The 144179-nt window shown below is 37.7% G+C and overlaps 4 protein-coding genes, 1 long non-coding RNA gene, 1 other non-coding gene and 1 pseudogene across 14 annotated transcripts in view; 3 read left to right on the top strand and 4 right to left on the bottom strand.

The window, feature by feature from the left end:
• Positions 1 to 55, bottom strand: part of LOC147481310 (uncharacterized) — a 16691-nt gene extending 16636 nt beyond the window's left edge. For 2 of the 4 annotated variants that reach the window (XR_015205377.1, XR_015205375.1), the window contains exon 1: positions 1 to 55. This exon is cut by the window's left edge and continues 99 nt beyond it. This is a non-coding gene — a long non-coding RNA (uncharacterized LOC147481310). The other 2 variants (XR_015205376.1, XR_015205374.1) reach the window with 1 other exon arrangement.
• Positions 56 to 15910: 15855 nt separating this feature from the next.
• Positions 15911 to 16017, top strand: LOC147481309 (small nucleolar RNA R71). The gene has a single exon (XR_015207123.1). It is a non-coding gene; the product is annotated as a small nucleolar RNA R71 (small nucleolar RNA).
• A 32061-nt stretch (positions 16018 to 48078) lies between these two features.
• On the top strand, positions 48079 to 48173 carry LOC147481308 (small nucleolar RNA R71; annotated as a pseudogene).
• A 22293-nt stretch (positions 48174 to 70466) lies between these two features.
• On the bottom strand, positions 70467 to 76155 carry LOC147481307 (uncharacterized). The gene is made up of 6 exons (XM_086578898.1): positions 75245 to 76155; positions 74697 to 75083; positions 74138 to 74200; positions 70843 to 71032; positions 70627 to 70749; positions 70467 to 70556 (listed from the first exon to the last, which is right to left on the bottom strand). The coding sequence occupies exons 1-6, from the start codon at positions 76153 to 76155 to the stop codon at positions 70467 to 70469; spliced, it is 1764 nt and encodes a 587-aa protein (XP_086435024.1).
• A 5616-nt stretch (positions 76156 to 81771) lies between these two features.
• APC10 (anaphase promoting complex 10) lies at positions 81772 to 97855 on the bottom strand. 6 transcript variants are annotated; one of them, XR_015207022.1, is made up of 7 exons: positions 97200 to 97563; positions 97059 to 97119; positions 96884 to 96976; positions 96710 to 96780; positions 84529 to 84633; positions 84289 to 84439; positions 81772 to 82413 (listed from the first exon to the last, which is right to left on the bottom strand). XR_015207022.1 is itself a non-coding variant. In XM_086581559.1 (6 exons), exons 1-6 carry the CDS (start codon positions 97376 to 97378, stop codon positions 84370 to 84372), a joined length of 579 nt encoding a protein of 192 aa, XP_086437685.1. In that variant the 5' UTR covers positions 97379 to 97855; the 3' UTR covers positions 84198 to 84369. The 6 variants fall into 6 exon arrangements, 1 of the variants encoding a protein (XP_086437685.1); XR_015207021.1 differs by lacking the exon at positions 81772 to 82413 and adding an exon at positions 82680 to 82910; XR_015207019.1 differs by lacking the exon at positions 81772 to 82413 and adding an exon at positions 82680 to 82902.
• Positions 97856 to 122746: 24891 nt separating this feature from the next.
• Positions 122747 to 123825, top strand: LOC147481305 (protein FAR-RED IMPAIRED RESPONSE 1-like). Its single transcript, XM_086578897.1, has 2 exons — positions 122747 to 122883; positions 123015 to 123825. Exons 1-2 carry the CDS (start codon positions 122747 to 122749, stop codon positions 123823 to 123825), a joined length of 948 nt encoding a protein of 315 aa, XP_086435023.1.
• Positions 123826 to 142330: 18505 nt separating this feature from the next.
• LOC147481304 (uncharacterized) lies at positions 142331 to 142894 on the bottom strand. Its single transcript, XM_086578896.1, has one exon. The coding sequence runs from the start codon at positions 142892 to 142894 to the stop codon at positions 142331 to 142333; it is 564 nt and encodes a 187-aa protein (XP_086435022.1).
• Between the last annotated feature and the right edge of the window lie 1285 nt (positions 142895 to 144179).

The following is a 144179-nucleotide window of genomic DNA, read 5'->3' as shown; positions in this document are numbered from 1 at the left end:
GATGATTGCTTGGGAAAGCTTGTACGTAAATAGGAAGTTTTGTTTAATTAGAAACGGTTGATTTGCTAAAGGACAAAACTATTTGAATTGTCAAAGATTCTTTCCGATTATTAAAGATCTGTTCTTTTTAAAACTGATTCGGTGCACACTAAGAAGGAAGGTCGGGGTGCCCCTTACCTGTTTGCCACCAGGTTCGGTCCTGTTCAACCCGATTTGGACAAGTCTGACCCGATTTTCACCAGTTTGACAGTTGACCAAAAGTTGCTCAAAAAAAACTTTAAAAAATAATGAATATTAGTACCATGGGGTTCTTACCCTCAAGTGTGAGAAAATATTCATCAAGTTTTTGTTTTCTTCACCGCACTATTGGCAACCATTTGATCATTATATCATTTCAATAACCATTTTGTGCAACATTAAAATTGTTCGCGAGAATAATGTCAGTTTTTACTAACAGCCTTACGAATTGATCAACATGAACTCATAGTGACAGTCTTTTCCAATCTAAGTATATTTGAAAGTAATTGATTGATTGATTAATTGAACTTGAACATCACCATCCGCAATGTAGGGGAATTTCTGAGTATCCCCTGATCTTACTCTGTGCCTTGTGATTCGGAACCTCTTTTTGACAGAGAAGGGATGAGATGATTTAGAGTTCAGGGTTGAACCACCTGGCGGCTGCCTACGTATCTCCTTATTTATTTAGAAGAATCAAACCCTATTTTGCATAGTTCTTAAGAGTTAATTCCTATGGTTTATATAGGAAAAGTTTTGAGAGTCATAAGGTTAGGCTTAACCTCACCGCTTATGAGTTCCCTTCCATCTTCGGACTCTGCCTTCCTATTAGGAATCCTCTCCTTATGAAAGTCTGAATCTAGACCATATCTTATTAGATGTAGGTTTTCTTGTTGATCATAATATCCCATCGTATATGGAAAGATTATATCTAAAAGTTAACTCTTGAAGATATGTCATTACGATTCCTTCCTTATCATCAAAGATCGCCCTCTTCAGTTTCCTTCTGTTCATGAACTGTCCATATCAGTTCCTAACGACTTGGAGAACTGTTATGCTTAGAGGCGATTAATCACATGCCTGGCACGTGCTTACTAAAAACTTGTGATAAACGCGAGATCACTTATTCATAGAACTGATCCGATAGCTCTCGTCTCATTCTGGACATCTATAGTCCTGGGTCATTTTCCTCCCACGTGCCATATAGTTAGTGACGGGAAATCCCCCTACAGATGCCCCCTCTCGTGCCATCTAGCACGTGGGCGCTTGAAGCGACACTACTTTTGGGCGCGAGAATCTTTTTCTTAAACAGTTATCGAAACTGCTTATGGGCTCAACTAATTAATGCTTCTGAAAAGATGGCTCGAACAGACACGCCGTTTCCCGAAAAAGGTAATGATGGCAGTTCTATCCCGAAAAGATGCAATGTTTGGGCTAATCGTAACCGTCCATCTTATCTATATATAAAGGATCTGGTAAGAGAACCCTCATTATCTCTTCCGCTACCTTTTCCCTGTATACTGAACCATTTGATCTCCTATTAGGGTTTAACCAAAACTCCAAACTTTCTTTCTTCTCCGATCATGAATCCCAACTGGTCACTTATAAACTTCGGGGATCTTTCTTCCCTGGAACTGATCTAAGAGAAATTTCACATCCCTACCGATATTGGTCTTGAGTAGGGGAGATTGTCTGATGAGTTGGCCTACAAGGAAGTAACACTCATCATAATCAGTCAACTTAGGGCCGGACTCACCCTTACCCTCCACCCACTGTTAAGAGAATGTCTGCTCCACTTCAATCTTGCTCTAGGTCAAGCAGCACCCCTGTTCTACAGAATTGTCATGTATTCTGCCATACTGGCAAAGAAACATGGATTCGTTTTGAATCGTTGGGTGTTTGGGTATTTTTATGAGGTCCGCCGTATTCAGGATCAATCTTACTACTACCTCATGACTAGAGACAAGAATTCATATTGTCTTTTTCTAGGGGAAGCAGAGTGACGAAGGTTGGGTTGATCACCACCTTCAAGTGTTGGGCGATGCGTGGAACGTTCGTCCTCCAGATGTTGATGGTGAGCCAATGGGGATTCCTGTTCCCAGAAAACACACTTATGTTCCGACCAGTAAGCTTATTTTCTAATGAATTTTACAATCATCATAAGAGTTTTTCGACTAAGTTCCTTTGCTATTATTCCTTAGATGACTCTTCCCCCTGGAGCCAATTAACTATAACTGATGCTGCTACGGTGGATTTCATAAAGAAGATCCCCAAGGATCAGAGGATGCCCTGGGTGATAGTTTCTGACCCCACCCGTCTCTTTGAATATTTCAACATGTCTGCTGAAGAAGCTGCTGGCACTTGCCCCCAGCTTTTCCCCTTTTGGGATAAATACTATGAATTTTTGGGCGCACAATACTTCCTCCTCCTATAGATCAGGATGCTGGTATTCTTCCTCCTCCAGTTCAGGATGAATCCTCTTTGAGTACTAAAAGGAGAGGAAGCCGCAAAGAGAAGAGTTATGTGGCAACCTCCACTGATGCTGCGACATCGGGATCAGTTTAGGAGCCTGATGTCAATGATGATTGTCTGATCACTGGCGGGAGGGGCCCTAAACTGCATCATGAACTTTCGGTTGCTAGCAATTTCAAGAGGGAAGTACATGCGTCTAATCATTCAAAGTTGAAGAGAGCTGATCCTGCTCATGCTTCTGATGTTGCCCCACCAGGTAAGAGAATGAAATTTCGCCCTCTATCTATAAATGAAGAAACATTTTTCAAGGTTCCTATGACTATTCCCCATTCTGGTAAGTCTTTTGAGAAAGTAGTTGTACCCCTTTCCAGTTCCAGACCCTCCCATAGGTTCTGAATAGGCTGGTAACTTTATACCTTTGACTATTGATCATTTCCTCCCTGATAACCGAAAGGGGGAGGGCATTGCTGAGACAACTGCTGTAACTGTTGCTTTCCCCCCTCCTCGATTTGGAGATAGGAGGGGGGTGAGTAACGACATTCCCTTCTCGCCACAATCTTCAGATTCTCCTTAAAAGGAGATGATCGTGGAGATGAGGCATTGGGGCCGAACTAATGAGCTTTCCGTCACTAACAAACACTCGATTAATAATGTTAATACCATGCTTGGAGTTCTAGAAGCTGCGCGACTTCCTGTTGATAAAGTCGAAGTCAACATGGCTTGTAGTTTGGATCTATCATTTCATAGATCTGTCATTTATCTTGCCAAGGTAAGACTTCCTTCTCTGTACAATGTTCCATTTCTTTCATTGTGTTACTTACACATCCTGTATTCTTTTTCAGTTAGTGAATAACGTCTTGGCTATGAAAGAACCAATCTTTGCGACCTCAGCTAGTATAGTTACCGATGACATGGCCATTGGCAAGCTGAACTAGGCAAGAGAGGCTGCTGAGAAAAGGGTTGAAGAACTGCAAACCAAGGTAGACCAACTTTTGGCCAGGGAGAAGAAATCAGATGTTGGTTTTAGGAACATGAGAGAGACCATTGCCAACCTTCGAAACTCTCTAGACAAGGCCCAAAGGGGAGCTGTCATGGCTGCTTCTTGGAAAGTGAAATTCTTAGAACTGCGTTCTCAATTCACCACTCTGCAAGCAAAGCATGACCAAGTCGAGAGGGACCTTCACCATAGGAATATTGAAATGATAACCCTTAGCCAAGCCATTACTCATGCCAATGAAATCATGACAGTCTATGAGAGGGCTCTCAAGGAGAAGCGTCTACATTCTGAAAAGAAGGTTGGTGATCTCTTGGCAAAGACCTCTGAGTTCTATTCCAAGGTGGTCTAGGAAGAAAAGAAGAGGTCAGCTGAGAATGCTATTTGTTTTGCCCTGAGAGTACTTGATGTTTCTGAAGACTCCTTCAATGCTGCCAGACAAGTTAAGTTTGAGGAGGCAATTGAGGCTACTGAGTATGTTTCTCAGGTGGATGATCAGGGGCAGGTAACCAACCCTTTCATCTTGTTTCTTAACCTGAATACCAGTATCTCAGCGATTCAGAATGAACTTATGCTCGATGCCTCCTCATCCTCTGAAGAAGATACCGATAATGACATGCCTCCAGTTCAGCTTCCTTTTATACCTGTGCCCATTTCAGAAGAATGTTCTATTCATCCTTCAACTGTCCTAGCCAGTCCAACCACACAGTCAGGTCTAGGAGTTCTTGATCTTTGCAAAGAACAAGTACCGATCTTTGAACCGAAGTTTGATTCTACCCCTGCTCAACATGCTAAGTAAATACTTAGCTATTCAGTTCATGATTTAGAAAACATTTATTTTGAAACAATTTTTCTATAGTTTTGTAATATTGAGCCATGTTCATCACATACTATTTACTTACTAAGCTCTGTAGCTCTTCTAGTTTATGCATGCATTTAAAACATTCTATGTTATATAGCATATAATGATATGAACTACTATGCACATTCTATCCCTGATGCCCCCAAAGTTCATTTGGAACAACAATTTGTGACCTTAATTAATAGGCTAAACAGGTTAAAATGAGGCATAACCAGAATCTGATCAAGATATCATGGGGGCCATCCAAGTTTAACCATAACTGAAAGTTCGATCGTAATAGATAAACAACGTCTGAGAGGAGCCATGTGTCTTTGTGAAAGTAACTTTGTGCCTTGAGCATAATACTGTGTTTAATAATGATAGGTCCTGTTTATTTAAAAAATAAATAGGTTATCGCCAGAACAACAATGGGGGAGTCTTCCTCGGCACAATCATGTCGATATAATTCCAGGCCAATAATTGCGTGTTAGGATCTGGATCCAACCCAGATCTTCCCAGCAACCCCCATTTTTGATGTTATGAGAGCTCAAAGAACTGGCATACAGTTTGGGCTCCTAACAACACTATCTCTGGTTTCAAGTCAAACTGGCATATAGTTTACTGAACAGTTAGTGTGGTTAGATTCCCTAAAGGCTTAACCTATCGAGGATAATCTCAGTCTGAAAGAAAAGGCGTACAGTTCAGGCTGCATGGGGATGACAAAGGAACTGGCATACAGTTTAGCTTCCCCAAACACAGTATCACTGGTTCCAAAGCAAATTGGTATACAATATTCTTGAACAGATAGTGAGAAGATAATTCCTTAAAGGCTTAGTCCATTATGGATAATAAATAAAGAAATGACGCAAGGAATAAATTCGATTGCAAGGTGATGAACTTTATTGATAACTGGAAAGAATAAACAATGCATAAAGGAGCATGAAATAACAATTTACTGATAGTACTTGCGAAGGTGCTCTGCGTTCCATGGTTTGATAAGAACGTCCCTTTAACAATATGTAAATAGTAAAAACCAGTTCGGCAAACCTTGTCGATGATGTATGGTCCTTCCCAGTTGGGCCCAAGCTTGCCGTTATGCTCTAGGATCTCACACAAAACCAGATCGCTAGATTTGAAAGCTCGAATTCGGACCCTCTTGTTGTTTGATCTTTTCAAAATCTGTTGGTTGGCAACCAAGCGCAATACGGCGCCTTCTCGCTTTTCATATAGGAGATCAATTTCTCTGCATAACTTGTCCAGGGTGTGCACAATGTCCGATTTCTGAGTGGGAGCTATTAGTTCGGGAGGTATGATAGCCTCAGTTCTGTAGGTTAGTGAAAATGGGGACTCACCAGTTGATCGTTTGGGTGTAGTTCGGTATGCCCATAGGACCTTAGGTAGTTCCTCAACCCATAAACCCCTTGCATCATCTAATTTGCACTTCATGTTATCCAAAATAACCCTATTGGAGACCTCAGCCTGGCCATTACCTTGTGGATACCTTAGAGTTGAGAAAATATGGGTGATGTGTAACTCTTCATAGAGTTCCTCGACCACCAGTCCGCCAGCGAACTGTTGCCCATTATCTAAGATGACGACTTTGGGTATGCCAAACCTACAAACAATGTTGTTCCAAATGAACTTTCTGACGTTTTGTTCTCGAATGAAGACGGGGGGAACTGCTTCTATCCACTTGGTCAAGTAGTCCGTCTCGACTAGTAAGAATCTGACATTGTTGGGAGCGGTTGGCAAAGGTCCCACAATGTCAGTTTTCCACTGTGCGAATGGCCATGGGCTGGCCAATGGGTGCAGCTCTGTCTGCTAGAGCATGGATAAGCGGAGCATGTCACTAACACTTTTCACATTTGAGGACAAAAATTTGTGCATCCTTTTGCATGTAAGGCCAAAAGTACCCTTGCCTTAGGAACTTGAGAGCGAGTGTTCTTCCCCCAGCGTGGTTGCCACAAATTCCTTTGTGAACCTCCCACATGACCTGTTCAGCGGGGTCTGGGGGAGACATTGGAAATGAGGTCCCAGGAAGGACTTCTTATAAAGATCATCTCCAATGAGGGTGAATCTTGTTACCTTTGCTAGCCGACGCCTTACTATGTTCTTATCCTCTGGGAGTATCCCGCCCTTGAGGTAAGACTTGTATGGATCCATCTAGTTTGGTGTGGTGGCTGGAATAACACAAATTGTTGTAACAGTGGGCGCTTAGATGCTAGGTTTATCCTAGAACTCTATAGGGATGAAGCGAAACTCGTTGTTGCCCAACATTGAGGCAACATATGCCAAAGCATCTATGTGTCAATTTTCTGATCAAGGCAGCTGATAAAACTGAATATTCTCGAACTTGCTCTGAAGACCCCTTACCAATTCCAGGTATTTAGCCATTCGTTCATCTCGGGCCTTGTAACATCCATCAACTTGAAACACAACCAGCTGTGAGTTACTAAAAACTATGAGGTGTGTTAAGCCCAAGTCGAGGGCCATTGTGAGGCCAGAAAGTGTTGTCTCATACTCTGCTTCATTGTTAGAGGCATTCCAACCTAACCGGATGGATTTCTCCAATCGCATGTTGTCAGGAGTAACTAACACAACTCCAACTCCTGCGCCTCTATCATTTGAAGATCCATCCACAAACAGTCACCATCCAGAGCACGGCTCCCAAGGGCCTGGGAAGGTATTTGGAGATTCAGGTAGGATGCTATCATCTGAACTGGGGAATGTTGAGTCGTACCCAATGTAGGTCATTGGGAAATCTCCCAAGAATTCTGCTAGTGTCTGACCCTTCTCTGAAATTCATGGGATGTAGATTATATCATACTATGACAGTTGCACGGACCATTTAGCTAACCTTCCTGACCTGTTCAACCTTTCCAAAACTGATCGTAACTGGTATTCTATGATTACTCTGATAGTGTGGGACTGGGAGTATGATCGTAACTTCTCTGCCGCAAAAAAAGGCTAAAGCGACTTTTTCGAGTTTAGGGTATCTTGTTTCTACCGGTAGGAATGTTCGACTCAAGAAATAGATAGGTTTTTCAACCTTCTTTTCATCCACACGTATCAGTACTGAACTGATATCGTAGTCAGATGAAAACCCAACACTTCTCCCTCAACTGGTTTGGAAAGGATTGGTGGTGCCCCCAAGTACATTTTGAGTTGATCGAATGCAAATGAGGTATTTTTTTCATCCATGCAAATGAGGTATTCTTCCATCCATGCAAATGAGGTATTTTTTTTTGCAGTAATTAAAATAGAGGTTTGCACCTATCTGAACTCTTGGAGATAAACCTATTCAGAGTTCCTAACCTGCCTGTAACTTTTTGAACCTCTTTCATGTTTTTAGGTGAAGGCATTTCTATGAGTGCCCGGATCTGATATGGGTTTGCCTCTATTCCTCGCGTAGTAATCAGATACCCTAAAAACTTCCCTGATGAGATAGCGAAAGCACATTTCACCGGGTTGAGTTTCATGCGATACTCTTAGAAAATGTCAAATGCACATTTCAGGTGGGAGAGATGATCTCCACGTCTTAGGCTTTTGATCAAGAGATCGTCTACATACACCTCCATAATGTCGCCTATCAATCTCTCAAACATCTTGTTTACCAAACGTTGGTACGTGGTTCCCACATTTTTCAGTCTGTACGGCATGACCTGATAACAGTATAGGCCATCCTCAATTGTGAAACTAGTAGGCTTGTGGTCTTCTTCATGCAATAGGATCTGATTGTAGCCAAACGACCCATCTATGAAAGATAACAATTCATGTCCAGCCATCGTATCCACCAATTTGTCAATCTGTGGCAGAGGATAAATGTCTTTTGGACACGCGCGGTTCAAATCTATGAAGTCGATACAGATTCTCCATAACCCATTCTTCTTACGTATTGGGACAATATTAGAAATCCAGGTGGGGAAATTGATTTCCCTGACAAAATTAGCTGCCTTTAGCTTTTCAACCTCGGCTTTTACTACTTTGGATCTGTCAACACCTATTTTTCTCAATTTCTATTTGACTACTACTGCATCACTGTGGACATTGAGCCAGTGGCATGCCTAAATTCCTAGCATTTCTTCGAATGACCATGCAAACACATCTTTGTGTTCTCTGAGGAAGTGTATCAAAGCGTGGCACTCTTCAGAACTCAATAAGGTGCGGATGAAAGTGGCTTTGGACGACCTCCCTCCCACAATTTCCACTTCCTCTAATGGCTCCAGTGAAGGGGGGATCCTCCCTCTCTCTGGGGACCAGGTCCGAGAGATGGGGATCCAACTGTAATTGCTATTTGGCGGGTTGCCTAACCTCTATTGGTTCAAAAGGGATTAGGGACTGCTTTGTCGCCAGAGAGTAGCATATTTTGGCAGCCACCTAATCACCTTTGATTGTCTCAATTTTCCCATTATGTCAGAATTCTAGACATTGGTGATAGATGCTGGGAATAGCATGGAGTCTGTGTAGCCAGGTCCTACCCAAAATCATATGATAGGGTGTGTTAGCTTTTACCACAACAAAATTTAAGATGAAGGTTGCCGGACCAGTAGCTACGGGTAGTTGGATCTCCCTAACTGTTAGAGCTTTGTCTCCGCTAAATCCATAATAATTGGAGTTGGTGGCGACCATCTTAGAGTCAGGAATATGCAGTTTTTTTAATGCGTCATAGTATAACACATCTGCTGAACTTTCTAGATTAACCAATATGCGATGCAAATCGTAATCTCTAAAAAGAAGTGTAAGAACCAGTGCATCCTCATGTGGACTATAGATGCTGAGACAGTCAGCCTCAGTGAAAAAGATGAGTGGATCTTTGTGGGGTAACGCGTTGACTTGAGCATAATCCATAGTAAATTCGCTGTTCATGATCCTCATTTGCTTGGTGACGAATATTTTGTATCGCGCACCCTTTTTTGTGACCTGTCCACTTCGCTTGCTTGCCTTTTCTGAAATCATGTTTATCTAGAGCCAGCCATTGAGTGGTCTAGTACCTGGGGGATCCTGAACTAACGTGCTGATCTCCTCGGGTTATACTGCGTTCACCTGCTCATGTGCTACAAATTGCTTCAAATACCCCTTTTCAATCAGATCATGTAGTTCATTTTTCAGGGTCCTACTGGCCCTGGTACTGTGACCCTTACTCTTGTGGAACTTGCAGTAGGTCCTCTGGTCTCTAGTTCCCAGGGAGCTTGGCTTGAGTGGAGTTGTCCATTTGAGGTAGCTCTGGTTCTTGATCAATTCCAGGACCTCGTCTGGCATTTTGTTCAGAGGGGCAAAGTTTCTGTCTATCGAGGGAAGAGCTTCTTCAGCTCCTTCCATCCGGGGCATCTTTTGTGATTTTCCATCTCTATTGCTCGCTACATTTTTATACTGCCCTCTGGGCATTCATCCCTCTGATGGGGATTCAACCCTTTGGCTACCACAATAATGGTCTCTCTTTGGCTTTTGATAGAGGTGAAAAGTTATCATCCCCCTCTCGTAGGACCACAGGGGTTGTCCGATTAGTCCTCTTCGCTTCCTGACGTCTGTTCAGGACATCCTCCTCCCACCCTGCATGAGTTTCAACCATGTCTAAGAGTTCCTCCAAATCATGGGGTGGTTTCCTGGAAAGGGACCCGAATAAGACATTTTTTTCATCCAACCCTTGTTTGAAAGCTATTATAGTAGTGTGTTCATCACAGAACTCTATATGGATTGAAATTTCCATAAATCGTTGCATGTAGGACCTCAATGGTTCTCCATCCTTTTTCTTGATGTTGAACAGTGCATCGATCCATTTTGGTTAGTGCTCGTTGCACTAGTACCTTGTCTATAAAGGTCCTAAACAATTCCTTTGAGGACCTAGTCTGCCGCTCAGGTAATCTGTGATACCACTAGAGCATAGACCCAGACAAGAAAGCTTTGAACTATTGACACATGATGTGGTCATAACTTTCATATTGTCCTATGGTAGCACGATATTTGAATACGTGATCCACTGGATCTGACTTGCCACTGAAGACACTGAACTTCAGTTGTCTGTAACCGCAGCGATAGGGCTTTCTCATTACTCGTGATGCGAAAGGAGATCTGCCTACCCCCATTATAGTGGATTGAACAAGGGAGTCTTGCATTTTTCTTCCTTTACCGATCATCCTATGCATCTGATGAATCAGGTAATTTTTCTCAATCTCCCATGCACTTTCTTTGGTAGTAAGTCTCTTATTATGGATTCTTTTTCGGTGTCAGGGGTTGACATCATGATCCTAGTCAGTTGAATCTGATTCTGATGACGTATCTGAGTTCTCATCAGAATTACTGTACTCTGATTCTGATGGTTCGCGTTGAACTGGATCCCCATGCCTTGGGTTCCTAGCTTGACTACCCCCCAAAAGGCCGTCTTCATTGAGATCGATGAGCGACTCCTTCCCTATGTCAGATTGATACAAATACCTCAGCAGCTGTACCTCTCTCTCAAGGTTGCTTCTTTCTGTTCCAGAGCCTGTACCGCTGGCTTGCCAGAATAAACTCTGGGTTGGTAAGAATAACATTCTCACCATTTTGGCGCTCTCCTTGAGCGTCATTTCTAGGGCCTACACCGGGAGCAACTAGTTCATCGCTGCTAGTTATCTGTCCTTGAAGGGGATTACTCACATCATGGTGATCGACATTCTCCCCACTTTCAGGCATCTCATGCTCTTCTTCTCTGACAGTGATGCTGCGGGTGGTAGCACCACCGTTTGTTTTCTTTTCTCCTGCCATCACAATAGTAAGAGTTTTTATACTAAATCAGTCATTCGAAACGAATATTTACCTACTATTGCCCCCACAGATGGCGCCAACAGATGTAGGGGAATTTCTGACTATCTCCAGATCTTCCTCTGTGCCTTGTGATTTGGAACCTCTTCCTTGACAGAGAAAGGATGAGATGATTTAGAGTTCAGGGTTGAACCACCTGGTGGCTGCCTACGTATCTCCTTATTTATTTAGAAGAATCAAACCCTATTTTGCGTAGTTCCTAAGAGTGAATTCCTATGGTTTATATAGGAAGAGCTTTGAGAGTCCTAGGGTTAGGGTTAACCTCACCGCTTGTGAGTTCCCTTCCATCTTTGGACTCTTCCTTCTTGTTAGGAATCCTCTTATTATGGAAGTCTAAATCTAGACCATATCTTATTAGAGGTAGGTTTCCTTGTTGATCATAATATCCCATCGTATATGGGAAGATTATATCTAAAAGGTAACTCTTGAAGATATGTCATTACGATTCCTTCTCTATCATCAAAGATCGCCCTCTTTAGTTTCCTTCTATTCAGGAACTGTCTATATCAGTTCCTAACGACTTGGAGAACTGTTATGCTTAGAGGCGATTAATCACATGCCTGGCACATGCTTACTAAACACTCATGGTAAACACGAGATTACTTATTCATAGAACTGATCCAATGGCCCTCGTCTCATTCTAGACATCTATAGTCCTAGGTCATTTCCCTCCCACGTGTCATTTAGTTAGTGACAGGAAATACCCCCTACACCCAGCATCTATTTTTCACCTCCAGCATGTCATTCATCTTCCCCAACTAGTGTTTTTCTGTGTCTTCTTCCCTCATCTTTAGAATCTCCTATCCTTAGTGGATTTTCTTGCTCTCTCCGGTAAGTCTTTCGTCAGTGTCTGGTTATCACCATTATATGAGAATCTTTAATCTAAGTCAAAATCATGACTGAATTTATCTATCCATTTGATTTCACCAGTTTTCCAAAATAAATTTGAAAATATCATATTTCAAAAAAATTGTCCCTTGATTTCAAAAAGTTGTTCATCCTTATCCATCACCATTTTTTTCCTAAGTGCCTAGCCTGAGCGCCATTATCCTGGTACACACTAATGTAATGTAAGACGTAAAATACACGCATTAGAAGGAGTGATACCTTTGGTTGACTAGTGAAAAAATGTAAGACGTAAAACACCTATTTGTAAAGTAGGATACCATCCTCTCTTGAGTGACAACCATTTTCAACTGTGCTTTCATAAACAACTAGAAAAAAAATTGAGGATATTAAATATCTAGGGAAATGCCCTCTTTCAAAAATATTTTTCAAATGAATTTTCAAAAATTGCATGAGATCTTTTGGCTGGAGCTTGGCAAATATAGCACGTCTCCATGGCTTTGCCATTCCGTTGCAGGAAGAGGGGCAACTGTAGACACCCCATTTTTGCACCCCAGACATAATTCATTCACGATTTTGCCTTAAATTAAATTTGATCATATAAGGTGATTTGCATTCTAGAGTCTTCATTTCTAAATTAAACTTCTTTCTTTTCATCTTCTATCGGTATCTTTAGACTCTCCTCATCATGTTCTAGCTATAGCTGAAGTTTCATTGCTTTCTAATTTTCGAGCTGAAAATAACCAAAATGCCCATGTAACCCTTTGGAGCCCAAATTTTAAAATTTTTCACTCTTTCTTTGGATAAGATTATTTCATATTTGAATTCCCCTTGAAAAATCCTTCAAAATGAGTGCAAGCTTGCCTAGGTTACTTTTGGATTTCAAAAACCCTAAACTTGTCATATCCCGTTTCAGCCCGTTGTGCGCGTTGTTCAGTGCAATACATTTTTGGATTAAGATTTAGACTCAAGGGTATTTTTAAGAGTTCATGAGCCTTCCTAATGGATTAGTGAATAATTTTTGTGAAGAAGAGTTTGCCTAATTTTGACCCAGTCAAAGGGAATTTACAGTGTTAAGAAAATGGTCAAAACAGGCCTTTTTGGTTGGATTTGGACATGTGCTCATGGGCTGTGGATCCAGCTCGTGTTGGACCTTTTCATTAGGGTTTCTAGACTATTCTCAAGCCTCCAAAGCTCTAGAAAACCTTCTTTATTTGTTTGATTTGATTTGATCCCTAAAATCAAGAATATTCTAGAGAATATGCTATTTTGGAGCCATGTTTGGAAACTCAAGATTATGGGAATATTGACGACATCTAGGGTTTCATTTTTTGCCCTAATCCATCTACAAAACCTAGAAGTCAAGGGCCAATATCGCACCTCTCTTTCCACCTCTTGAATCAATGGCCAGATTTAGGAGGTGCATCCAGTTTCTTATTTAATACTCAGCCGTTGGATCAAACTCATTATCATATTGGAATTCACGCACAAACACTATAAATAGGGTCTCATTCACCCATAAAAAAACATCTAGAGCTAGTTATTCGGAGTTAATAATCTAGAACTAGTTATTCAGAGCTAAGGATCTTCAGCTAGTTATTCATAGCTAATAGCTTAGCAGTCTTCTTTTCTTTAGTGTTCTTCATCTTTCTTTCTAGTTCTTCATTTTTAGCCATCTTTTATCCTAGTTCAATCCTGAGTAGAAGCTCCATTTCATCAAAAGTTGTTTTTTTCCCAAACCACCTGTTTCAATCATCAAAATTGTCAATTCAAGATCAAGTTCATCATCATCATTCATCAACAATCAATCAATCAAGTATGAGGCAACATTCCAAACAAGGTGATATCTCTCTTTTCTCTTCATTTAGCATTGCATATTAGAATTATTTTTTAGTCTTATTATAGTATATAGTTATTAATTAACTTTTAAAGAATTTAGCGAAGATCATCTAACTTGGTAGTTAAAGTTCAAGCTTTCTTTATACCTATCTTCACAACCGCACACCTCAATAGAAGTAAGGCTGGTTTTACCATGCGAGCGTGAGTGCCTAACACCTTCCCACATCGTACCTTGACTCCCGAACCTAATAATCATCTAGTTTTGAGGGCTAGTCCTTCACATATGTTTTACTAAATTTTTTCTTAATAAAGTTAGTGGCGACTTGATAAACGTAAAAATTTGAATAATTCTACTCTGATTAAATAATGAATATCAAACGGAAGTAAAACTAAAACTTTACGAAGACTAATTTATCAAAGATTTATTATACTCTCAAATCTATCGAAATAAAGTGGAGTAAAAGATTCGTTCCACTCCTAGTTCTTTAGCATTCAAAGTTTTCTTTTATTGCGAGTCTATCCAAAGTCTAATGAGAGTAATGGTGGGATTATACTACAATGCAAATTCAAATAACAAGATACTAACTATAGGGATTTAACTACGAAATGTTACGGAATACTATGGTTTGAATATAGAATAAGAATTAGGGGGGATTGAATCCAACTTAACAGTGGTCGTGTGAGTATCCCCTAAGGTGCATTATACAGTAGGACGACCAGGGTCCTTGTACTTAACGATTCCATTGTGTTCCGTTAAAGTTAGAAACTGTTCAGTTAAAAAGGTGTCTTTAGGAATCTTTGTCTTACGCCTAGTAGTGCACAACTCTTTAAGAAACTTAGCATGGTAAGGTAACTTTTTAATTGCTTCAAGAAAAGGTAAGTTTATCGTTAGATTTTTAAAAACTTCCCTAATCTCGTCAAAATTTGTATCTTTGTTTAACATAGCTAATTTCTGAGGAAACGGTGGGTTCTCTCTATATTTAGTATATGGATCAACAGGATGGTTAACCTTGCTTTTCTGTTTCTTAGGCTGTGGTTTAACTGGTACCTCTACAGGGGTAGGATCTTCAGTTATCTTTTCGGTATCTAGTCCGATATCCGGTGTAGGGACTACTGGTGGGGTAACTATAGGGATAGTTACTTTGTTATCAACCACTATGCCTGAACGGAGAGTGGTGATGGAATTTATCTCACCTACGTTTGCATTTTTGTTACTATTATTACCGTTTATCTCAAGGCTGTGTTTGGTGTTTTAGGATTAAGTATCGCTTGTCCTGGAAAAACACCTTTAGGTTGTTCTTTCTTTTGTGCTAACTGTTGTAAGGAAAGTTGGATGGCTTGTAAAATCTATTGTTGAGATTGCATAAAGGTATCGAAACGATTCAGTTTTGGAGGAGTGTTAGCTATAGGTTGTGTGACAGGAACTATGTCATGTTGATTATTAATTGGTGGATTTTGATAGTTATTATTATTAACCGGAACGATACCTCTATTAGTATTATAATTATTATTGCTATAATTATTATAATTACCCTGACCTTCTCCTTGTCGTGGTTAAGCTTGGTTGTTATAAATATAATTACCCTGACCTTGTCCTTGCCTTGGTGGAGCTTGGTTATAATTGTTTGTTGGCCTAACATTTGGGTTAAACAACTTTGGAGGTTGTTGATTATTTCTCCAACCGAAGTTGGGTTTTGTCGCCAAGCTGTGTTAGGTTCCCTATTAATGGAACAAACATTATCTTGTTGTGATTGTTGTTGTTCATAGGCGAGAGGACAATAGGAGTCGGGATGCTATGGACTCAAACAGAAATTACATGGATTGGTGTTGACATTCATGACAGGGATAGGCTTTTGTTGAACAAAAATAGCCTCTACCTTTTTAGTTAGAGAATCGATTAAATTTTTAAGTTCAGGATCGTGTTTAATCTCAAACATACCGGCGGCCTTTACTGTTGTAGAAGAACTAGCGTTGTGGGAGATATCGTCACTACCTCTGAGGCTCCCTTACTTAGGAAACTACCCCCATTCATTATGTCAAGGACTTCTTTATGGTGGTGTAGAAGTCCTTTGAAGAAGGCACGAACTAACGTGTCTTTCGCGAGATTATGGTGTGGACACTCTATAAGAAGATCGATGAAACGATTCCAAGCCTCTGAAAATGATTCATGAGGATTCTGTCAAAAGAAATGAATCTTGGAAATCATTTCATCGGTCTTCAGTAGTAGGTAAAAATGTTCCATAAATAGTTGAACAAGTTTAGCCCACGAGTCCACGTAATTAGCGCTTTGGGCGTTAACCAAGATGCACTTTATCGGGCTAAAGTGAAAGGAAATACCCTCAGTTTAATTTGTTCAGCACCCACCGTAGGATGGTGGAATGTAGTAAGAACTTGGTCAATCCTACGTATGTGCTGATAAGGTTTTTCATGGTCTAACCCATGAAAAATGGGTAACAAATTAAATATATTTGGGGGATTCGAAATCCCCAATCGGGTCCGATAGAAACAATGTAAGATTTAGGGCTATCGTTCAAGGCTTTGTAAAAGTCAGAGAGAGGAGACTCTCTTTCTTCAGCCATTATTTCAGGTGTGGTGTGTGGTATGCTAGTTAAAGGTGTAATGAGTGGTATACTAGAAAAGCATGTTTGTTGACGTTACCGGTCGTTAGGCGTTTTTCTTCGGCCTGAATTTAATCTCATGCAAGGCTAAGACCAATCTTAATGAAACACAACAACACTCCAAACAATCCTGATATGCTAGTATGAACCTCTAACAGGAGATGCGAGGTGTGGAAGAAAAGAGTACTTGAATGCCTCCTTGCTTCGCTTATGAATAGCGTCTTGTATACGCGTGCTCAGTATATATAACAAGTTAGAACATTGAAAACCTTGAAAAATGGAAGTTTGAAACAAACCTATGGAAATCGGGAAGTTTCAGCAGAGGGCGCGAGTTGCGCTCAGGATAGACCTAGGTAGGGTGCGGGTGGCGCTCAGGTCAAGCTGGAGTTCCAGGCGTTTAGGCGCAGGTGGCACTCAAACTTAGCCTTGGTATGGCGCGGGTCACGCTCAGGGAAAAACTCAAGGTCCAGGCGCTTCAGCGCGGGGGGTGCTCATGTTTTGCCTTGGCAAGGCGCAGCCAAAAACTGGAGTTCCGCGTTTGGGCGCAGGTGGCTCTCCAATTTAGACTGCCTAGGGCGTGGGTCGCGCTCCGTGTAATTCTACAAGGAAAAATTTCAATGCTGAAACGGACAACCACAATTAGAATCAAACAAGGGTGGGTGGGTTATAGGACTTTGGAAAACTAACAATTCTAAAGAATACAATGCTAAAGGGAACTAAGATAGCAGCGGCGCCATTTGATAAACGTAAAAAATGAATAATTCTACTCCAAATAAATAATGAATATCAAACGGAAGTAAAACTAAAACTTTACGAAGACTAATTTATCAAAGATTTATTATACTCTCAAATCTATCGAAATAGAGTGGAGTAAAAGATTCGTTCCACTCCTAGTTCTTTAGCATTCAAAATTTTCTTTTATTGCGACTCTATCCAAAGTCTAATGAAAGTAATGGTGGGATTAAACTACAATGCAAATTCAAATAACAAAATACTAACTATAGGGATTCAACTACGAAATGTTACGGAATACTACGGCTTGAATCTAGAATAAGAATTAGGGGGGATTGAATCCAACTTAATAAACTAGCATAGATTGTTGTAATCCAATTCTTACGTTCTTACGGTAAGAATTGGTCGTTCTAATTCCTAATCAATCATGGCAATCTCTACCAAATAATGACTAGCATGTGAGGAAGTCCAACCCATTCTCATGGCAAATCAACGACCTTCTAGAGTGGAATAGACTCTTACAACAATTCTACACTACACAATCAAGTTTTCATCAAGGCTTCATCAAACCCCTCTAATGGAGGTTTAGCCTTGATTCATCAAACTATCATTTCCATATGAAATTAAATAAAATATAATATAAATATTATAACTTTACTATATCAATCTACTCAAGAATTCAATTCGAAATTAAACAACTAAGAAATGAATAACAAACAAGAATTTAAATTAGATCTAAGCAATTTTAAATAGCAAAATCGAAATTATCAAGAACTAACTATTTTATTTATCTAATGAATGATAAATAGTGATTCAAATAACTAATCTAAAACAAGGTATGAAAAACTAATTAATTAATTAACTAATAAAAATTCTCAAAACTAGATCTAGATTATTCTTTAATGGCTACCTTTTATCTAACCTAAGTATTTCTTAAGAGCTAAGTCTAATGTGTGGAAATGGAGGAGACCAGATCCACATTTTCGTGCATGGGCTGAGGAGCCATGTTTTGGGCCGGAAAATCGAGCCTAAATCCCAATTTCTTCAGTCCAAAGAGCTCTTTTCAGCTGGATTTTACTTTAGTAGGCTTTTCGTCCACTTGTGCTCCTCTGATTGGGTTAAACTTTGGACCATTGTAAAGCTCTTTCCGAGTCGGTCGTTTTGACATAAGGTAGGTCCAATTCCGAGGCTTGAGTCCAAAGATACGGTCTTTGGAAGTTCTACTGATTTTTGTGTGTTGTTTCTGCCCACGTTGACTTTGACTTTTCAACTTTTGACCGGGCTTTACAAAGGCTTTTTCTCCTTGAATCTTGGCCTTTAATCACAGAACTTCTTAGCAACCAACCCTTGCTCCTTTATCTCGCCAAAGTGGCGCATTTCTGCACATAATTGACTTCAATGCCTGAAATATATAAAAGCACGTAATCAGCATTAACTTTTATTTATTGCTCGCATAATTGGTCTAAAAGTATTATTGTTAAGGGGTTAAAACTACAATTTTGGGCTCTTATCATGACTCTAAAATCAATTGCATAGACCTAGGTACACATTTTTGTACGTATAGTTGGTCTATGTGGAATCCATTGCCCGTTTTGTTTTTTGGAAAATCACATGACTCTTGGTGTATTAAGAATCGTTCATAAAGAGAATGGCGAAAAACAACTATTTTGAAAAAGAAATGTAAAAAAAATAAAAATAAAATTGTATACTCGCTCCATAGGATTACACTTACTCAACCGACAAGTAAAAAGTGTTTTACAAAAAAAATACGAGATATACTGTCGTGGACTAAGGTTCCGGCACTTACAACCACACACTCTAAGTGGAGGCCCTGGTTACCTTAATGATGCACTCCCATGGAATGAATTGAGAAAACATAACATGAATCTTTTATAGTCAGATATTCAAGACTATATATGGGGTCATTTTTAAGTCAGATTCCCCAAGACTATGCATATGAGATGGATGATATGTTATTAACTATATACTAATAATCTAAACAATTGGGGATCTTTATAGAAAAACATATGAAAACATACACTCCCAAACAGAATGAGATGATGCATGTGGAGTGTAATATGCAAAATGATAAGATGATGTTTGTGTAGCTCATCATGGAACTTATGCAATAACCCATCATAGTTGAATTGTCCAAAAGAGTGAGAGGTTGGTGGTAGAGGTCCTTCATGAGGCTCGGATAATGTGGAATAGGACATACCAGGTTTCTCGACTAGTGAAATGATGGACTCTTGTGTTTGTATATTTGGCAAAGTCTCTTTACTGGGAAGATTTAGAAAATTATAAAGATCTCAAAAGCAATTGGCTTAAGTGCGAATTTGAGGTTTCTTTGAAATGATTTTGTGGTGCAGTCCTCATAAATTAGTGGATTTTCGATGAATGGAGGTAGGGATTCAATAGGTATTAATTTGGAATGGTGATGGTTAGGTGGTGGTTGTTCACATGATCTCGAAGACTCAGAGAATTTTTGGTCTAGTTTTGGCATTTCCACAAGATTGTGGTTCATATCTGCAATAGTAAGGATGTCACAAATTTTTTCCATTGATAAGTCTTGAACGGCCAAACTAAATTGAAGCCACTTTTCACCATAGATTTAATTTCCTCTTTTCCAAGCATTTCATTTTCTTTGTCCTCTCTGCCTAGATCTTCATATAATTTCTCAATGCCATTTTCCAAGTGTGTCGAGTCCAATACATGCTCTTGAGTTTCTTCTACCAGAGTTTTCTCATTTATGGGTAATTATGCATTAAGGCATGTGAGAGAAACTGTGACTTCAAGCAAATAGTCATAATCATAAGATCTGGAATTCACACGATAGTCAGGTGGATGTTGATGGGAATTTAATTGGTCATTAATATCAGGATGGGCTTTAGCAATGGGCATTGTTATAGTAACACCTTGTTTATCTTGTTGGATGGGTTCTGGACTGGTAGGAGGAATAATATTCTCATATGTGGCCTCTTTTGAACTAGATTGGAGAAAACACAAGGTAGTCGCAATTTGCTGAGTTAGTATTGTTTGCTTGGCATTTCCTGATAGAGTTGGTCTGTGATGGATGGTGTAATGAAATATGAATTTGATATGGATGGTGATGTAAATGATAATGGGTTTTGTGTGAAACTGTACTCTGAATGACCATGTGGATAGATGAATGGTGGTTGACTATTTGTGGTGGAACTCTGTCACACCCCAAATTTTCAGAAAAAATTTAAAATTGATATTCAATCATCTAGAAACCCAGGGTGAAACAAAACCCACTAACATATTATCAACCACGATATTAAAATCTGAGATCAAATTAAAACTGAAAGAACAACGCTTCATTTAAAAATAAAATTTTTACTAACTAACTCTATTACCTTTGTTTCCATTCAAAACTGTACACTTTCGAAAAACTTAAACCAGAAGATTCCAAGAGCAAATCCAAGTCACGTGTCTTCATCCACTGCACTCCACCATCTATGTTCCCAAGAACACACCCACGTTGCAAAACAAAGCAAACATGGGTCAGCAAATTGAATTTGCTGGTATGAGTAGACTAACAATAAAATATATATAATAATCTTTCAAATTAATACATATAACATTACCAACCATTTCAACTTGGAAGACAATATAGTTCCGTTTTCCAAAACAACGTGTAGTTTCTTCCCAAGTAAGATTTCACCCCCAATATACAAATTCCAAGAATCTCATCTAACAGTACTCATCATTCCCACTTTCCAAAATAACTCACAACATAAATACCACTTACATTCTATTTATTAAATGCACATAGGATAACCTAATTAAATATGAGTTTGGTATACCTTACCTTTAAGCCAACACGTCGTCTTAGGGTAGGATATTTACATCCCTGCAGAACAGATTAATAGATCCTACCCTCCTGCAAAATAAAGTTAGACATCACAATAAAATAATTTATCTCAGTTAGTCAAATTTCTATTCATAACCAAACCTCATTTAAGACATTTAAGTCCAATTGATATAACATGGTTCGTCCTGCATATTCGGGGAATACCACTTATCATAATACTTATCAAGGGTAGTCATTCATATGACATCATTACGTCATAAAGTTTCTGCGTGCATAACCACAGATCTCAGACTATCACAAGTCATTAATATTTTCGTAATAACATATCAAGTTATAGTCATTTCACAGTCACAATTTACATCCATAACATCACACAATTCATATACTTTTACTTAAAAACCACTCATCTACTTATGAGAATGGGGAAATATCACACCCAAGGAGTACATTCATCCCTTGTGAGTATCAACTCATACAAACCACGTATATATTTCTCATAAAAAATCATATACATCATATGCAATAACTCCATCACACGTAAAATCAATATTTTTACTTTGCTTATTAATTATCTTGTTGACTCATTTATTCAAAGACACAGCCCAACCTTTAGTTCCTACTCCACGATTTGCACTACACACATTTGCCAAATCACACATATTCGTGTGCCTCACTCACACCGAGTACCACTACAAGACATATGTCCCAAGCGGGATATCGCCTCCAGGAAACATACTTTCATCTTGTAAACTCGTAACTTGTGAGTCACAGCCATCTCTGGGCTTTCCATACACATAATCACAAAGCCTCTTTTGGGCATAACAAAATATCAGGTCATTCATGGCACATTCAATGAATACCTTGGGTCATTCCCACTACATTCAAGGAATACCCATCATAACACTAACGGGCCATTCATGGCACATTCAATAAATGCCATGAGTCATTCCTGTCACATTCAAGGAATACCCAAACCTACATTCCCGTACATTCAAGGAATACGGCCAACCCGCAAGGCGAATACCTTAGTTCCTCTCTAGGGCAGTCCAAACTATTGGGTCATTCATGGCACATTCAATGAATACCCATCTATCACATGACATCACAAGTCATAATATCTCATTACCAAATCCTGAGGCGTGGAGAGTTCTAAAGATGTGGGCGACACATTAAAACATTATTATCACTTATAATTATCCTAGCATTACTTATGTCAAAACATACCACACATGCAGAGAGTCATTTTCGCGCGTCAAGGCAAATCAAGCACTTAAATATCATTGAATGTAAACAGAGTTATAATCAAACAAATACAATTTACATAACTACACTCATATACACAATATCGTAAACAAATAGTTCATTAGCCCAAATTCAAGTCCACACACACTAATGTCCAAAATAGATCCACATATACTAAAGTCTATATTCATATACAACTTCTATCTCACACATATATATTTATGTAGTCTCAAAACAACAATAATTTCTAACACAATCACATAGTTATCACACAAACTAATATATATATTATAGATATAGTGTAGTGTAGTGTAGTGGCTGCACTTTTGCTTAAAGCTGCCTACGTATCCAAATCTTTCAAGATTGGAATCAAGCCTTCGTAGTTCTTACCAGCCACATAGTCAATGCTATAGTTTTCCCTACATTCATCCAAATGACATGTAACTTAAATATTTAGAAACTAGGGTATGTAGACATACTTTTTCATGTAGAACTCGAAGGCCCAACCTCAGCCCATCTAGAAGAAAACTTAGGTTGAAAACGGTAAAAATCCTAATTTTTTAGCAAACTAGATTTCTGACGGACTATCTTCCGAATGACACAACTCTTTCCACAGGTGTCTAAATGCATCAAGGCTTTTTGCGTTGAAAAGCTCACACACAGAACTTACTTTATTATGTTTTACAAAAATATCCAATCTCATTCTAAATGTGCCAAAACTAGGCTCGAACACAGTGCAAAGAAACTGATTTCTGACACACTGTTTTCTGCCAGTCAAACTTCCAAATGTCATAATTAATTCCACAAGCCTTCAAATGTAATGAGGCCAATTGGAATAGAAATCAGACTTCCAAATCTTACTTTTTCATGTTTTCATAAAAATCTAGTTAAAACTCTAACTAAATTAAAACTGGACTTGAACACAGTGGGTAGAAACTGATTTCTGACGCACTGTTTTCTGTCGACCAAACTTCCGGATATCATATCTACCACCACAGACCTCGGAATGAAATGAGGCCAATTGGGTTGGAAAGCAGACACATAAAACTTATTTTTTCATGTTTTGGAAAGAGTTTGAATCTAGCTCTAACTATGTAAAAACTCGATTCCAAACCAGGCACAGACAGGATTTCTGCAGTCAGAAAATTCTGACGTGCCAACTTCTGAACACCGTAACCATATCCACAAACCTCAGAATGCAAGGAGGTCGATTGAGTTGGAAATGAAACAAGCTGTCTTTTGGATGACCCGACTCTTGAGGACGGGAGGGCTGATAACTTTGTAACAAAAAAAGACATGGACACATTGAATCTTTTACTACAATATTTGAATCACAGCAATGGCCACAAGCCAATAGACTCTCATTAATCTACATCTTCTACTTAAAGATAATATAATTCAATGTTATGGAAACCATATCGCAGACAAACCGCTTCAATCAGAGCAGGTTACATAATATCCTCCTTCTTTTGTCTATCAACATAGTATATGAAGCGGTCTACAATAGGAAGAATGGCTTTAGTCTAGAGCATGAACTGGTTGTGGCCTATCACCACCAAGTCCACACAAAGAGATAATTGGAAACCAAATGAATTATGTTTCTTTTCTTTTTATTTTTCAGGAAAGATAATGAATTAAGACTGAAAATAATTCCCTCGACGGACTCAAAGACACAACAACCAAAAACAGGCACAATAATATCCATTGGCCCAATATAACAATCAAATTGCAGCAAAGACAAAAAACACATAAATCAAGATGTTACAAGGACTGCAAATCGCCATGCAAGTACCTATATTTCAAGTATCTAATGTGACACTTTATAATAAAGTTAGTTATTCGAAACGTGCCTCGAGAGAATCAGCCTTTAAGTTTAAGAAGGGGCTAGCTCCCATATTCATATATAGATCACGATAAAAATGCTCCTACAACTTAACACTACAAATGCCTTATGTATTATCATGCACATTGATTCATAAAAACCATGAGAACGATGGATCATATATTTTGAAATCCCAACGAATAATTCATAAAGTTTAAGTCACGTTTTAATCCGTATATATAAGATCTACTCACCTCTGTTGTGTTTACGAGCGGCGTGAAGAAATAAAAACTTGAGAACGGAAACGCCACTAACAATCGTCAGAAAACAATCATAATAATCTTCTCCTTTCTCTCTTTTCCACTCTGTGAAAATAACTCCTCTTTTTTTTTAAAACTCCCCGCGTAAAGTCCTGTGTAAACTTTTTTTTTTCCAAAACTCCCGAAAAATAGGGACTGGGGTTTATCCTCTTTACCTTATCTATTTCTAATCTTTATCCTTTTATTTTATTTTATCTCTTATTATTATTTTTATTATTTATTGTACTAGGAAAATATTAAATTAAAACACGGGGTGTTATAAACTCCATGAATTGTCGACATGATTAGAAAACTCTTGAGTGTATGAGGTACTAGGGAAGTTTGAAATTTGGGGTTCGTAATGATTTCCCATAGTAGACTCGAATTCGATATATAATTGACAATATCACCAGCTGATAAGGACTACCGCAAAAAGAATAAGGTTTTGGGTTTGCATTGTAATTCCATGATGATTGCGATACATATTGATAAGACATGAATGTTCAATCAATGATGATGCACAAACAATAGAAATTTTTTTTTTTTTTTTTGCTTTTTAAAAATATTTGCTTTGGTCTATAATTTACTATGCCCTGTTTAAAGGAACAATTGGGCGCGAGACTAGGATGGCTCTACTACATGTCTCAGAAAAGTAGGCATACACTTCACCAAGTGGTGTGCTACCAAGAATCTCACTCACGATGAATCTGGGGGAGGGGAGTGAGGAAGGTAGTTGGTCCATCAAAATCTGCTAACTAATTACTCTAAATCCTTGTGGCTATATTTTTATCCTTTTCTGGAGGAGCGTGACTACTTTGGGCTCTAGTTGATTGATTTTAATTCATTTTTTTTTGGTTTAAGGCTTTCAAGAATCAAGCAACGTCCAATTTACCTACATTGGAGAATGACTTCCCAATGGTTGTTATGTGGCTCGGGTTCAGCCTTATGCTCGAATGTAAATTGCAGTGCGGAAAGTAAATTTTAAATAATCATGTAAGCATGCTTGAACACACAATGTATCCTCTTACTTGGGCTTTGAGGAGGTTTAGAATTTACCTCTCAAGCCGTGCTTACACGCTGCTTGAGGAGAAGGTGACATCGGTTGCGCATGATCTAAGAATCAGGCCCAACCTCTCGAGCTTTATCCTATTTTAAATTACAATAAAGGCCCACTTAAAAAGCCCACAAGTTGGGTTTTTAACAATTTATACAACTTTACCTTCAATGGCTCAACTTAAACTAAACTAATATTATACTAATCTAATTAACTAATTTTAGATTAATAACCTAGATTAACTAGAGTCAAATGGATTTAGAGTGTTAATTACCAAGTTGATTCAAAGTGTGTGAGCTATGATCCACAACTTGCCTCACACCCTTGAACTTCCCAAGGCAATTAAAACTCTAATCCCTCGGTAAGTATATAACTTAAACCAAGTTTAACTCATGTTCATCATAAGAAATCAATCAAAAACCAATTTTTCCTAATTTTTTTTCGTTTTTCTTTTTATCACTAACTATTACAAACAAGTTCCACTGTTTTCTCCTACTCTATTACAAAATCTGGGCTCGGAGTACAACTATTCGTCACAAATCAACTGGGCTACCAAAAAACTAGACACCCTTCTTTGGAGGTGAGCTCACGGTCGCCCGCCGGCACCGGTGACTTTTCGTCGACTTTTGTCTGTGTCTTCAGCTCCCTTCTAGCTTTGTTGTTCCGCAACCTGATTTGTAAAAAAGTAGATCAGTACTAAGAAATAATAAAATAAAATGACGAAAAATTTAAAAAAAAAATAGAAATGGAGAGATGAGAATGATGCTCCCTTCTTAGATTCTCAACCAATCACTCTCATTCCTTCAGTACCAGGCAGCGGCGCCATTTGAAGTTTTAGATAGTGGTGAGCATACTTTAAAAAGTTTGTTTAAGAGTGAGGTTCATCCTAAATTGTTTAGAGTTTGATTGAGGGAGATGTGAAGAAGAAAGGTAGACTCTTGTATGGATTAGAATGGTTCTAAGCTAATGAAAACATTGAAAACATTAGTTGTTGTATTGAAATGACTTGAAAACATGGAAGTAAAGATTGAAGGTTAAAACTTGAAACAAGAACAAGTAAATAAGATTGAAATAAGAACAAGTAAATAACAAGTTGATTGAAATAAAATAAAAGGTTAGTTAGACTTACCCCCCCATTTTGTAAGATCCAACAGTCATATTTCTTTATCTGAAAAAAAAAATGCATCTCATAGTTTTAAGTCTAACTAACCCTAAAATAAAACAACAAGAAAGTAAAAACTTTAAATGAAAAACTAGACAAGAAATTAAACAAACCAAATAGTTTGGATCCTAAGACAATGGATGGTTTCTCTCTCCCTTGCTTTTAGCTTATATACCCCTACTTTTTCCTTTTACAGATTTGCCCTTCTCCATTACAAACTAGACACCTCACACTTCACTTTTTCTTTTGCTTTTGCATTTACTTTTTGGTTTCTTCTTGACCAAGGTAGGTTTAGGGAGAAAGTCATCATATTTAGAGATAAGGGCCTCTATCTCTGGTCTTTTGATTTGAGAGCTTTGACTTTTGACTTTTACCGTTGACTTTGACTTTTTTTTGACTTTTTCAGCAATTTTTCATAGCAGCTACTGGTCTTCATAATAAGCATGATTAAGGCTCCTTTTGGTGCTAAGATGCAGCTTTTATGATAAGTGGTCTGAAATACTCCTTAACCTGGAAAAAGCAATAAAAGCTATAAGTTGTCTTTTCATTAAGCGTAAAAGGGACTGTAATGTAGCAATATAAGTGTAATAAAACGTTCATTTGGGATCTGATCAATGATATATTTATGTTCATAACAGGATGAAGAGTTTGGTCTTTTGGTTTGGTTGTGACATCTATCTTTCTTGTGAGGGTTTTGATTAAGGTTTTGATCCCAGGATCTGATTTCACCTCAAAGATACCACTAGCCTTAGATGTGCTGGATTGCGATGTTCTAGAATTGATTATGTCTCCTTAATGGGTACTATTTTTGGCTTGGTTTTCAAGAAATGTTAAGGCTTTGGTTGCACCTCTATCCAAAAAATTACCATTACTCATGATGTCGAGGGTTACTTTTATGTTCTTGGAGAAAACCTTTGAAGAAATATTGGACAAGAGTAGATTTTTCTATCCCATGCTTCAAAAAATGTCTCACTCAAAGTCTGTCTGAAGAACTGTATCTTGCTTCTTATCTCTTCTATTTTCTTCGACGGAAAGTACTTCTTAATGAAAGAGAACGCAACATTTTTCCCATGTATCGAAAGAATCGGGCTTCTAAGAAAAAAGCCAAGCCTGACTCTTACCAGCTAGAGTGAAAGGAAACACTCATAGCTTCACTTGATCGTCGGTGACGCCCAGATGGTAACTCGTGTTCTAACCTGTGAAAGATGGGTAGAAGATTGAACACATTCGGTGGAATATGAAAGTCGCTCGTGAGCGATGTGAGTCGTATACAATATGGAGGCCCATCTTGCAACGGTGTGTAGAAGTTAGAGAGAGACTCTTCAACTTGCACTACTTCGTCGGCCATCTTAGTAGATGGAGGAATATAAATAGGAGATTGTCTAGGACGACGTGCTCTCCAACGTGAGTAAGTTTTATTCTTTCTAATACCTATAATGCCTGAGCGTAGTATCATGCACTTTTACTAAGAAAGTAAAACTATCCTAATATACGCAAACGATGTAAGGTATGCTCAAGCAATCGAAATTTGTTTTTGTAAGTATAGAGTTTTCAAAACTTTATTTGGTTTATAATTTATTATGCCCTGTTCAAGGGAACAATTGGGCGCGATACTAGGATGGCTCTACTACACGGCTCAAAAGAGTAGGCAGTCACTTCACCAAGTGGTATGCTACCAAGAATCTCACTCACGATAAATCTGGGGGAGGTGAGTGAGGAAGGTAGTTGGTCTACCGGAATCTGGTAACTGATTACTCTAAATCCTCGTGGCTATAGTTTTGTCCTTTTCTGGAGGAGCGATGACTATTTCAGGCTCTAGTTGATTGATTTTAATTCATTTTTGGTCTAGGGCTTCAAGAATCAAGCAACGTTCGATTTATCTACATTGGGGAATGACTTCCCAATGGTTGTTATGTGGCTCGGGTTTAGCCTTATGTGTGAATATAAATTGCAGTGCGGAAATTAAATTTCAAACAATCACATAAGCATGCTTGAACACACAAGGTATCATTATACATGAGCTTCGATGAGGTTTAGAATTTACCTCTCAAGCCATGCTTACACACTGCTTGAGGAGAAGCCGACGTTGGTTGGAGCGTGATATGATAATCTGGCCCAACCGTTCGAGTTTTTTTCATGTTTTATATTACAAAAAAGGTCCACTTAAAAAGCGGCCGGATTGTGGATTTTTTAATAATTAAACAACTTTGCCTTCAAGGGCCCAAAACATTAAAGTAAACTAACACTAAAACTAATGTAATAGATTAATTAGTTTAGATAGATTATCTAGATTAACTAGAGCTAAACGGACTTAGAGTGTTGATTACCAAGTTGATTCAAGGTGTGCGAGCGATGATTCACAACTTGCCTCGCACACTTGAACTTCCCAAGGCAATGAAAACTCTAATCTCTTGGTAAGTTTACAACTTCAACCAAGTTTCAACTTATGTTCATCCACATAATCAATCAAAACTATATTTTTTTCTTTGTTTTTCTTTTTTTTTTCTTATTTTCTTTATCTCTATCTATTCAAAACAAGTTCCACTGATTTATACTACTTTATTACAAAATCTGGGTTTCACATACAACCACACACGAAAAATAACTAAACTGAGAAAAAATCAGATAGCACTGTGTGGTGGTGGACCCGCGGTCATGCTCTGGCTAGAGGTGGTTGCCCACGTGGTCGCGCGATAGATTCCGACAAAGTCCAGTCACTTTTCAGTTGCAGCTTCAGCTCCTCTCTAACATGTTGATCTTGAACCTGGATTTGCAGAAAAGTAAATCAGTAATGAAAAATAACGAAATAAATCAACAAAAATTAGAAAAATAAGAAGTGAAAAGGTGAGAGTGATGTTTCCCTCCTTAGATGCTCAACCAAGCATTCTTACTCTTTCAATCCCCGACAGCAGCGCTATTTGAAGTTGTAGTAATGGTGGGAGATTCAAAATTTATTGAAGTGAGGTTCACCATAGATTGTTTAGAGTTTGAATGGTTGAGAGTTTTAGAAGAAAGGAAGGTAGGATCTTTAGTTTAGGACTTGTATTGGTTAACTAGTTTATGAAGAACGTTGAAAAGCTTAAGTTGTTTTAATGATTGAAAGAACACAAACTTGAAAGAAATGAAATGATTAATTGAAGAAGAACAACAAAAATGAAAATGATGGATTGATTGAATAACAAAAGAAAATAACAATATTAAAAATGAAGAACAATAAAGTAAAAATGACTTGAATGAAAAAAGACTAGAAATTAAATCCTACATGACACTAAAATAAGTCTAGGTGCATTCTATCTCCCTAACTTTTAGTTCTTATACCCCTACTTTATACAAATGACTGATTTGCCCTTCTCTATTACATTTGAGACACCTCACCCTTTGCGTTATGCTTTTGCTTTTTCTTTTTTCTTTTTGATTTCTTCTTGATCAAGATATGCTTTAGAGAAAGCCTTCTTTTAAGTTAAGGACATCTATCTCTGGTCTTCTGAGTTGAGGACTTGACTTTCAGCTTCTTCGTTCTGAGTCTTTGACCTTTGACTTTTTTAGCACTTTTTCATAGCAACTTTGAGTCTTCATAATAAGTATAATTAAGGCTCCATTTGGTACTAAGATGCAACTTTCATGATAAGTGGTCTGAATTTGTTTGTAACCTAAAAAAGGCAGTAAAATATATGAGTTGTTTTTTCATTATAAGTAAGAAGGATTATAATATAATAATATAAGGGTAACAAAACACACATTTGGGAGCTGATCAGAACCCAATCCAGATAGACAGAGCTTTAGTTGCGCGAGTTAGGGGATTTACTGTGCAAGCCATGGAATGTCCTGACCCGTGCAAATAGCTCGATGATATAGGCAGCCCTTAGTAAGCAAAACTGATCTCAAACTGCCCCTAGATTGCGTTTTTCTAGGGGTTGGTCTTTGTAGAATCCGTTTCCCATTTTGTTTTTGAAAAATTCACACAACTATATTAAATATCGAGAATCTTTCATTGAAAGATCGGAGAAAGCAACAACTTTTTTTTTTGTTATTTTGAAAAAGATGTGTAAAATAAAGAAAATGAAAAGTGTATACTTGCTCCACAAGTTCACACTTACTTAAATGACAAGTAAAAAGTGTTTTACAAAGAATATGCAAGATATACGTGGACTAAGGCTCCGGTACTTACAACCACACACTCCAAATGGAGGGTCCGGTTACCTTATTGATGTATTTCTTTTAAGAAAAGATGGAATGGAATGGAAGGAGAAAGAGAATGATTACATCGAGGAAAAGAAGATTTAATCCTCGAACATAGGATCTTATGAAAGAAGTTTTAGTGCTCCAGCTTCGTTCACATCACTTGTTGCTTCAAAGGTTGTGTTTGTTGGTTTAAGATTTGGTACTGCTTGTCTTGGGAACACACCTTTTTGGGTTTCGTCTTGGGATAACAAATTTAGAGATTGTTATATGGATGCTAAGATTTGGGTTTGTTGTTGCATGACAAATAGCATTATCTCGGTGGGCTTATCTGTTTGGACACTAGTTGATGGTGTAACTGGAACTAGGTCTCTTTGGTTTTTGATAGGTAGGTTTTGGTAGTTTTGGTTAAACTAAGATGGAACCAATGCTCTGTTTTGATTGTTATAGGTACCTTGTCCTTGTTTGAATGTATTTGATGGTTTGATGTGGTTGGTGAAACCTGGAGGTGGTTGGATTTGTGGATTACTAGTCCATGCAAAGTTTGGATGTTGTCTCCATTGTGCATTTGGTACATTGAAAGCATAAACTTCTTCTAGTTGAAGTGATGATAGGTTTCTGATCAAGGGACAAGTGACATCTATATGATTTAAGCTTAAACATAAATTGCATGGTGAGGTATTTATGTTCATGACAGGATGAGGAGTTTGGTCGTTTTGTTTGGTTGTGAGGGAATCTATCTTTTTTGTGAGGGATTCAATTAAAGTTTTGATTTCTGGATCAGATTTCACCTCAAAAATACCACTAGCTTTAGATGTACTGGGTTGGGTTGTTCTGGAATTGTTTATATCGCCCCAATGGGTACTCTTTTCAGCTTGGTTTTCAAGAAAGCTTAAAGTTTCAGATGTACCTCGATCCAAAAAATTACCATTACTCGTAATGTCGAAGGTTACTTTATGTTCTTAGAGAAGACCTTTGAAGAAATATTAGACAAGAGTGGATATTTCTAGATATGGTGAGGACATGAATGGAGTAGGTCAGAGAATCTATCCTATGCTTCAGAAAATGTCTCACTCGGACTCTATCTGAAGAATTGTGTCTTACTTCTTATCTCTTCTATTTTCTTCGACGGAAAATACTTCTTCATGAAAAGAACACAATCGTTTCCCATGTATCAAAGAAATCGGGCTTCTGAGAAAGAAGCCATGTATGACTCTTACCAGTTATAGTGAAAGGAAACACTCGTAGCTTTACTTGATCGTCGGTGATGCCTGGATGGTAGAAAGTATTACATACTTCATGTATCCGGCATTGGTGTTCGTACGATAACTCATGTTCAAACCCATAAAAGATGGGTAGAAGATTAAACATGTTTGGTGGAATGCGAAAGTCGCTCATGAACGGTGTGAGTCATATACAAGATGGAGGTCCATCTTGCAACGGTGTATAGATGTTGGAGAGAGGCTTTTCAACTTGCACTACTTCGTCGGCTATCTTTGTAGGTGGAGAATGAGAAATTGGAGATTGTCTAGGACGACGTGCTCTCCTACGTGAGTAAGTATTATTCTCGCTAAACCTTGTAGTGTCTGAACGTAATATCATGCACTTTTAGCAAGAAAGCAAAACTTTTAACATGCTCAAATGATGCAAAGTATGCTCAGACAATCGAAATTCATTTTTGCAAGTTTGGAGTTTTGAAAATCTTTGTCAGGTCTATAATTTACATTGCCATGTTGAAAGGAATAATTGGGTGCGAAACTAGGATGGATCTACTACATGGCTCAGAAGAGTAAGCAATCACTTCACCAAGTGGTGTGTTACTAAGAATCTCACTCATGATGAATCATGGGGAGGGGAGTGAGGAAGATAGTTGGTCTACCGAAATCTGGTAACTGATTACTCTAAATCTTTGTAGATATATTTTTGTCTTTTTCTGGAGGAGCGTGACTACTTTAAGCTCTAATTGATTGATTTTAATTTGTTTGTTTGGTCTAGTGCTTCAAGAATCAGGCAACAACCGATTTATCTACATTGGGGAATGACTTCCCAATGGTTGTTATGTGGCTTAGGTTCAGCCTTATGCGTGAATTGAAATTGCAGTACGGAAATTAAATTTTAAACAATCATGTAAGCATGCTTGAACAAATAAGTTATCCTCTTACATGAGCTTCAAGGAGGTTTAGAATTTACCTCTCAAGCCGTGCTTATATGCTGTTTGAGGAGAAGACGACATTGGTTGGCACATGATCTGAGAATCAGGCCCAACCGTTCAAGCGTTCCCTGTTTTAGGTTACAAAAAAGGTCCACTAACAAAAAGAATCCCACAATCCGGGTTTTTAATAATTAAACAATTTTGCTTTCAAGGGCCCAAAACATAAAAGTAAACCAACACTAAGACTAAGACTAATAGATTACCTAGATTAACTAGAGTTAATCGTAATTAGAGTGTTGATTACAAAGTTGGTTCAAAGTGTGCGAGTGTATGATTCACGACTCGCCTCACACACTTGAACTTCCCAAGGCAATGAAAACTCAACTCTTGGTAAGTTTCACAACTTCAACCAAGTGCTCAACTCATGCTAATCTACATAACCAATCAAAAACTCTTTTTTTCATTTTTTTTTTTATCTCTATCTATTATAACAAAGTCCACTAATTTATACTATTCTATTACAAAATTTGGATCTTTAGTTACAACCACACATCAAAAATGAACAAACTGTGAAAAAACGAGATGCAATTGTCCTGAGGTGCCAGGGCAGTCGTGCTCCGACTGGTGTGTTGTCGCGCGCGCGATCACCCTACCGGTTCTAGCCAAGTTCAGTCGGCTTCTGGCAGTAGCTTCAACTCCTCTCCAGCAATGAACATCGAACCTGGATTTGCAATAAAATAGATCAGTAATGAAAAATAACAAAATATATCAATGAAAATTTTTTTTAAAAAAAAAAAAGAAATGAAAGGGATAGAATGGTGCTTCCTTCCTTAGATGCTCAACCAAGCATCCATGCTCCTTCAATCCATGACGGCGGTGCCATTTGAAATAGTTGTATAATGGTAAGTTCAAAGTGTTGAGTGAGGTTCACTATAAATTGTTTAGAACTTGGATAAATGGGAGTTAAGAAGGAGAAAAAGTAGATTTCTTTAGCTTTTAGGACTTGTTTTTGTTAACTCTAGTTGTATTGAAGAACATTGGAAAGAAATAACTTTAATGATTGAAGAAAACTTGAAAAGACTTGTTGATTGAATGATTGAAAACACAAACTTATAGGAAATAACTTCGATTGAAATGAAAAACATAAACTTGAAGGAAATAACTTGTTTGAAATGAAAAACAAAAAGTAAAACAACTTGAATGTAAATGAGTTGAAAAATAAATCATACACTACTCCTATATGACACTAGAATAAGTCTAGGTGCATTCTCTCATCCTACTTTTAAGTTCTTATACCCCCACTTTTGCAAAAAAACTAATTTGCCCTCTCCCTCTACAATCAAGACACCTCACCATGGTTGCTTTTTTGCTTTTCCTTTTGCTTTTTCATATCTTCTTGATCAATGCAAGCTAGGTTTTGAGAAAGCCTTCTTTTGTAGCAAGGACATCCATCTCTAGTCTTTTGAGTTAAGGACAAAACTTTCAGCTCCCTGGTTTTGAGTCATTAACATTTGACCTTTGATTTTGATTTTAACTTTGACTTTGATCTTGATTTTGATTTTTCAGCATTCTTCCAGCACTTTTCCATAGCAGCTTGAGTCTTCATAATAAGCATTAATAAGGATCCAATTGGTGCTATAGTGCAGCTTTTATGGTAAGTGGTATGAAATGGCCTGTAACCTGGAAAATGCAATAAAAGATATGAGTTATCTTTTCATTATGCGTAAGAAGGGCTATAATGCAGTAATGTAAGGGTAATAAAACGCACGTTTGGGAGCTGATCATTCTCAAATTTTCCAAGTCATGCACAGTCATTCTGAAATTATCTTGAATGTTTAATACGTCATTGTTTAATACCTTCAAAACAAATGATGACTTTCCTTTTTTTCTTTGTATTAAGGGTTAGAGCATAAGCTGGCCTAGACACCCAATTAGCAAAAAAAAAAGGGTTAGGGATGTAGGCAGTTGAAGTTAATAGATGCCTCCACAACCCTTACTAATTTCCACTTTCGAAATAATGCACTTGCATATTCCAGCAATCTTCTATTTGGTACATCACCTTCCACCCTACTGAAAAAGCATTCAATTATACAAAAGCAAAAGGCCCTCTAGATATTTAGGAAAATGACCAAAAATGTTTTTGCTTGAAACATCTAAATTTTGAATTTTAAAAAATATAAATAAATAAATAAAATGAGGTTCACTTACGGTGTCCTTCTATTAGTCCATGGGTAGAATACCTATACAACCAACAAGCTAGGCTGTATCTGGGTGAATATCACATTTGGTCCACAACATGAATTCAACAGGGTGACCCATTAGGCCCACTTATGTTTGCACTAATCTTACATCCATTAGTGATGTGTGTTCATTCTGCTTGTCATTTAGAGTTACATGCATGGTACTTAGATAAATGGGACTGTGGTTGGTGACACAGAGTAGGTTGTGGTAGGGCTACACATTATCTAAGAAGCAGGGCCGTCATTAGGGTTTGTCCTCAATGAGACCAAGACAGAGGATCTTTTGGCCATCAATGGGCCCATGACGCTCTAGCCCTGCTCTTTTCCCTGCTAGTATATCTAGGTCACAGCTTGGGGTCAGGTTACTTGGAGGAGTTGTCAGCATGGATACATCTTTTATCTCTGGTCTTGTTCGTAAACGTGTTGAGAAAAGTCTTAAGTTGCTAAATACACTAGCGCGACTGAAAGACCTACAATGTGAACTAACATTTTTATGAGGATGTGTAGGGTTGCCTCAGTTGATATTTGCTCTAAGTACTTGTCCACATGTTTACTTTAGGGAAGCAGCTAGCATGTTTGATCATGGCCTTTGGTCTACTATTCACGGCATTGTTGTTTCTGATGGACCTGGTTTTGATGATCTACAGTGGCGTTTGTCAACCCTTCCACTCTGTCTTGGTGGTCTTGATATCTGTTATGCAGAGGATGTCATCAAATTTTCTTTTGTAGCCTCATAGATTCAGACCAAGGAGCTCCAAAACCACATTCTTAATTAGATATCGTAACACTACACCTATAGGTGATGTTTTTGACAGCGCTATTACTAAACTGCATATGCATCTTCTTGATTTTGATCTCAGTATTCTGACCTTGGAGGCCGCCTCCCTCAGCAAGCCACAAAATGTCTTGGCGGAAGCCTACTACGGTAAGATTATTACAGGACTTGAGAGGGAATTTAACTTGTTTGATCATCAAAAAGTTGTTATTAGTTGCCTACAATCTAGACATGCTAAGGACTTTCTCCTTGCTATTTCTATGGATGGTCTTCGACAACGTATGTCACCGGTTGAGTATCGAGCTATCCTTCGCTATCGCCTGATGATCCCTCTGTATACCTATAATGATCGATGTCCTATGTGTATGAAGATTTACCTTGATGCTTTTGAAGATCATGCAGCATAATGCAAGCACTTTCTAGGGTTTAAATACAGACATGACCATGTATATGATATTTTTTGTGATGCGATCTAGCGTACTGGGTGATAAGCACCCAAAACTGTAATTTTAACCCCTTAATAGTATTACATTTATGCCAATTATGTTTACAATAAATGAGAGTTATTACTGTTTACGTGTTTTTGTGTATCTCAGGTCTTGAAGTTTATTAGGTGATTAAAAACACAATTTTGCATGGAAAATGAGTCAAGATGATTGCTGAGAGAGTTCTATGTTTAAAACCCAAGAATCAAGAAGAAAAAACCTTTCTAAATACGGTCAAAGCTGGGAAGTCAAAGTTAATTTGGGAAGAAAAATGACAAAAAACCATCAGAACTTCAAAATGACGTATCTTTGGACTCAGGCCTTGGAATTGGGCCTACTTTATGTCAAAATGACCAGTTCAGAACAAGATTTTCAATGGAGCTAGCCTTTCCCCAATCAAAGCTGTAAAAGTGGACGAAAAGGGTACTGAAGTATTTTCTAATGGACTTTGACTTAACCTAATGGACTTTGGGCTCACATTAGAGGCCCAAAGTCTAACCTCCAAGACTATGCACGAAAATGTAAACCTAATCCTCTCCTATATAAAGAGAATTAAGGCAAAACTTAAGCCTCTCTCCTAGCCTCCCTTTCTTTAGTTTAGTATAATTTAGATTAGTTTAGGGTTAAGTATTTACGGTTTTTAATTATAGCCTCCAACCTCCATTAAAGACCATTCTTTTTCAATTTAATCAATTCCTTTATTATTATGTCTTTGTTTCATTGTTTTAGAATATAAAATCCAATGACACAAGGTTAAACCTCCAAATATAAAGGGTTTATGAAGCCTATGTGAGAATTATGCATAATTTAATCTCTATTGTTGTTTTAATAAATGTTTCAAGTTCATTGTTAAGAGTATTAGAGATAAAACTCCAAATGATGAACTAGAAATTAGAATCTCCATCAAAGAGATTTGTGGGGTGCTAATCTCTCATGCTAGTGAAGCCATGATTAGAGATAACTTGGTGTTTACTAGGGATCAATAAACTAAATCAATGATTAGGTTAAAGGGTTGTTTGAATCATGTAGGTGGATGAACCTCTTCTATTACTCATTATTCATCTATTTAATTTATTAATTAGCATCTTTAGTTTATTGTTTTCATACCCATATATTACTCTCTCATATTAGTTAAGATATTTTCCATGTTTATTCGTTAAGTGTTTGAGAAGTAAGAGTGGAACGACCTCGTGACTCATATATGCTAGATTGTCTTATGAGAGTATTATTATTGATTGATATCATAAGAAAAGTAGTAGTTAAAACACTGTTTTTCATTAATATCACTGGGGTATACAAGTAAAGAAAGAGGCTCCTGTCAACTTCCTCACTGATCCTAGAGAAGGTAAATCGACCTTTTGCCCTGCAGATATCTTGATATATAATTGGTCTGATGGAAATTAAGCATATCCTTTTGTTGGTTTTGGTAATGGAGTTTTTGGAGTAGGGCAAACGGCTAGTAGCGCAAATGTAGCTATAGCGAAGGTGGAGAAATATGAAAGAGCGTGCATGGCTAACTAACACTACTTAATCCTATTTTCGTTTGAGACATTTGGTTTTTTGGCGCCATATGTGGTTGAGTTGCTTAGGAGGATTGATAAGAGCCCAAAACTGTAGTTTTAACCCTATAATAGTCATACTTTTAGACCAATTATGTGAGTAATAATTAAGAGTTAATACTAATTACGTGTTTTTATGCTTTTTAGGCTTCAAAGTCCATTATGTGCAGAAATGTGCCACTTTAGCGAGATAAAGGAGCAAAGGTCGGTTGCTAAGGAGTTATGTGATTAAAGGCCAATTTTCAAGAAGACAAAGCCTCTGTAAAGCCCGGTCAAAAGATGAAAAGTCAAAGTCCACGCGGGCGTAAAAACAAGGCAAAAGTCAATGAAACTTCGAAGACCATATCTTTGGACTCAGACCTCGGAATTGGGCCTACCTTACGTCAAAATGACCGGCTCGGAAAGAGATTTCCAATGGTCTAAGCCTTGACCCAATCAAAGGAGCAGAAGTGGACGAAAAGTCTGTTGAAGCCAACTACAGCTGAAGAGGCCTTTTTGGACTGAAAGAATTGGGTTTTGGGCCTGATTCTCTAGCCCAAAACATGGCTCCAAGCCCATGCACGATTTTTGGATCTGAAAACATATAAAAACAAAAGCTTAGCTCTTTGTTAATGGTAGCTAATTAGACCTAAAAAATATAGATAATTCTAGATCTAGATTTAATTATTTTTAATTTAGTTTATCTTTAATTAAATTCTTGTTTTAGATTAAACTCTTAGAATCATTGTTCTTAATTAGTTTGATAAATAAAATAGTTATTTTGTCAATTTCGATTTTGTCATTTCAAATTATAGATCTAGTTTTAATTCTTGTTGATTATCATTTCTGAGTTGTTAAATTAGATTGAAGTATTGTTAGTTAAATTAGTCAAATTAGAATTTTGATATGATGTTTAGTTATAATAATATGGGAAATGATGGTTTGATGAATCAAGGCTAAACCTCCATTAGAGGGGTTGATGAAGCCTTGATGAAAGCTTAGTTGTATAAGTGTAGAATCGTTGTAGAGTCTATTCCATTCTAGAAGGTCGTGTTTCGCCATGAGAATGGGTGGACGACCTCACATGCTAGTTATAATTGGTAGAAATGCCATGTTAATTAGGGATTAGAACGAGCAATTCTTACCGTAAGAACGTAAGAATTGGATTACAACAGTCTATGCTAGGTGATTAAGTTGGATTCGAGGTGGAATCAATTCCCCTCTAATTCTTTATCTAGATTCACATTCAGTATTCCGTAGCATTTCGTTATTCGTAACTTGTTAATTTAATTCACCTCGTAGTATAGAATTCCCCTCGTAAACCTCTCATTAGACTTAAGACCGATTAGTTAACTAAGAAATCATTCCATGCTAGAGAACTAGGAGTGGAACGAATTTGTTACTCCACTCTATTTCGATAGAATTGAGAGTAGAAACATTGATAAATATAGACTCGTATAAGTTTTAGTTTACTTACGTTTTGAGTTTCATCGTTCATTTCATAGGTAAACAATTATCTTTTATGTTTTATGTTTTATCAAGGATGTAGAAAGTGTTAGGCAGCAATGTGATGGCAACTGGTTCTCACGAATATGTGTTTAGGAGGATTGGTTTTGCTATTCATAAGGGGCTAGCGGCATAATTTGTAGCGCGCTTGACCTCTAAATCGTTTGTTTGATTTATTTTTCATATCAATAAATATATTTTATTGATTTAAAAAAACCATAAAAATAGGTATTCTAAGGAGGAACTAGTAGCAAGTGCACTTCTAGTTCAACCATACATAGACCTTCAAGATCTATCAAGTTACTTGCCGATGCCAAGGATCCAATCAAAGAATTGTTAGCTAAGTTAAAATGTGTTAATTGAAACGAGATAAATTTGTCAGTATAGTACTATTGAGGTCATTATTAGAAAAACTTTAATGGTATATTGTACAAAGAAAACGACACATATATAATTGTTGGTAAAAAAAACAAGTGTGGAAGAATACCACGTTTAATATCTAATTCAAAATGTCAACCAACCAATCAAGACTGGCCACTCATATCTAATCCAATCTTACTACCATGCCTACTTAATAATCATTTCATTACTTTAAGCATTTTTTTGAGTTTTGATACAAATATCTATTTTTAATCAAATGAGTATGTATATATCTCCTCAAAAAGAACTTTGATATTCTGTCCCAGACATTTGCTCGATCTGTTTCTTTAAAGATGAGGATCATGAGTTTCTATCTTTTAACTGCAATCCTTCTCAGTTGTATTTCACCAACATCTTAGGAAATGAAACAAGATAGACTTGCACTACTAGCTTTCAAATCTCAAATAACTCAAGATCTTTTAATTTCATGGAATGACTCACCATTTCTGCGAGTTACAATGTTTTGGTAGGAAAAGTTCTAGTTACTCTCCCACAATCCTAAACTCATATACCTCCAATTAAGTAACAACAATTTTGTAGGACCTAGAGATATGATAAACACCAAAAACACTGTATAATAAACATTGTAATAATATTGTGGATTTATCTTTATTTACTTGTTTTTGCAAGTTACAAGTTTTATAGTTAATAAAGTGAGGAAATTAAGCCAATTTTGTATGGAAGAAGAGCTAAAGTGGATTGCTAGAGAAACCCACACAAAAAGTCCAAGCCTCAAGGAGAAGAAGCCCTAAAAGAGCCCAAGTCAATGCGGTCAAAGGAAGATTAACCCGGGTAGCACAAGACCTGAAAAGTCAACATTTATTAACTTTGGACTTGGACCTTGGATGGAGACCCACTATATATATCAAAATGACCGACTTGAGAAGAGCTTTCTAATGGTATAAAGCTCTCTACATAAAAGTAGTAAAAGCTGGCAAAAAGGGTAGAACGATCATTTCAAGGGGTACGTTTTGGCTTACATTGGGCATTTATGTTATGGATTTTAGCCCAAATTGGCTCCCAATAGAATTTTGAATCACATATGTTTAATCCTAATTGTAATCTATAAAATGAATAGTATAGCTAAACTCTAGGCATTCCATTAATTAGTTTTGTTTTTAAGGTTAGCACCCTTTTTGTTCTTCAAACTCCATTTTCAATAAAAATCTAAGCTTTCTTATTCTTTTTAGCATAATTAATGTTTTCGTCTATTGTTTATTGAATAATAATTAGGTGACACAAGGCTAAATCAAGTTTGAAACTACTAGGGATAAATCAAGTTTGAAACTTTGTATTGAAACACTACGTAACAATACAAAAAAAGAGAACTTTACAATAAAAAATAGATTAAAATAAAAATAAAAATTACAAAGGTGGATTTTAAATCTCTCCCCATATTCCTTCCATTCATCAAAATGCACTTTTTAATTGCTTTAGTAGAATTGTTAATTTTGATTCTTATTTAAAAGTAGTATAATGAAACAACAAATCCTTTTCTCTCACCATCTTTTCCTTAGTATTTAATTATAGTAGTTTTATATTTCATTCGCCTTTAGGTGGGTATGATTGTCTTTTCTCATACTATACTTCAACATAATTAAAGAGTAAGGTACTTGATTTAACTACATAAGTTGTTTAAGTGTGTGTTTGTTTACATTAACATAATCATTTTATTTTGTGGTTATCAAATGGTGTCACTGCTGCTTTTGACCAGTGTGGAATATCAAGAGAACTTACTAGATTGAATCTCTACGGAAAACCCCAATTATTTCCCTCCTACCCATCTAAATCTATTATTGCACAGTGGGCGAAAATGTTCATAAGGGATTTCAGGAAGCCACGTCAGCAATATTTTTAAGTGAGGACACAATGTTAATTAAAAAGTCAAACATAATTTTGATTAATTGCAAGTCGGTCCCTACTCTGAATTATCTTAGACATATGATTTGGTCGAGATTCTATAGCTAGATGTTCTTGAGATATGTACAATTAAGAAAAAAAACAATTCCACGCCAATCAAGATTATGATTCGTGATATAACTACGGATCATAAAAACACAAAAATTGATTCCAAAAAACAAAAACCTCTATATTCTCTCAAGCTAATTGATATTTTGTCTTCAACACACACAGGAAGAAGAAATAAAGAAGGCAAGGTCCATTATGCTTTTTGATTCATTGTTGTTCTCTCTTCACATTTCATTGATTCATTGAAGTGATTGTTTTCTTCTCAACTAATTTCCAAATCCCCCTCTTCTTCCCAAAACACAAATAAAAACTTCATTTCTCTCTCACAAACAACAAGAACAATAACAAAATTGTCATAATTCACATCAATTGTCTCAGGTAATCTTCATTTAGTTTCTATTTTGTTTAGGTCTTAATTGGTTTTTATCCTTAATAGACTCGATTATTGAATATTTGTAGAGTACACAGTTCATGGGTGTTCAAAACTCCAAATCGGGTACTTTGCCTTCTCCACACAATTATTCATTCAACATCACCTGATTATTGCATTATCCTCTAATCAATTGATTTCTTCCTTCAGTGGTCTTTAGCTTATTATAGTATGTGATTAAAAGACCACCCTGACCCAAAAAGTATATATATATGGGGAGGGATAGAGCCCACAAAATAACATGCCCACAAAATTTTGGCTCATTCAAATATGTTTAACCTAATCAAATATTATTACGAAATCAGAAAATTCTGGACCGTTAGATAAATGTTCAAAATTGAACACTAGTTTTCGCAAGGTTAGACATATCCAAATAGGATGAAATTTTGTTGGCATGCTATCTATTGTGAGAACATCATATCCACAAAAAATCAAGTCTTAATTCAATTTGTAAGTCTCGGGAGTGGCTCTATCCCTATATATGTGTGTGTGTGTGTGTGTGTGTGTGTGTGTGTGTGTGTGTGTGTGTGTGTGTGTGTGTGTGCAACTAATTAAAGTGGATACGTTATTTTAATTAGTTTGATATTTGTTGCTATTTTAATACATTAGTATTTGCTAAAAGTTCGACAACAACAAAATGGGTAACTGGTTTTTTTTAGTTCCTGCTTTTCTTTTGTATGTATATCACTCCTCATTTTGACAATTAATGGCTTCGAAGGTTTTAATATGGCCAATAGATAAGTAGATATCCTTACCTAGATCACGTTATGTAATTAGCACTTGTGGTTGTATGCATTTGTGATAAAAGACTCTTAATTAGCTTGCAAGATTTTGATTTTTATGGGTATTTTTTTTTTTTTTTGGTTTATAGCAAACGTTCTCAGTTGCAACTTTTGCCTCTTCTAGGAATGTGTACTTGAAGCTTTCATGTAATAGAAGGCTCCCACAAGATTTTATACACGACTTGCAAGCTTTTATACATTTTCATGAATTTGATAGAATTCCGGTGTTAAGCATTGTACTATATTTGTATGGAATTTGCTATTTTTGCCTCTTCTTAGTTCTTTTTTGCTGGAATTTGCTAAATTTCTAATGAGTTCTAGGAAGCTAACATGCAGATAATAGTCAGTTTTAAATAACCTAAAGCAAGGTAAGAATTCAAAACCGAAGGGCCTAGGTATTAATCATATTGAAAATTATGGTTTCATTCGAGGGGTTCATGGATTATAAGAAGTTTTAGTCACATAATGCATGATATGATGTTTGACATTCCCTCAATATATGCAATGCATTTTCTCGTCTATTTTCTCCACTTCTATGCCTCATTCTAGATATACACGAAGAGAATGCTGAAGAAAATATTGTTTGTCCAATACAGGTATTGGAAGCAGAGAAAATCCAATATAAACTACATGGTGGAAAATTTCAATAAATGTGAAAATCCTTATTTGTACTTATTGATACCATATGAGGACATTGCCTATCATAGATGTTAGTGACACAAAGTCTACGAGTGCAAAGGTAACACATTATTAGTGTTTGGATTTTATAGGACTATCATTACTTTTCCATGTACATTGTTATGCTACGCTCTAACTTAATATTCAATCTACCTCCAATTATTCATCTTCCATTTGATTTTCTTTTTCCAATTTCACCATAAGTAGGTTCATATAATGATTTCGAAGTTTTAGTCTAACATGTATATATATTGTTACCCTACTTGAGCAATTCAAGTAATACAACTCTCAAGCCATAACTCAGTAAAGCTGAAATTAATATACTACAAAACCCTTATGAATACATGATAAAGTTTTATGGGAACCAATTTTTAGGAAAGTAAGGATTGTACAATGAAAAAAGAAACGAAACTCTCAAATGATCAAGATGTAGTCTCCAACGAACATAAGAACCTGAGGCGGTTATCATCCTAATTGATGTGACTATGTGGAATTCTTTTTTTGCTTTTGGGACACAGTATGTATTTATTAGGATTAAGGTTGATTGCTTTGCATATGACAATGTCGTCATTATCTTTGGATCTGTCTTTGTTTAGGAGTGAACTCGGGCAGTATAGATGGTGTCTAGATGATACATTGCATGCAAGCTTTTTCGATGATAAAATTAGATCAAGTCCATTTCCTTTGTAGTCGCAGGAGAAGAAAAAACATAAATAAGTCACACCTACTATTGTATCATTATTGTAGGAAACATATTATAACAATATGATGGACTGATAATATTCAAATATTACATAGCCACTGCTATTGGTTTACTATGTTGTATCCTTTCTAGACACTCCATGATTTGGTGTTGATCATTCATCTATGAAATCCTTTTTAGATACATGAATATTTAGTCAATTCCAGTGAGAACACTGATAAGTACGAAACAATGATAGTTTGCCGACCAATATTAGAGTAATGTGTTCACATTTTGGTTATGTTGTCATTTGGATAGTACTTGAAAAGTTTAGAAGAATACTTATATTTGTAAACTTAAAGTTAGAATAGCAGGGTTAAAGAATATATAATAACAGGGTGTGTGTTGCTTTGATAAGCTTGAGTGTGGATATAAATGAACAAATTGGCTAGAATTCCCGAGTATGTGAAAAGCCTAAAATTCTACCTCACACTTATAATTTCGCAACACGGGTGATTCACCAGTTTACATTATTTTCAAAACACTAGGTGATTCATTTTTTTTTATTTTTCATTTTTTTTCAATGGATGAAGATCTAAAGTATTAATATTGAATTAATAGAAGCGTAGTTGCATAAGGTACAATGTCACATGTTTGAATGGTTGACAAATTAGTATGAAGACCAACATTTGATAATAGTGTATTAATAATAGTAAGCAAGTGAATGTGAGGTCTTATAAGCAGAACCTAACTAAATGGCAAGGTGAAGTTTCATAGAGATTGCAATAAGCAATAAGGACATAATTCACTCCATAGAGAAACATGACTCAAAAATTCGAGAAAACATGCAAGAGTGGAAAACGTGAATTATGTTAAACGTGGACTTAGGATCCGGTACTTACAGCCACACACTCCATAGGGAGGGCCCGGTTACCTTAATGGTGCACTCACCAATATCTGGAAATGAAAGGAAATGCACCAAACACAAAAATTGAGTCGTTTATAGTCAGATACTCGAGACTTTATCTAAACATATGTATGAACATGTAGTTTATCATATATCAACAACCGAAATAGTTGTGGATCATTCCATAAATAAATATCACAGAAAATATATCCAAACATAATCAAGCACCAAGATTTCCTATGACGCAACCTAGTGAACTGAAAGCGAAGTCGGACAGACCTATAACATAACCTAGCATGCACCTTCTTTTTCATCTTTGAACGAGAGGGTGTCCTAGTGAATAAGTGTGGAAAAGTGAATGGTTGTGGAAGATATGGTGGATATGGATACGTTGTAGAAGGAAAGCATGTAAACAATGAGGATGTGGGTTTAGCACAAAACTCATTCATGGTGTAGGTAGGGACTGTCTCAAGTCTGAAAATGAAGGTGTCAAATTGTTTGTCCTTCTGAAGTATTTGTTTACTAGGTGGATTTAAAAAATTATGAAGCACAGGAGAAACAAAAGGATCAAGTGCAAACTCGAGATTCCTTTGAAAGGGTGGAAGGAGGGGAGTCGAGGTGGATGTTATGCAAAGTAGTTCTTGATAGGGTGAATCATCACCTGCTCTAAGAAACTCATCGAATTCCTCATCTAGATTGGTCATATCCACATTACTATGGTAGTCCTCTATATCTTTGAGAAAGTCATCTATCTCGTCCTCATCCATAATTTGTGTATCGACTAGTGTAGGGATGAAAATGTTGGAGTCTGAACTTCCAAAGGAAAGAAATTTGGGCATATGATTATCAGGGAACGTGTTGTTAAAATAATCTCGAGCGAAGCTCTCGATCATGCTAACCTCTCCATCCATAGACGAATCGGGTAAATGTGTCTTTGTTTTAAAAATATTTACTTCAACAACAAAATGGCCAAAAGACATGGACATCGAACCATCACGGCAATTAATGAGCGCATTGGCAATTGCCAGGAAAGGACGCCCTAAGATGATCGGGACAGAGTCGTTAGCGACTTCTGTATCGAGGATGACAAAATCAGCCAAATAGTAGAAATCCTGAACCTTTACCAGCACGTTTTCAACCACACCCTTAGGATACTTAATAGACCGATCATCTAATTGCAACGTCATTTTAGTGGGTTGCATCTCCTCTAGACCTATTTGTCTATACAAATAAAACGGGAGTAAGTTAACACTAGCCCCCAGGTCTAATAACGTGGTCGTCGTATAGGAATCTCCTAAGGTGCATTGTATAATAGGACGACCAGGGTCCTTGTACTTAACAATTTCATTATGTTCAGATATAGTTGGGAATTGTTCTGTTAAAAAGGTGTCTTTTGGTATATTAGTCTTCCGCCTAGTAGTACACAACTCCTTAAGAAACTTAGCATGGTTTGGTAGCTTTTTAATAGCTTCGAGGAAGGGAAGGTTTATAGTTAGATTCTTGAAAACGTCCCTAATCTATTCATAATTTGTATCCCTAGTTAACATGGCTAATTTTTGTGGAAACGGTGGTTTCTCTCTATATTTAGCATATGTATCACCTGGATGTTTAACCTTGGCTTTCTGTTTCTTAGGTTGTGTTGTAACTGGTACCTCTATAATGGTAGGCTCTTCAGTTTCTATTTCGGTATCTAGTAAAATAGCAAGTGTAGGTGCTACTGGTGGGGTAACTATAGGCATAGTTACTTTGTTATCAACCACTCTGCCAGAACGAAGAGTGGTGATGGCATTTAGCTCACCTACATTTTCATATTCATTACTAGTATTATCAATTACCTCAAAGGCTGTGTTTGTTGTTTTAGGATTAGGTATTGCGTGACCTAAAACACACCTTTGGGTTAGGTTTTATCTTGGGCCAACTGTTGGCTTAAATTATTAATGGATTGTAGAAGTTGTTGGTTAGATTGAGCCATGGTTTGGAAAAGTTTTTGGCTCACTTGTATGAAGGTGTCAAGACGATCTGGTTGTGTGGGTGTAGTAGTCACGGGTGGTGTGACTGGAACTATCTCGCGTGAATTATTTATGGGCGGATTTTGATCGTTATTATTTACCGGAACGATACCTCTATTAGCATTATAATTATTATAACTACCTTGACCTTGTGCTTGACCTTGTCGAGGTTGCACTTGGTTGTTATAATTATTATAATTACCCCGACCTCGCCCTTGTCGTGGTGGAGCTTGGTTATAACCTGTCGTTGGCCTAACATATTGATTATTGTACCACGAAGGTGTGGCGTGTTGGTTATTTCTCCAACCCGAAGTTGGGATTTTGTCTCCAAGGGGTGTTAGGTTCACTATTAATGGAACAAGCCTGTGTTCATAGGATATAGGGACGATGGGAGTCGGGATGCTCATGACTCCAAATGAAACTACATGGATTTGAATTTACATTCATGACGGGGATAGGCTTTTGTTGAACGTAAATGGCCTCTACCTTTTAGTGAGTGATTGATTAGAGTTTTAAGCTCGGGATCGTGTTTAATTTCAAACATACCGGCGGCCTTAATCAGATTAGAAGAACTAAGCGGAGCGGGATATCGTCACTACCCCCAGTTGTTATTTCGCTTAGTTTGATCCTCTAAAATTTATAAGCCTCCGAGGCTCCTTTACTTAAGAAACTACCCCCATTCATTATGTCAAGGACTTCTTTATGGTGGTGTAGAAGTCCTTTGAAAAGGCAATCTAACTAACGTGTCTTTCGCTAGGTTATGATGTGGACACTCTATAAGGAGATCGGTGAAACGATTCCAAGCCTCTCAAAATGATTCATGAGGATTTTGTCGAAAAGAAATGAATCTTGGAAAGCATCTCATCCGTCTTTAGGGGTGGGTAAAATGTTCCATAAACAAATGAACAAGTTTAGCCCACGAGTCCATTAATTAGGCTTTGGCGCTTAACCAAAGACGCCTTATCGGCTAAGGTGAAAGGGAATACCCTCAGTTTAATTTGTTCCGCACCAACCATAGGATGGTGGAATGTTGTTAGGACTTGTTCAATCCTATGCATGTGCTGATAAGGTTTTTCATGGTCTAAACCATGAAAAACGGGTAACAAATTAAAAATATTTGGGGGGATTCGGAAATCCCCCACTGGGTTTGCTAGAACGATGCAAGATTTGGGGCTATCGCTTAAGGCTTTGTAGAAGTCAGAGAGAGGAGTCTCTCCTTCTTCAGGCATTATATCAGGTGGTGTGTGTGAAATAGTAGCTAGAGGTGTAGTGGGTGGTATACTAGATAGACTTGTTTGTTGACGTTGTCGTGTAATTACGTTCGGTGTTTTTGTTCGACCAGACCTTAATCTCATACAAGGCTAAGACCAAACTTAGCTAAACACGTCAACACTCCAAACAATCCTGATATACTAGTATAAACCTCTGACAGGAGATGCAAGGTGTGGAAGAAAGGAATACCTGATTGCGTCCTTGCTTCGCTTATGAATAGCGTCTTGTTTACGCGTGTTCAGTGTATATAACAAGTTAGAACATTGAAAAACTTGAAAAATTGAAGTTCGAATCAAACCTGTGGAAATCCGGCAAAATTCAGCTCAGGGCGCGGGTGCGCTCACTTTGGGCGCAGGTGTGCTCAATGAAAACTTCGAAGTTTCAGATGTTTGAGCGGTCACGCCGGTTTGAAGCTGGTCGTCGGCCAAACTTCCAAGAACTTTAAGCGCAGTGCGCTCCATGCAATTTTTTTTTTTTTTTTTCGAGGAAGTTTAATGCTGAAAAAGACAACCACAGTTAGAATCGAACAAGGGTGGGTGGGTGAAATGGGACTTTAAGAAGAGTACTTATACTATGAAAACAATGCGAAAAGTGAAACTAAGATGGCGGCATGCATTTGATAAACATAAAAGATATAAAGTTTACCTACAAAATGAACGATGAAACTCAAAACGTAAGTAAACTAAAACTTATATTACGTGGCTAAATTTATCAAAGATTGTTCTACTCTCGATCTATTGAACAGATATAGTGGAGTAAGAAGTTCGTTCCACTCCTAGTCCTTCCAAGATTGTGTTTTCTAGTCTAATTACTCTACTCTAAGTCTAATGAGAGATTTACGAAATGATAACTAGACTATGATGCAACTACCCACAAGATGCAACTAGTCGACTATTTAAACAACTATGGGAATACTACGTCAATTCTATGATAAGGAGTTAGAGGGGGTTTGATTCCACTTTAGCTCAACTTAATCCACTAACGACGAATCGTCGTAATCCGAATTGAATCCCATGAGAACAATCTGGTTATTCTTAATCCCTAATTACACATGGCATTTCTACCAATTCATAACTAGCATGTGAACGATTACACCCATTCTCATGGTGAACTAATCATTTCTAGAGTGGAAAGGAAATTACGACCACTCTTACGATAATTGGAATCAAGCTTTCATCAAGGCTTCTCAACCCCCTCTAATGGAGGTTTAGCCGAGAATCATCACGCTATCATTCCCAATCAAATTCAACAAGACATGATATAAAGATTGAAACTTTGCTTATTTAAACTCAAATGGAAACTACTCATGCAAAAATCTATTCAATCTAATAAAGACAAATAATTGAATCTAAGAATTGAACTAAATAAGTAAATGGAAAATGAAACTAGATTACCAAGAACACTATTTTATTAATCTAATGAATAATAAAACAATGATTCAAATACTAAATTAATAATCTACTTTGTTCTAAAGTAATTAATTAAACATGAAACTAGATCTAAAACAAGATATGAAAAACTAACTAATTAACTAATTGAAATTATAAAACTAAGTTCTAAAAATAATTAATGGAGGCTAACTAATCCAATTTTGAATCTAGGCCCAATTCCGAGGTCTGAGTCCAAAGATACGGCCTTCGGAAGTTCTGTTGACTTTGTGTGTTGTTTCTACCCGCGTCGACTTTTCAGCTTTTGACCGGGCTTACAAAGGCTTTGTCTTCTTAAATCTTGGCCTTTAATCACGGAACTCCTTAGCAACCGACCTTTTCTCCTTTATCTCGCTAAAGTGGCACATTTCTGCTCATCATGGACTTTGAAGCCTGAAATGTATAAAAAACAAGTAATCAGTATTAACTCTTAATTATTACTCACATAATTGGTCTAAAAGTATGATGGTTAAGGGGTTAAAACTACAGTTTTGGGCTCTTATCAAACCACCCCCAAACAGCATTTTGCTTGTCCTCAAGCAAAGATGAGTAATTAGAATAAGTGACCAAAAATGGAGTTCTATCTACTCTCGTTTCGCTGAGTGCAATTGAAATAACCATATGCAACAAGGCCTTAAACCACTAGGAATTCCCTAGTGGACGAGTTATAGCCTTGTGAGAGTTTTCCAGTGAAGGTACTCACAAACTTCATCTATACTACAAAATCCACTAAGAAATAAAACTATTGTTTCCTTTATTCATGCTCTAAATTAACTATACCTCTCACTAGCAATGCACATAGAGTAATCAAGTCGAAACCTAAGCTAATATATACATAATAATCAATCATCTACAATAATAATATATATAATGAGTAATACTATGAAATGCCTAGCAGGTTCGTTTCTAAAACTCGGAATAGCGTCCTTAAGTAGGTTCTCACAATAATAGTCAAGATACAACACTCTGATTTTTCCACTCAAGTTTTGCTACTCCAGTGTGCAGTGGGCACACTTTACCTTACAATCTCAATGACAACAAGGAAGCCGAGTCGATCAAACACATCTGCCACTTGCTATCACACTAACCTATTCCTAATTGAGCTAGAGGTCTTTATTAGGTATTCATGGGGATTAGGAGATGGTTTAAGAAGGAAGGAAATGGATATTCAAAAGGACAAGTCTGAGATAATAGAGTCTTCATATTATGTAACTAGAAAAGACCTTGTTATTTACTTTTTGCTTCTACACTTTGTTTCCATCCTTAGCCACATTTTTTTTTTTTTTCTTTGGTTTTGACTCCTTTTATTCTATTTTTTTTTTTTGGAGTTTTTATTTTATTTCTATTTTTATTTTTTTTTTTTTCTTTGGATGGAAACTTCTTTTCTTTATTTTTTCAAGCAATTAACTAACTTTTGTTTACACAGGTTTTTCTCTTCTTCTTTCTTCCTCATTCAATTCTCAGACTTATCTAAATTGAGTAGGTTGAATTTTTTTTATTTTGTTTTGTTTTATAACAAGGTAAAAGATTTGTGGTTTATGAAAGGCTAAAGAAAGGCTCAGAGGGGCGACTAGCTGAAAATAATTCATAGGTTTAAATTTCTGGCTATATCGATCCAAAGAGGGCCTAAATTCTCGCTTAGGATATGGCATAGTGATCAAGCAAGTGGACGTGTGATTTCTCTATCCAGATTTTACTTCTCCCTTGTGTCATTTCTCAAATGTTTATTTCGGATAAGGCTTTAGGCTATATTCTTATAGGATTTGTAGAATAAGTACTCTAGCCTAGATTTCAGAACTTACTGCTAACAATCATAGATACTCATGTAATATATTTATAGATAGATGCAAAGATTATTACCTACATATTAACCTAAGTTTCTAAAAATTATTCGAATGCAAAAGCTACGTGAGACTTCTAGATTATTAAAAGCATAGAGAAAGAAAACAATACCAATATTCCTAAGTGTATAGCATAACTTATTTATTTATATTTTTGAATTTTTGAAATATTAACTAGAAAACAAATGCATATTATACCTATCTATATCCTACCATATGCCTTAATTACATGTGTTTCTATGCCCCCCAAACAAGAAGCATGCTTTGTCCTCAAAACATTTAAATAAAGAGGGTAGAAAAATACCATGGAAACGTGTGAAATTCTAGAATATTTGCAAAACAAGGTTAAAACATACTAATATAAAAACTGACGCAACTCTATAAGAGTTCCACCCATTATGGGGTTAACAAGAATCAAATTGCTTGGGACATAAGCAGACACTAACTAGAATTAAAACTTACCATATCTCCCGCTTTATTCATTATCCTCCTCATCCTCTTCTTCTATAAAGAAGTGAGGTTCCTTCGTGTCCTGCCATGCCATGATAATTTGTCAGGCTTCCCGCCATTTATCATCTATTATTGCTAACCTATTAAGCGCCACTTGGTCTGAACAGGGTGTAGGGTGCAACCTGATGAGGTTGTATCCTCTACCCTTGCCAAGTCATTGCACGGAAAGATCGAATAATACTATTGGTGGGTCGCACAATATCGACCGTAATCCAATCCGTGAAACGTGTACAAAAAACAGGAACGAAACATAACATAATACGGGAAATTAGAACAGGCATAAGAAGGTACTTATGCCTCATGCTATGGGCTCAAGCTAAACTAGACATCAAGGTTCTGGGAAGGTCATGGCACATATGTCCCGTGGCTAAAGCAAGGAAGACGCTGCAAGTGGCATCATTCACAGAAGAAAAAGGCCATTCCCCTAAAATGTTTAGCATGATCCAAAACATAACAGTTCCTATGTTCATGGACAGGCTACCAAAAGCGACGTTATAGTCCCCTTGGTCCTCGATACGGAAAATGCCTGCCCCATACGACTCATGCAAAAACTCATAAGTGTAGACATGCATATTATCTACCCAATAACACCATGGGTCTTGTATTTCAACAGGCATAGCAAGTCCAAGAACAAATGCTAGCAAGAACCTGGTAATTTCCATTAATTCATCTTAATGTTGATGGAGAACACTTGTTCTCCATCCGGTCTCTCAAAGAAAATGTAGTTATCGTAAAAATAAGATGCTAGTGTTGGAGAATAAAGTTCAACAGGTCTTACCATAAGCGGTTCCCAGCCTACGTACGTGATCGCCTCGCGAAACCAAGCACCATAAGTAGTGCTTTGGAACAAATCTTCGAAAGACTATTCCGGTATTATTGTAGGAGATGTCATCTCAAAACGATGCTTGGAACAGCTGCAAATGATCCGGGAACAACCCGCAGAAAACTGGAAATTTTTGTGTTTACGGAGGTCGTATGCTGTGTGTTCCATCGGGCGCGAGTGTGCTCTGATAATTTTTGAGTTCCAGTGTTTGGGCGCGAGTCGCGCTCACCTTGGGCGCAGGTGCACTCAGTGCAAAATTTCTGACAGAGATAAGGGCGCAAGTGCGCTCCAAGGTGCTGATTTTTTAAAATGGTGAAAAACAACCGGAAACGTGGGAGTGAAAGATGAGTGATGGAAGTTAGGTGTAGTGTGGGTTGTGAGTGTAGAATGAATGAAGTTTTTATAGGTTTTAAGTTGCTAAAACGGATCGAAAAGTTGCCAAAAAGTTTTTACGGCAATTTCCGGAAATACTAAAATTTTCAAACCCGAAATGGAAACAACTCATATTCTTGATTCTAAAACAACCCTAGTATCTTTTAGGTTGAATTTAGGATAGAACCTACCTATTTTATCGAGATTTCATCCTACCATGATATTTATTCATAGATATGCCTAAACGGCAATATTCTCACCCTGACTCCGAAATAACTTCTAAAAAAAAGGGTCATATAAAAATCATGTTGGAATAGATAATACCACCCCCAAACAATTTGGGAAGGTGGGATCAATATTAAACAACCACGCACAATGAAAATAACCGTATTATATTAAATTTTGGCATTAAATGCCCTTTCACTACAAAATTCAAATTACGGAATTAAAACTTATATTAAAATAACTAACAATAATAAAACTACAAATAAAAATCATCAAGCTATACTATCCCTAAACACGTCGGTACTGGTAGCGGAGGGCACACGCTCAGGAGATGGCTCCTGAGCTCCCGATTGGCCAGCACCATTTGTCTTTCGGCGACGACGCTCGTGCCTCGATGATGTATCCTCGGAAGAAGAATCCCCGTGAGGTGGAAAGCGTGCAAGCATATCGGCTCGAAACTGGCGCTGAGCTTCTAGCTCAGCCCTCATCTGTTCCCATCGCTCATCCTCTCGCTGGGTACGAATCTCGAAGTTATGGTGGATAGTAGCCTGTCGAGTCCGGAGGTCTTCGCAGATAGTATTGAGTGAACGCATGCCACGATGAATCACGGCCATGCGTTCTGCATCTGACCAACACCTCTCCAAAGCATCAGCATCAAAACAAGTCAAGTCCTCCTCATCCTCCAGGTCATTCTCATTTCCACCATCCTCCTCGTCCTCTACAACTTATCCATATCCACCATATCTTCCATAACCATTCACTTTTCCACACTTATTCACTAGGACACCCTCTCGTTCAAAGATGAAAAAGAAGGTGCATGCTAGGTTACGTTATAGGTCTATCCGACTTCGCTTTCAGTTCACTAGGTTGCGTCATAGGAAATCTTGGTGCTTGATTGTGTTTGGATATGTTTTCTGTGATATTTATTTATGGAATGATCCACAACTATTTCGGTTGTTGATATATGATAAACTGCATGTTCATACATATGTTTAGATAAAGTCTCGAGTATCTGACTATAAACGACTCAGTTTTTGTGTTTGGTGCATTTCCTTTCATTTCCAGATATTGGTGAGTGCACGATTAAGGTAACCGGGCCCTCCCTATGGAGTGTGTGGCTGTAAGTACCGGATCCTAAGTCCACGTTTAACATAATTCACGTTTTCCACTCTTGCATGTTTTCTCGGATTTTTGAGTCATGTTTCTCTATGGAGTGAATTATGTCCTTATTGCTTATTGTTTTTCTTATAAAAGTAAAAAAATATATTAAATAATAAACATAGTAATCTAGGAAGTCTCGGGAATCTGACTTTAAAAAACCCTCTTTTAAAAATTAAAAAAAAAAAATTCTAAACTCTGTTGTAAAAAATTTGTTTGGGTGTAGGGTGTTCGTGTTTCCGTCCTAGAATGTTTTATGTCCCATTAGAGTTGCTTAGGCCGTTTAATTGTATTCTGATTCGGGTTGACATAATCTATGAATTTAGAGTTCATTCGTTCACATAACTTACGTCATGCACGCACTTCGAGGCATTTTCCACTATCTTATATGTAATCTATTGTCAGAATAGAGTGTTTTATGGATCATTGGATTGAAAATTCTCTCCTGATCATTTCCATATCTCATTCGCAAAAATTGGACCGGTAACGAAGCGGCAAATTTAGTTTGAAGTTGCACTAAAAATCGACAAAATTCGAATTGGGCTTGGCCCAACTTCTAAACCGGCAAGACACAGCGAACACTCCTTACTTTCACACCAACAGTCGCGATCTTCATCCTCCCAAACCACCATTAACAATAAAAACAAAGCTTTAAACCCTAACATAAAAATTAAAAAAAAAAAAAAAAAACACCCACGCCAAACATCCAAACCCACTCCAAATCTTCTCAAAACCGTACCACCACCACTTCCACCAATTTAAATCACCAAAAACCATCGAAAAATAAAGAAATTCATGCTGCTGCGCCACCACACCACCACCACCATCGTTTTTTTGTGAGGTTGTCCCTCATTGCTTCCCCACTACATTCCAAACACTCCAATGGCTCAACAACGCCGGATTTTGCCAGAGCAAGCATTTACTAGCAACCACTTCACGCCGTTTTAAGGTGATGAAATGATTAGTAGAGATTGGAATAGCTTATGGTACTCGACCGACGCCTTTTACCACGAAGAGTTAGTCCGATGGTTTTACAACACGAGGGAGTTGGATGGGAGTAGAATTTTTGTTACGGTGGCAAAGAGGAGGAAGGAAGTAACTGCTGGGTTGTTGGCTGAGATTCTAGGCATTCCGCCTAGAATCCATCTTGATGCCACGTTACAGGAGTCCCAATATACTGGGGTCGAGCCGTTGATGAATCGATCGTTACCGAAGGGAACTACAATCGCGAGCTTCGCATTGTGTTCGCCAGCATCCTCGAAACCAACCAGCTAGGCTGCGGATTGGTGGATTGGTGCGTCCTAGGGAAGGAGAAGGTCAGTGACATCGGTCTGAACTGCCTCCACATTCTATGGATACTCCAGGAGCAGAAGTACGAGTTCTGCATTTTGGAGTTTTTGCTTAGCATGATTAGGGGAGTGGGAAAGTCTATTGCACCTCTCCCTGTTTTGATAACCATGATCATGCTGAAGTTGAGAGTGACTCCGACGTCTGATAGGATTTACCTCACCCTACACCGAAATCCTCGTATTTATAAGGATTGTGTCCAACGAGTTTGGAGGTTGCCTGAGGATAGGGTAGAGGACGAGGAGGATGGTGGAAATGAGAATGACTCGGAGGATGAGGAGGACTTGACTTGTTTTGATGTTGATGCTTTGGAGAGGTGTTGGTCAGATGCAGAACGCATGGCTGTGATTCATCGTGGCATGCGTTCACTCAATACTATCTACGAAGACCTCCGGACTCGACAGGCTACTATCCACCATAACTTCGAGATTCGTACCCAGTGAGAGGATGAGTGGTAGGAACAGATGAGGGCTAAGCTAGAAGCTCAGCGCCAGTTCCGAGCCGATATGCTTGCACGCTTTCCACCTCACGGGGATTCTCCTTCCGAGGATACATTATCGAGGCACGAGCGTCGTCGCCGAAAGACAAATGGTGCTGGCCCATCAGGAGCTCAGGAGCCATCTCCTGAGCGTGTGTCCTCCGCTACCAGTACCGACGTGTTTAGGGATAGTATAGCTTGATGATTTTTATTTGTAGTTTTATTATTGTTAGTTATTTTAATGTAAGTTTTAATTCCGTAATTTGAATTTTATAGTGAAAGGGCATTTAATGCCAAAATTTAATATAATGCGGTTATTTTCATTGTGCGTGGTTGTTTAATATTGATCCCACCTTCCCAAATTGTTTGGGGGTGGTATTATCTATTCCAGCATGATTTTTATATGACCCTTTTTTTTAGAAGTTATTTCGGAGTCAGGGTGAGAATATGCCGATTAGGCATATCTATGAATAAATATCATGGTAGGATGAAATCTCAATAAAATAGGCAGGTTCTATCCTAAATTTAACCTAAAAGATACTAGGGTTGTTTTAGAATCAAGAATATAAGTTGTTTCCGTTTCGAGTTTGAAAATTTTAGTATTTCCAAAATTGCCGTAAAAACTTTTTGGCAACTTTCCGATCCGTTTTAGCAACTTAAAACCTATAAAAACTTCATTCATTGTACACTCACAACCCACACTACACCTAACTTCCATCACTCACCTTTCACTCCCACGTTTCCGGTTGTTCTTCACCATTTTCAAAAATTAGCACCTCGAGCGCGCTTGCGCTTGATGGGAGCCGGACTCGCGTCTCTAGTCTCTGTCAGAAATTTTGCATTGAGTGCACCTGCGCCCAAGGTGAGCGCGACTCACGCCCAAACACTGGAACTCGAAAATCATCAGAGCGCACCTGCGCCTGACCTCCGTAAACACAAAAATTTCCAGTTTTCTGCGGGTTGTTCCCGGATCATTTGCAGCTGTTCCAGAGCATCATTTTGAGATGACATCTCCTACAATAATACCAGAATAGTCTTTCGAAGATTTGTTCCAAAGCACTACTTATGGTGCTTGGTTTCGCGAGGCGATCACATACGTAGGCTGGGAACCGCTTATGGTAAGACCTGCTGAACTTTATTCTCCAACACTAGCATCTTATTTTTACGATAACTACATTTTCTTTGAGAGACCGGATAGAGTGTTCTCCATCAACATTAATGATGAACCAATGGAAATTACCAGGTTCTTGCTAGCATTTGTTCTTGGACTGGCTATGCCCGTTGAAATACAAGACCCATGGTGTTATTGGGTAGATAATATGCATGTCTACACTTATGAGTTTTTTCATGAGTCGTATGGGGCAGGCATTTTCCGTATCGAGGACCAAGGGGACTATAATGTCGCTTTTGGTAGCCTGTCCATGAACATAGGAACTGTTATGTTTTGGATCATGCTAAACATTTTAGGGAATGGCATTTTCTTACGTGAATGATGCCACTTGCGGCGTCTTCCTTGCTTTAGCCACGGGGCGTATGTGCCATGACCTTCCCAACCTTGATGTCTAGTTTAGCTTGAGCCCATAGCATGAGGCATAAGTACCTTCTTATGCCCGTTCTAATTTCCGTATTATGTTATGTTTCGTTCTTGTTTTTGTACACGCTTCCGCGGATTGGATTACGGTCGACCTTTATCGCGACCCACCAATAGTATTATTCGATCTTTCCGGTGTAATGACTTGGCAAGGGTAGAGGATACAACCTCATCAGGTTGCACCCTACACCCACGACCAAAGTGGCTTTAATAGGTTAGCAATAATAAATGACAAATGGAGGAAGCCCGGCAAATTATCATGGCATGGCAGATCGGCGAAACCTCACTTCTTTATAGAAGAAGAGGATGAGAAGGATGATGAATAAAGCGGGAGATAAGGTAAGTTTTAATTCTAGTTAGTGTCCGCTTATGTCCCAAGCAATTTGATTCTTGTTAACCCCATAATGGGTGGAACTCTTATAGAGTTCGCGTCGGTTTTATATTAGTATGTTTTAACCTTGTTTTGCGGATGTTCCAATTTCACACGCGTTTCCATGGTATTTTTCTACCATCTTTATTTAAATGCTTTGAGGACAAAGCATGCTTCTTGTTTGGGGGCATAGAAACACGTGTAATTAAGGCATCTGTTAGGATATAGATAGGTATAATATGCATTTGTTTTCTAGTTAATATTTCAAAAATTCAAAAATATAAATAAATAAGTTATGCTATACACTTAGGAATATTGGTATTGTTTTCTTTTTCTATGCTTTTAATAATCTAGAAGTCTCACGTAGCTTTTGCATTCGAATAATTTTTAGAAACTTAGGTTAATATGTAGGTAATAATCTTTGCATCTATCTATAAATATATTACATGAGTATCTATGATTGTTAGCAATAAGTTCTGAAATCTAGGCTAGAGTACTTATTCTACAAATCCTATGAGAATATAGCCTAAAGCCTTATCTGAGCGAAATATTTGAGAAATGACACAAGGGAGGAGTAAAATCCGGATAGAGAAATCACACGTCCACTTGCTTGATCACTATGCCATATCCTAAGCGAGAATTTAGTCCCTCTTTAGATCGATATAGCCAGAAATTCAAACCTATAAATTATTTTCCGCTAGTCGCCCCTCTGAGCCTTTCTTTAGCCTTTCATAAACCACAAATCCTTTACCCTGTTACAAAACAAAACAAAATAAAAAAAAAAAAAAAAAATCAACCTACCCAATTTAGATAAGTCTGAGAATAGAATGAGGAAGAAAGAAGAAGAGAAAAACATGTGTAAACAAAAGTTAGTTAATTGCTTCATAAAATAAAGAAAATAAGTTTCCATCCAAAGAAAAGAAAAATAGAAATAAAAATAAAATAAAACTCCAAAAAAAATAGAATAAAAAGAGTCAAAAGCCAAAGAAAAAAAAAAAAAAAATATATGGCTAAGGATGGAAACAAAGTGTAGAAGCAAAAGTAAATAACAAGGTCTTCTAGTTACATAATATGAAGACTCTATTATCTCGGACTTGTCCTTTTGAATATCCATTTCCTTCCTTCTTAAACCATCTCCTAATCCCCGCAACACCTAATAAAAAGACCTCTAGCTCAATTAGGAATAGGTTAGTGTGATAGTAAGTGGCGATGTGTTTGATCGACTCGAACTTCCTTGTTGTCATTGAGATTGTAAGGTAAAGTGTGCCCACTGCTAATCGAGTAGCGAAACTTGAGTGGAAAATCAGAGTGTTGTATCTTGACTATTATTGTGAGAACCTACTTAAGGACGTTATTCCGAAGTTTCAAACTAACCTGCTAGGCATTTCATAGTATTACTCATTGTATATATGTTTATTGTAGATGATTGATTATTATGCATATATTAGCTTAGGTTTCGACTTGATTACTCTATGTGCATTGCTAGTGAGAGGTATAGTTAATTTAGAGCATGAATAAGAAAACAATAGTTTTATTTCTTAGTCGTTGTAGTATAGATGAAGTTTGTGAGTACCTTCAATCGAAAAACTCTCACGAGGGCTATAACCCGGCCCACTAGGAATTCCTAGTGGTTTAAGGCCTTGTTGCATATGGTCAATGCAATCGCACTCAGCGAAACGAGAGTAGATAGAACTCCATTTTTGGTCACTTATTCTAATTACTCATCTTTGCTTGAGGACAAGCAAAATGCTGTTTGGGGGTGGTTTGACAAGAGCCCAAAAATGTAGTTTTAACCCCTTAACCATCATACTTTTAGACCAATTATGTGAGTAATAATTAAGAGTTAATACTGATTACGTGTTTTTTATGCATTTCAGGCTTCAAAGTCCATAATGAGCAGAAATGTGCCACTTTAGCGAGATAAAGGAGCAAAGGTCGGTTGCTAAGGAGTTCCGTGATTAAAGGCCAAGATTCAAGAAGACAAAGCCTTTGTAAGTCCGGTCAAAAGCTGAAAAGTCGACGCGGGCAGAAACAGGACACAAAGTCAACAGAACTTTCGAAGGCCGTATCTTTGGACTCAGACCTCGGAATTGGGCCTACCTTATGTCAAAACGACCGGCTCGGAAAGAGCTTTCCAATGGTCTAAGCCTTGACCCAATCAGAGGAGTAGAAGCGGATAAAAAATCTGTTAAAGCCAACTGCAGCTGAAGAGGCCTTTTTGGACTGAAAGAATTGGGTTTTGAGCCTGATTCTCTGGCCCAAAACATGGCTCCAAGCCCATGCACGATTTTTGGATCTGAAAGTATAAAAACAAAAGCTTAGCTCTTTGTTAATGGTAGATCATTAGACCTAGATTCAAAATTGGATTAGTTAGCCTCCATTAATTAGTTTTAGAACTTAGTTTTATAATTTCAATTAGTTAATTAATTAGTTTTTCATAACTTGTTTTAGATCTAGTTTCATGTTTAATTAATTACTTTAGAACAAAGTAGATTATTAATTTAGTATTTAAATCATTGTTTTATTATTCATTAGATTAATAAAATAGTGTTCTTGGTAATCTAGTTTCATTTTCCATTTACTTATTTAGTTCAATTCTTAGATTCAATTATTTGACTTTATTAGATTGAATAGATTTTTGCATGAGTAGTTTCCATTTGAGTTTAAATAAGCAAAGTTTCAATCTTTATATCATGTCTTGTTCGAATTTGATTGGGAATGATAGCGTGATGATTCTCGGCTAAACCTCCATTAGAGGGGGTTGAGAAGCCTTGATGAAAGCTTGATTCCGATTATCGTAGAGTCGTCGTAATTTCCTTTCCACTCTAGAAATTATTAGTTCACCATGAGAATGGGTGTAATCGTTCACATGCTAGTTATGAATTGGTAGAAATGCCATGTGTAATTAGGGATTAGGAATAACCCATTGTTATTCAAGCGCTTCAATTCGATTACTTACGATTCGTCGTTAGTGGATTAAGTTGAGCTAAGGTGGAATCAATCCCCCTCTAACTCCTTATCATAGAATCGACGTAGTATTCCCATAGTGTTTAAATAGTCGACTAGTTGCATCTTGTGGGTAGTTGCATTGTAGTCTAGTTATCATTTCGTAAATCTCTCATTAGACTTAGAGTAGAGTAATTAGACTAGAAAACACAGCATGCGGAAGGACTAGGAGTGGAACAAACTTCCTACTCCACTATATCTGTTCAATAGATCAAGAGTAGAACAATCTTTGATAAATTTAGCCACGTAATATAAGTTTTAGTTTACTTACGTTTTGAGTTTCATCGTTCATTTCGTAGGTAAACTTTATATCTTTTTATGATTTATCAATAGCTTTCAAACAAGGGTTGGATAAAAACAACGCCTTATTCAAGTCTCTCTCTAGGAAACAACCCCTTGATTTGGAAGAACTCCTAGACAGGGGTGAAACTCATGCAGGGTGAGAGGAGTATGTCCTAAATAGACATCAGGAAGCGAAGAAGACTAATCGGACAACCCCTGTGGTCCCATGAGAGGGGAACGGGAACTCTTCACCTCAAAAGCAAAAGAGAAACCGTCATCGTGGTCACCAAAGGGCTGAAGCCCCATCAAAGGGACGAATGCCCAGAGGGCAATACCAAAAGTATAGCCAGCAATGGAGATGGAAAACACAAAAGATTCCCCGGATGGAAGGAGATGAAGAAGCTCTTCCCTCGATGGATAGAAACTTCGCCCCTCTAAACAAAATGCCAAACGAGGTCCTGGACAACCAAAGCTACCTCAAATGGCCAGCTCCACTTAAGCCAGGCTCCCTGGGAACCAGAGACCAGAGGACCTACTGCAAGTTCCACAAGAGTAAAGGTCACAGTACCAGGGCCTATAGGACCCTAAAAAATGAACTACAGGATCTGAGAAAGGGAATATTTGAAGCAGTTCATAGCACACGAGCAAGCGAATGTAGTACAACCTGAGGAGATTAGCACGTCAATTTAGGATCCCCCAGGTACTGAACCACTTAATTGCCGGCTCTAGATAAACATGATTTCAGGAAAGTCAAGCAAGTGAAGTGGACAAGTCACAGAAAAGGGCGCGTAATACCAAATGCGCGTCGCCAAGCAAATGAGGATCAAGAACAGCGAATTGACTATGGATTGTGCTCAAGTCGATATGTTATCCCATAAAAATCCACTCATCCTTTTCACTGAGGCTGACTATCTCAGCATCCATAGTCCACATGAGGATGCACTAGTTCTTACAATTCCTTTTGGAGATTACGATTTGCATCGCATATTGGTTGATTCAGGAAGTTCAGCAGATGTGTTATACTATGTCGCATTCAAAAAACTGCAGATTCCTGACACTGAGATGATCGCCACTAACTCCAGCTTGTATAGATTCAGAGGAGACAAACCTCTAACAGTTGGGGAGATCCAGCTACCCATAGCTACTGGTCCGGTAACCATCATCATAAATTTTGTTGTGGTAAAAGCTAACACACCCTATCAAATGATCTTGGGCAGGACCTGGCTACACAGACTCCGCGATGTTCCCAGCACCTATCACCAATGTCTAAAATTCCCACATAATGGGAAAATTTAGACAATCAGAAGAGATCAGGTGGCTGCCAAAACATGCTACGCTTTGGCGATAAAACAGTCCCCACTCCCTTTTGAACCAATAGAGGTGGGGCAACCCACCAAATATCAATTATAGTTGGATCCCCCTCTCCCAGACCTGGTCCCCAGAGAGAGGGAGGATCCCCTTTCACTGGAGCCGTTAGAAGAAGTGGAAATTATGGGAGGGAGCTCGCCCAAAACCACTTTCATCGGCACCTTGTTAAGTTCTGAATAGCACCAGGCTCTGATACACTTCTTCAGAGAACTCAAAGAAATGTTTGCATGGTCATTGGAAGAAATGCCAGGAATTGACCCCCATGTGGCATGCCACCAGCTCAATGTCTATAGTGATGCCATAGTAGTCAAATAGAAATCAAGAAAAATAGGTGTTGACATATCCAAAGCAGTAAAAGCCGAGGTTGAAAAGCTAAAGGCAGCTAATTTTGTCAGGGAAATCAATTTCCCCACCTGGATTTCTAAAATTATCCCAGTACGTAAGAAGAATGGGTCATGGAGAATCTATATCGACTTCAGATATCTGAACCGCGCGTGTCCACAAGACAGTTACCCTCTACCACGGATTGACAAATTGGTAGATGCGACGGATGGACATGAATTGTTATCTTTCACAGATAGGTCGTTTGGCTACAACCAAATCCCATTGCATGAGGAAGACCACAAGCATGCTAGTTTCACAACCGAGGATGGCTTGTACTGTTATCAGGTCATGCCATTCGGACTGAAAAATGAGGGAGCCACGTACCAACGTTTGGTAAACAAGATGTTTGAGGGATTGATAGGAGACATTGTGGAGGTGTATGTAGACAATCTCTTGATCAAAATCCTAAGACGTGGAGATCATCTCTCCCACCTGAAATGTGCATTGGACATTCTCCGAGAGTATCGCATGAAACTTAACCCGGCGAAATGTGCTATCGATGTCTCATCAGGGAAGTTTTTAGGGTATCTGGTTACTAAGCAAGGAATTGAGGCAAACCCAGATCAGATCCGGACGCTCATAGAAATGCCTTCACCTAAAAACATGAAAGATGTACAAAAGGTTACAGGCAGGTTAGTAGCTCTAAACAAGTTCATCTTCAAGAGTTCAGATAAATGCATACCTCTATTTCAATTACTGTGAAAAAATACCTCATTTGCATGGACAGAAGAATGCCAAAACGCATTCGATCAACTCAAAACATATCGGGGAGTACCATCAATACTTTCTAAACCAGTTGAGGGAGAAATGTTGGGTCTTTATCTCTCTTCATCTGACTACGGTATCAGTTCAGTACTAATATGTGTGGACAAAAAAAAGGTTGAAAAACCTGTCTATTTCTTGAGTCGAATGCTCCTACTGGTAGAAACAAGGTACCCTAAACTCGAAAAAGTCGCTTTAGCCCTTGTTTTTACGGCAGAGAAGTTACAACCATACTTCCAGTCCCACACTATCAGAGTAATCACAGAATACCAGTTACTATAAGTTCTGGAAAGGCCGAACAGGTCAGGAAAGTTAGCTAAATGGTCTGTGCAACTTTCAGAGTATGATATAATCTACGTCCCACGAATCTCAGAGAAAGGTCAAACACTAGCAGAATTCTTGGGAGATTTCCCAATAACCTACACTGGGTACGACTCAACACTCCCTAGTTCAAATGATAGCATCCTACCTGAATCTCCAAATACCCGTCTGGGCCCATGGGAGGCGCGCTCTAGATGGTAGCTGTTTGTGGATGGATCTTCAAATGATAGAGGCATAAGAGTTAGAGTTGTGTTAGTTACTCTTGACAACATGCGACTGGAGAAATCCATCCGGTTAGGTTGGGACACCTCTAACAATGAAGCAGATTATGAGGCGACACTTGCTGGCCTCGACTTGGGCTTAACACACCTCACAGCTTTTAGTGACTTATAGCTAGTTGTGTTTCAAGTTGATTGAGGTTACGAGGCCAGAGATGAACAAATGGCTAAATGCCTGGAGCTGGTAAGGGGTCTCCATAGCAAGTTTGAGAATATTCAATTTTATCAGCTGCCTCGATCAGAAAATTGACACACAGATGCTTTGGAATATGTTGCCTCAATGTTGGGCAACAGCGAGTCTCGCTCCATCCCTACAAAGTTCCAGGACAAACCTAGCATCCAAGCACCCACTATTACAACAGTTTGTGTTATTCCAGCCACCACACCAAACTGGATGGATCCATACAAATCTTACCTCAAGGACAGGACACTCCCAGAGGATAAGAACACAGCAAGGCATCTGCTAGCAAAAGTAGCAAGATTCACCCTCATTGGAGATGATCTTTACAATAAGTCCTTCCTGGGACCTCATCTTCGATGTCTCTCCCCAAACCTCGCTAAAAACATCATGCGGGAGGTTCACTAAGGAATTTGTGGCAACCACGTTGGGGGCAGAACACTCGCTCTCAAGATCCTAAGGCAAAGGTACTTTTGGCCTTACATGCAAAAGGATGCACAAGTTTTTGCCCGCAAATGTGAAAAATGCCAGCGACATGCTCCGCTTATCCATGCTCCAGCGACAGAGCTGCACCCATTGGCCAGCCCATGACCATTCGCACAGTAGGGAACTGACATTGTGGGACCCTTGCCAACCGCTCCCGATAATGTCATATTCTTACTAGTCACAACGGACTACTTCACCAAGTGGATAAAAGCAGTTCCCCTCGTCTTCATTCGAGAACAAGACGTCAGAAAGTTCATTTGGAACAACATTGTCTATAAGTTTGGCATACCCAAAGTCATCATCTCATATAATGGGCAACTGTTCGCTGGCAGACTGGTCAAGGAACTCCGTATAGAGTTACACATCACCCATTTTTTCTCAACTCCAAGGTATCCACAAGGTAATGGCCAAGTTGAGGCCTTTAATAGGGTTATTTTGGAAAACATGAAGCTCAAATTAGATGACGCAAAGGGTTTATGGGTCGAGAAACTACCTAAGGTCCTATGAGCATACCGAACTACACCCAAACGATCGACTGGTGAGTCCCCATTTTCACTGACCTACGGAACGGAAGCTGTCATACCTCCCAAATTGATAGCTCCCACTCAGAAATCGGGTGTTATGCCCACCCTAGACAATGAGGAATTGTTATGCAGGGAAATGGATCTCCTGGATGAAAAGCGAGAAGGCACTGCATTGCGCTTGGCTGCCACCCAACAGATTCTGAAAAGATCATACAACAAGAGGGTCCGAGTTCGAGCTTTCAAATATGGCGATCTGGTTCTGCATGAGATCCAAGAGAATAACGGCAAGCTTGGGCCTAACTGGAAAGGACCATATAACGTCGACAAGGTTGGTCGAACTAGTTTTTATTATTTACATATTGTTGAAAGGGACGTTCTTGTCAAACCATGGAACGCAGAGCACCTTCGCAAGTACTATCAGTAAATTTTTATTTCATGCTCCTTTATGCATTGTTTATTCTCTCCAGTTATCAATAAAGTTCCTCACCTTGCAATCAAATTTATTCCTTGCGTCAATTCTTTATTTATTATCCACAATGGACTAAGCCTTTGGGGAATTATCTTCTTCCTATCTGTTCAAGAATATTGTATGCCAATTTGCTTTGGAACCAGTAATACTGAGTTTGGGGAAGCTAAACTGTATGCCAGTTCCTTTCTCATCCCCATGCAGCTTGAACTGTACGCCAGTTCTTTCAGACTAAGATTATCCTCGATGGGTTAAGCCTTTAGGGAATCTAACCACCCTAACTATTCAATAAACTGTATGCCAGTTTGACTTGGAACCAGAGATAGTGTTCTTGAGAGCCCGAATTGTATGCCAGTTCCTTGAGCTCTCATAACATCAAAAATGGGGGTTGCTGGGAAGATCTAGGTTGGATCCAAATCCTAGCACGCAATCATTAGCCTGGAATTATATCGGCATGACGTACTACACTGATGAAGACTCCCTCACTGTTGTTCTGACTATAACCTATTTATTTTTTAAATAAACAGGACATATCGTTATTAAACATAGTGTTGTGCTCAAGGCACCCAGTTACTTTCGCATAGACACATGGCTCCTTTGGGACGCTGTTTCTCTATTACGATCGAACTTTCAGTTACGGTTAAACTTGGATGGCCCCCATGATATCCTGATTAGATTCTGCTTATGCCTCATTTAACCTGTTTAGCCTATTAGGGTCACCTATTATTGTTCCAAATGAACTTTGGGGGTATTAAAAGGGGTAGAATATGCATAGTAGTTCATGTCATTATATGCTATATAACATATAATGTTTTAAATACATGCATAAACTAGAAGAGCTGTAGAGCTCAGTAAATAAATAGTATGTGAGCAACATAGCTCAATGTTACAGACCCATAGAAAAATTGTTTCAAAATAAATGTTTTCTAAATCATGAACTGAATAGCTAAGTATTTACTTAGCATGTTGAGCAGGGGTAGAATCAAACTTTGGTTCAACATCAGTACTTGCTGCTGCACCAGCATCAAGAACTCCTAGACCTGACTGTGTGGTTGGACTGGCTAGGACAGTTCAAGGCTGAATAGAACATTCTTCTGAAATGGGCACAGGTAAAAAAGGAAGCTAAACTGGAGGCATGTCATCATCGGTATCTTCTTCAGAGGATGAGGAGGCAACGGGCATAAGTTCATTCTGAATCGCTGAGATACTGGTATTTAGGTCAGGAAACAAGATGAAAGGGTTGGTTACCCGCCCCTAATCATCTAACTGAAAAAGAATACAGGATGTGTAAGTAACACAATGAGAGAAACGGAACATTATATAGAGAAGAAGTCTTACCTTGGCAAGATAAACGGCAGATTTGTGAAATGACAAATCTAAACTACCAGCCATGTTGGCTTCGGCTTTATCAACAGGAAGTTGCGCAGCTTCCAGAACTCCAAGCGCGATATCAACATCATTAACCGAGTGTTTGTTGGTGACTGGAAGCTTATCAGTTCGGCCCTAACGCCTCATCTCCACGATCATCTCCCTTTCAGGAGAATCTGGAGATTGTGGTGAGAAGGGAATGCATTACTCACCACCCCCTCCTATCTCCAAATCGAGGAGGGGGAGAGCAACAGTTACATCAATTGTCTCAGCAACGCCCTTCCCCTTTTGGTCATCGGGGAGTGAAGGATTAATAGTCAAAGGTACAAAGCCACCAGCCTGTTCAGAACCTATGGGAGAATCTGGAACTGGAAGGGGTACAGCTATTTTCTCAAAAGACTTACCATAATGGGGAATAGTCACAGAACCTTGAAAAGTGTTTCTTCATTTACAGATAGAGGGCGAAATTTCATTCTATTACCTGGTGGGGCAACATCAGAAGCATGAGCAGGATCAGCTTTCTTCAACTTTGAACAATTGGATGCATGTACTTCCCTCTTGAAATTGCTAACAGCCAAAAGTTCATGAGGCAGTTTAGGGCCCCTCCCGCCAGCGATCACACAATCATCACTGACATCAAGCTCCTTAACTAAACCCGATGTCGCAGCATCACTGGAGGTTGCAACATAACTCTTATCTTTGCGGCTTCCTCTCCTTCTAGTACTCAAAGAAGATTCATCCTGAACTGGAAGAGGAAGAAAACTAGCATCCTGATCCACAAGAGGAGGAAGTTTTGTGCACCCAGAATTCACAGTATTTATCCTAAAAGGGGAAAAGCCAAGGGCAAGTGCCAGCAGTTCTTCAATAGACATTTTGAAATATTCAAAAAGACGAGTGGGGTCAGGAACTATCACCCAGGGCATCCTTTGATCCTTGGGGATCTTCTTGATGAAATCCACCATAGTAGCATCAGTTGTAATTAATTGATTCCAGGGGGAAGAGTCATCTAAGGAATAATAGCAAAGGAACTTAGTCGAAAAACTCTTATGATGATTGTAAAATTCATGAGAAAATAGACTTACTAGTAGAAGCATGAGTGTGTTTTCTGGAACCCCATTGGGAAGATTCTCGCCCCCAAAAGCAGTGTTGCTTCAAGCGCCCACGTGTTAGTTGGCACGAGAGTGGGCATCTGTAGGAGGATTTCCCGTCACTAACTAAATGACACGTGGGAGGGAAATGACCTATGACTATAGATGTCCAGAATAAGACGAGAGCTATCGGATCAGTTCTATGAATAAGCAACCTCGTGTTTATCATGAGTGTTTAGTAAGCATGTGTCAGGCACGTGATTAATCGCCTTTAAGCATAACAATTCTCCAAGTCGTTAGAAACTGATATGGACAGTTCCTGAACAGAAGGAAACTAAAAAGGGTGATCTTTGATGATAAGGAAGGAATCGTAATGACATATCTTCAAGAGTTGCCATTTAGATATAATCTTTCCATATACGATGGGATATTATAATTAACAAGGAGACCTACCTCTAATAAGGTATGGTCTAGATTCATACTTCCATAAGAAGAGGATTCCTAATAGGAAGATAGAGTCCAAAGATGGAAGGGAACTCACAAGCAGTAAGGTTAACCCTAATCCTAGGACTCTCAAAGCTCTTCCTATATAAACCATAAAAATTTATTCTTAGGAACTACGCAAAATAGGGTTTGATTCTTCTAAATAAATAAGGAGATAAGTAGGCAACCGCCAAGCAGTTCAACCCTGAACTCAAAATTATCTTATCTCTTCTCTGTTAAGAAAGAGGTTCCTAATCACAAGGCACAGAGGAAGATCAGGGGATACTCAGAAATTCCCCTACAATTAGCATATGTACCATGTGATTAACAGCATGCAAAATCACCTCTGCTCCACCAGGGACATTGACCCCATGCTGAAAATCCTGCAAGTACCCCACCACATCTTTGAAACTCCTTTCATTTCAATCTTGGAAACAAGATGCCGCCAAACCATACCCACGGCTATGGGACGAATGCTATTATCCGGCTTAAGGAGTGGGGTAAGCGGAGCACTCTCTACAAATTCTGTTAACGGATGTGGACATCATCCCTATAACCAAAGATTCACCACATGAATCAAGGCATCTAACAGGCCAGACGATATAGCTATTGTAACACCACTCATGGCATCTAACAAGTGCTAAGCACGGAGACCATCACGACCACAAGAAGTGCATTCGAAACGACTTAATGCATGACAATAATGTGTGTGTCTCTACCAATAAAGGGGGCTCATCAAGAAGAAGAGTTGGCCTCACAGGTGGTTGTCGCATCGGGTGTTTCTCCTTTAATGTATGTCAATCTCCGCTGTATTGGAGGCAACCCCTGATGATGATAACACTTTTACCGCTACAGCAAAATGTCCATCAACAACTTTCTATAAGCATCGACGCACATTCTGAGTGGGGACAGATTTCTTGATTGACTGGATTGAAGGAGGATCTATTACAGATTCTAAGAAATGAAACACCACACTAGGCTCATTCCATGTCATCAAAGCATGGAGAACTTGTTTTTGCTGAAGGTTTTTTCTAGTACCAAAATGACATTCCTGACAATTCTGTGGTTTAAAAACTTGTAGAGTGCAGCGCGGCAGAAGAAGGAGACGAACCCAAAGCATAACTACACCAGGGTCAGCCGAAATATCCCAGAGAGTAGATTTCAGTGCACCAGAAAAAGCCAAACGACAAGTACGTGGTATACTTTTCACAGTACGAAAAGGTATACGAAATGCACTATCAAGTAACCTCTCATCAAGATGCGAAGCAACACCAAGCGGATTAGGGGTATCACCGTTACCCCTGTGTGTCATGAGTGTAAGATCTGTAGTGTTAGGCTTAGACAACGGTTGTGGTATGTCCCACAATGACACATGTGAGTTCTCCACTCTCCATCAAAGCAGGTGGTTCTATGGTATTATCTAGATGATGACACAATATACCAAGTGTGTGGATGCAAAGACAAATGTCATATATTCATTTGTCTAATGACTTTAAGGAGTTCTCTAGTGACAGATACAGTTCACGATCATCCTTAATTTCATCTCGTACCCTTTCGATACTCAACTGGCAATCCAAGTGTTATTTATCGAAATGTGTGAAAATGTAGGGAACAATAAACTCATTACCGTTCACCTCATTGGTGCATCCATGACGATCCCGGAAAGGACAATGAACATGTTTCTTATGGGGTGGGGCATGAAACCCCAAAGAAGTAACTGAGAGGGCGAGACCTTTCTTCCCTCTCATAGCCAAATCCCGACGACAACTCAACAAATCCCAAAACAAACAAATCCTTAAACATACAAATACCAAACTCCAAAACAAACAAATACCAAACCCCCAAACTCGTCGAACAAAACACAAAACCCAATACAAACAAATCTCAAAACCCATCAAACAAATCCGAAATCATCCAAAATTGAATCTCATCGACAGTTTAGCAAATTCTACAACCCATCAAACAACACCCAGAACTTAAAACTTTTTTTTTTTGTTTGGGCTACGGTTAATATAAAGAGGGAGAAGGGTTCGGGCAGTGGTTGGTGGGATGGATTCTCGAGGTGGATTCTCGAGGTGTTACTAGCGGTGAGGATTGGTGAAGAAGGTGGTGGAGGCCGAGTTGTAGGTTGAGGCGGTGGCAGTGGTGGTGCTGGTCAATATGAGGATTGTATTTGAAGATGGTGGTGGCAATAGGTGGTGGACGGAGATAGTGCAGCGCGAGTGGTGCTGCAAAGTCAGAGAGCCAGGTGATGAATTGTAGATCTAGTTTTGGTTTTCCGGTGGTGGTGGCGGTGGCGCAGGTGCAAAGGAGAAGAAGGGTCGGGTTTTTAAAGGTAGGGGATCCTGGTGAAGGCGGTGGGTGGGGTGCATCACAAGTGGTGTTGCAAGGGTCGGGGGAGAGAAAGGTCGGGGAGAGAAGAGGCAACACAAGTGGCGGGTTTTTTTTTTAAATTATTTTTTTATGGTACGGTACGACTTGATTTCATTTTATATTAACATGTTATAATTTAACTATTTTTAGATATAAAGGTTAAAGGATACTAGACTACTAGGTAGATATAAGAAGGCAACTTCGACAATGATTGAAATGGAAAACAACGCAAATGTAGTAAATCGTCAAGCATCAATTTTCAGGTATAAAGGATGCTAGACTGCATGGTAGATGAAAGAAGGCAATTTTAACAATGATTAAAATGGAAACAACCGCATATGTGCATGTGGTCTGAAGCGAATCTTAAATCGTGTTCTATTATGCACCTCCCAAGTTGTTTGCCGTCATAATGATGTAACTGAGTTGAGTCCATGTAGTAACTGTGGCATGATCAAGCCATAGTTTGATTTTTTTTTTATTGGTGAAATATCTTGGTGACATGTTGTTCAATTGTCTAAGGTAACCAACAGAGTGTTGTATGTAGACAGCTGACTGTCAAATCCATGTGTTGCAGAACTTAAAGACATGTATATGTATTTGTATCAATTGGGATTCTAACTATAAGATGCTAAGGTATTTACTTTAAATATAACAATCCCGACAGACTCCGTGAGTAGCCTGATGTTTTTATCAACAACTTTTCATTCTAAAATGGTAGTTATAATATATAGAGATAAGTTTTTTGCCAACTATTTTTAGAACCAAATAGTAGGATTTCCACAATGCATTTGCCTGAACTTTTAGTTTATTTGTTTTTGGTAAAAAAACACTTTGTTAGTTACTCATACTGTTTGAATGTTCGTAGTTTGGAGTATAGTTGTTCATTTCAAATGTCTATATATCTTGTGCCAATAGTTTTATTGTTATCTAAAGTTTGTTATATATATAAGAGCTACTGATAAAACAGGCTTCCCAATAAAAAAACACAAATAATAAATAAGTTTTTTCAATATTAAATAAACAATCCCCGCCATGGGCATGGCAAAATGGCTAGTTAATTTAGCATAGTTGAATTAGATTTGCCTAGTAGAAAGTAACATATCTATTTTTTTGTGAAATTTGGTGTTGGTCCAACAGTAAAGAACAATACCGTAACAATAATAATTCTAAATTTAATTTGTAAAATTCTGATATTTTACAGAGACAATAATCTGTACGGTATCAGTGATTTACTGGAATTTGTTCTTACTTTCCGTAATTGTTTTACCTAATTGTTGTAGGATCATTGTAGACTCCAGCATCATTTTAAGTTCCCAAAGCCTCCCTATAACTTAATCTATAAAGGTGGGGATATTGGGAGACCCACACAGTTTCTCTGCTCCTTTTGTAAAGTGAAATTGCACTGGTAAAGAAAAATAAAAACCACCTTCCCTTTCATTTACTGTTGAATTCTATGTTAGTGGTGATGCTAGGAGAGTTGTGGCATTGATATATTAGAGAAACCAATAAGAAGAACAGAGAAGACTAGAGATCGATTAGGGTTAGAGAGTTCTTGTATTTGAGATAGTGTTCTCTACCCAGAGTTACATACTTATACTAAAACTACAACATGATAATAGAAACTACTAGATATGGATGTCCACACATATAGAAACATGGGACTTTCCATATTAGACATATTCTAACATTTACCAAAACCAGAAATGAAAAAATCGATCAGAACTCCACACCTCTTTTGAACTACCATTACACCAACACATATCATCACTAACGGAACTGTTTAAATCTACCTGGACCTTAGTATTATCTGCATTTTAACTACACCTACATGACTACATCAGATTGTTTTCATAAATATTTAATCATTAAGCTTGGAAAGAAGGCAATCCATAAATTAATGTGGTGTCTTCTGCTTACTTCTTGTAAGTTTCAAGGGTTTGGTGTTATACATCGAATCTTCTAATCTGTAACATTTTTAGATCGTAAAAGCAATATATCGCCCACAAATATGTTATTCGCTTTAAGTTATTCACCTTAAAGCAGCCTCATCCTGCGGTAGCAGATATGTGTTGTTTGTAACAAGACTTTGGTACAAACTAAAACAAATCAAAACATAAAGCATCAAGCTTCAAGATCTGAACTCTCCTCATTGTGAAACATGTATCTAACATAAGAAAATAGAAATAAAGACATAAGTTTCTAATAGTTTCTACGTATTAAATTATATGCTTGAACTCTCGGATACAATCTGCACGCCCCAACAATTCATTCTACAAAAAGGGCTAACTACAGCTTACTTCTACCACTGCCAAACTAATTTTATTTGTTTTTTTTTTTTTTTTTGATAACCCATCCCCCTATTATATTTAAAGGCTGAAAATAGAGTTTACAGAGTTTAGATTACAAGGAGGGTGTCTACCAAGAATCTGTTTTGAAGCCCAGGAAGCCAGACCATGAGCCAAACCATTCCCAGTACAACTAACCCAAGAAAAAACATGCTTATCTAGCCCTGTAACTAAGGCAAAGATATGCTGAAAAACAAAAAAGGAGTTCCACCCTAAAAGAGAACTATTACAAGCTTTTAGAGCTGACATCAGGGATTGACAATCTCCCTCCAAAATAACAAAAGATAGGTTCAATCTTAGAGCCAACAAGATTGCAACTTCAGCTCCAATCAACTCAGCCTGTTCTGGATCATTTGCAGAGAATCTTCTTACAGCAGCTCCCAAAATAACTCCCTCTGTATTGCGAGCAACAGCCCCTACAGCCGCACTAAAATGAGATCTGTCAAAAACATCATCAATATTAACTTTAACCCATGGAGAGGAGGGTGGAGACCAAGAACTAATATTAAAAGATAAAGGCAAGTCAGAAAGGGTTTTAGAAAGAAAAGCAGAGCTAGTTCTTTCTCTCTTCATCTCAGAAAGGTTCAAAATGGATTTTAGATCTATAGGCCTGCATTCCATCCTAGCCTTATTCCTTGCCAGCCAGAGATCATATAAAATAAAAAGACAAAGATATCCTCTTCTGCAAATATCATCATCATTAGAGGAGCACCAACAGATGAACTGATTTATCCACTCTTTAACATCCCAATTAGGGTGAGCATTTATATCCAACGCATAACATTGGAAACATACCACATCATTTTAGTCCATTTACAAGAGAAAAACACATGAGAAGTTGTTTCAATACATTTCTGGCAGAAGGAGTAGGTAATATCTCCTGTGAACTTGAACTTATGTAGGACTTCCCCTGTAAGAAGTCCACCAAAATAAAGTTTCCATATAAACAGCTGAGTAGCAGCATCTAAATGAAGTTTCCACAGTTTTTTCACAGATAAGGGATTGAAAGAGGAAGAAAAAGATATATTGTCTTGCTTGGTGAGAAAGATATAGGCTGACTTAACAGTGAAATCACCATTCTTAGTAGAAGGCCAGATAATATGGTCAGGGGATCCTGATGGTCTGATCTGGATTCTGTTGATGGATTGGATGATTTGAAAGGGAAACAATTCTCCCAATCGATTTTGATTCCAGGAAAGGATAACAGGGGAAAAAAGAGAGTTCACTTTGAGATCAATAAGAGATGGCCCAGGATCCAGCAAATCCTTGAGGATAATAGGTTTACCCATGAAGGTGAGCCAAGGATCATTAAAAATAGATATGGAAAATCCCGCTCCAATATTCCATAAGAAACCACCTTTGATCTCTTTCAAAGTTCTAATAATACCTCTAAAGAAGTAAGAGGTATCCCTAGGAAGACTTTTCATATCAATCATACTCTGCCATTTTTGATAAGTTTTCTTGAATAACAGAGCCCATTTGGACAGCTCATCCTTAATCATCCTCCTGCAATGTTTGCTAATCAAGGCCTGATTCATATCTTTTGCTTTCCTGAACCCTAGACCTCTATTACATTTGCTCCTACAAAGTTTATCCCAGCTGATAGTATGATATGAATGAGAAGCTTCAAAGCCATTCCACCATAAGTTCCTATTAAGCTGATCCAACTTATATGTGATCTTGCAAGGGAGAAGGTAAGTACTCATAGCATATATAAGCATTGCTTGGGCTACAGATTTAATAAGAGTAGTTCTGCCTGCAAGAGATAAGACTTTGGCCTTCCAACCATAAATTTTCCTTTGCACCTTCTAAATCAGATATTCAAAATCTTCACTTTTCTTTTTCCCCAGCAAGATAGGCACTCCCAAGTAAACTTCCTTCTCATCAAAGAGTCTCATCTTCCATTTCTTCAAAATACTTTTCTGAGTTTGTATAGACACATTCCCACTAAAAAAGGCTCTTGACTTATCAAAGTTCACTGGTTGCCCAGAGGCCTCACAATAGGTCTTAATAAGTTCCATCATACAATCAGATTGCTTTAAGTCAGCTTTGCAAAAAACAATAGAACCATTAGCATAAAAAAGGTGGCTAATACCAGGGGCCCTTCTCCTAATCTTAATCCCAGAGATAAAATTAGAATTTTCAGCTTGTGCAATAAGCCTAGAGAGAGCTTCAGCAACAATAATGAAAAGGTATGGAGATAGATGATCTCCCTGTCTGACACCTCTCTCAAGATACACCTTGTCAAGGGGGGAACCATTCAGCAGAACATTGTAAGAAACAGTACTAAGACATTGTTGGGTCATTTTCCCCATTTGGCAGAAAAACCAAGTTTACCCAGAATTTGATCCACAAAACACCACTCAACTCTATCAAAAGCTTTTGCCATATCTAACTTTATAGCTATCCAGCCTTGCTTCTGTTTTTTCATCATTTTCATGTTATATAAGACTTCACTTGCCAACCCAATATTGTCACTAATAGATCTGTCTTTAACAAAGGCCCCTTGGAGATGGGAGATGAACTTGTGAAGGAGTGGTTTCAGCCTGGTAGACATGATTTTCGAGATAATCTTGTAAGAAAAATTACAGAGGCTAATGGGTCTGAATTTGGTAATATGCTCAGGGTTTGAAACCTTGGGAATAAGAGTGATGAAGGTTTCATTTAAACAAAGAGCTAATTTAGAAAAAGTAAAGAAAACTTTGACTGCTGCAGAGATCTCAAGATGAATAGTATCCCAATACTTATGATAAAAGATACCTTGGAAGCCATCAGGCCCAGGAGCTTTAAGGGCCCCCATACTTCTGATAGTAGCCCAGATTTCAACATTAGAAGGTACTCTAGTTAACAAGATATTCTCATTTGGAGTAATACATAAATCAAATAAGGCTAGGATCTCAGGGTTATCATTAGGTGCATCTGAAATAAAAATATTCTTGAAATACTTTTTCTGTATCCCATCCCCCATTATCATTTATGAGCTTTTCAATACTATTTTTCCACCTTCTATAAATGGTAGACAGATGAAAAAATCTGGTATTTCTGCCTGCATCCTTAACCCATTTTGTGGTTGATTTCTGCTTCCAGCAGCTTGCTTCCTTATCAAGTAACCCCTCCAATTCATCTTGAATTGATAAGAACTTGGAATAGTTTTCAGCTACATCCAAATCTTTAGAAAGAATATTATCTATCTCCCTTTTGACAGACTTAATCTTGATAGGAACATCCCCAAAAACCTCAGCATTCCATATTCTCAGCTTTTTACTAGTATTTTTCAATCTATTATGAACAGACGGAGTAGGGGTTCCAGAACAATCTCCCCCAGTAGTATCATCCCAGGCCATAGCTATCACATCTTTACAAAAGGACTCCTTAGTCCACATTTCATAAAATCTAAAAGGTTTTTCGGATAGAATAATTGGGATTTATGGACAGGGAAAAGTGATCAGAGGAAGGGATGGAAATATTTTGAATGAGAGAATGCGGAAAAAGTTCTAGCCAATCTGTGGTGGCTAGTGCTCTATCCAGTCTTTCCAGGATATGGTCTCCAAAGAACCTTTTGTTAGACCAGGTAAACCTTGAACCTTTAAACCCCAAATCCATAAAACCAAGGTCATCAATAAAGTCATTAAAAACATTCATGCTTCTATACTGAGTACCATTACCACCTTCTTTCTCTAAGAGAGAAGAAATAGAGTTGAAATCACCAAAGAGGATCCAAAGACCAGGAATGAGCAAGGCCATATCACGTAACTCATCCCAGACCCTCTTCCTCTTATAAGAAATAGGTTCACCATATATAAATGAAAAAAACCAATCAAAATTGGAAAAGTAGTTAGAGAGTTTACCTGTAATATGATTAGGTGTTGCTCTTAAAATTTTCAGCTGAATATTATCTTTCTAAAAAATAGCCAAACCTCCACTAAGACCAGCTGAAGGAACTATACATTTACCACTATACTTAATCTTCTTATTGACTAAGACCATCTTTTTCTCCGTAGCTTTGGTTTCAGATAAGCAAAGTATATCAAGATCTGAAACCAAAATCAGGTTCTTCAGAGCTACCATTGTCGAGGCCAAACCAATTCCCCGACAATTCCAAACAGTTGTCATCATGGCTCTAGAGGTGACTGAAATGGGTCAGTCACCGCGAACCCTTCTAGAGAGATTGAAGCATCAATATTGTGTCCCTCAGAACAAGAAGAATCAGGACCTAAGTGTCTAGAAGAATTATTAAAACCATCAGACTCCTCTTCAGACGGGGAATGACCATTTGAATCAGAATAACCTCTATGACCAGAACCAACACCATATTTAACATAAGCATTTGAACCAGAACCAACAGAACCCGAACCCTGATAACCAACAGCCTCAACAGCATTATCACCAAAACCATGAGAACCAGAACTAGAAGACCCCTAACCCTTAGAGCTAGACTCAAGAAACCCAGAATCCTCCGAATCATATAAAACCGAGTCAACTAAAATCGAGCTTTTTGAAGTCCTAGAGTCAGAATCTCTTGGACCATAAGAAAAAGCATTTGGATTACTAGAATCCTTGCTAAAGGAGTGACTTTTGGTTGAGTCAGAAGGAGAAGGGGTAGGAGTAATCCCCAAAGAACCATCATCCTCAGAGCTTGACATGATCTCTTTTCCTCCTATATCCCAATCAATGAGATATTGAGTTCTCAGCCTCTTCCCTTTGACATCATCTTCTTCCTTATCAAAATCCTCAGCTTTCCTTTTACTTTTGAAACTAACCATAATCTTTTTTCCCTCATTCTTACATACATCCTTGATAGCATTATCAATTACTTTGTTAGAGGGATCAGAAGTGGGAGAGTGATCAGGAGAAGGGGTAGCATGATTATGAGAATCAATTTCCAAAGAATTTTCCCCTTGAGAAGAAACCGAATTATCACTTTTTTTTTTCTTAGACTTTCTAAATTCTGAAGAGAAAATTTCTGTAGAAACCACCACTCTTTTACGGGAATAAAGCTGATTATCTTCTGAGCTGTCAGTGCATGTTTGTGAAGTCTCCAAGATGCAATTGTTCGTCTCATATTCTTGAGATAATACAAAACCACCAACTCCCAAAATTTTCTTGGAACCCACATGCTTCCTAGAGCTGCCAAACCTTTTGAGAATATCAATTAGATTTCCTAACACCTTTTCATATGATGGGGGCTAGGAGAGGAATCAGAAACCAAATCAAAATTATAGGGTTTTGCATGCTTGCTGATACGAGGCTTGGCCAAAGAGACTAGATTTTTCCTATCTTTTGGGCTTACTATGGTCCTAGGAGGATGAGGAAACTTTGGGCTTCGAAAGGGTTTCTCCAGACAAGAAAACACAAAGTTCATAGAAGCAGGAGAAAAGACCAAAGAAGGTTCATAAAACATAGCCTCATTGCTATACAAGGAAAGCCCAGGATCAGAATCTTGAGGAGGCCCAACATCCATATTGGAAATATCAGAACCCTTAGAGGGCCCATTATCCAACAGATCCAACTTAGATGAAAAAGGAAAACCCATCCCCTCATTAAGCCCCTTATCCAACTGGTCCGAGTTGAGCCCAGAACCCATATTATCCAAACCTAAAATTGCAAATCCAGGAACAGAATCCATACAATCACTCTTCAGGCCCAATCCAGAAACAGGCAAAGTGCCACATGTCATTATCTCAGCTTGGGCGCACTCACTTGACAATCACTAGCTGCTTCCTTAGAGAAAGAAACATCCATATTGGGGGGAATATCGTTAACTATGAACAGCAAAGCACCTATCTCTGTTACCGTCATCTTCTCCACCAAGACTGCCTCAGAAAACCCAGAAGCTTCCGAAGAAAGAACAACAGAGGGATCCAAATTACCTTTCCTATTATTTGTTTGCATCTTAAAATCCATAAGAATAGATTTATTCATCCTCTCCGCCTTAGGATCCCATTCTAAAACTTTTCTGGACTGTATACCAATCCCAAATTTAAAAGAAACAGCTCTAATCCGATTTGAAAAAGGAAGAACAGAAGCAACAGGGGGTTTTTTAATCCCAGTTTTAAAGAACAGATGATGATTTATAAAATCTTTACACCTTATAATCCTGCCCAATCATCCCACAACAATAACAAAACACCGGAAGTTTTTCATATTTGAAGAAAATCTGAATGGACTTGTTTTCATGGAGATTTACCATAGCATTACTTACCATCCTCCGTTTACATGACTTAAACTCGAGAGAAGGAATTCCCATCATCAGAACCACCAACAGAATCAATAGCCACCACTAACCCTAATGTAGAACCAATCTTATGAATATTCTCCCAAGTAGATCTTTCAAGAGGGAGACCAAAAATCTGAATCCATGATCTAAACTCCTTAAATCTGTAGTTATTTGTGGGATTATCAGGAATTCATTGCTTGAGAGACATAATAAAACCATGGACAGACCAAGGGCCATTTTCAAGAACAAATCTCATCACATGTTCATCTTCAAACCAAAATTTGAATAACCCCTTAGAAAGGAAAGTAATCGAGATTTTTGAATTTGTGTTCCAGGACTTTACTAACTCATTTTTAATATTAACTTCATCAAACTTTCTAGACGTAAAAAGCTTACCAATCAGCGATTTCTCCCAAAGTTTTTTCTCCCTATCATTAATGGAGTCCAGACATATCTCATCTGGGAACTTGTCTATTTTCCACATGGATTCCATCTGGAGATGAAGACAACAGAGTTCTTTCTCTTAAGATTCATCATGAATGAATTCAAGATCCGGAATACTCATATTTGAAAAACCATACCTAGAGGAAGGCAGATCTGGAAAAATAACCAGGATGATAGAGGGGGAGTTCAAGAGAGAGATATAGAACAAGAAAGGAAAAAAGGATAAAAAACAGGTGTGATATGATTAAGAAAGGAAGAGAGAAGGAGGAGGAGGGGGAAAGAAAATTGCTAGGCTTATGTTTTCCTCTCACCGTAAAGAGTTTTTTTCCGCACTGTTTGGCCTTAAACTAATTTTATTTGTGGATCATGTGAATATACATGCTTCCCAATTCCCACCATATTTTGACCGTTGCTTGTGCTCTTATCATAGTTTAGGTTTCAATTCAAATCTAATACAATCAAATAAGTAGAAGTGTTCTACGTACGTGGAAGCAGTATGAGGCTCTTTTCCCATGTAAAAACTATAGTCATCTTTTTGTGGTCTTTTAACTTAGTTAAGGACAACCCAAGGTCCATGAACGTAGTTGAGGTAGCATTTTAAGGAGTCTAAGTCCGCTTGTTGCTGGGCCACTAGCAACCCCCTTATGGTCATTCGCCGGTGTAACTCAAAACTATGGACACTTGTATGATTTTCATAGGAAATGATGCTCTGTAGTTGATTATTACAACTTTGCTTAACAGTTTGGAAGCGGAAAGAAAACATGGCACCAAATCAAGAGTGCTCGTTTTTTCTATTAGAGCGTAATACAGATATAAGTTTTCTTTCTATCACTCAGTCAATTTTCTTGTTTCTCTGTTGATCCTCCATTCTAATAGCTTACTCACAGGCTCACAGCCAGATGTTTTCCATTGTGGGAAGCCTTGTATATGTGGCAGTAAGTTCGATGTTGTTTTCCTTGTTTCGATATAGAAGCAGTAGATTTGCTAATGCCTGGATTAGCCGCAAATTCCTATGAATTTCTGGAGGACGACTACCAAAGGAATACTTTGGAAACAAAACGCCAGAATCTTTGGAGTTGAATAAAATGCATGCCACTCGATCAGCAAAACTTAAGAGCATTTTGTTGGGCCCCAGGCCAAATAAACTGGATTGCCGATTTGCCGATGACACCATTACCCAGGCGGGATTTGCTGCTGCCATTTCTTGTACCCGCATCAGATTTCATTCCCATTTCGGAACCGGCAGACACCATTCTGGGCTGAAGCCTGTAACCGCACACAGACGAAAACATACCCAGATACCCTGGGAGTGGGAAGAGGCTTTGATATTACAGGACATCAAATATTCACCGACTCTGATGCTGATAGTTTAGTTTATTTTCACAATTTATTATAACTTCTAAGTTATTACTACATTTGATCTATAGAAATATTTTTGGCATGTGCGCACTCTTCTTTTAAAAACAACATCTGTGTTTTTCTTTAAATTTGGTTTGCCAATCTCGGTTTACTAGTTCATGCGTTTATGGTCTTGAAATTCACATATCTACGCTAAAATGCAGAGTATAGTACGATAGTTTTGACGGTAGAGGAAAAGCAACTTATTTATGCGTGCCAAGTACAACTTATTTATGTAGGATAATTGTAGGCTACAACATCATTTTAAGTTCCCAAAGGCCAAAGCCTCCCTGTAGCTTCATCTTTTGAACTTCCATTACACCAACACATATCATGACTAAGGGAACTGTTTAAATCCTCCTGGACCTTAGTATTACCTGCATTTTAACTACACCTACATGGCTACATCAGATTGTTTTCATGAGGATTCAGTTTGCGAAGAAGACAATCCAGAAAATAATGTGGTGACTTCAGCTTACTTCTTGCAAGTTTCAAGGGTTTGGTGATATATATTAACGAGTCTTCTAAGTTGTAACATTTTCAAATAGTAAAAGCAATACATCAAAGAGTGAATCATTCAGTAGTTTCAAGCACTAAATAAGGCAACAAAAACCGGCTCTTATTAAAGTTATATACAACATGCATCTCTAATAAATTAGAAAAATACGACACAACCTTACTATATGTGAAACCATATTATCTTCAAATTCATGCTGATATTTTTATGATTAAGAATGAACTGCAGTTAGACACAGTAAATCGGCACAATAGTGGTCCGAAGACCAACAAGCCAAAAACAAGTCGCAAAAAGATTTATAAATAGCGTCAAGTGGAAATCGAGTAAGCAATACACAACCTTCAGATTTTCAAGCACCAGATAGGGCAACTTAGGATTTATAAATCGGCACACTAGTGATCTGAAGACCAACAAGTCACAAAAAGATTTATAAATACCGTCGAGTGGAAATTGAGTAAGAAATACATAACCTTCAGATTTTCAAGCACTTGATAGGACAACTTCGGCAATAATGCCATTCCATAACAAGCTTACGTTTTATTAGAGATATTTTAAAGCACAGATACAACTGGTACTTAAAGAGTTGTAACTTATGACTAATCTTCCTAACAGCCACTTTGACACCCCAAGCATAATAAATGAGGAATAAATTATCAGATGATCCTCCAAATCAACATAGGTCGCTTTATTACAATGAGGAAATATATTACCTCTACCTCAGTCTTACAACTTCCAATGATGTAACCTTATTTTGTAAACCTACTTTCTAGTTTGCAATCCCACTTATGAAAAACACTTAAAGGACTTCAGCTAGAAGTATTGCAAAGTGCAAACCATTAGATTTTCAAACAACATGCTTTTTTGGTTCCCATTAAGTTGCACAAAGCCATACAATGATCTAATAATTCTTCTTCATGTTGTAAAACGAATGACAGTTTCTGTAAAATGCTATACGGAAACCTTGTGAAAGTGTATGAAATGGAGGCGCAAATCAATTGTTAAGGTATTTAAATGACTCGATCAAAGATTAGCATTAATAGTAATGACTCTATACAACTCTAGTTTGGTTCAGATGGGAAACATCTTAAGATTGTCTCTCGACATACGTTTAAAAAGCTTAGACCCAGTACTGGCAGTGCTGCTCATCATGTTTGTACAGGATAGAGTCAAAGTTTCAACAAAATTATATACTTTAAAAACCATTAAATGAAATGATTGAAGATAATGCAGTAAAGTAATATTAGAAGGATTTTAAACAATTACCATGGGTTTTCTCAGACTAACTTGTCATCGACTTTTAGCCGTACATTGCACTTTCAATTCTATGAGCAACTTCCATACTTTTTACCTCAAAATGGAATAAGTAATGAACTCCTTAGATGTAAATTGAAATGGTTGGCAGGGAACAGGGTTCCTGTACGAAAGCATCAAAGTAACATGAGATGACTTTTGGAAAGGACATTGCTATTACTATAAACAACTAGTTTGAGGACCTTGACTTACGGTCGAGGTCCATAAATTTTGATCTGGCGAAGATGGGTATCCCTTCCATTAAGGTGGTTGGAAATAACAGCAATTTGCAGCATAAAGGTGTTCACGAAAACTTCTCTACAACAGATAGTTGCAAACACATATTTCAGAAAACATTGCACACACAATACAATGATCAGTAAAAGAGAGCTAGTAAAATATCAACAAATTCTGCCAAAATAGGTGTAACAAGAATTTGGTACAAACTGAAACAAATCAAAACATAAAGAAGCATCAATATTCAAGATCTGTACTCTGTTCATCACGAAACATGTATCTAACATAAGAAAATAGAAATAAGGTGGCAAAATGATTTACTTTCGTAGGGGTACCTCTGTAACTTTACCAAAAGTTATTGGAAAAAAATAACACTGTTCACGTTTTAGGGCAAAATGAGGCTGAAAACCCTAGAACACCAACTAGGGTTTGTGATACACAAGATGATTCTGATCAACAAGCACCATCAAGCAATGAGGACAGTGACTTAGACATCATTAAGACTGCTCTAATGAAGAAATTTGGGGTTGGTTCATTAGAGAGATTTAGGAAGAGGCTGGAAATTGATACAACCGAATCTGCTGGAGAGGATGCATGTGATCATGAAGGGCGTCAACAATATGAATCCATTATTGTTTCAGTGCTGCAAGGGAGTGGAATTACAGGAGAGGTACTACTACAAAAATGGGCAAAGATAGCTTTTATTTAATTGCATTTGTAAAAAAACGCTATGCTAAAAATAGGCATTGCACTTGCTAAAGCTAGCGCTATCCTTACCTGGTAGGCTGGTACGTTTTCCACATTTGGTGTCCCAAAATTCTTCTAAACACTATCTCAACTTAACACGTGGGTAAACTGGGCACTTAAACTGCACACATGTGACAGATTCAGCGGAGGATATAACCCATGAACTTGGTGAAAAAAAAATAGAAATCCCTAGAAACAAAATCAGAGAAAGGAACTCCGATTGTTCATGAGATTTGAAGTTGGAACACCACCGAATCGAGTTTGCTGCTACAAGAAAAGTGAAGATACTTGTTTTCGGGTGTGTTTCAAATAAACACCACTGTTTCCACTTTCCAATTCAACACCTCGCTAATACTCTTGGTACTCCTAAAGACACCCCCGAGCTTCACGACAAGTTGTAAGTCTTCATCATCATTTTTATTTCTTTCCCATTTTTAATGTTTCAAAAATTTCATTAAATTTTTTGCATCAATTGGTATAACTATAACTTTATGTGTTTGAAATTTTGTGAAATTGTTCATATTGTACTAGTTTAGTTATATATGAAGAAGTAAATAGCTCTGCCCTGTTTCATCTTTCCAAATGTACTTTGAATAATTGGTGTTGTTTTCCTGGCAGACAGAAGACGAGGTTACATATTGGATGGTTGGTGAAAGATACTACATCCAAACTTAAACAAGCTAGTGAAACAGACCAGTATACCGAAGTTAGTGTAACTGTGTAAGTACAGATTAGTTTTTTATTCTGATTAGTTTTTAAATAGCTTAACTTGCTTGTAGTTCGACAGTTCCTTCTTTGTAAATAAACACTCTTTATTCATGGTCGGATTCAGTGTTAAGTGCAGAATTCATATGGCTTAGTAGAGGTCTGAAATCCCAAGCACGACTCTCATGATTTTATCAGTTCCTTATGGTTGTTGTTTATGAGGTGTTTTTCAGTTTTACTTATATTACCTCTTACATGATTGATTCTTTTGATGTTAACTGTCGATTAGGTTGGATGTTAACCCTTCTCTCTTTCAGATTAATTTAACACATTTTCCAATGGAAGTAGTTTAGATGTAGAAGATGGGTTTAAATGAAGTCCGCAGTACTATACTTCTAACATTTTAGTTTACTTTTAGGATACAAAAGAAGAATCGTGTGTGACCCAAAATGTTGCTGCTTGTCAATGATGTTTCACATTTCACAAGGTATTTCACCTTCACTTCTCATTTTTTTTTCCCTTGAATTTTAATTCCTTGGATGTTGATTCAACTAGTCATTCTTTAAGCTTGGTTACCTTTTTAATTAAACAAATGTGTATCAGGGCATGCACAAAGCCTCCTCATTGTAGGTGTTGACTAAGTATGGCCATGTTACGGTGGTGGTTATCGGGAAAAAAAAAGACTAAGCATGGCCATGCAAGTTGTGAATTCACAGTACAAGTCCTTAGTAGTATTTCTCTTTCTTAGTTGATTGTGTATTCGAAAGGTAGTGATGAGGCTGTCCATGGAGCAGATCCTAACATAGGATTTACTTGATGGATTGTGTAGGACTTTAACTAGTCAAATGCTCATGTTGAATTTGGGACTGTAGCTTGCATGTATTGTATACGAAGCTTTACTTGGTTTGCCTAGGTTCTAAATAATGGTTTTGGCCTGGGGATACGCTTACAAGACAATTGCCTTCGTACGGCAATGATTAGGTTGTTATTAGACAAAGGAAAAATTACTTTGGGCTGCTGTTTACTTGGTTTTGTCGGTCATTTGCTGGAACACAGATAGAATATAGTGAATTTCAAGGGTTGTCGTAGGAGTCAATATTTTCAGTACCCACAATTGATAGTTATAAGTCAAGGACGCTTATAAATCAGCTAGGAAATATATGGGAGAGCAATAAGGAGCTTATCAACCAGGAGGACACATAAGAGAACTTGGTGATTGTCTTTGTTTTACATGACTTGTTAGTTTAGTTTTCTCTTTAGTATGTTTTCCATGATTCTCTTTCCTCTGTTTTGTAACTTTTACATAAGAATATGTACCTTTGTTGGTTTCATTTGTCATAAGTGAGAATCCAGCTGGTACTAACCCACTTTGGTATGCCCTTGGACTGCTTCTCTAGTTAAGTACTTAACAAGTAGACCAGTGGAAGACCTTTAGCTTTATAAGCTTGACTACCCAAGTTTTATCATTTTCTTTTGTAATTTATATTGACATATAGTTCTGAAACACATTCATGCCTATGGTATATACTGATACAGTTAGTGAACTTCACGAAGTTGTGAACTGTTTTTTCAATATTTTAGCTGTTGTTTACTACTTTTGCTTAGACACATCTACATAGTAGTTGTGTGTTGCATCCTAGTGCTACAAATTTGGGCATATTCAAAGAAACAACCACACATAAGTGGAAGATGATTAAACAAGTAAGATATAGGAAGGAAGTAGTTAAGGCTTCTTCCATGTTGTCGTTTAGCTTTATCTTCAGAGTCAATATTAATCTACGTTGCTTTTTTACTATTTTTGCATGCTATTTCTTCTTTTTATTGTTATTACAAGTTTTTCTTACAGTTGTTTTTGTCATTCCATTATTTTCATGTTCTTCTTGTAGGATAACATCATTTTTCTCGATTACAGTGCTCAAGAACAAGACATTGTAGCTGCTACCATATCATAAGTGATCTCGTACTTAAACTTTTCTTAACTAAATTAGTAACTTATGTCTTGTTTTATTGTTGAGCAAATAGCCAAGTACCAAGATATAAACTAGTGGCAAATGAATTTGAAGTTCTGTTTTGAGGCTCCCTTAGACCAAATTTTGAATGTTACTTTGCTCCTGATATTATTTTTCCAAATTTTGTGGTACTTTTATTTGTAGATACTATATAGTACTGAATGTTGGTATCCAGGCTTATTCTATGCATTTCCGTCTTGTTGCTTTGTGCTCTTAGAGTGACTAATAGACCATTTTCACAAAACTTGGTCTTGTGTAGGCAGCTAGAAGCTTTGCTCATTGTTGTCATTCACTTAACCATTCTTAGGTTCGAAGGAAAGGAGTTACTTCTGATGGTTTTTCTCTTACTCGTTGTAAAGTTAATGAATTGTTGGCAATATTTTTTTGATAATGATGAGTGTGTTGTTTAAATGTGTATGTTGCTTGATTTACAGTCCAAGTAATTTGTTTAGTAATACCATTCATTTTCTTAAAAATCTTTTACTTAATTGTTCTCTAATTGGTCTGTTGAAAGACGATATGGCTGGTATTGACTTAGTTGGGACCTTAAGGTTTGCATATATAGGATTTTCACTTCTTTACATTAATATTATGCATTCCTGTGTTTCATCAAGTATAATGACATTTTGTGTGATACAATGGATCCATAAGCTCAAAATGGAAGAGCCCTCAAATAATTGAGAGGTTGATGGTTCAAATCCATCTGGATCCAATTCTTTTTTCATTCACTAATTTAAAAATTTTAATATACATTTGAATTTTCTAATTTTATATTAACAAAAACAATAACATTTTCCCAACGCTATAGAAGTTTAATAGCATGAAAGAATTGCTATCGTTTTGAGGCAGAAACGCTAAGAAATTTATTGCATTCTTAACAAACGCTATAAAAAACGCTATCATTTTCATAGCGTTTTCGAACACAAACGCTATCATTTTCAGAGCATTTTCGAACACAAATGCTATCATTTTTATAGCACAAACGCTATCTTAAAAAGCATAGCATGGCGATAGATAGCGTTTTGAAAAACGCTATCGAGTATATTTGTGTATTGGATTACAAATCGAAAGGAACCAATTGATTTGTGTATTGTGTATATACACAGAACCAATTGATTTGTGTATTGGATTACAAATCCAAAGATATCGCAGATTCGTATGAAAACACCAAATAAGGCTCAAAAAGGAAATTATCCTATAGATGTTGTATTCATGCCTATTTGAAATGCAAATCATAATATTCATTCTTATGGGAATGAAAAACAAGAGATACTTTTTCTCAAAATATGGACAAGTGGAAGTTTAACTCCTAAAGACGCACTTTATGAAGCTTCCCGTAATTTTATTCATTGATTTATTCCTTTTCCACATGTAGTCTAGAGCAAGACAAATTTAGAGGGCAATCCAAATAGGGTTATTTTACCCCTTTTTACTTTTCATGATGAATTGGATAAACTAAGAAAAAACAAAAAATAAATGGAATTGAAATGTATTTTTATTGACCAATCAGAATTATTGCCTTCGAGGACCTATAATTCCCTAAAAAGGTCCAATATACATACATTAGTAGACTTTTTGAATAAGAGTCAAGAAGATCTTATGAAAATTGAACATTTTCGCATAGAAGATGTAAGACAGATATTGGACATTCTTCAAAAACATTTTGTAATTGATTTACCTAAGAATAACTAGAATAACTTTTAAATCCATTGGAATGGTTTCATCTTTTTTTATAAAGAAAAAATTGAGTTTTTAATCTTCAACACGATCCGTATATCGTATATTCAGAATAGATCCATAATTAAAGGGAATAGATGTATCTAGATAACATAAGTTGTGGTATTTTATTTTAGGATGGAATCAACTTGAAAAAGACCTAAAGTTAGAGATTTATCAATAAGTAATGTTGCTCCAATACCCAACCAAAGGGCTACTACAGTACCAATCAAAAAGACGGTTGTATAGCTACTGGACGGTGGAACGGGTTTTGGAATTTATTAACATTCTCCAAAAAGTGTACGGTTAATAATCCTGCTGGTACTGAAACCATTAAAAGAACCCCCAATAACTTATTGGGTATTGTACGAAGTACTTGAAATACGGGGGAAGAAGTACCTTTCGGGTAATATTTCCAAAGGGGTTGCAAATGGATCTACCGGTTCACCAATCACTAACGGCTCTAGACCCGCTAAACCTACGTTACATGCAATAGTTCCTAAAATTACTACTGGAAAAATATATAAAAGATCGTTGGGCCATGCTGGTTTGCCGTAATAATTATGATCCATCCCTTTTGCCAATTTAGCTCTTAATACAGGATCGTTCAAGTCAGGTTTCTTTGCTATTGGGATAGGTGAATTCTTATAGATCCATCCCCCAAAGGAACCGGACATGATAATTTTTCATCATCCGGCTCGAGCAAGAATCAAAGGAATCAAAGTGATGCAATATATAAAAAAATTGATGTCATACATATCAACCCATACGACTCTATGTACGAAAAGATTTACCGGATTCAATTTGACTTTACAGAGTTGCAACTATCCATTATTGCATTGCTAGGAATTAAGTTCTTACAGATAAATGCTCACTAAGTAGGAAAAACCATTTTATCATGCATTTTATCATGCATGATAAAATGCTTTATTGTAGGCCATTAGCATTCATTATTGCAACTAGTGATGAAGCTGATTTGGGCCAGACAGGACAAGCCTTTTCAAACCTACTTCCCTTTGGTAAAGCATTTCGGGTGTTAAGCCAAAGGTCCTGTATCAATTGGTGGAAATGTAGCTGTCGAAAGCAGTGCTCAATCCTGTATATGGAATCTATCGGTCTTCGTTCGATATGGTATACTTTTCTTCGGATTTTAAGATGGTGAGGTTAGAGTCTTTTCATAACCCGAAAGCAAGGGGAGGACTCTACCGCTTTTCAGATGCAAATAGGTGCCCCTTTCGCTGCTCCTCTGATTCCGAAAAAACAAAATACTAACCAGAAACAAAAAAGAATACAGGTCGTGTCTTTGTTCGGATGCTAAGCCCGAAAACCCTTAGAGTCTTATTTTTATGTCATTATGGAATGCAGGGTTTTAGCTCACCCTTGCTTCTTTGGATGCCAATGCGTCTCTTGTTTCAGCTGATTCTGCTACAGATGAATATTTGGATACAGGGCATCTTTCTACCATAAAAACGAGGGTTTATCACTGGCCAGAAATGAGGCTAGAGTTATGATTCTCAGCTTGAAGATCGGTCTTCTCAAGGGAGTCTTTTATGCTGTCTGAAATCCTTGTTTTCAATCTGTATATCCAACCCAAGAGTGTACCGGAGCGAGCACTAAATGAAAGGATGTCAATCCCTCTATACTACGGAGATACCTGCCTCTCTATGAATCGATCTGCCAATCCTTATATGTTTTGGTCCAACTGACTGGGGCAACTAGTCGCACCTAAACCCTTAACACACCGGAACGCAAAAGGAGGAGTTTACTCCGAACTAACACACCGGTAACAGCTACTCACGCTGGCAAACAACAGCACTGACAAGGAAACCACACGAGAGCTTCCCCTTGCTTAAAAGAGGATTTGATGGCCACTAGCTTTTGAAAAGACCTATACAAGGCCGAAAGAGGCTTTTCTTAACTCACAACGGGATAATCCACAATCTAGCGAGGTATTTCAACAGGCCTTCTTCGGTTTAAGGAAAAATAGAAAAAAAAAGCGTTCGGTCAATCGCTTCAGTGAATGAATCTATCATGGATGCCATTACATTAGCTTAGTTGCTTGTTTGCGATCCCTTCTTTTTGCGAATTCCATTTTTTTGTTTACTTCCAAAATGAGGGGGTGGAGAGTGCGGTGAGCCCCACCTATTTCTGTGAAAAAGCGGAGTTGTCTTACCCATGATGCAAGGAATAATAGACTGGAGGGGCCCCAGTTTGTAATGTAGGTTGAAGAGAATGGAACCGAGGTTATGAGAGTAAGTGAAGCAGACTACTCTCCAGGGCATCATTCGAGCAGATTGAGATTTTCATATATACCATAAATCACAATAGAGAATATGCCTAGCTCTTTAGAAGAGAATATAATATGATAGATGTTCTTTTGGACCCCGTGCAGGAGGGCCAGTCCCTGCTCTATTTCCCCTCCCCCTAGGCTTGTATGGAGATTTGAAATATGGCATAATCCGGATTGCTTTACCGGAATATATGCAACAATCTGAGTTCCACACAAGCCTAGTCCTGGCAAGTAAGGGATAAAGAAACCAGTAGGAATCATTATCGATCACTTGCCAATGTTTAGGGGTATGGGTTTAACGTCACAGTACACAGGCAGTGAACTTCTGGGTTCGATGCTCGTCGAGGAGTGCCACCATTTCCGCAGGCTGTAGCCATTTCGATCTGAAGTTCACGAAGTTTGGTCGTCCGCATGTCCATGGGCCTTTTTTTTATTTTTTATAAGCAAAAAGGGAATCACCCCCACAGAAATGGAGGGATTCCCTCAATGGGACTAACACTTACAAAGGTCAATCAGGGATTTTGCCGAAGCTCAATCCAAACAAAAGAACGGAGGTGCTCGACCTCCCCTAGATGCTAGACTATGAGCTACAATATTTAAGGATCTATTGATATATAAAGTTTTACAGCCATCCAAATTTGAAGAAATAAAATAAATATCCTGAGCAACAGAGGTCGCTCCCCATGTCCATGGGCCTTACTTCAATCATAGCCTTCTCGTACTTAAGAACCGGAAGTATAAATCACATATTAAGGCAACCATGCCTTCCATACTGCTACCGTTGTAGAAAAGGAAGCATCTGCTGCTTCTAGCTTGCTACTAGCTCGTGAGACTCGCCCTTGTGGGGCTATGACATGCAAATCTCAGCAAACAGAGCTTATCCTTCAATGTTCAAAAGTGTTCTATGATCACTCTACGCAATTACATTCCATCTAGAGAGGTCCCCTTCAAAAAGGGGACCGAACGGGCTTTCTTTAGTCAATCTATTCTAGCGAATGAGGGAACTGACTCCAAGTATTCCTTCCATAGCACCAAAAAGGCGAAGGAAGGAATACATTGAGAGGCTGTGACCGAGTGAACCAATGTGTTTTGACTTCCGGAAATATGCATGAGTTCTTGAAGATTCGCCTTCGGCTTTTCTTTCACTTTCCGTACTTGACTTATGAACTATTAGGCATAAGAATAAATGTTGGATAAGAAGCAGCTCAGAGAGTCAATATAGGTGTGTTAAGCAAATGCATATTTCAAATCAGAGTAGCTTTTTTCTGAGTTCAATGTCAGCTTTCAAATTTGGGCTTTCGGATAGACTCTTAACCCGGCACTCAAAATAGGAACATGACTAGCAACTGGTTGCCCAAGGTAAATCCACTTCTAAGCCCATCTTTGGTAAGGGAGTGGAAGCAAGGTATAGAAATACCTAAGAGTGATATTCGCTCTGATACTAGCTGTAGCCCGAGATACCCTTTCTATGGCCATTTTGATTTAGTAGAAATTCATTTAGTGAAAAAAGAAGCTACACACATTGGAAGTCAGCGAGTAAGGGCTGCTAAACCGATGCAGGTACTTCTTCAGTGGAATCTTAGCTTTCCTGAATTAAAGCAGTTGTCAGCTAAGCCACTCGTTAGCTCCTTCCTTCAAGAAAGAATCTACAAGCAAGCTCTCTTGTGAATGGAAAACAAACTTCTAGTCTTCTGTAGGTTCATGATTTCCAGAGTTAGGGTACTCAAGCAAGGGCCGCTAATTCTGAATTAAAGACGCTCAAGCTAGTTCTCCAACTAAAGAAGACATGGTCCTTCTACTTTCCCCAGGTTCAGGAAGAATTCCATTACTGAGGCACAAGCCAAGGGTTGTTTACGGATTCTCCTTTCAGAGTCAATCTCCGGGTAAGCTCTTTAGGAAAAGATCATTTCTATGTTCTAATGAATGTCGTTTAGGTCTAACTGTATGAAACTCATGTTAAGTGGAAAATGAAAATTTCTTTATTTTGCATCTTTTGTGAGCTTTGAGTTGGGGATCGAAGGCTCTCGAGCAAAGAAAGGGAACTCTTGTTTGTACACGAGTAGCAGTTTCCTTTAAGGCCTGCAGCTATCAACTCTGATCAGGGTTAAGATCTAATTAGTTTGTTTGAAAGTCAAAATGAGTGAGAGAGCTAGCGGGTGAGAGAGCTAGCTTTCCTGTCTGAATAGAAGCTTGGGAAACTGCACCGGGGTGGGTTGCTGCGGTGCTGCCCAAGCTGCCAGAGACTGACAACAGGAAGAGAAAAGCCCTAAACGAGCTAGATGCCCATTTTTCCTTATCTAAATCTGTAGGTTTAGGAGTCTAACTTGAGATGTAGCATTGAAGGAAGAAACCGTTTTCTTTAGATAAGAAAGCAGTTCTTGAGACCACTCAACCGGATGAGACATCACTTCCCGGCCCGGTTTGTGTTGAACGAGTTGAATGGAAGAGCATTACACCGATTGGTGCTCAGCTTCCACAGTCTAACTTGCCTCCACGGGATTGGTAACTTGACTCGCCTCTCCCATTTGTCCGAGAGCGAATCTCAGTCGGGGGTATTCGGGCGGGGGATCTAGTACGCGCGGGTAAGAGCAATTTTGCTCCTCCCTCTGATATTCAGTCTTGTCTTCTGTCCCCGGGCCTACTGCCAGTAGACGCCTTCCCCTCTTCCGCATTCTTCCTAGCCTACCTGTTTGCCAGCCATTCCAGACCGAATAGAATTTAGTCAAGGGCTAGCCTATAGGAACTGGCGGTGCGGTACATTCAACTTCTGTTCTCCACTCCACCTATCTTTTCTTCCCGGGTACTTTAGTCTCATGGGGTACCGTTGCTTGTTGAATTCTTTTCTGTCTGCCCTTACTTAGGGTTCAACTGAAAAGGTACTGGCCTTCGCAAGAAGGTAGCCTTTAGGTTTCACCTGTTTGAACTTGAAGCTAGATTCGTCCTACGAAAGGCTACTGTTTGAACAGCCGTATGAGAAACGGGGCTGTAGTTAGCGGAAGTGTCAGCAGTCAATCAAGGATAAGCTGGCAAGGCTGGAAAGTAAGCTAGGTCCATAGTTAGCGTCTGGGGTTTGTCTTCCGTGATTGTCCTTGGTCAGCCCTTTATGCAATAAAGGAGGAATCGACCTGGCTGGGCTAGATACAGGGAAGAGACCAGATGAATTGACTGATCTTCTCAATGCAATCTCTCAATGCCAAATAGCCTTAATCTAATTGAAGCTTGAGTTTCGGAAACAGCCTGCGCACTACGAAGCCCATCGCTCAATGAGTACAATGTGTGTAGCTGAAGAAGTGAGGTACCCTTAGGAAAGGGGACCGAACGGGCTATTGCAAAGAAAGCGAGGGAAGAGAAGAAAGGGTGTTCTGGTCTTGTAATTTCAAGTTTCTGATTTCTATTGCCCATTTCTCCTTAGTGAAATCTGTAGTTTTAGGACTCTAACTTGAGATTGTGCATGAAAGGTAAAAAACCCGTGTTCTTGGCCATAATACGCGTAGAACCAATGTGTGTTGACTTCCGGAAATATGTATGATTTGCTTTCGGCTTTTCTTGAATCATTCTGTTTTCCAGGGGAAGAACCTAGAGCCAATGCCTATAAGACTCTGTAGGTAGGATGAATCCAAGTGTTTTCTTAGTACAAAAAACGTATTCTGTATAGAAATCGGGTGCTTTCACTCCATTCAAAAGGAAGAACTCCTGGTTTTTCTTGTTGCCGTCGTCTCTCAGATGCAACTCGAACTAAATCACCAATGCGGCGGATAGAAAGACAAGTAGTCCATCTTCGGTCAGCACGTGCACCCTTGCTTGAGCCCACATCTTCAGTTTGAGCGCGGCTTGGTGGATGAGAGACTTTGAAAAGCTTCTTGGGATTAAGATCAAGCAAGTGGGGTACCTTAAACGCTTCCAAGAACGTACGCCCATCAAAGGCTTGAGATCGTGTACCTGTGTCTCAAGTCCTAGGAAAAGGGCCCTAGCCTTTTTACAGAAGGGGAAGTGGGAGCTTATCGACTGAAAGGGCCAAACCAAAGAGGATTGACCCCCGGAAGATAGAAAGCAATATCGGAATGCTTAAAGTGCTAGAGTCGGGATATGCAACTGCAGTAGCTGGAACAGGAAGGAATCCCTTAGAGGGGCTACTAACTCGTAATGGTCATGCCCTTTCTTTCGATGGATCAGATCGATTGGTTCCCACCCAGTCAACCGCGTTCTATTGCAGGTGCGTATGCAAACCACTGGATCAACGAACCGCAGAACCAAAGGCGAACCAGATGGGCGAGCTCAGAAGCGGCTGGTATCTACTCAACAGCTTTCCCTGACCGCCCCTCGGCAGGAGTGCAAGTACCGGTAACTGCGTCTTCTACGCCCTCTCCTGGCTCTCCAAATGATTATGTTTCTCTGGCCACTGCTTCCCTTCTATTTATGCGTCTAAATCCCTGCCAGCCGGAGAGAGCTCTAAAGCCAATACTGGACCAAACTAATCTTATTTGTTGATCATATGAATATACATACTCCCCAGTTCCCACCATATTTTGACCGTTTGTTATGCTCTTATCATAAGTTTAGGTTTCAATTCAAAGAGGTCATTGGCATTTCCATACTGCTGAATTTCAATCTAGCTCTACCAAATCAAAACTCAATACTAGTGCATTTCAACTAGTGAAAAATAAAATATATGCTCAAAGAAATGCCTTACCGTGGATCAGTTCCAGACAACGATATATAAATCCACCCCACAGGTTTCACCAGCTCTACACATTTTATCTCCTTAAAAAAACAAATTTCACCTCACATTAGGAATAAAAAAAACAAAAAGAAATGAATTATACTGTTTCAAAAACATAACAGAAACAAACTTGTTTAAATTCACCTTCAAATTATGAAACCCATCTCCCGCCCGAACCGAGATTTTACTGGGTGTGTAACTCTCATCTAGCTTGAAATCCACATATAGTACAACTAACTAAAAAAAAAGAAAAAATACGTGTAAGGAATATGAATGGAAGTAAAGGGTAATTTAAGTAAATTAATATTATTATCATTACTTGTAACTTGACTTTTTTCTGGAACTGAATGTTGACTAAATGAGGTTGAGCACCATCTGACCTGATTAATTAACCAAAATATAAATATATAGCAAACCACTTAATAAACACTAATAAATAATAATTGGGTGTTAAACTAACTGCCAGAAGGTGTCGAGGTTATCGTCGCGAAGGAATTGAACGCCGTTACCAGTCTTGCAAGAACTGACACTCCAAGCTGCATTTTTAGCCATTTCACGAAGCTCTTCAGCTACTGTTAGAGATTGATTTCCATTGCCAATTAATTTTCCTTCTTCCTCTCCGTCTGATTCTGTTGCCATTTCTCTCTTACAAACCTTAAACAATTACCCACTAAAATAGGATCGGGCTCAATAAGTTTGTTTCCGCTCCATTTCTATAATTCTCACTAATTTCGTTGATGCCCGTGGTGGATAAAAAACATATAGACTTGCTCTTTATAATTATGTCAAAAGCCCACCAAGTTAATTTTTTTTGGTAATATTACAAATTTGTCCCTCACTCCATCTTCTCCAAATAGAAATCTAAATAGATCGAAAACAAAAAAAATAACAAACCCTAGTTCTCCCAAATTGAATTGAAAAGTGCACCATGGAAATTCAAAATTCAAAATTAATGACTATTCTGCCGATTTTGTGCAAAAAAAAATCGATATCTACTCGAAACAAAAGACAACTAATTACTACAAATGTGAGAAACTAAATTTAAAAATCTTTATATATATATATGTTTAATTTCAGTTTTATTTTGTATTTTGGTTGAATGAATTTGCTTCTTGCTCAGATGAACATGAAACTTAATTATTGATGCTTGTCGTTTGATTTTACATGTTGTTTTCAACTGTCAACTCCCACTGCAACATGCAATATGGATGTTACATTGTCAATTATCACTGCAACATGGATGTAACACAGTCAATTAGCATTCCAACAACCACTGCAATATGGATGTTGCACTAGTAACTCTACTGCAATATGAATGTTGCATGCACTGTTAATTACCACTGCAATATGGATGTTGCATTGTCACCTCTACTGCAATATGGATGTTGTACTGTCAATTATCACTGCAACATGGATGATGCATTGTCATCTCTACTGCACCATAGATGTTGCACTATCAATTACCACTGCAAGATGGATGTTGCATTGTCACCTCTACTGCAATATGCATGAATGTTGCACTGTTACATTGACATCAAATAATTGAGATTACATGTACTCATATATGAATGTTAAATAACTTAATGGCTATATACAATAGAAAATGCACTTATTACGTTTGATTCAAATGTACTATAAGTATTTATTGTCGCGATGAAGTTAACATAAAAAGAATGGATCTTTAGCTCAAAAAAGTAGAGTGTTTGGGAGAAGAATCTCAAGAGGGTGGTGGTTCAAATCCACCAAGATTCTTTTATATACGTATATAGTATTATTTTTGTAATATCGTTTATCAGGTGTTCACCGGATGCTAAATGTCAAATTAACTATTTTAGTATTTGGTGAAATTTATGTATTGTTAGAATATCAGTCCAAATATAGAGAAGTGTTCTCTCAAAGAGATGGGTCCTGAAAAAGATAAGTCACATCCATGGTTCTTGTCTAATATCTCATTGCAACATTGATGTTGCACTGTGAACTCTCATTGCAATATCGATGTTGCACCAGCAACTCTACTGCAACATGGATGTTACACTGTCTATTACTACTGCAATAACCACTATCAACTCCCACATGTTGCAACATGGATGTTGCATTGGAAACTGTACTGCAACATGGATGTTACACTGTCAACTCTACTGTAACATGAATATTACGTTGTCTATTACTACCAAGTCAGTGTTCATTGAAGAAAGTTCCATGCTTCATATATGAGTTGTTGTGAAATGTAAAACCTATGCCATCTATATATGGTAAAAAAGTATAAGTTACCATCAAAAAACCGTTGGTTTAATTTTTTAACTCGATCACTTGTGCAATGCAAAAACTATTTGTGTGAAAAACAAATCTAAAACATGTTTTCAACCTAATACAAAACCTAATATAATACATATACAAATGTTATCGATCATCTATGCAAAGAGGTCTGATAAGCACCCAAAACTCTATTATAAAACCCCGTAGAGACGTAACATTTTGGTTAATTATGTGCTTAATAATCATGAAATAATCGTATTTTCGTGCTTTTACCAATTTGTGCAACCAACGTAAAAATGATGATAAAGCCAGTACTTAAACACAGAATAATGAGTATACATAAAGGTTTCCAATTAAGCCCATGTGAAGCCCATCAAAGCTGGACTAAAGCTCAAAGACTCAAATAGGATAGAATCAATTCAGAAATCGGATTACGTGCACAGAAGCATCAAACTTTCAAAGCTCATATCTCTTGAACCAGGACTCCGAATTCGGCAAGTGAGCTGCTCAGATGATCACTGCGACAAACTCTATGCAAAGGCGGGAAGTTATAAAAATGTCAAAAGACGGACCCGCCACTGGATGCAGTACGTGGACCCACTTTATGGGCCCACAAGATTGGACGAGTCATCATGTCCCAAGTCAAATCAATAATTGGCACCACATGACACCTTGCATCTAATTAATTAGCACCACATGACAACTTGCATCTCATTAATTAGCAAGACTTGACTTTGGATACTTATAATAGTGATTATTTTGTCTTCATTTAGTTTTAGATAGGATGAATTTAATGTGGGAGGTGGCTTCACGTGGAATGGAAGAGAGAATGCTCTCATAGGTGGTAAATTGGAAAATGAGAGCATTCATTCCTTGTTTTGTAGTTTAGTTGTAGTTTTGTTTTATGTAATAAAACTTATAACAGTTTTAATGGTGGTAACAATCTTTTTCTTCTAAATAAATCTACATTCCTTAAGGTAAAGTTAATTAGTTCTTCTTTATTCTTCTTCTATCACTTTTATAATACCATAAAAACATATTATATGATCATTGTAATCCTATGATCATGAGCTAAACCCTCCCTTTGTGGAGGGTTAATGATGCTCATGTGAGGAACCACTTTTGTATTGATTTTCTAGTTAAGTTATTTAGGACAATAAACTGGACCTTATATCCTACCCCAAAATGGTAGCTGGTGTAGAGTCTAGTTAGGAATTAAGGTGAGAACTTAGAGATAAGTCATTGCTTTGTTTCTCATGCTAGCAATATGATCTCAGAGATGAGTGATATTGTTAAGGATTAAAAATATAATCTTCATTAGGATTTGTCTATGAATTCTAGAAAGATTAAAGATGCAATAAACTAGAGTCAAGCAATAGAGGTTAGTCTTCACATGAGTGGAATTAACTCTCCACACATTTCTTTTAGTGTGCAAGTTTATGTAACATCAGTTTAAAAATCTAAAAGCAAGCTAAGTAGTTTTAGTATAATGAAATCATAAAAAAAAAATCATTTCTCACTAGTTTCCTAAAGAGCATAATCAATTTGTATGTTGTCCTAGACTTTAAGTGGAACGAAACCCTTACTTTAACAATACAAATAAAGAACGTGAGTAAGGTACTTGAATTTTGGTATGAAACGGATATAGAATTCCAACCAATTCTAAAGCCCACAAAAATACTAATATCAAATGGCACCGTTGTCGAGGATCAAACGATATTGCAGTTCTAAACATGGGTATTAAATATTCTTGAGGAAAGTCGTCTTCCATAAAAACAGATTGATATTCGTTCAAGTCGCTTGATAGGACGGTAGTAGGGTCAAATAGTGGTATTGACTCTAATAACGCGTTTACATCCTGTGAATAATCATCAATATCAAATTCAGAATCACCAAATTAAAGAAATTGGTGTACTTCATTATTCGGAAAAGAGTGTATTAAATATTCTTGTACAAGGGTGTCAACCAGGTTAACCTTACCATCATTGTCATTCTCTGAAATTTGTTTCATCAACTTGAACACATTAACCTCGATCGAAAGATTTCCAAAGGACATGGTCATGGAACCATCCCTACAGTTTATGAGAGCATTAGTAGTTGCTAGGAACGGACGCCCTAATATGATAGGAATGGAGTCACAGGGAACTTCTGTATCCAAAATGATAAAATCGACGAGATAGAAAAAGTCTTGGACTTTTATAAGAACATTTTCCACAATGCCTTTTGGATACTTAATGGAACGATCAACTAACTGTAGAGTCATCGTGGTAGATTTAAGCTCATGTAGACCTAGTTGTTTGAATAAGTAATAAGAAAGTAAGTTCACACTAGCTCCTAAGACTAGTATGTAGTGCAATAGCCGTATATTTGTCACCTAATGTGCATGGGACTGTTGGTCTACCAGGGTCCTTGTATTTGACTATACCATTGTATTCGGTGATGGACGGAAACTGTTCGGTAAGGAATGCTTGTTGAGGAACTTTTGTTCTCCTTTTTGTTGTTCACATATCTTTCAGAAATTTTGCATGTTTTGGCAATTGTTTTAAGGCATCAAGAAAAGATAAGTTGATTGTTAAATTCTTAAAAGTTTCTCGAATTTCATCAAAATTTTTGTCAAACTTATTCTTTGCCAAACGGGCAGAAAACAGTGCCTTAGGGCAGAATTTGGCATAAGGATCCGCTTGCTTGTTTCCCAATTTTTTAGATGGTGACTTTGTTGAACTTGGTGTTTCCATCGTAGGTTCATTATCGGAAGCAGATTCATTGGAACCTCCGATTACCTTTGTTTGATCATCTGGCATACGGATTTGATTGTCAACGGTTTTGCCAAAATGAAGAGTAGTTATTGCATTCACCTCACCTTGGTTTGGAGCATTTGTACCAGGTGCATTGGTGAGTTCAGAGGTAGTGTTCGCTTAGGGTTTGGAACTGTTTGGCCAGGAAACACGCCTTTTGACTCTTTTCTTGCGTTAATTGTTGAAGTGATTGTTGGATAGACGTTAGGATTTGGGATTGTTGGTTCATGTAAGTGAAGAAAGTCTCGCTTGTCCCATCGATGAGGAAGTGGCATAGGTTGTCTACCAACGGGGACTAGTTCACGATTATTGCTGAGAAGTTGTTGATTATAGCCAGAACTTGGATTAGCTGGAACAAGGCTACGGTTGTTTTGGTAGTTAGCATTGGAATTACTTTGAAACTGATTTTGACTTTGTTGGTATTGCTGATGATTTCCTTGGCGGTATGGAATAAAGTTGTTGGGTGGTTGAACAGGTGGATTGGCGAAACCTGGAGGAGCCATCTGTTGGTTATTCGGGCGCCAAGCAAAATTCGGATGTTGTCTCCAAGGTGCATTAGGAATGTTAAATGCACATGCCTCCTCCGATGGTTGAGTAGGGGGGGCATATAACAAAGGACAATAGGCATCAGGATGGTCTGGACTGAGACAAAGAACACACGGGGAGGTGTTAACATTCATGACCTGTTGTGGGAGTTGATCGTTTACTTGAACTCTAGGCATCTACTTTTTAGGGGATTCATCTACTTTTTAGTGAGGATCGGGTTTTCTAAAAATAGATGTAGCTTTTTTAATCCGGGATCGGGTTTTAATTAGGGATCAAAAATAGAAATAGATGTAGCTTTTGTAACAGTGTCTTTAGATGACCTACCTAGAAGAATCAATGTTACACCAATGTGTACATCTTGTTGCTTGTTTTTCAAGAAAAGTATATGCTTCAGTGGCTCCTTTGTCCATGAAGCAACCGCCATTCATTATATCAAAAGTTTCTTTTTGATGATCGGAAACTCCATTAAAGAATGAACGAACAAGGATAGCGGTGTCGAGCTGATGATGAGGACATTCTAAAAGAAGATCCGTAAATCGACTCCATGCTTTCGTAAAGGATTCATGAGAATTTTGACGAAAGAATTGGATTTTCTGAAGCATTTCAGTAGTTTTCTTATGAGTATAAAATTGTAGTACAAGTTTATTTCATGTTTCTATGGATTGTGGTTGTTGTCCTGCTAGCCAAACTGATGCTTTATCAGCTAAAGTGAAAGGAAATAGTCGAAGCAAGATTTGTTCGGTAGAGACCGCTGGATGGTGAAATGTTGTGGCTACTTGCTGAATCCTACGGAGGTGATTGAACAGTTTCTCATGGTCGAGACCAAGATAAACAGGTAATAACCTAAAAAGGTTAGGCGGGATTCAAAATTGCCAGCAATATCCTCGAGTTTGATGCAGGAAGAAGGTCCTTCCTGTAATGTAGTATAGATGTCCGAAAGGGGCTTCTCAACTGGTGGAGTTTTGTCAGTCATAACGAATGAATGTAATGGCAGCAAGGGATCTTGATGATTGTTATTAATAGATGAGGAATTATTTTGAGGTGAGAACTTACACAAATGCTTATCGTACTTTCTTCTATGATAAGTATGTTCAAATTTTTTATTAGTACCAGACCGTAATCTCATGCAAGCATAAAATTAGATTTGATGCTCAAAAGAAACTTCTTATTACTTGAATTCTATTATTTTCTTAAGCTTTAGAATTGAACAATGTAGGCCTAAGATGCTGCTAATATAGTAGTGAAGCTAGGAATACGTGTGCATAAATCAACAGCCAGGTCACAAAAAAGATATGAGGGAGGATTTCCGTGCAAGCACGACTCTAATTAAGTAATCTCAATCTTTAAAGTTTCCTAGACACCGTTATAATATGATTAAGATTTATGGGATTTTTTTAGTTTTTTAGTTTTTTTTTTATTATTATTAGTTAAAATTTATGCAAGGGATAAAGCCACTACATATTAATATTATTATCATTATTATTTAAAATTTATGCAAGGTCCCTTCTTTCTTTCTTTTTTTAGTTAATTAAAATTTATGCAAGGGGTAAAGTAAAATCATGCAATCATGGAAATGCGACTCATACATATAGAATTGAAGTCTAATCATGCAAATATAACTTACTCATACAATACTAGATACATTAGCATGTGAAGATATTCTACTTATACGTATAGAAATACTAATAGGCAAGGTTGTATCATCAATAAATTCTTCGATACGTATAGGCAAATACACATCAGTAATATGTATATGTAACCTAATATGTAGATATATATTACGTATACGTATATCTACACTTACAGACAAATTGTAATTACTCATATGTATCTAGATACGGTAGCATGCAAAGATACTATACGTACACGCATATATACTAATAGGCAAAGACGTAACAGATACGTAAAACTAAACATGCAGTGTATTATATATAGAGTAATATACTACTCGTGTTTTGCATAATAATTCGATTTCGTCAATACTCATTGAGATTGCAAATGTCATATAGAGAGCAGCTTCACCCCGCAGGGTTTAGAAACAACTTACCCAACTCAGATTTTAACCCTCATTGGAATGTTTTCCTCTTTCATGACAAAATCAAGTTATTAAACAATACCGGTTACTCATACTTATATAGATACGAAACATGCACAAAAGTCACTTATACGTATAGATAAATATAACCATGCAACATAGTACCACGGGCATGTATATATACATTAATATGTAATTCATAATCACTTAACCGCATACATATATATTAACAGGCGTATTCACATGATTCATACAAATTTCTTACCTAATACGTAAATAATAGTCCATTACCTACGACATAATATAGAACACATGGGAAGCATACAATAATAATTTTAATATTAGAACCTGTAAGCGTCCTGCACGTCCGTCTAAGAAAATGAAACAGTCGTTTCAACCCGTAGACGTCCTGAATCACCAAAATGAATTGTGAAGTAGCTGTTACAGTTGCAAAAACTTAGGCCCTTTTATGGAATTAGAAAGACCAGTAGGTGTTACTGCTGAAAAACTAGCAAGTATAGAGAACATCAACTGGCGGACGCGAGTTAGTGTTGGTGGACGCGAGTCAGGTATCGCCCACGCGCAGGAATCGTGTACAGTCGACCAATTTTTTCACAGAAGTCTTAGATCAGTTTATAGATTAGGTTCCAGGTCCTAACTTTTGGTTCTTGTAAGGTGCCACGAAAAATCAAATCTCGGATCAGTACCAAAACGCGAGAAATTTAAAAGAAAACGATGAAAAACGAAAGAAAATGAAACGAAGGAAAGGAATAAGAGTGGGGGGTTTCCCCTTGGAGCAATTCCAGTTTGTACACAATGTTCCTTGGGTCTTTAGAATGGCAGCGGCGCCATTTCCCATGAAATGTCATTTTTCATGCTGATAATTTTGGTAGCTCATTTGTCAAATTTGGAGTTGAAATGAATCGGGATTCTGCGTTTTAAGTTTTTCGAGAATCCCAAACATGTCAAGTATTACAAGTTGGGCCTAATAATCGAGTCCAATGGACTGGTCCATAAATAATACACCCAACTGATAGATTCTCCACTAGGCCCAACAACTCTATTTTGCACACTTCCCCCCAAACGGTCAGATTTTTTGTTATAAAACTCGACCCTCCTCCCCATACTTCACTTATCCCATTCTCTCACTTTCCACAAATTAATCTTCACCACCTCTCCTCATTTTCAACATAATGGATCCGATCGAGAAATTCAAAAGGAGCAACGTGATGATGCATTCATGGTCTTCCTGATAACGGTGTTTATCTTTATCCTATTGTTAGTTATGGATAACATCCTTCAACATGTGTAGATCTATATAACGTCCATCTTTCCTTTTCTTTAATGTTTTTGTATATTAGTGTGGTATGTTAGATAATTCTCACACATTTGTACGGTTTAAGTATTAAATGGAGAAGTGCCCTATTTAATATTTGTATGTATTAGTTGTTTTTTTATCTTATCATAAACATAAAAAAATCATAAAAACAAAACAAATAAAAAAAATCAATAAATCACAAAAATAAATTAATCTCAACTCATTTTGTTCTTAAAAAGTCGTGCACGCTACATGGTAGGCTTAACACATGTCACTCACGCAGCTCGATCATTATATCCATCTATCATTATTGAGGTTTGTTACATCAATTCAGAATTTACCTGTAGGTCTAACTATATTGGGGATACTTCACCTCCATACGTTCTATCTCTTTACATGCATACCTCAGTAACAGTCTTAGGGACGTTATTTTCAATACCCTATTTGACAACTCAAGATAGAAAATATGTGTTGGTCAAACTGCCATGTAAAACCTTCCTCCATATTTTCTAACATTGTGAACCCCTCAGTAATTGTTTTGGGAATCTGACATGAAAAGACTTACTATGGATACCCATAGTTGCTATTACATATTTATGTGTAAAAACAACACATGTTTCACTTGTGTCTTCCACATATTAATTTTGGATCTAACTACAGTTGGCAATTTGGCATCCTAATTCGTATAGGCTCATATATTGGCCATAAATATCTTCTTTTCAGCCATCTTCATTTTACGTATTCTTCACTATCCTTCCCTCACTCATACTTTCAAATGGATCAACAAAGAACGATAGTGCCCGAGAAAAATTATTTGAATTTTTTTGATGAAGGCCTGTTTTCTCCATATTTTGACACAGAAATTGTACGTCGAGGATGGATGCCTCTTCTATATCATTCGAAAGATGCTTATTCCAGAGAATTGGTTTTGATGCTCTACAAATTTAGTAGACATGAACATGGTAAATTCTATTTCCATGCCCATGGGTAACGATTTGAATTGACTAGGGACATTATCTCCGACATACTTCAAATTCTAATGAATAACCCAGAGTTCCATATTCAAGAGTCACTATTATTTGATACCGTCAAACAAATATTACAGGCCACTATATCTCGTGGCGAAATCGGAAATAGACATCACGTTGTTCTTCAACACTCCTTGAAACAGAATCAACGAGCTGTGCTCCACTGGTTAGGACACAATGTGGCAGGTACATCATTATCATCTGAAGTGACAAAACCTCAACTCCACCTACTTTGGATTATGCATAATCATAATAATGACTTTTGCATAATCCAATATCTCTGGAACTCGATCACCAGGCATAAAAAACGGTTAGCACCTCTACATACTCTAGTCACGAAAATTATGATACGTTGGGGTTATCTGTTGTTTATCCAGAAATACCTCTTCAAAAAGCGGGCTTTACTATAATTCACACAGAATGCGCCGCTGGTTTTTGGACTCCAGATACTCTGACAGATAAACAACAAGACCAAAACTCATACTCTGAACATTTCTTTGATGAAAATGTCATGCAAAACATTTTTAATCCGGCCTATGGAAGGCATTCATTTTCTTCACCAAGGAATGTGAGAACTACACGCACGCCAGGAAATCATTATCAAAAGCCTTTTAGATTTCCAAGAACGTCAAGCAATGCACGATGTGGAACAAGAGGCAATCTTGGAAAATCACGCTCTCCTAATGGAGAATCAAACTCTATGCAAAGGCGGGAAGTTATAAAAATGCCAAAAGACGGACTTGCCACTGGACGCAGCACGTGGACCCACTTTGCGGGCCCACAAGATTGGATGAGTCATCATGTCCCAAGTCAAGCTCACAAGTCAAATCAATAATTGGCACCACATGACACCTTACATCTAATTAATTAGCACCACATGACACCTTGCATCTCATTAATTAGCAAGACTTGACTTTGGATTCTTATAATAGTGATCATTTTGTCTTCATTTAGTTTTAGATAGGATGGAATTTAATGTGGGAGGTGGCTTCACGTGGGATGGAAGAGATAATACTCTCATAGGTGGTAAATTGGAAAATGAGAGCATTCATTCCTTCTCTTGTAGTTTAGTTTTAGTTTTGTTTTATGTAATAAAGCTTGTAATAGTTTTAATGGTGGTAACAATCTTTTTCTTCTAAATAAATTTACATTCCTTAAGGTAAAGTTAGTTCTTCTCTTATTCTTCTTCTTTCACTTTTATAATACCATAAAAACATATTATATGATCATTGTAATCCTATGATCATGAATTAAACCCTCCCTTTGTGGAGGGTTAATGATGCTCATGTGAGGAACCACTTTTGTATTGATTTTCTAGTTAAGTTGTTTAGGACAATAAACTAGACCTTATATCTTACCCCAAAATAGTAGCTGGTGTAGAGTCTAGTTAGGAATTAAGGTGAGGACTTAGAGATAAGTCATTGCTTTGTTTCTCATGCTAGCAATATGATCTCAGAGATGAGTGATATTGTTAGGGATCAAAAATATTATCTTCATTAGGATTTGTCTATGAATTCTAGAAAGATTAAAGATGCAATAAACTAGAGTCAAGCAATAGAGGTTAGTCTTCACATGAGTGGAATTAACTCTCCACACATTTCTATCTATCGATTTCTTTTAGTGTGCAAGTTTATGTAACATCAGTTTAAATATCTAGAAGCAAGCTAAGTAGTTTTAGTATAATGAAATCATAAAAAAAAATCCTTTTTCACTAGTTTCCTAAAGAGCATAATCAAGTTGTATGTTGTCCTAGACTTTAGGTGGAATGAAACCCGTACTTTAACAATACAAACGAAGAACGTGAGTAAGGTACTTGAATTTTGTATGAAAAGGATATAGAATTCCAACCAATTCTAAAGCCCGCAAAAATACTAATATCAAGGCCTCTTATGCAAATACTACCATCAAACGGGGGTTTTATTCCTTTTTACACCAAAAGGTGTTAGAATTGGATCCAGATGGACTCGAACCATCACTTTCTCATTTAATGAGTGCTCTTCCATTTTTAGCTTATGGATCCTTCGTAAAACTACAATTTGTCCAAAAAAATAATAACAACAACAACGCACAGTCCAATGCTCAAAAGAATCACAAATACAAGCAGTGTCTCGGCCTTTGAAACCTGATGTAGCCTCAGAAGGAGGCAGCGTAGTGTTATTCATGTCATTGCACAAAATGGCATTATACATGGTAAAAATATCCTCATAACATCATATGATTTTTTTTCGAACTATAGCGGCTTACTGTTTGTAGGAGAACCATTATGTCTTCTATTAATCCAAGATAGCAACAAGCTTCACCCAATACCAAATACCTGCATTAATTGCATAGGGATAGTAAGATACCATTTATTCCAATAATCCTCCAAATCAATCCACATAAACCACAATTGCTAAAGAAATTAAGATGAATAATTTACCCCTATTGACCTTTTTTATCATATTGTTTACAAAGCCCAACCATAACCTTTTCTTCAAATCAGAAACAAAAAAGCATTTGAGTGAAAACTGTCTATCAAATGAATCGGTTGGCGAAGAATTTTCAGAAAGAAGCTTCACTCTTTCTCTCGAAATCTCTTGTTAACTACTATTGTCTAAAGAAGTAGTCAATTCCTCATCATACACCATTTTAAAACTAAAAACGCATTCTTGGAACATATTAGCCACTTCCTTAAATCGAAAGAAGTGTTCTAGAATTGAGTTCCAATGCTACTTCATATCTAGGCGAAAGTACAAGTGCTGCATCAATAAGATTACGTACTATAACCATCTCTAATTGATCTTGTGTTGCAATAAGAGCTCTTGTATCTTTGACATTTCTATCTACATTTATTTCACACCATAACAAATAAGAAAATTTTCATTTCTTTAAGTATTTGAAGCTTAACAAAGCCAAACATACACTATACCTTAACAAAACCAAACTTAATTAAAACTTAAAAATGAAGAACACCAATTCTCATTTACACATTAAATCAAACGCCCAACATCATAAAAATCTAACATTTTTCTTGCTAAGCCACCAGTGATTCCTTTCTCCATTACCCAAACATGGATAGCAAATTTATGTTACCCAAACATTTTCAATTGAATAAATCACATATCACGATCTCAAATTCAATAAAAGAGCGATTTTTTGAAAACAAACTACAATAAGAACTAAACATAGAAGAAAAGGGTAAATTTGGTATTAGAAGAAACTAAACAAGATAATCTAATTTGGGTCAATGACCTTATTCCGCAATTTTAATGTGCGGAAACTTTTAATTCACAACTTAAAAAAATGGGTGGGCTTTATCCGTAATTCAAAAAGTCAATGGGTTTTAGACTAATAAATACTGGAATCAGGGTTTTTACCCCAACTTTATGTTGATTCTGGATATATAAAGAGAGCAAATTTGTGGACAAGCTTGTCCACAAACAGCAACTCTTGATTGGTCCAAACAAATTTTTCGGGGAGGTAAACAGTTTTTCCAGGCAGCCTATCCACAATCAGCACTTGAGGTCTTGTGGACAGCAAATAGTTGCATGTCCACAAACTTATTCTGATATAGAAACGATTATACAAACGCGATGGATGGAGAGTGTTTTTGCCAAATATATTTATATCTGTCACATTAGAAATGGATTTTAGAAATGCGTTGATAGTGCTCTTAGGTGGACCAAATAAAAAGCAAGTCTTTCATTTACGTACTATAACCAAAAATGAAAAAATCAATCAGAACTCCACACCTCTTTTGAACTCATTACATTAGCACATATCATCACTAAGGGAACTGTTTAAATCCTCATGGACCTTAGTATTATCTGCATTTTAACTACACCTACATGACTACATCAGATTGTTTTGATAAGGATTTAGCTAGGGAAGAAGACAATCCAGAAATTAGTATGGTGTCTTTAGCTTACTCCTTGTAAGTTTCAAGGGTTCGGTGATATATATTAACGAGTCTTCTAATTTGTAACATTTTCAGATGGTAAAAGTAATACATCGCCCCGCAAACATGTTATTCACCTTAAGGCGGCCTTATCCTGCGGTAGCAGATATGTCATCCACTTTGTAATTAAAATTTTGACATTAGAAAAAAAAAAGCAAATTTATTTTTTTGCAGTGTGAAAAAGGAAGGGGATGGAAACCATATCCCAATTCTATTAAATTATGAAATTGCCCTAATACGTATTCAAGATTCCTCACGTGCGGGTTAGTTCTCAACCTTTGCATAAGTCTCGAGATATGAGAATCCAAATGAACAACATTACAATAATGCGAGTGACTAGGTAGCAGGCTCACATCCTGGTTATGGATATAGCCCATTGAGCCAAATCGTGTGTTATATTAGACAATTTGTTAATCCAGTGAAATTTACTGATCTTAAAAGGAATACATAAACCATCTATCATAGTTTTAATTGGTTTTAATCACCAATTATGGGAGTTTAGCTCTAGAGTGACTTGTAAGTCTTGAATTACTAACTAACAATCACCCTCAAACAAAAACAATCACCCTTTATTGAATTACTAATTAACAATCACCCTTTATTTAGAAATATTTGATGTGATTATACTATTATATATTTTGAAAGTGTTAAATATATACATCCGATAAATATATACATCCGATATAACCGATTAATCACATATCACTCCTCGATTGATTACCTCCAAAAACCAATTTTAACTGCTTATAGTAGGTGGGAATATATGATCAATCCTATTTAGATCCCACCCACTACCATTAATAAGAATAAAATCATTTACCCTGAGGTTTTGAAGTTCCAACCTCATAGGGATAATGTTTGTGTTAACCAAATGTTTATTGTTAATTAAGATTGGGCCTTCATGATAGAGACCTCCTCCTCATTACCAATGTTCCACATACTTTCATCTTTTATATAGATGACCACTTTATCTATCCCTTTCCAAAGTACTACATATTAATTTTGTCTTACATATGCATACGCTGAAATGGATAATGTACTACATATTAAACACTTAAAGAAAGTGCTAATTGATAAGTAAGATTTAATAGATGTAAAAATAGTAGTTAAAACAGTACTAAATCATGCATATCAATCAATAATAATACTCTCTAAATCATGTGATAAAAGGGAGTAATCGTGTTCTCCACTCTTGCTTATACGTACTTAATAACTAATTTAGATTGGACTAACTATTCACTAATAAGAGAGTAATATTTTAGGCTATGAAAACAATATACTAATAAGCTAAAACAGTAGATTGAATGATGAGAAAGATATAGAGAATGTTAATCCACCACGCGATTCGATTTGCTATTACTTTAGTCATCGAATCGATTTTCTTTATCTATAGTTAACAACCTACATATCTATAGTCATTGTTAAACTAGCATGAGAGATTAGCACTCCCACAAATCTCTTTGATCTGTAATTCATCATTATGAGGTTTATCTCTAAACACTCACAACAATGAACTTGAAACTCTATTATAAACAACAAGCAAATTACTAACAATCATCCTCACGTGGCTTCATAACCCCCTCTAATGGAAGTTTAGCCTTGTGTCATCGGATTTATATTAACTACATAATTAAATAGAGACATAATGATAAAAATAAGAATTGAAATTGAAACTAAAGTTTTTTATTAAAGGGTTTTAATGGTGACTACAAACTAAAATAATTAACTAAACCTAAACTAAATTAAAGATGGAGAGAGAGAGAGAGAGAGAGAACCCTAATTACAACTAAACTAATGGGCCAGTAGCATAGTTTTGTTTAGCCTTAACCCTCTTTATATAGGAGAGGGTTAGGGCTACATTTTCATGCATGGACATGGAAGCTAGACTTTGGGCCTCTAATGTAAACCCAAAGTCCAATAGGTCAAATCTAAAAGGGCCAATTATGTTGGAAATTACTTCAGTGCCATTTTAGTCCACCTTTATAGCTCTGATTGGGTCAAAGATGGATCCATTGGAAAGCTTATTCCGAGCCTGCCGTTTTGAAATAAAGTAAGCCTGATTCCGAGGTCCGAGTCCAAAGATACGCCATTTTGAAGTTCTGATAGTTTTTTGTCATTTTTCTACTCGAATTGACTTTGACTTCCCAGCTTTGACTGGGCTTGAAACGGTTTTTTCTTCTTGATTCTTGGGTTGTAAACATATAACTCTTCTAACAATCATCTTGACTCACTTTCAATGAAAAATGAGATCTTTAAGCACATAAACAGTTTCAAGACCTGAAATACACAAAAACACGTAAACATTATTAACTCTTATTTATTATAAGGATTTTTGGCAAAAGTCACCCTTGAACTTGCCCCCAATAACCATTTACCCCCCTAAACTTTTTTCTAAGCGAAAAAACCCTCAACTTGCTAATGTCAAACGCAGCTGTTAGTTGGGTTGCTATCGTTACTAAGATATGACGTATTTCATTATGTAGATGACGTCATATTTAATTTTTCTGGAGTGGTGCGTGCTCCTTGATGAGTTGTGTCACACCCCGAATTTCGACAAAATTCGGAAAAACATTATTTTTTCCCGACTCTTCGATCTCCGAGGTGTAACGCACTCTCCACTTCCAAAAACCCATAAACAGTTTAAATATGCGGATAATTAAAAACCAATAAAAATTTTAACTTAAACAAAAGTCCTCTTCATTACAAAAATTAACAAATGAAAATGCAAATAATCTTAACTCAACTGAAAATCTATATCACCTCAAAGGAAAACAAAGCCTATCTTGAAATGCGACGCTTAACGCAAAACCACAAGCAAAGAACCAATCTTCTTCAACACTAAACCTCATTAAGACTTATCAACTATGTTCATTTAATGAACACACCCGATAAGCAAACATGCAAATCGGGATTGACATTATAAAAATGCTGGTGTGAGTAGCTCTAAAATACAACATATAGTTATACATATACATACACAATCCATAAGGCAGTTAGTTCCTTCCCCGAGGCGCCTTAACTTTCAACGACTAATACAACATCCTTAAGTACAATAATTAAGGCAGGTAGTTCCTCCACTGAGGCGCCTTAACTTCCCACTAACCACACAACAAACCATACGCATAATAAAAAGGCATTTAGTTCCTCCACAAGGCGCCTTAGGTTCTAACTAAACTATAACCAGCCAAGCATATTCCATACTTACCTCATTTCATGCTCAATTACAGAGTGAGTCGTCTCTCCACAAGTAATTAGTTTGACCCACCCTTCTGCCAAACCATATACAATCATCTATCTAAAATATATCATTAACCAACATATCACCATAATTATATTAATTAAAGCTTTCTTTGTGTGTCCCTAAAATCACGTCGTATCTATGTCTTAACAAGTTTCCCTGGCTACCACAATCGCTTCCCAACGCCGAACATGTACATCCACATGCCTCCCCTTACATAATGAACCACTCCGTGCGTAACTACCTTGAGCGGAATGCTGCACACCAGGTAACCCTCATATGGAAGCCATTATGTAAGTACTGCCACTATTCGGCATAAAATATCGCGCGTCTCGTTCTAATTTTGCAAACGGAATAATCAAGCCACCATTCGGCTACGATTGCCCAACACATGGGTCAATCAACATCTTATATATACACCATACACAAGGGCCAATCATATCACATACGCCCACACAGGGCAAATCACATGAGTTGTGGTAGTCAGGTTCTAGGATTTTCGTTACGTAATTTATTCAGGTGCCATACATAAATATCTCATAATCATTTCACTATATCACGTGCATGTCAAATATATTATTGCACTAAGCCAAATATATTTAGAATTATCTCAATACATCTCATAACAACTTTTATTCTTTCACGTGCCAATATATTATTGCACTACGCCACAATCCCGTGGGAAATATCCACAAATACTCTACTAGCATCTCACAGATAAAATAATGGAGTGTCTATACATTTATTTCTCCAAAACTATTGCATTTAATATATATATCCCAACATATTATATATGTCACAATTGCTTCAAACGTATCGCATATATTTTTATAGCGTTTTAGGAATATTATATCTCCTAAAGTTTCTATCTCAATCCGCGTGTCAAAATACACACAATATCAACGTCAAATCTTAATTAGATAATGATAACCAAATTTATACAAGCTTCCACAGCATTTTAGCATTTGATTTGTCCATACAATTTAATATATAAAAACGTAACACAATTAAACAGTCAACAGTCCATAATCAAAGTCCATGAATCTAAGTCCGTATATAATTTAATTATCGTAAAAACGTATATATCTAAGTCTTGTTATCAGAATTCCCCTCTGGTTACGTGCCAATCTTATATAGGTTTTACACACTACTAACGTCAAATCTTAATTAGATAATGACAAACAAGGTTATACAATGTTTGACAATATTTTATTACTACATTTGTCCATATTTTTAATTATGTGAAAAACTGGAAAAAGTCAACATTCCACAGTCAATGGTCAACTGTCAATGGTCAACGGTCAAAGTCAACACGTCATTGTCAAAGTCAAACTGTTGTTTCCATGTTCAACAGGTTCAGGGTCATAGCCATGGTTCATGGCTAAGGTCAAAGGTGCATGGCTCATGGACTCATGACTAAGGTAATGGTTTGGACCCAACTGGCCAAGCCCAAACCTTAGAACCCGACCCCAAAAGCCTAAAACCAACTTATTATTCAACCTGACCCAATTGGGGACATAAGGACCAGCCCACATAAATTAGAAACCGGCCTAAAGAAAACTAATAGAACTGGCCCAAAACAAAACAAACTAAAATCGGGCCCAAAAACCAACAAAGGCCCAAGACAAAACCAATTAGTTTTAGCCCGAACAACTTAACCTAAACTGGGCCCAAACTAAACCAAATAAACCGGCCCATCTAATAAAACTAAAGGCTTTGGCCCAAAGTCCAAGCCCAGCCGGTCATCTTCTCCATCAGCCACCACCAGTTCGGCCACCGCCAGTTCCAATCGCCCACCCATTTCAACCAACCGATTTTGATCCCCATAACAACCCCTACAACTTTAACAAAGCCAAAAACCTCAAATCCTTAAATCCAAACTTCACCAAACTAGATCTAGAAATAATTCGTGCACGCCATTAACACTTTGTTTCAAGCTTCCAATGTACCTATTCGACCGCCCTCACCCACTCAAACACACCCCCTCATAACCAAACCTTTGGAGTGTAATCAACACCCAAACCGAACCTCCAAGCTCACAACTGTCGACGCCATTAATGTCTCCTTCCAAGCTCCAATAGCCCACCCAATCATCAAATCAACCGTCCACATAATCCAACTAGAACAATAGCCGCATAACCCACCAAACAAATAACAAAAAGATAAGCAGCACAAATTTGAGCTCGCGCCTGTTCAAAGCTTGAACAGAGCTTCAACAGCCCACTAACAATCGATTCTAAACTCACTTAATAACCCAACCCCACAACACAGTATCATAGTTCGACAGTTCACTTACAATTTCCGATATTTAACGAAGTTTAATAACACGACAGGCATGACGTCGAGTAAGACAAGATAATAAGTAGTATCCATAGGCAGAAAATCTTAGACAGTATACACCGATACACGAAAACTATAAATTTGGTGAAATAGCAAAAATAGCTACTCACCTTAATTAACAGCTCCTACGAATTCCTCCGAGTCCGAGTCGTCGTGCTCCAACGCTCGAGCAACCAAGCCGCCTCCATTTTTATTATTTTATTCTCTAAAAACCCTATTCTCTATAACAATGTGATTATATACTTGGGTTTGAAACCCAAGCCCAATACAAACTCGGTCCCAGAAATCAGGCCCACGTATCCCAAATCCAAACCAATCAAATATTAAATAAATAATTAAATTAATAAATAAATAAATAAATAAATAAATACGTATTTTAAATACGGGCGTTACAGCTATACACATCTCAAAAGAATCTCGTCCCGAGATTCAGAAGTAAAGCTATACAAACAAATAACATTGGTTGTTAACTTAGAATCTACACAAGAATGTACAAAGATTAAACTTAAACAAGATAACGGTGATATTAATTAGTTTTAAATAATTCCATAATATATGTCCTCATAACATTACAAAATCTATCATAGTTTAACTGTCTATATTAAAACAAATTATTACTGTCACTTAAACGCAAGATAAATATATCATTTCTCATTAGCATGCAGTTTCTTGACACATAGCAAACTCTACAAAAATTAATATTTTACTTAACTAATCAATAATATGGGGTAAGTTCATCCCTGCATAAAACATTATGGAGTCTTTCATTATCATGCACCAAAGAAAAAATAGTGTCCAGATACACTTAAAATAAAAATCACTCATGTCATTGATACTACAATAAAACTTTATATTTACTTTAGTCATGCTATCAAAAATATAAAATTTAAAACAACCATTGAATCTTAATTCATGCTTGCAACTGGATCAAATATAGCACGTATCCAAAAAATAATTTTTCATATTCATCTATCAAAATCATATAGACTGAAACAAAACAATTAAGAATAAATACTCGACTCTCATTGCTATTATTATTATTACTAATTATTTTAACCGGTGAAAAAATTCAAAAATTAATCTCCATATACAATGACAATTAACATAAGACTTGCTACCGTATAACACGAATTTTAAAAAAATTTAGGATAATATAAACTCACTTCTAATGTATCAGCAACAACAATTTATATCGACATGAACAAAGTTTAATATATTAATTAAGAACAATTAATCCAATTATGGTTTACGACTACCAATTATCACGACTAGTTTAATTAATCATTAATAACGCAGCATTCAAAAAACAATCTACACATGCATATTTTCTTGGTAAAACAATATTAATCATCACATACGCACGGTAATAGTTCCTCTATATACAATAACATAAGAAAGCGTGTATACGCAAGTATACACATCTCAAAAAGAATACATGTGTATACGCAAGTATACACATCTCAAAAAGAATACACGTATATTTTATTTATTATTCGTTCTATTTCTAACTAATCACCTCTAACAGATTAATCTCTTATACTTTAAAACATTATTCATCCCTTACCATGTACGAGTGAGGCAATTAGTTCCTCCAACACCGAGGCAATTAGTTCCTTACTTAGTACGTCATAAAGTCATCAGTTAATGCAGCACATTCAATATAGATTAAAATATCTCATTGTTTCTTGAATAATAACATAACACTCCAATACAAAGTTCACAGACAGGTTGTCATACCTTATCCATACTCAACGTGAAAATGAACACCAACAATAAAACAATATTATAGCAGCACCCATCATTTTGATCAAATCCGTTAATAATTAACATATTACACATATAACCACTCCTCATATGATAAGAAAAAATAAAATTATTTCATATGCACTCCACCAGAGTAACTAATATAAATATACACATTACACATACAAACAAATCAAGAAAAAAATATTGACTCTCTTTATTTCTATATCTCTTTCATTTTCTTTGTAAAAATAAAACAACTAGCGGAAATAGTTTTGAAAATAATACTTCTTAAACACTACCCATAAACCATGATCCGAGAATCACTTAGACTCACCTAAGTCTAAGCTAACCAAATGCTCTGATACCAAACTGTCACACCCCGAATTTCGACAGAATTCGGAAAAACATTATTTGTTCCCGACTCTTCGATCTCCGAGGTGTGACGCACTCTCCACTTTCAAAAACCCATAAACAGTTTAAATATGCGGATAATTAAAAACCAATAAAAATTTTAACTTAAACAAAAGTCCTCTTCATTACAAAAATTAACAAATGAAAAAGCAAATAACTTTATCTCAACTGAAAATCTATATCACCTCAAAGGAAAACAAAGCCTATCTTGAAATGCGACGCTAACGCAAACCACAAGCAAAGAACCAATCTTCTTCAACACTAAACTGTCAAGACTTATCAACTATGTTCATTTAATGAACACACCCGATAAGCAAACATGCAAATCGGGTCAGCATTATAAAAATGCTGGTGTGAGTAGCTCTAAAATACAACATATACTTATACATATACATACACAATCCATAAGGCAGTTAGTTCCTTCCCCGAGGAGCCTTAACTTTCAACAACTAATACAACATCCTTAAGTACAATAATTAAGGCAGGTAGTTCCTCCACTGAGGCGCCTTAACTTCCCACTAACCACACAACAAACCATACGCATAATAAAAAAGGCATTTAGTTCCTCCACGAGGCGCCTTAGGTTCTAACTAAACTATAACCAGCCAAGCATATTCCATACTTACCTCATTTCATGCTCAATTACAGAGTGAGTCGTCTCTGCACAAGTAATTAGTTTGACCCACCCTTCTGCCAAACCATATACAATCATCTATCTAAAGATATATCATTAACCAACATATTACTATAATTATATTAATTAAGGCTTTTTTTGTGTGTCCCTAAAATCACGTCGTATCTATATCTTACCTAGTTTCCCTGGCTACCATAATCGCTTCTCAACGCCGAACATGTACATCCACATTCCTCCCCTTACATAATGAACCACTCCGTGGTAACTACCCTAAGCGGGATGCCGCACACCAGGTAACCCTCACACGGAAGCCATTATGTAAGTACTGCCACTATTCGGCATAAAATATCGCGCGTCTCGTTCTAATTTTCCAAACGGAATAATCAAGCCACCATTCGGCTACGATTGCCCAACACATGGGTCAATCAACATCTTATATATACACCCTACACAAGGGTCAATCATATCACATACGCCCACACAGGGCAAATCACATGAGTTGTGGTAGTCAGGTTCTAAGATTTTCGTTACGTAATTTATTCAGGTGTAATACATAAATATCTCATAATCATTTCACTATATCACGTGCATGTCAAATACATTATTGCACTAAGCCAAATATATTTAGAATTATCTCAATACATCTCATAACAACTTTTATTCTTTCACGTATCAATATATTATTGCACTACGCCACAATCCCGTGGGAAATATCCACAAATACTCTACTAGCATGTCACAGATAAAATAATGGAGTGTCTATACATTTATTTCTCCAAAACTATTGCATTTAATATATATATCCCAACATATTATATAATGTCACAATTGCTTCAAACATATCGCATACATTTTTATAGCGTTTTAGGAATATTATATCTCCTAAAGTTTCTATCTCGTCACGTGTCAAAATATACACAATATCAACGTCAAATCTTAATTAGATAATGATAACCAAATTTATACAAGCTTCCACAGCATTTTAGCATTTGATTTGTCCATACAATTTAATATATAAAAACGTAACACAATTAAACAGTCAACAGTCCACAATCAAAGTCCATGAATCTAAGTCCGTATATAATTTAATTATCGTAAAAACGTATATATCTAAGTCTTGTTATCAGAATTCCCCTCTGGTTACGTGCCAATCTTATATAGGTTTTAGACACTACCAACGTCAAATCTTAATTAGATAATGACAAATAAGGTTATACAATGTTTGACAATATTTTATTACTACATTTGTCCATATTTTTAATTATGTGAAAAACTGAAAAAGTCAACATTCCACAGTCAACGGTCAAAGTCAACACGTCATTGTCAAAGTCAAACTGTCGTTTCCATGTTCAACAGGTTCAGGGTCATAGCCATGGTTCATGGCTAAGGTCAAAGGTGCATGACTCATGGGCTCATGACTAAGGTAATGGTTCGAACCCAACTGGCCAAGCCCAAACCTTAGAACCCGGCCCCAAAAGCCTAAAACCAACTTATTATTCAACCTGACCCAATTGGGGACATAAGGACCAGCCTACATAAATTAGAAACCGGCCCAAAGAAAACTAATAGAACTGGCCCAAAACAAAACAAACTAAAATCGGACCCAAAAACCAACTAAGGCCCAAGACAAAACCAATTAGTTTTAGCCCAAACAACTTAACCTAAACTGGGCCCAAACTAAACCAAATAAACCGGCCCATCTAATAAAACTAAAGGCTTTGGCCTAAAGCCCAAGCCCAGCCGGTCATCTTCTCCATCAACCACCACCAGTTCGGCCACTGCCAGTTCCCACCCATTTCAACCAACCGATTTTGATCCCCATAACAACCCCTACAATTTTAACAAAGCCAAAAACCTCAAATCCTTAAATCCAAACTTCACCAAACTAGATCTGGAAATAATTTCCGCTGCCATTAACGCTTGTTTCAAGCTTCCAACAGCCCCTATTCGACCGCCCTCACCCACTCAAACACACCCCCTCATAACCAAACCTTTGGAGTGTAATCAACACCCAAACCGAACCTCCAGGCTCACAACTGTCGACGCCATTAACGTCTCCTTCCAAGCTCCAACAGCCCACCCAATCATCAAATCAACCATCCACATAATCCAACTAGAACAATAGCCGCATGACCCACCAAACAAACAACAAAAAGGTAAGCAGCACAAATTCGAGCTCGCACCTGTTAAAAGCTTGAACAGAGCTTCAACAGCCCACTAACAATCGATTCTAAACTCACTTAATAACCTAACCCTAGAACACAGTATCACAGTTCGACAGTTCACTTACAATTTCCAATATTTAAAGAAGTTTAATAACACGACAGGCACGACGTCGAGTAAGACAAGATAATAAGCCGTATCCATAGGTAGAAAATCTTAGACAGTATACACCGATACACAAAAACTATAAATTCGGTCAAATAGCAAAAATAGCTACTCACCTTAATTAACAGCTCCTACGAATTCCTCCGAGTCCGAGTCCTTGTGCTCCAACGCTCGATCAACCAAGCCGCCTCCATTTTTATTATTTTATTCTCTAAAAACCCTATTCTCTATAACAATGTGATTATATACTTGGGTTTGAAACCCAAACCCAATACAAACTCGGGCCCAGAAATCAGGCCCATGTATCCCAAATCCAAACCAATCAAATATTAAATAAATAATTAAATTAATTAATAAATAAATATGTATTTTAAATACGGGCGTTACAAGTTGGATAGTCAATGCCAACTCAGATTAGTCAAGTCAAAATCCCCAAATTGAAACCCTAGTTCTCATTTCTTAAGTCAAAATTCCCACGCCCACAAAATTAAAACCAAGCCCAGCCCAATAGCCTATAGCTTCAGACGAACTCTTCTCTTCTCTAACTCCAAACCCTATCACAAATTCCAAACCCTAGTTTAATCAAAATACAAAATCCAAAATCGACTATGAACACCTAAACCCACAAATTAAAAACCCTAGTTCCATGGAGAAATTATACCTTTTATAGATATACCATGGGGGTTGGTTTGAGAGTAGTCCTAGCTTACAGTATATTGGGGGGTGATGTGAAAAGCGATTATGAAAATTTTCCAAATAGTTTGAATGTCTTCACTCTGAAGGAAATGGTCAAACGACTGGGGTATAATGTCAACAGTTGTAAGTTGTACTATAACAGTCCCGGTTTATGTCTTGAAGAGGGTTTGGGAATGATTCTAAAAGATAACGATGTTAATGAGATGTTAAAACTGACGGAAATTTTTGCTTGCATTGATGTTTATGTTGAACACATGGAACCTGGTGAGAGTGGGAGTGAAGAAGACAGTGATGAGTATAATGACTCTGATAGTGATGTGGCTAGCTTAGACCATGTCAGTGATGATGATGAACTAATTGAGGTGAGAAAGAAACTTATTGAACTGAGGAATGCTAAAGATAAGAAGAGAGTCAGTCCTGGTGAAGGTGTTAGTGGTGGTGTTGGTGAAGGTGAATGTGTTATTGGTGGTGGTGTTGGTGAAGGTGAAGATGTTAGTGGTGGTGTTGGTGAAGGTGTTAGTGGTGTTGGTGAAGAGGAAGAAGTTTTGGAAGGTAACAACACTGGTGACTTTGAAGATAATGATTATAGAGACTCAGATGACTATAATAGCCCTGTGGAGCGAGATTGATGATGATGGTGATGGGGTGTGCATTAAGAGAAAGAAAGCTAGTTGGCCTATGTTTGATTCAAATATAGATATGAAATTGATTGAACCTGTTTTGGGGATGAGGTTTTCTAGTAGAGATGAGTTAAAGAATTGTCTCAGGGACTATGGAGTTGCAAATGGCCATCCTATATTCTTTAAGAAAAATGAAAGTAGGAGATTAATAGCTAAGTGTGCTAATGGATGTAACTGGAGATTGCATGCCAGTCCTATGCAATGTGAGAATAGCTATCAGATAAAGTCCTACAAGAGTGTGTGCACACATGTGTCAGAGATTTCAATGAAAAAGTTTGTAATTCTAGATGGCTTGCAAGGAAATATCGTCAGGATATACTTAACAATCCAAAGTGGAAGTTGGCTGACTTTAAGCAAAATGTGTTGAACACGTACGCAACAATCGTTTCAATGAGTCAGTGTTCTAGAACTAGGAGGATGGCATTGGGGGAGATCGACTCAGTGATGGTTAAGCACTATGCCAAGCTTTGGGACTATGCTCATGAGATATTGCGCAGAAATCCAAGGAGTATTGTTAAAATTCATTGTGAAAATCCCCATATTTTCCAAAGAATGCATGTTTGTATTGATGCTTTGAAAAAAGGTTGGAAGAAAAGTTGTAGACCTGTGGTTGGGATTGATAGATGCTTTTTGAAGGGTTATATCAAAGGTGAACTGTTGACAGCTGTGGGTAGAGATGGGAATAATCAAATGTACCCAATTGCATGGGCTGTGGTTGAAGGTGAGAACACAAAATCTTGGGTTTGGTTTCTGGAATTGCTACTTCAGGACATTGGGGAGGTAGATGGGCTTGGGTGGACTGTGATCTCAGACCAACAGAAGGGTCTCATAGCTGCAGTGGATATGTTATTGCCTTTGGCAGAACACAGGTGTTGTGCAAGACATATATATGCGAACTTTAGGAAGACCTTTAGCGGTTCTTTGTTGAGGACATTGTTTTGGAAAGCTAGTAAAAGTCCTACTGAAGAAGAATTTGAAAGTGTAATGACTGAAATTAAGGCTGCTTTGAAAGATGCTTTGAAGATTACTTGCGGAAGAAGCAAAACCCAAAGCAATGGTGTAGAGCATATTTCCTTAACACGTCTAGCTGTGATGTAGTAGAGAACAACATGAGTGAATGCTTTAATGGTCAAATCATTGAAGCAAGAAGGAAACCAATCATTCATATGCTAGAGGACATTAGAATTTATTTGATGACCAGGATACAAAAGAAGAACACGGAAATTCAGAGATGGACTGACAAGTTGGCACTAAGAATTAGGAAACTTTTAGAAGAGAACAGATTGGAGAGTAGAAAGTGGACTAGTATTTACTCTGGGGGTAATATGCTTGAAATAAGAAAGCCAAACTATGATGATTCGTATGTTGTTGACATAGGAAAGAGGACTTGTTCTTGCAGAAGGTGGGACTTAAATGGCATTCCATGTGCTCATGCAATATCAGCCATTTTTTTTATATAGAAAAGAGAATCCTAACAGCTATGTGGCATCATGGTATACAGCTGATTCGGTGGCCAAGGCTTATGAAGAGTTCATGCTTCCTTTGTGTGGCGAAAGACAATGGAAAAAAACACAATTCCCTAAGTTATTACCTCCAAAATAGATAAGAATGCTTGGAAGACCAGCAAGGAATAGGAGGAAGGATCCACATGAAGATTTGGACAAGTCAGGAAAACTATCAAGGAGAGGAAATCAAATGCAATGCTCTAATTGTAAGGAATATGGGCATAACAAAGCAGGGTGTAAAGAACCACTTGCCGAAACACCTGTAGAACTAGTAAGTATGTATATTTTGTTTATTTGATGTATATATAACAATAAATTGTCTAATTTAATTTGTGCTCGTACAATTTTAGGTCACTGACGTAGAGAATGCAATACCAAGCAATAATGATGTACCAGCCAACGAAGTGCCGAGCAATGATGTAACAGCCAGTGTACTAGCCAATGAAGTGTCGAGCAATGATGTACTAGCCAATGTACCTGTTCAACAAAGAAAAATTAAAGAAAAGGCACCTATTGGATTTGGAGTGCATACATCCGAAATAACTGGGAGGACTTTTGTGAAGGCATCATATAAGTTTTGATATACAAGCGTAAAAGAGTTATTTTGTGAAATATGTAGTTGGATTTAATTTGGAAATTATATTCTTCTTTTGTGCAGCTTGTGGGGCAAAAAAGGGGAAAATGGTATGAGCCAGGTATGTATGGCCCAAGTATGGTGCCAAAACACAGGAAATCACCTAAGAAAAGTATTGATTTGCAGACATCTACAAATGCTAGCAGTGCAGCACCGTTAGGCACACAATCATTAAGTGCTTCCAGCCCATCTCAGGTTGCCGTAGTTTTGAAAGATGGAGCAACATTAGGAACACAGTCATCTAGTGTTGGTAGCCCTTCCAAGAATACAAGATCACGAACTGCTGCAGGGAAGAAGAGCTTGTGTGCCATGGATAACAAGAAGGGATAGACATAACGTTGGATTTATTTCTTATGTTTTGGGGTTTGTTTTGTTTTTTACTTATGTTTTTGGGTATGTTTGTTGGTCTAAGACAATGTATGAACCATGTTTGATTAATGCAAAGTGTGTTATCAGATGGCTGTATAATCTAGCAAAGAGTTTGTGTGCTTTTGCCAATTTTTTATTAAAGCAAAGAGTTTGTGTGCTTTTGCCAAAAATTTTTTAATGCAAAGAGCTTGTGTGCTTTTGCCGATTTTTTTTTTTTAATGCAAAGAGCTTGTGTGTTTTTGCCAATTTTTTGACAGGTTGATAATAGTGGTTGACAGGTTTATATAGGTAAGATATTTGCATTTTCTGATAGGTTGCATTTTCTGATAGGTTTTATATCAAGTGCATTTTCTGATAGGTTGCATTTTCAGCTTTGAGTCTTTGACACAATTACTTCGCCTGCAATTGCACTCTAAAGCTTTACCTTTCTCATTTCAATCATAAGCACAAAATTAGACATAAGGAATATTATGGTAAAGCTACTGTTAGACAAGTAAGAAATTTTAGGCATCTTCAAGGTTCGAAAGTTCCAATAAATTTTTTTGAAGTGTTTGTTAAGATGATCACCTAGCTAGTCTTTGTTAAGATGAGCCTAAATTTGCAGCCTTATCACCTAGCTAGTCTTTCTTAAGATGATCACATATTCAACCTTTCTCTAAACAACTAGAAAGTACTACAGATCGAAATGTCAAAGGAGATCGAGCTACATGCAAGGATGTGAGTTTCCAATCTAATGAATGGACATAAACAAGAAGTGACCCAAAGACAAAACGATGTATGCAAACAAGTTTATTCAAAAAAGGAATCCTTCAAAATAAAAACATATATAGAGTAGTCATGAAATCATACAAATATCAAACAAGAACTGAGAGCATTCATGCCCAAGTATGTATTTATCATCATTAAGGAAGTGCATTGCCATTTGGTGGTCTTTCAAAACCAAGTAACATTGTCACAACATCTAGACAGCACATTCTCAATGTAATAATGTACAACTCAAATTTATTTCTTACAGAGAACAGAGACATTTGAATCCACCACGTTACCGAACCTGTAAACAATGAGACTTGAATACAATCAACTGAACTGAACAAAGTTATTCACAAATTCAAGGAACATTTAATCCATTCATTGCAAGTATTCAAATACAAATTCCAACAACATTTCATTAATATAATGAAACTCCACTACAACACCACTACAACACCATTACAGTCACTTACAACACCCCATTACCACATTTTAGATTAAAACTCCATTACATCACTCCACTACATTCACTTAAACAAATAAAAGCATATGAAACAAACAAGAATAACAATGACCATTTTCTTCATTTCATTCGCCTTCTTCAGCTCAGAAACTTGGCTCTCCAGTTTTTCATTTTCTGTCTCAAGTGCTTTGATCTTTTCTTTCTCCAGATCATCCTCCCAAGTGAAGAATTCACACATTTTTGGATAGTATCTATACCCGATGAATTTTCTTCTTAGATTTTTCGTTGTATTTGACGTTCTTATTTTTGTCTCAACCCCACAGAAACAAGAACCAAATGGATTCACCAATGTAGATGACATGATGTAGTTGAATTCAAAAGTGTTAAGAAAATGGAACGAAATTGATAAGAATTTGGGAGATTTTAATTGAACTAGGGTTTGGAATTTGTGATAGGGTTTGGAGTTGGAGAAGAGAAGAGTTCGTCTGAAGCTATTGGATATTGGGATGGGCTTAGTTTTAATTTTGTGGGCATGGGAATTTTGACTTGAGAAATGAGAACTAGGGTTTCAATTTGGGGATTTTGACTTGACTAATCTGAGTTGGCATTGACTATCCAACTCATAAAGGGGCACGCACCACTCCAAAAAAATTAAATGTGACATCATCTACATAATGAAATACGTCATATCTTACTAATGGTAGCAACCCAACTAACAGCTGCGTTTGACATTAGCAAGTTGAGGGGTTTTTTCGCTTAGAAAAAAGTTTAGGGGGGATAAGTGGTTATCGGGGGCAAGTTCAGGGGTGACTTTTGCCAAAAATCTTTATTATAAACATAATTGACCTAAATAGAATACTATTAAGGGGTTTAAACTACACTTTTGAGTGTTTATCACTAATCTTCCAAAACAAATGTTGTTTTAGATCGATCCATGAAATTCCAAAACTTTAGTAGAGTTGTTTCTATCTATTTCAATGATGTCACCGCGTTATATATGTTCCTAAATCCTTGAATCTTTATCACTATTCATGAACCCTAAAAATTGCAAATCAGCTCTTTTTAGATGTGTTATAAGAAAGAAATAACACTATAAATGATATTTTGTTATTATTTTTTTGGCGTGCTTAATGTTAACATCATGTTAATATTGTATGGTGTAGAGTGTGGTTTTCTTTGTCAGTTAGCTTTATATATAAATAAAAGAAAACTATATATAATTGATACTTGAACCTTTACACCTAAAAAAATCAAATTGGACATGTTGGGTTACCCAACAATGCTTCCACATATCACTTTGTGTCAAAGATATTTTAAGAACCACACCCAAGAAACCTTCAACAAAAAAAAACTTCCAAGAATCACGTTTAAAATATATAGAAAAGAAGATATTGTTTCAATAATGTGATGTTATATATATATATATATATATATATATATATATATATATATATATATATATATATATATATATATATATATATATATATATATATATATAACTAAATGATCAATAAGAACAATCAGTCTAGGATTGTTCGTATTTAGATGTAATTTCTTGAAATTAACAAATTAAACAAACTCAGCGAAATTGTGTTCCAGTGATTTTGGCCATCGACTATAATATCCTCAAACCTAAAATACAAAAATTTGAGAAAGTTGCTCTCTCTCTCTCTCTCTGCGCTCTAAACCTCCAACAAACAAATCTCTTGTAACGAAAATCCAATTACTTGTAAAAAGATTTGTTTGTATTGTTAGATTACAATTTATAATGTTGTATGATTGTTATTTTTTTTATGTAAACTTTTAAGTTGTTGCGATGTTATGGTCCCTAACAATGCATGGAAACACTATCTTATTCTACTTGGCTGATGATACAGATTCAAAATTGCTGACAAATGAAGTTATGGGTGAGGTTAAAAGAAATTTACTTTTCTTGAAAATTATTACCTTCAAGTGCTCACTAGTTGATTATAGTTATTTTTATTTTGTCTATAAAATTCCTCATATTATCACACCTTCAAAAGAAAGGCTTGTACTGAGGAAAACCGATCTAATACTAAGACGTTGACTAAGAACAAGAGTACCACAGTAATATTTTGGTAAGTAGATTTTGAAAAGTAGTAAGTTTTTTATTTTATTTTATTTTATTTTATTTAATAATGAAGTAACTAATTATGTTTTTTCTATTTTACTTTGAGAGAAATAAGTTAGTCATGATTGGAGTTGATTCGTCTTCAAGTTTGGAGTTTATATAAAACATGAAGTATGATACTTTTAGTTTACTTTAATGAATAATTTGTAATAAATGGATATTCAATTTAGTGTTTGTTTACCATCTACGTTAGTGTCGACTGATTTGTCATTGTTTGATACCTATATTTTATTCAATTGTGGAATGCTTTGATTTATGTGAATCTCGTCATTTGGATATCAACAAGTTATTAGGTATTCAAATTGGCATTGGATTTGTATATGGTTCATTTAAATTGTTTTGCAATTCTAAAATTTGTGGACATTCTATAATACCACATTTTAAAAGAGTATGTCATTTGAGAATTTGACCTACGAGTAAAATTATATTATTGTTTGATTTTTGATTTTTGATTTTTTTTGGTTTTTCGAAAAGTTTAGAGGTTATTGCATACCTCAACCTGCCCATTAGTCATCTCATTAAATACATAAATACAAAGTTCATCTTTAGGATTGAAAGGAGAAATAAAGCTTATTACATTTTTTTTTTCACAAAACAAGAAAACCTCCATATGTTTTACACGCCCTCATGAAATACCACAAAATATGTATTGCAAAAATATTTTATGATAGCTTATACGCGGGCCAATAAAAACCGCTTTTGTAATTGAAAAAGTGAGGCAAATTGAGTCGTAGTCTGAAAACTCAGAAGACAGAAGCGCGAAAAAAGAGATGAAGTCAAAAAACTACTACCGGTTAGTTAGAGATTGGCCAGCTTCCTCTTCCTTCATCTTTCATCTTCAAACCATCCATCATTAACAGGTAACTTTCTTTCTTCATTCTTACCCAACTTCATTTTCATTTCTTAATTATTTACTTTTTTTTTAAAAGTTGCAAGGGCGCTGACCAGGAAGCTTTGCCAAAGACTAAACAACAACCAAAAAAGAGCTCATGCATTTTTCTGTCTGATTTCCTGAACCGTAAACTGGAAAAAAAAAAAAAAAGATTTGACCCAACCAAAAATAGTCCAGGACTCCAGGTATATTCACTCATTTCGACTTTCTATTCATTTTACGCCCCGTGTTTTAACTTTTAAGAAACATTTATAATGCAGAAACACTTTTCGTTGGTGGGGGAAGGGAGAGATGTAGTTGGAGTGTTTGATGATGAATGTATTGGGGTGAAAAGAGGAGTGAAGAATGATAGTTGTATTGACGAAACTATTTTTCGGCAATTTATTAAACATTCTAGAATAGAGAAAGAACAATGTGATGGGCCAAGTAGTGGGAATGAAGTTGGAGAGTCTGAGACGACACCCGAAGAGAAAGATTCCAGACAATGGAATCCTTTTCGAGTTTCGTCCAATGGTATGTTTTAGTCTTACCTATATTGATTACCTATGTTTCAATTACTTTCTTTAAGAGTATTGTTTCTTTTCTAGGAAGAAAGTTACCATGATAAATATATTACATTGCCGCTTATGATGATTGACTAAAGTTTATTGCGGAAGAGTATATATGACCATGTATGTTGTTAAAATAGAAGATGGGGTGCAAAGGAAATATAAGAGGAATCATGTGAAGAATATTTAGTAAGAATGAGTAGCAATAAAAAGGGAGTTGATAGTACTGCTATGTTCTTGTTCATTCACAATTAACAAGTTCTTTGATTGACTATAAACGATATACATTGGAACTATCAATAACCATTTCCCATCACTAGGAGGTATAAGCTACCTCTGGATGGTTTTAATGGAAGCTTGAGATGTCTTCCTATTAGGATTCTGATTAGTTGTTTGGTTGGTTTGATGTGGAGATATTAGACATTTTATAAGTGCCTATAGGAGTGTAAAAATGGGTCCAGTTGCTATGTGAACTCGCTTGGATTTTTGAGTTTCATGGAGGTTGGAGAAAATGGTAAAAGGAGAGAAATCGACTTGCTTGGGCACCAAATTTTTTCTTGTTTAGGTTGCTATTTGGAGTTAAACGTCCTTAAACACCCCCCTTCCCCCCCTACTGGACAGTGAAATAGTTGTATTTAAGCCACACCAACATGAGTACCCAATCACCAAATAGAAATAAGCATAGGATGGTTCAAGAATGCAATTGAATTGTTGACCTTTTTTGGACCTTGTCCTTACCTTTGATGAAACAGGTCTCTTGTAGGTTCTAGCTCTGTTGGCTGTTTGCAATGTACAAGACCCAGTGATACCTTAAGGAGGGGGATCGGGGTGTGTCGAGTATCTTACAGCCTGGTTTACATATATAGCTACTCTAAGACGTTCATTTTGACTGGAAATGCACTGATTATACTCTTTCATAGTTCACATGGAAAATTTGATCTTTTTGTGTCTTGTGATGAAATCTTTGTGATGCAAGTAGGAATCAATTTTTGTGCGTGACAACACAATATATGACGGGAATGAAAATTTGCAATCTTTGTGAAACTTCAGGGAAATATGTTTTCTGGTAAAATTCCTAGTAGAGTGAGCTATTGAACTGTGTTGAATTTGTCAGGACATAGATTTTCTTATGAAAATCCTAGTGATCTCGGGAGTTTACCTATTTTAAACTTTCTTGATGATTTTAAGAACTTTTCTGGAGAGATTCCAAGTGATTTAGTGAATTTGAAGTGAAAATATATATAATGCTCTCTTTTAACAGTTTTGAAGGAAGAATTCCGCCTGCATTTAGTTATGTTTGTATGTTTATAGTTTAATTGGAAATGCAGGTCTTTGTAGTCCCGATTTGAAACCATTCCCTCCATGTTTGAAAATGAAGGCCAGCAATTGGTTTTTGATAAGGGCAATTTTCTGTTTATCTTTAGCGGTTCTTGTTTTCTGGTTTGTTAAGACTAAAAGAAGAACAATTGACAGGAAAAGACTGCTTCCATGGAAGCTGACATCATTTCATAGATTGGGATCAATGAAGAGTGTATATTTTATGCACTAACAGTGTAGAATTTAGTTTTGGGTCTTGATGGTTTGATAATGTTTACAAGGGGAGGCTTAAAGCCGGTCAGATGGTTGTGGTGAAAAAGGGTTGGGGCTGGGTAGGTAGAAACCGATTGGGCTTTTCCATAAGAGGAGATATAGGGAATGATTCACCATGGCAATATTGTGAAATCGTTGTTAGCTGTGTGGGTGAAGGTTATAGAATTTTGATTAAGTACATGGAGAATGGGAGCTTGTAGGAGGTTTTGCATGGAGACAAAGGTGGGGTGTTGTTGGATTGGCCTAAGAGGTTACAACAGTGTTTCGAGTAACCAGGGACTAACATATCTTCATCAAACAATATTCTTTTGGAAGACGATTTTAGCCCTCGCGTTGCAGATTTTTGACTAGCAAAGGCATTTAACCATGAAGGGGTAGTAGTGACAGTGCCATGTCATGCGTCATTGGTTCTTATGGGTATATTGCGCCTGAGTCTGTGTTACAATGTAAATTCCCTAGAAAAGTCTTTGGAGTTGTGTTACTGGAACTAGTGACTGGTCAGAGCCCTCTTGATCCCTTATTTGGAGAGAGCCATAGCTTTGTGTCACCTCCATCTCCAATCTGGTAGCAATATAAGTTGTTTCTTTCCTGTTTTTGAGTATGTTCCTCCAACTCCAAGAATAGTAATTTGGGATTTTGAGCTGCCAGAAGCTCCTGTTCATTATTAAGTTTTTGCGCACCAACTGTACCCATAGAGTGCCTTTCTAGCTTGCTGACCAGATGCCATATATGTTTCATATTTGCTGCTCGACCCGCAACCCTCAAAGGGGTCACCAACAGCCTGAATCATTGTGCCAAACCCTCCCTTTACTCAATGGATAGTGCCTATCCTCTTTCAATCAACTGTACTAATGGAATTGTTCGGGGCAAAAAAATGTACCAAGCTTGAGCTAGGATCAGTTGACCCGGCAGGTTACTTTCGTAGTCAGAGGGGGTTGTGCCAAGGCAACCCCATCTCCTTTTCTCTTTAATGTTGTCATCCAAGCTCTTAGTAAATTGGTTATGAAAGCACTAGATCTGGGTTATATTAGAGATTTTAAACCAGTATTTATGGTCCCGAAGTGGCGATGCTTGAGTTCATTGACGACACCTTATTTACTTTCGGCGCGTCGGTTCCCCAGTTACGTTTATCAAAGCCATACTCCTCATCTTTGAAGTCAGATCGGCCTAAAACAAATATATGTCTAAGACATCTCTATTTGCGAGGGCGGCGATAATAACATGGATTCCTTAGCACAAGCTATGGGGTGTGTAGTTGATCGGCTACCTTGCCGATATTTTGGGTCTGCCATTAGGGGACACTTACAAAACAAATCAAGATATGGAACCCAATCATTGAAACCTGTTCAGAGAAGATTAGGAGGGTGGAGGATGAAACTACTTTCAAAAGGAGCCAGATTGATCCTTGCAAGTAGTGTTTTATCAAGTTTACCTACTTCATGTCTCTACTTGTTATTCTAGTGGGTGTGGCTGAAGCAATTGAGCGATTGATCTGAGATTTAATTTGGGGATCTACTGAAGATCGTAGGAAATACCATCTCGTTTCCTGGGATATAGTTTCTTGGCTAAATTAGAGGGTGGACTTGTGATTTGAAGGCTAGAAATCATGAACCAAGCTCTTCTGGGTCGGTGGTTATGGAGATACTTACAGAAGAAGGCACATTGCCTCATTGTGGCATGAAATGATTGTAGCTAAATATGGTGTGGAACAACACGGTGGCCTAACTCAACCACTCGAGCGTATTGCTACAGTCTCTGGAAAGGTATTCTGAATGCCCTGCCCAAATTTCAAAAATGGTGTTGAATTCAGTGTGAGAAGCAGCAACAACTGTCACTTTTGGCTGGACACTTGGGGTGGCAACAAGCCTTTGGCTGAACAATTCCCTCTAACATTTCAGGCCTCTACTAATGCTAGGGGACTTGTTTAGGAGTTAAGCTCATTGTGATAATGGTCACTTGGTGTGGAACTTGTTCCTATGAAGATATAGTAACGATTGGGAAGTGCAACGGTATGCTAACTTAAGTGCTACTCGGCAATGTGATCCTAACCCACCAAGGCGATAGGTGTTTGTGGCCTTCGGACAAAGAATGAGGTGTTCTCCATAAGCTCCTTTTATGAAGCTCTCTCACCACCGAACAAAAATTAGGCTCAACGCCCATTTCCTTTTCTACCAAGCCGGTTTTGAAAATCCCTGTACCATTGAAGGTGAAAATCTTCTCTTGGAGAGAGTACATTGGCCCGCATCTTAACCGTTGTCCGATCCTACTACTACGGGGTACTATTGTTTCTCCAACTTGCCCAATGTGTGATTGGTTTGAGGAGAACATCTGCCATCTCTTCTTACATTGCTCCTTTGCTTTGGAGGTATGGGCACACCTGTTACAGCCAATGGTACTGGCGTTTCCATTGCTTGCTCAAGCTGATTAAGTTGAGTTCTTCTTATCGCATTGGCTGAGAAGGAGAGGGAACCAAATTATCGAGGCTATCACCATATGCGACGATATGGGTGCTGTGGAAGACGCGGAATAACCACATCTTTAGAACAAGTTCCTCTCTGCTCAAAACACAGTGTTAGAAGTGAAAAGGTTGCTTTGGTACTAGATGTCCACTTATTTTCAAAGGGACAGCTATCAGTTTAGAGACCTTGCTTTAGATTGGCCGGATGGAATTAATGGCGTGTGATGTGTACTGGTAGGTTTATTGTGTAAAGAGTTGTAGTTTCTTTTCTTTGTTTTCATGTTCAAGTGAGGATCTCACTCACCAGTTAATTTTTTGTGCTTCACACACCCTCTGAATAAAGATTACTTATAAAAAAAACCTAAGTTATCTGATTGAATCAAAAGTAATGCTTAAGATCTCATCTCATTTTACATGAGTTTGCTAACTTGGTTTGCTTTACATGGAAATCATGTATTTATGCACTTATCTTTCTTTTCTGTTTTTTTCTTTTAAGGTGGAGAACATAGGCCTGCTACTTCAAAGCACTTATTGATTCTTGGAGATGATCCAAAGCCCAAGCCAAAGAGGAGAAGAGATGCTACTTTTGTCCTGGATGAGAAACAAAAACCTCTCTATAATCATTGTAAGTAAATTTCTCTAGCTGTCAGTTTGTCAAACCTATTGGAAATATAGTTATGATTGCGTCAGAACATAACAGCCTTGGACTTTTCGCAATATCTTAATGATTCGAGTGTATTTAATAATTGAAAAGGTCGTCTGGTGTTCTTTAATTTGTGTCTTTTGAAAAGTGTGACTGCAGTAGATCCATTCCTATATATGCATGATAGTATGTATATGTATATATCTGAATGTAGATGGATAATGTGAGAGTAAAGTAGGCTTGTCAAAGAGAAGCTTGCAGCATGACACTTTAGATAGAAACCATGTAAATCCAAAATTCGTCCGACGAAAGCTGTCCAATGTTATCTTCACAGAAAAGTGGAGTTTGTGGTCTACATTGTCTGATTACATCTCAGAAACATAATAGTTATTCTGTCGGTTTGTTTTTTAGATGCAAATGGAAGTGGCTGGTGGGACTGCGACATGGAAGGGGTTGATAGTAAAGAAGTTGGCTGTAGTGATGCATGGGAGGGTATGGGAGCCACAACGAATTTGGGTGGATTGGAGTGGCACTGATTGTGAATTAACATGACTCGCAAAAAAGGAAAAAGAGAAACAGTTGTTGACCACTTTTTGTATTGAGAAACTATTGTAACTTAAAGCCCAACGAAAAAGGTGCTGATCAAACTCAAGACTTTTAAGATTTGTGTGATGTTCACCAGTGTTTTCTACAAGGACATTCGTATATGGAGTTGGCCTTAAGATATTTGATAAATAAGCTTAATTTGGTTACAATTTATCGAAACTACACTACAAAATGCTTTAATTTCGCATCACTTGCACAGTTGCACCTGAGTCACTGACAACACTGTGTTTCTGTGGTTTGCGTAAAGTTTCAAGCCTTTGTTGAAGTAACCACTTGTACTTTTTTTTTTTGATAATCAGTAACCACTTGTACTGAGATCACCTTGTGTGTGGTTGTGTTTGGGTGGAGTTTAGAGGGTTTGGTGGGAAGTCTCGTGCTCCTCAGTTGACAAGGAGATGAAGAGCGTCTAGTTAATTAATAATAAGACTTAACGATTTGCCAAATTATATTCTACTGTCTAAAATTTGAATGTGTGAAGCACATAAGTGCGCGCACAAATTATAACTAGCAAGCAAATAAAAAGTTGGATGCTGATATTGGGAGGTTTCCACCTATTCTGCCTAGCCTAGCCTTTGTACAAAACCCTCCTCCTAGGAAGAGTAAGGGCGGGCCAGGCAATCACAGGGTCAGAGTCCTGCCCTTAGGTGCGTGACACAGGTGGTACGCATATTTTGTGCGTGCTCAAGTGGGCAACTACGTATGCCCTAACCATACATCCAATTTATGACCACTACAAAGATTACAAGCAGGCGTTACCAAGATTGGCGAAACATACTGTGAAAAATTGAGTTATAAAGGGTTAGAAACACATCCAAGCACCCGATGTGGGACTAAGTTTTGTATATTTTTGCGGAAATACTCAAATACATATGCCCCCCATGCATACACATTCGAATTGAAAGCACCTCTGCCAACACCACCACCACCACCTCTCACCTTTCTTTCACTTTCTTTGTTCATTTTTATTTACTCTTGTTCTTTTGGTTTTTCTTCTCTCTCTAGCACACCCCACCACCCACTTGCTACAACCAATGCACTCACTTGTTTGATGTTGTTCTCAAAGAGAAACCAATCTCAAATTAGTTAAATTGTATGGTGGAAGTGGAGATTCAACTTTTTGTTTAAACAAATGAGATTAAAAACATAATATAAATAATATGCTTGACGAGATTCTTTATTGGTGAGTTTGATTACTAGTTTAACTCATATGGATTGAATTCACTTGCTAGCTAGTATGGTTTTTTGTTATATAATAGTGTCGGGGCAAAAACTGTAAACTACAGATCTACCAAAACACTCTTAAGAAACTGACCTTCTGAATATCACCACCTGCGAGAGTAGTACTGCTACTACAAAATAATTTTAGAACTTGTGCACCTTGTTGAACTTGTTGCATAAGAGAATATGTTTGAAGTGTTGAGACTAAACCACTTTTTAGTTCAGTGGCTACCTACATACCACTGAGGGATCAAGTCTCTTAAAATCTCCGGAGAGTGGAGTTTTTCAATGTAGTTCTGTTTTCCCAAAACTTTTCAATATGTAACCATCCAAAAAACTAGGGAATATATGGATATGGATCCTTATCTCTAGTTTTCAGTAACATTGGATAGAGTCAAAATCTCCAGATTCTGTGAGATCCAGCTAGGCCTTGTTTTCAGCTGATTACAGGCTTATAGTGAGGCTTGGCCCACATGACATGTTGTGCCCTGGCTACGAACTAGGGCTAGGTCTGTAGATATGAAGGGTCCAGTCTGGGTGTCATGTCCATAGATCATGCCCAACTAGTCCATAGAGGCATTGTGGTGCCGAGCATTCCATCGAGTTGGATGTCTCACTACCCAAGTCAATCCAACGAGGCCACAAATGAGGAGGATCAGGTAAAGTCATGTTGACCATTTATGATGGTCCACACATCGCCCCCTCTCTGTCACATGGAGCAGCCACGTGGCAGAGAAGAGAAAGAGAATCCATAACGTTTTTCCTGAACAAGCATTCCAATGCTGATATACCCGTAGTTCCAGATTTCTTCAAAAATTGATGCTGAAAGAAAACCCCTTTCATAACTGGAAGTGTTCAATGGATAAAGGTCAATGCTCAAGATATATCCCTATCATAACTAAAAATAGCCATAAAGAATATTTCTATTTTTAGAAGATAAAAATGATATCCAACTAATGGAATTATCCAATGGTTACTTGGAGTGAAGACTTTCACTTAGAGAGTCCATGGTAGTGGCTTGATGCTAAGAATACGTTCACTCTAACGGATGATATGTTTGCTTGTAGGGCTCCGTCCATCGATATTGATTCTGATGATAACGGTGAGGATGATGTTGAAGCCAACACTGAGGCAGCCACTGCTGGCAATGTTATATATGCCTATGCTTAGGTGGACTTCTGGAAGCAATTTACCGCTCAATCGGGGCACTTCACTATTCCATCCTGAATGCCTTTACAAGAATTTTGGTATACCCGAGAGTGTTGTTATACATAAGCATGATGACTTGCATTGGCACTCCCGGTTGCTGAAAATGAAATAGCCGTTTCTTATGCTTAGCTATAGTACGGTCTGAGATTTCCCTTAGGGAAGGTGATGTCTAGATTGCTGAATTGGTGGGGTCTTGCACCTGGGCAGATGATGATCCTGTTCTATTTGGTAATGAGCCGAGTTTGCTACATCCGTCAATCTTATGGCATCAGACTTGGAACAACAGAGATGTATCTTATGCTCAGGCCTAAGAAAAGGATTTTGAAGGACGTTCCTTTCTTCACTGTCGACTTTGTCTCTTCGGATATATAGGAAGTTTATCCATCCCCCTACTCATTACTTAACATGGCATACACCAGCCTACAGAGTTCAAGGCTGGGCAGGCCGCGGAATGGATGTTCCAAATAATTTCTTAGGTGAGCTCCTTAAGAAATTATTTTCTTCGTCTACAGTTTTCTTTGTTATGCAGTTCAATTTAGTTCTTTCTTTAACAGATACCTGGATTTCTGATGCTGTGGTGAGTGAAGTTGATGAGAATGCGGTTTAGCATAACCTTCAAACCTTGTTTGGTCTCCCAGAGATTATTAGGGACTTGAGTTACCCTGATACAATCGTTGCATGGGATGCCGCATACCTTGTTCATCCTCTTCAGTTTATGATGCCCGACACTGCTGGAGCTTCAGAAAAGGGAAATGAAGTATGTGTTAAACCTATGGCATCGAGGAGGCTTCCTCGTATTGCTCCTTCAGATATCATCCTCCCTGGCTCATTGGGTGATGGTTCTCAGAATTCTAACATAGGTGATAGGGTAGAGAATCCTGCACGGCGTCGGTGTTACATCTATTATTCTTCTAACGAAGACGATGCTCCATCGATTATCACGAGGCATCCTGATCCTAGCTTGAGATCCTGCAGCTTGGGTTTGCATTCTCCCCGAGCCGCCATTTCCAAGTCTATTTCTATCCCGCGTTCTCCAGTTGCTATGCGAGGCTCTAGAGAACATCCACATGCTAAGGGTGTTGTTGAGGTCACTGCCTCTAGTGTCGTTGCTGGGCAGAACCATGTTAGTGTCGATGTAAATGGAGGGGGTACTCGTTATGTTATTCCTGATACTGCGGATGATGTACAGTCGGCTCACTCTGTCCATGTCTCTAATCACTCCGGGAACCACAGAGGGAGAGACAATTCTGCAGATAATTGCTCTGCTAAAAGAGTTAGAAAAGACCCTTGTTCCGGTTCTGTACCATTTTCACTATTTTTTCAGCATGCTGAGGAGGTCTTGATTAAGTCTTCCACCCTTTTTCGTGAGGCTTGTGCTGAGGCTGAGCTAGAATCTCAACGTTCATGAGACCATGTTACCACTTTGTTAGAGGAATGTCGTCGACTTAGAGAAACACTATCTTCTCGTGATGAGATGATTGCGTCTAAAGACTTAGAAATGATTACTATAGTTGATAAGCTCAAGGAGTCCCAGAATGTAGTACGAGCTATGGAAAGTGATCGTCGTCTGAGTGAGGAGAATACAGGTCGTGTGGTGCAGGAAAATTGGCATCTAGTTGAGGAGTTACGCTTGCTCAAGAATCGTGTTACAGACTAGCCATCTTGACATTCTGCTTTTATTATGTATCTTCCGTTTGTAGTTCGGATATTTTGAAGGCTCCTACACTTTAGTTATCTTGAATTACTGTGATGTGGCCTGTAAGGATATTTTGAAGCCATAGACTTTTCTGAAATGAAAAATCTTCAATAGCAGCTTGGCAATAAAATAGAAGTTGAAAAGTATTGGCCTGAATATTAGCAAAGCTATATACTACCGCCCCCCAACACTACATGTGGATACGATTCACGTGTAGTGTTGAATAAGAAAGTTACTGTGTATACTGGTAAAATTGGATATTTTCACCAGCATAATGTGAAAAGAAATATAATTGATAAGGAATTGATGTTTGGCGATTCACCAATAGAATTCTATTGTAGAATAACTCGGTTGAATAAATACAACCTACAACCGGGCTGAGCATGTTGCCATACTCAGAATACATATCGAACGACATTGAGCTGCATCTATAGAATGACCCGATTGAAGCGTAATCGAACTGAGCAATTTTGTAGTAATGCTCAGATATAAATAAGTCCATATAGTTGAACCTTTGAAGGTGTTATCTTAGACAGTTTCAGAAAAGATTATCCCAGTTAGCCTGAAGCGTAGCTGGGCTGGGCTTTTTGCTATGAAGCTCAGAGATGACGTTAATGCACAGAGTCTGATTCTATGCATATTGTTTTCGGTTGAGAGGATCAATGTCATTCAACCGTACCAAGCGATGTTCTCTATCCAAACTTGGCGGCGCCTCCAAGGGATAGATTGCATCCAGCACTTGGGTTTTTAAAGTCCTAAAAGTTCGGAGTTACCTAGTTCACAAATAGGACCGAGCCAGAGGGTCGACGCCATTTACTCGGACCAACACACAGTGCGCTTCTGTATGTTGGCTTTTTGAACTTCGGGGATTTGTGTTTCATCTCGAAGCCAGGCAAGAGGGTCAAAGCCATATACCTAGACCCGATACTTTAGTCGTACGGGACATTTTTCAAGCCTGACGCATTCGCAGCACTTGCCTTATCACTGGCCTCACCGTCAATTATAAGGATTTGAATAGGCAAGAGGGAGGCTCTGGTCTGTACCAAGCTATACAATTGATGCCATTCAGCTGGGCTTCAGAGTGTGCATTTAGTATTCTATGCACTTCCAAGTGCAAAAATGTTAGAGCTTGGAATTTTTGCAAGTAAAAATGAGGCTTTTTCACTTGACCGGGCATGCTGAGCATTTGAACCTAGTTTTGTAAAGATGATAGAGATTTGATCACAAAGTCATCTATACCAGCTAGGTTCTCTTATCTTTTGAACCTACAGTGTGTCTAGTTGGAGGTTAACCACCAGTCCGAACTTGACCAGGCGCTGTGCGCTTGAATCTAGATTTCTGTAGTGTAGTCGCGCTTGGGTTATCAAAATTCTTAGCTTTTCTGAGGACCCAGTCACCAGGTTTGAAGACACGTTCTCTGAGTTTTCTATCATGACTGCACTTCATGTTTTCTTGATATTTGACTAATTGCTGAAGAGCTGTATCCCGGCGTTCATCAATAAGAGCTTTGTCATAAGCTAAGACTTCATCTTCAACTCCGGATTTTACTGCTTCAGTTCTGGCTATTGGCACCATGATCGATTTCTGTTGGGAGTACTACTTCTGCACCATATGCTAAAGAGTATGGTGAAAAACCTGTGGACCTTCTAGGAGTAGTCATATATGCCCATAGGACAGTGGGCAGCTGATGAACCCAGTTGCATTTAGCTCTAGTAAGCCTTTTCTTAAGGGTATCTAGGATTACCCTATTAGTAGCCTCTGCTTGGCCATTTGCTTCAGGATGGTAAGGAGCAGAAAAGTTGTGCTTTATGCTCATAGACCCACAGAATTGTTGCACTCTGTGGAGCCAAATTGGGATCCGTTATCTGATACAAATTCTGAAGGTACTCTGAACCTGCAGATAACATCACGCCATAGAAATCGATTTACATCAGCAGTAGTTATTGAAGCCAAAGCTGTGGCTTCGACCCACTTTGTAAAGTTGTCGGTAGCCACCAACAAAAAACGAACTCTTCCAAGTGCCCTAGGCAAAGGTCCCACGATGTCGAGCCCCCATTTTGAGAAAGGCCAAGGGCTGAGAATTGGGTGCAATTCTATGGCTAGTAGTTTTCCAACTTTAGCATGTTTCTGGCACGACACACAAATTTGAGTGATTCGTTTTGTGTCTCTTTGCATGTACGACCACCAATAACCCTGCGTTAAAGCCTTGTGGGTAAGACTGCGACCTCCCGAGTGATTCCCACAAACACCTGCTTGAATTTCTTTAAGTATCATTTCGCCTTGCTCTGGGGTAAGACATCTTAACTGTGGCCCGAACCCCATTGGTCTTTTGTAAAGTCAAGCGACTCTTTCTTTAGTGAACAATACTGCGAATTTCCATTCCTCTCGCTTAACCTTATGAGATAAAGCTTCCTCTATGGGGAGATTCCCCGAGTTCAGATACTCGATGAAGGGCAGCCTCCAATCAGATTTTTCCAGTGCCAAGATTTCTAAGTCCCTTATCTCTAAATCATCAAGAGTTTCCTCTTCAGATTCAGACTTTTCGCTTTCAGTGGGGATGATGTCGCCCCCAATATCTTCATGGTCGCCCCCAATACTGCCAAGGTTACTAGGGTTCATTCCTTGATCTGAATCATTGAATGTGGGATGCTTTCTTTTGAGTTGTTTGCGTAAAGATGCCAAAGTCTGGCGATCCTCAGCATCAACTGGATCTTTAGATTATGAAGATGCACGATATACCTGTTCTCTTTTTCTTCGTCGAGTGTTAACAACACATACTTGTAATGCATTACACTCTATAACATATGCCTCATGAAGTCTCATTGGTTGTAGATTGATGCTCGACTCTTGTTGGAAATCAATTTGGATTATCTTGGTTCATCTAGCTGGACAGCTGCAGAGAGGTAAGCTAGTGCATCATCATGCCTGATTTCATTCCTTGGCCTTTGACTGATAGAGATTTTGTCAAATTGCATTGCCAATTTATGTATGACTATCAAATATGCTGCCATACTTTCATCTTTTGCTTGAAAAGTACCACCAAATTGATTAGCCACCAAGCGAGAATCTATTAGCATTTGAATGTTCTTCGCTCCCAGCTTAAGTGCGGCATTCATACCATAGATAACAGCTTTATATTCGACTTCATTATTAGAGGCAGAAAAGCCTAGTCTGACTGACCTTTCAACTTTCTGTCCTTCAGGGCTGATAAGTACACAACCTAGACCAGATCCGGATGCATTTTTTGAACCGTCGGTGAAGACGGTCCAAAGAGCTTGATTATTGTCAAATATGCGTTCGCCCCCAGAATCGGATGTACTAGGTGAGAATTCCTCAATTTGTGCAGGGAACTGAATAGAATGATCAGGAAGTTGTTCTACTTCTGCTAATTCTGGACTCAGTTGGATGTCATCCACAGGAAAATCTGCCATAAGAGAGGCTAAAGCATGCCCCTTTTCTGCAGTCCTTGGCTCATAAACAATATCATTTGCGCTGAGGTAACTCGACCATCAATCAATCTATTTGATTCCTCCTGTTTACCGATGGTCTTTTGTAGAGGATACTCCGTATAAACCTTCACCGTTCTCCCCTGAAAATATGGCTTCAACCGCCGAGCTGCATGTACTAAGGCCAACGCGACTTTCTCAATTTTGGAGTAATGACTTTCTACTGCAGTTAGTGTCTTGCTAACAAAATGAACTGGCCTTTCTTCATAATCATCAACAAAAATGACTGCACTGGCTACAGAGTCAATTGCAGCAAGATAGATTCCTACAAGTTCTCCAGCCTTTGGACTAACCAAAATTGGGGGAGAGGTAAGGTAGGCTTTGATTTCAGAGAAAGCCTTTTCACTATCTTCATTCCAGGTTGATGCACCTTTCAGAATTTGAAAGAACAGCTTACATTTATCAGAGTATCGAGCTATGAAACGACCGAAAGCCACAAGACGACCTAAGAGCCTCTGTACTTCCTTTCTGTAGGTAGGGGGCGACATGTCGAGAATAGCTTGAATTTGCTCAGGGTTAGCTTCAATTCCCCTGTGGGTCATCATGAACCCTAAGAATTTGCCTGAAGATAGGCCAAATGAACATTTGGAGGGGTTAAGCCTCATTTTGTATTTCTTTAGTCGATCAAATACTTTCTGCAGGTCAGCAAGATGATCGCTTCTTTCCCTTGACTTCACAACCATGTCGTTAATATACACCCCCATAATAACCCCAATAAGATCAGGAAAGATAGTATTAACAAGCTTTTAGTATGTGGCCCCAGCATTCTTTAGGCCGAATGGCATAATAATATAGCAATATAGGCCTCTGTCTGTGATGAATGATGTATTCTCCTGGTCATCATAGTGTAGTACAATCTGATAATATCCTGAGCTTGCATCCATAAAAGATAGTTTCTTGAAACCATATGTCGCATCCACCATATCTGAAATTCTGGGTATAGGATAAGGATGCAGTGGGCAAGCTTCATTCATGTCTGTGAAGTCGACACAAATTCTGAGCTTCCCATTCTTCTTTGGTACTACTACAATGTTGGAAACCCAAGTTGGGTATTCAACTAGTCGAATAAATCCAGCCTCCAATAACTTGTCAATCTCCTTGTTCACTAAGAGTTTCTTGTCTGGGGCCATTCTCTATGGTTTCTGCCTTACCGGTTTGACTTTTGGGTCAATGTATAATCTGTGACAAGCGACGCTGGGGTTAATTCCGA

Source organism: Coptis chinensis, chromosome 8 (genome assembly GCF_015680905.1).
Source record: "Coptis chinensis isolate HL-2020 chromosome 8, ASM1568090v1, whole genome shotgun sequence".
Lineage (NCBI taxonomy): Eukaryota > Viridiplantae > Streptophyta > Magnoliopsida > Ranunculales > Ranunculaceae > Coptis > Coptis chinensis.
Note: the sequence above shows the minus strand (reverse complement) of the source record. Positions and strands in the feature narration are given on the sequence as shown.

What these genes read in the sequence shown, in the direction of transcription:
- LOC147481307 (XM_086578898.1), bottom strand. Translation starts at nt 76,155, where the DNA reads ATGAGTACTTACCTTCTCCCTTGCAAGATCACATATAAGTTGGATCAG. An exon ending in GGAGATTGTCAATCCCTGAT is followed by an intron (nt 74,201 to 74,696) that starts GTCAGCTCTAAA and finishes GATTTGTTTTAG; the next exon opens with TTTGTACCAAAGTCTTGTTA. An exon ending in CAGGATGAGGCTGCTTTAAG is followed by an intron (nt 71,033 to 74,137) that starts GTGAATAACTTA and finishes CATGACACACAG; the next exon opens with GGGTAACGGTGATACCCCTA.
- APC10 (XM_086581559.1), bottom strand. Translation starts at nt 97,378, where the DNA reads ATGGCAACAGAATCAGACGGAGAGGAAGAAGGAAAATTAATTGGCAAT. An exon ending in ATGGGTTTCATAATTTGAAG is followed by an intron (nt 96,781 to 96,883) that starts GTGAATTTAAAC and finishes TGTTTTTTTAAG; the next exon opens with GAGATAAAATGTGTAGAGCT. An exon ending in AAAATTTATGGACCTCGACC is followed by an intron (nt 84,440 to 84,528) that starts GTAAGTCAAGGT and finishes GCTTTCGTACAG; the next exon opens with GAACCCTGTTCCCTGCCAAC.
- LOC147481305 (XM_086578897.1), top strand. Translation starts at nt 122,747, where the DNA reads ATGAAATTGATTGAACCTGTTTTGGGGATGAGGTTTTCTAGTAGAGAT. An exon ending in AGTAGGAGATTAATAGCTAA is followed by an intron (nt 122,884 to 123,014) that starts GTGTGCTAATGG and finishes TTGTAATTCTAG; the next exon opens with ATGGCTTGCAAGGAAATATC.
- LOC147481304 (XM_086578896.1), bottom strand. Translation starts at nt 142,894, where the DNA reads ATGGCAGATTTTCCTGTGGATGACATCCAACTGAGTCCAGAATTAGCA.